Source organism: Salvelinus namaycush, chromosome 14 (assembly GCF_016432855.1).
Source record: "Salvelinus namaycush isolate Seneca chromosome 14, SaNama_1.0, whole genome shotgun sequence".
NCBI lineage: Eukaryota > Metazoa > Chordata > Actinopteri > Salmoniformes > Salmonidae > Salvelinus > Salvelinus namaycush.
In genome coordinates, this window is record NC_052320.1 from 40996785 (window position 1) to 41140963 (window position 144179).

Genomic DNA, 144179 nt, shown 5'->3' on the forward strand with positions numbered 1-144179 from the left:
GGTAGGTAGCAACACATCTGCCACGCTGATCCTCAAACTGGAGCCCCCCAAGGGTGCGTGCTCTGTCCCCTCCTGTAGTCCCTCTTCACAAACGACTGCATGGCCAGGCACGACTCCAACACCATCATTAAGTTTGCAGACGACAAAACAGTGGTAGACCTGATCACCGACAACGACGAGACAGCCTATAGGGAGGAGGTCAGAGACCTGGATGGGTGGTGCCAGAATTACAACCTCTCCCTCAACGTAACCAAGACTAAGGAGATGATTGTGGACTACAGGAAAAGGAGGACCGAGTACGCCCCCATTCTCATCGACGGGGCTGTAGTGGAGCAGGTTGAGAGCTTCAAGTTCCTTGGTGTCCACATCACCAACAAACTAGAATGGTCCAAACACAAAGCCTATTCCCCCTCAGGAAACTAAAAAGATTTGGCATGGGTCGTGAGATCCTCAAAAGGTTCTACAGCTGCAACATCGAGAGCACCCTGACTGGTTGCATTACTGCCTGGTACGGAAATTGCTCGGCCTCCGACCGCAAGGCACTACAGAGGGTAGTGCGTACAGCCCAGTACATCACTGGGGCTAAGCTGCCTGCCATCCAGGACCTCTACACCAGGCGGTGTCAGAGGAAGGCCCCAAAAATTGTCAAAGACCCCAGCCACCCCAGTCATAGACTGTTCTCTCTACTACCGCATGGCAAGCGGTACCGGAGTGCCAAGTCTAGGACAAAAAGGCTTCTCAACAGTTTTTACCCCCAAACCATAAGCCAATCAAATGGCTACCCGGACTATTTGCATTGTGTGCCCCCCCAACCCTTCTTTTACGCTGCTGCTACTCTCTGTTTATCATATATGCACAGTCACATTACTATACATTCATGTACATATGTACATACTACCTCAATTGGCCTGACCAACCAGTGTTCCAGTACATTGGCTAACCGGGCTATCTGCATTGTGTCCCGCCACCCACCACCCGCCAACCCCTCTTTGTATGCATTTCACCTGTTGAATTCAGCGCACGTGACAAATAAACTTTGATTTGATTTTATTAAGATCATGTCAAATAGTATAATAATTGGGTGTGAAATGAAAGCTAAATGTCACGCCCTGACCTTAGAGAGCCTTTTTATGTCTTTATTTGGTCTGGTCAGGGTGTGATTTGGGGTGGGCATTCTATGCTTTGTTTTCTATGTTTCTTTATTTCTATGTTTAGGCCGGGTATGGTTCTCAATCAGGGACAGCTGTCTATCGTTTCTCTGATTGTGAATCATACTTAGGTAGCCCTTTTCCCTCCTTTCAGTGTGGGTAGTTGACTTTTGTTAGTGGCACTTATGCCCTGTAAGCTTCACGGTTGTTCTTTCGTTTCTTGTTTTGTTGGCGTCATTTTAATAAAAGGAAAATGTACGCTCACCACGCTGCTCTTTGGTCTTCTTCCAGCATTGGCCGTGACACTAAGAGTCTCTATTTTTTTAAATTAAGGCTTATGTACATGTTTTCCAACCATTTTCCATCCTAAAAATGTGGAATAAGCAAAGGCTTAGATTTTTGTTCAAACTGATGGAAAAGGGGTCTCTACGGGATCGGTATCCCTCCACCAGGACGGTTGAGCTAACGTGCGCTAATGTGATTAGCATGACGTTATAAGTAACAAGAAAGATTCCCAGGACATTCTTATATGTGCAGAAAGCTTCAATTCTTGTTAATCTAACAGCACTGTCCAATTTACAGTAGCTATTACAGTGAAAAAATAACATGGTATTGTTTGAGGAGAGTGCATGACAACAAAACTTTTATCACAGCAACTGGTTTGATACATTCATCTCTGAAGGTAAATAATGTACTTACATTCAGTAATCTTGCTCTGAGTTGTCATCCTGAGGGTCCCAGAGATAAAATGTAGCATAGTTTTGTTTGATAAAAAAATTGAAATTTGGTTAGTCCGCCCTGGCCGGACCAAATCTGAACCGATCATATTAGATGTTTTATTTTATTTAACTTGGCAAATCAGTTAAGAACAAATTCTTATTTACAATGACAACCTACCCCTAACCTGGACGACGCTGGGCCAATTGTGCGCCACCCTATGGGGCTCCCAATCACAGCCGTTTGTGATACAGCCTGGAATCGAACCAGGGACTGTAGTGACACCTCTAGCACTGAGATGCAGTGCCTTAGACTGCTGCGCCACTCAGGATGTCTATGTTTCACAAGTTTAGACAGAACAGTGAAGTAAAGAAAAGAAGAGTAGAGTTGAGTAGAATTCAGTACAGTATAGCACACTAGAGTAGAGTACAGTATAATGTACAGTATTGTACTGTACTGAGCATATCTACTTTACTGTACTGAACTCTACTTTACTCTGTTGTGCTGTACTCTACTGTGCTGTACTGTGATGTCCAAACTTCTGAAACATAGATGTCTATAATTGTTTTAGATTTGGTGTTATCTGGACCAACCAAATGTGGTCTTATTTGGGGGCGGAGCTCATTACAATTATAGCCAGTGTGTATAATAATATGTGTGTTTATCTATTCAAGATAAATCACCACGAAGAGAATTATATTAAATTTCCATAATTATGCATTTCTGTATAGTACAGATTAGGGACCCATGATGTAATTCTGCTACCGTAACTCTGTTACCGGATGTAAATCCGGTTAATCTACTGTAGTTCAATAACCCAAATAATGTATTTCAAAGTCAAGGTGTCAAGTCATAGCTGACACTGTCACTTACACTCCCGCGCGCAACGTCACAGGTCTACAAACCACCGGTCCTGGCAAACCATCTTTACGCACACCTGGACTTCATTACTCCCTTGATTACTTACCCTTTGTATAGCACTCTTGTTATCATTAGGTTGTATTTTACATTTTTCTATGTCAGACACTTCTCTTGTTATGTATTGCTCCATGTTCGCTATTATAAAACTCACTAACTGCACCTACTTCCTAACTCCCTGCGTCCATGTTACAGAATACTACCTCAACAAATGGAAGCAGCAGTTAACCAAGACATCTACCAGATGGTCGGAGAACAGGGCCACCTACTTCGTCAACACCATGACAAGCTGTCTCATTTGGGGACGGCTATGGATAAGGTCCTCCGTGTTCTTCGACGAGTCGACATTACTCAAGGGGCATGATCTCCAAATAGCGAAGGATTCTCTACCACAAGTCGACCCAGCAAGCCAGTACCCCAAACAGCAGTCTGTCCTGCTCAGTGATGTCCGATTGTCCCTACCGGACAAATATGACAGGACTTTATTGAAATGCCGTGGCATCCTACTCCAGTGCTCCATTTATTTCACTCATCAGATGGGGGTCCCCACCACAGAGAGGTCCAAGTTTGCCACGGTTATTTCTCCGCTGACTGGACCGGGCGTTGGAGTGGGCCACGGCTATCTGGGAGAGAGGAGAGGAAGAGCTGGGTTCCTATGAGGGGTTCATGGCTCAGGAGGGTCTTTGACCATCCACCAGAGGACAGAGATGGGGGTGAGCACCTACTCCAACTATGGCAGGATGGCCAGACCACGGCGGAGTATGCACTAACCTTTCAGACAGTGGCAACATCCGTCGGATGGAATGAGCCGGTGCTCCAGAGCCTATTCAGAAGACGATTGTGCGAAGAGGTCCAGACGAAGTTGGCGTGCCGAGATGGCAACCTACCCTTGGACGCCCTCATCGATGGCCATCCATCTGGATATTCTTCTTCGGGAGCGTCGGTATCCCCATCGCCTTTCTCCCTCCTCCGTTGGCAGAGCCTGAACCCATGGAGGTGAGGGCCACACGTCTCTCCGCGTCTGAGCGAAGCCGTCGTAGACAGCTGGGGCTCTGTCCTTATTGAGGAGGGGCACTAGCTTCAACGGTGTCCGCTACGTTCTAACCGGGGTTCCGTGAGAGCAGAGGGAGAGCCACGTGATCATCTGTCTCCTGGGTTAGGTTGTGAGTATTACATCGTCATCCCTTTTCCGCCAAACCTTTCTTCGTAACGACTTCCTTACACCCTTGATTACTTACACTTTATATCGCACTCTTTTGTTATCAGTCATCGGGTAGTATTTTTTAATGTTTCTATGTAAGACGCTTCTCTTGTTTAGTATCGCTCCATGTTCGTTATTATTCATCTCACTAACTGCACCTGCTCCCTGACTCCGCATTAGACACCCCATTCGTTCTGCAGACATCTTTGAATCTTACATTTGAACCATAATATTGTTACCAAACATTGCATCTGCACAATGTTTTTGTGAAATTTTCGGTGTAAATTGTTCAAAGTATTCGTTGTGCATATACTGTAGTTGCATGGTTTGTTCAACTTTGAAATCAATGGTTTTTGTTTGGGAATACATTGTAAAATGAAAAAAATCTGAGTCAAAGCTTAATTCTGTTATCGTGGACTTGCGCTTTCGTGGAGGATGTTTTCGTGGGAAGGTGACATTTCTCAACGTGCTACGACTGTATTTCTAACCTGCTTCGCAAGAGCTACCCAAACTGGGATGAACAAAAAATGACATCCACAGCAATATGTGTCTCTGCAGTAGTGAAGTTGAGTGAATCAGAATGGGATATTAGCCAGACGAATACAACAGCGTGTGATACATCCCAAAGCCGTGGGAAGGAAGGAGCTAATGCTATTTTTAGTCTTTGAGGACGAATCATTTCCCGCCCTGTGATCCTCTGATTGTTTGGTGAGAAATTATAGATGGCCACAGGAACACTTCCTGTATCCTATCACATGCTCTGCCAGGAGTTAGCTGGCCTAACTCACGAAGAGCAACAGACACGTACGCACACACAGACAAACACACGTGCACACTCACACAATATATGTATGAGAACAAACGTTGTTTACACAGACACCCACATACAGTACAGTAGTCACACAAACACGATCACAAGATCACACACAAGAGGGAGTCAAATATCTCAGGGACATCTGACAGAGGCAGTGAATCTGTCTTCGTCACGGACAGTTGAACTCTGCCCGTCCTCAAAAAACGTGATAGTAACATAACTAAAGTCCATCGTCCACCATTAATTCCATATCACTAGATTCATCAGAAGAATGGCATGATGCTTTCCTGCTCTATTAATAGCTCGGAGAGATTGGACATGGCTTATTCAGCTCTCCCTCTCTCCCCCTCTATCTCTCTCAATTTCAATTTAAGGGGCTTTATTGGCATGGGAAACATATGTTTACATTGCCAAAGCAAGTGAAATAGATAATAAACAAAATTGAAATTAACAATAAAAAATGTACAGTCAACATTACTAGTTCCAAAAGAATAAAAACATTTCAAATGTCGTACGTCTATTTACAGTGTTGTAATGATGTGCAAATAGTTAAAGTACAAAAGGGAAAATAAATAAACAAATATAGGTTGTATTTACAATGTTGTTTGTTCTTCACTGCTTGCCAGAGTATTTGGAGTTTATCAAAATTGGATTTGTTTTCGAATTTGTGGTTCTGTGTAATCTGAGGGAAATATATGTCTCTAATATGGTCATACATTTGGACGGAGGTTAGGAAGTGCAGCTCAGTTTCCACCTCATTTTGTGGGCAGTGTGCACATAGCCTGTCTTCACTTGAGAGCCAGGTCTGCCTTCGGTGGCCTTTCTCAATAGCAAGGCTATGCTCACTGAGTCTGTACATAGTCAAAGATTTCCTTAAATTTGGGTCAGTCACAGTGGTCAGGTATTCTGCAACTGTGTACTCTCTGTTTAGGACCAAATAGCATTCTAGTTTGTTCAGTTTAAAAAAAAAATCTTTCCAATGTCTTAAGTAATTTTCTTTTATTTTTCTCCTGATTTGGTTGGGTCTAATTGTGTTGCTGTCCTGGGGCTCTGTGGGGTGTGCTTGTGTTTGTGAACAGAGCCCCAGGACCAGCTTGCTTAGGGGACTCTTCTCCAGGTTAATTTCTCTGTAGGTGATGGCTTTGTTATGGAAGGTTTGGGATTTTTCTTTTTAGGTGGTTGTAGAATTTAACGTCTCTTTTCTGGATTTTGATCATTATTGGGTATCGGCCTAATTCTGCTCTGCATGCATTATTTGGTGTTTTACGTTGTACACAGAGGATTTTTTTTTGCAGAATTCTGCGTGCAGAGTCTCAATTTGGTGTTTGTTCCATTTTGTGAATTCGTGGTTGGTGAGCGGACCCCAAACCACACAACTATAAAGGGCAATGGGTTCTATAACTGATTCAAGTATTTTTAGCCAGATCCTAATGTCTAATTTGATGTTCCTTTTGATGGCATAGAAGGCTCTTCTTGTCTTGTCTCTCAGATCGTTCCCAGCTTTGTGGAAGTTACCTGTGGCGCTGATGTTTAGGCCGAGGTATGTATAGTTCTTTTGTGTGCTCTAGGGAAACAGTGTCTAGATGGAATTTGTATTTGTGGTCCAGGCAACTGGACCGTTTTTGGAACAGCATTATATATATTTTTTATTTTACTGTCAGGGCCTTAGTGCTGCTGTTTGCCCTCCTTGGTTGGGGACAGAAGCACCATATCATCATCACACAGTAGACACTTGACTTCAGATTCTAGTAGGGTGAGGCTGGGTGGCCTACTCCCTCTCTCTATCCCCTGGTTATTGGGCTTGCTTGATTGGATAGAGCACCAAACTGCATTTTTGTCTTAAAATAACAGTACCTGGTATCAGAATGAATGGTTCACTATTATGATGATGTATGACTTTACACAGACCATTGTGGTCCTAGGTGTAGACTCTGTAGTAACTCAAAACAAAACCACTGGAATATCTTAAAACCATCCAATCGCTAGGTGCAAAATCACCTTGTAGAAGAATGACCACTACATTAGCAGAAGCATACAATACAAAGGTAAGGAGATACATACTCGTGGTTGTTCGGGAGGAGCTGCACATTGGTATAAAGTGTACCATAGTGAAAACAATGGCTGCCAACCCCAGTGCCCTCTACCACCCACTCTTACTGTGGGGTTACCAATCACACTGACACTAAAACCACAATCAGGTTGTTCAGTCCATTTGTCCTGTCAATGACATCATTGTTATTGTGTTTAGTGTGTGTTTGTGTGTCTCCCTGTGTGTGTGTGTGTGTGTGTGTGTGTGTGTGTGTGTGTGTGTGTGTGTGTGTGTGTGTGTGTGTGTGTGTGTGTGTGTGTGTGTGTGTGTGTGTGTGTGTGTGTGTGTGTGTGTTCACATACTTAGGGTTGAATACCGCTTCAAAACACATACATTACACATACAGGATACATTACACATACATGACAAACATGTTGTGTGCATAAATACAGGCAGAGCATATGCATACACACACACACACACACACACACACACACACACACACACACACACACACACACACACACACACACACACACACACACAAATATGCACACACACAAAAGCACACACTACTCAGCACCTGTCATCACGCCATTACTATGAACAAACACATATTTGCCCAGTTTCCTTAAAGCTATTGCTTCAACATTATGATTCTCGAATCGTTAGCACAGGCGCTAGTCTGTGGCTACATGAGGGAAATATTAACCGAGTGACTGTGAAAAGCAGGCTAACAGAAGCTGGGGCCCAGCCATCCGTTACAGGGCTGAATGGCCATAATTAGCATGAGGCTCTCCGGCAGCAGCCTTCAATGCAGCGACACATACACAATGGCGAGTGCCACGCTTCCCCCTGCCGTTCCCCCAGAAAAGCCCTTTGTCCCCGCAGCATCTGGAACTGACCTCCATGCATTATGGGGTTGGTGACCCCCCTCTCCCCCCTCCTCTCCTCTCTTATCCACCCCTACTCAAAAGGTACCTGCTAAAAGGGATCCTTGGAACGTCCTTACCCCATTGAAGTTGAAATAAAAAATGGTTAAGGTGAGGATTAAGGGTAGGGGTTGAGGTAAGGGTTGGAGTTTAGGGTAAGAACGTCCCAAGGATTCCGGATAGCACTGACCCTCTGCCTCCACAGCAACCCCCCCCCCCCATCTCTATCTTCTTCCCTTTTTTACACTCACACACACCTCCCCCAGCCCTCCCTCTCGTTCAGCTACGGAGTGCAGCAGTCTCTGGCTCCTTGAAAAGAGGGTCTGTGTACTATTGGGCCCTTACACAAAGCCAGCGGGGTGAATTAAAAACCGAAAGAGGAAAAAAGCTCCATGGCTACTGGCCATCTGTCCCTCTGGGTTGGAAGTGCCTGGCCCAGTGTGCCCGCCTTGCCCTCCCTTTCCTTCACCTCATCCCCACCCCCAACCCCACCTACCCCGATTCCCTTAGCTTATATATACACACAATCAACCATAATAACATTCTGCCATGCCTCTCCTTCCTTGCTTCTCTGCATACATCACAGGCTTCACCAAACAGATGATAGATGGCAACAACGAAGGAGACTGGGAAGAGAAGGAGAAATAAGGAGTGCTGCCACTTGCCTGAACGTGGAGAGCCGGAGCCAGTGAATCAAGCCGTAATCCTGTCTTTGTGTGAGCGGCAACCAGAAAAATGTGTCTCAAACAATGATTTCCAGAGCTTGGCAGTGGAGTGGAAAACGAGACAGCGAGAGAGTGAGAGTGAGCGAGAGGGAGGAAGGCAGAGAGTGAGTGAGGGAGAGCGAGCTAGAGAGAGAGAGCAGCAGCAGAAACGGAGACAGCAGGAGCGTGCGACAGAGAGAGAGAGAGGAAGGAGCCACCTTTAAGCCACAGGGACGCTGACAGAGAGAGGGAGCGGAGAGAGAAATCAGGTGGGGGAGGGAGGGTTGGTCAATTGGTTTGCTGCGTGGCAGGAACACTGGGATAATGCTGAGATAACCCTCATGTCAGAGCAGAGCAGCAGCTGTAGACGTGAGAGGGAAGTGAATCCCGAGAGAGAGAGAGAGAGAGAGAGAGAGAGAGAGAGAGAGAGAGAGAGAGAGAGAGAGAGAGAGAGAGGGAGAGAGAGAGAGAGAGAGAGAGAGAGAGAGAGAGAGAGAGAGAGAGAGAGAGAGAGACTTCTCTGTCAGTTGTGACATTTGGGGCACATAATAACAATGGCCATTTGTAGCAACAGGGCTGGGAAGGAGGGGTGGTTATGGAAGGGGTGGGAGTTCACATGGCGAGTGTTCTCTTCCTAGAAACACAAAACAACACTCAAGCCTCTGGCGGAGAAACAGGCACCTGTTCGAGTCTGGCATAGGGAGACAAGCAGGGGGCAAAGAGACAGAAACACATGTGCAGGGAAAGGTGGAGGAGGAGGGAGACAAAGGGAAAGAGAGGACAAAAGAGGAGTGTGGGTCCATTTAATTTCACTGCTTTGGCAGTTGAAGATTTGTCTTGTCATGGCATAGAACCATTTGAATTGAATTCAGTGGCATGAAACTGGGAGAAAGAAGGAGAGAGAGCCCAAGAGGAAAGACAAAGAGATGGACATACTGTACATGATTAGGATTACAAAATTCTGTAAAATTCCCTCCGGATTCCGGGAATCTTCCAACTGGTATTTCTGAAAACCTACGAATTTTGAAAGTTACTAGAATGTTGCAATCCTGGACATGATGTATCTCATGATGCATTTTTTCATTCACTGTTAAAACTCACTGCACTTGTTTAGGAGTCCGTCTGGTTTTTTCTTTACACTGCGATGTGTACCAGATGATGGCGACGTATGATAACTCACCAAATACTGTGAATTTTCCCACTATCCAGAAGTTTAACATTCAGGCCAAACAATTTTAATTTCAGATTTAACCAAATAAGATGGACTATGCATTAATTACATGGCTATATCCAGGGGCGACTGTCTGACTAAGCACTGGTCTCCCTCTATTTGAACTGTCCCTCTTCACATTGCTCTGCCCAGGGTTCCCCACTGAAATATAGGTGCATGTATTAAGGAAAGGATAATTGCATGCGTGTATATCCACCGTCAAGGTTTCAAACGTTTTTTGCTCCTCCACAGTATGGATCCTTTGGGAATCCCTGCTTTTTCTGTTTTTCGGTCATTCCCCCTTCTCCCTGTTGGGCCCTTTTCTAAAGCTCAACATGTTCATCACATAATCATGCAGCAAATCTATTTTCAATATATCAGAACATCATAATCCCAGTCAGGCCACCGGGCGAGCAGCTCAAGGAGGATTTACCAGTCACATGGCCCAGGCAGAGAGAGAGGAATGGGAGAACAAGAGAGAGACAAAAAAAGAAAAACGAGGGGAAGGGGAAAAAAAAGGAAAATATTAATCTAGCACCAGAAATACGGTTAAGCAAAGCCACACACACACACACACACACACAATCACACACACAATCACACACACACATATCCTAGATGCATAAAGAGGTGCTGTGTGGTATGGAAAGGCAATCTCCACTGATGGGATCGAGCCTGTGCAAACTGAGCCATGTGATCATGAAAACAACATCCCCAAGGAGACCACAACAACATATTGAGAACACACACACACATGCAGACAAACATACAATGACACATGCGAGCACACACACACACACAAAGAAACACACACACACACACACAAACATACACACACACACAAAGACACAAACACCAACAGTGTATTTGTGACCAACTTCTGTCAGGTCCTCGACAAGGTACAGTGCACTGTGGTTGATCACAAAGACTTCACTGATTCAGAGGAAGGTTCAGGGCCTACAGACCACTCAACCAACTACACACAGCCAGACTAACCTTTATTTAACTAGGCAAGTCAGTTAAAGAACATTCTTATTTTACAATGACGGCCTACCCCAGCCAAACCCTCCCCTAACCCGGACGACACTGGGCCAATTGTGGTTGTGATACAGGCCGGGATCAAACCAGGGTCTGTGGAAACACCTCTAGCACTGAGATGCAGTGCCTTAGACCACTGCGCCACTCGGGAGCCACTTATTCAAATGTATCAGAGAATAAAAAGAGTAAACTCTCAAATAGTGTTGCACTGCAGAAGTATACCATGGCAGCACAGATCCCATCCAACACACAGTGGGCTGACCTCACAGTACACAGTTGTCTGCTCTGGCATCCACCCGGATCATTGGCCCACCACACCACACATTCTGTACTGTAGCTATGTGAAACAGCTGGGAGGGCAGCATTCCCATGTTGGGAGAACAAATAGCTCCCAAACCTGAAAAAAAGACTACAGTTTACCATAGAATACTATAGTACTTACTATAGAATTCCATAGAATTGTCGTATACTGTAGAATACAATACTCCACACTGTAGTATCCTTCAATTGTATAGTGCAGGGGTAGGCCATCCTGTTCCTGGAGTGCTGCAGGTACAGGATTTTAGGCCAATGAGGCACCACACCTGACCAACTGAGTTAATTGATCAGTTCAGTGATTGCCTAAATTCAACACACCTGGTCTTCCAGGGCGGTTAAATCAAAAACATGAAGTGCCTACGGCACTCCAGGACCAGGGTTGCCTACCCCGGTGTAGTGCTTACTATATAATGTTGTAGTATATTGTACAATACTATCTGTTCAGACTCCAGTCCTAACTACCTACAGGTTATGGAACATTGGCTTAATATTTGTGTCACATCTTGATCTGTTTCACCTGTCTTTTTGCTTGTCTCCACCCCTCTCCAGGTGTCGCCCATCTTCCTCATTATCATCAGTGTATTTATACCTGTGTTCTCTGTTTGTCTGTTGCCTGTTCGTCTTGTCAGGTCTTACTAGTGTATTTTCCCGTCTCCCTGCTTTTGCAAGTTCTGTTTCCCTGGTCTGACCATTCTGCCTGCTCTGACCCCAAACCTGCCTGCCCTTCTGTACCTGCCTGACTCTGACCCACTTACGAACCTCTGCCTGTCCTGAGCCCCTGATTACGGACCTCTGCCTGCCTTTGACCTGTCTTTTGCTGCCCCCTGTTTGGGTCAATACACATCTGTGACTCTAGCTATCTGAATCTGGGACTTATCCTGAGTTCTGATCATTTGTCCACTAGGTTTCCTCAAGGAGAAAGCCCCCACTTCAATATCAAATATAATAAAACAAAAACACTATAGTAAATACCACAGTAATGTCTGCAAAAACCCTACATTAATTACTATAGTATATACTATAGTTTTTTAACGAAAGTAATATTACCGTATACTACAGTCATGTCCACAAAAACACTACAGTGAATACTAAAGTATCTAAATATAGTAATACTACAGTATTTACACCATAATACTGATATTCCAAAAAACTCTAATATTTGATTGGATAACATCTGAATGGCTTGTTTGTGTCAATAGGTTCCACTTATACTTTATGGGTGGACCGAGAGGATGCGGCGGAGGTGGAGAAGGAATAGGAGCAGGAGGAGACTCAGAGAGAATGCGGAGGAATCGTATGAGGAAGAAGAGGGAAAGATGAGGTGGGGATGAAAGAGAAGGCAAAGGAATGTTGTGTGAATGTTGAGGAGTTTTAGGAGGAGGAAGACGAGGCTGAAGATGATGTACTCACAAGGCACAGCGTGGCGGTAGAGGTTAGCTCTGATGGTCTGTTGGAGCTCATGGTCAAGAGAGTATTTCTGAAACTTCAGGCTCAGGTAGTGCTTCAGGTCCTTGTTCAGTTTGTTACCTGCACAGGGAAACCAAACAGGAACAATGGTTACGCCTCATATTTCCTATTACATGATTTGCATAGCAAATGTAAACATTCATTTTTTTTTGCATGACTGGTCTTCGAGCTGCCAACTCCTCTGACTATTGTTGTCATGCCATATGTGTTGTTAAACAAGAAACAACATGTTCAAATGGCAATTTTTTATTTTATTTTTTTATTTCACCTTTATTTAACCAGGTAGGCTAGTTGAGAACAAGTTCTCATTTGCAACTGCGACCTGGCCAAGATAAAGCATAGCAGTGTGAACAGACAACAACACAGAGTTACACATGGAGTAAACAATAAACAAGTCAATAACATGGTAGAAAAAAAAGAGAATCTATATACAATGTGTGCAAAAGGCATGAGGAGGTAGGCAATAAATCGAATAATTACAATTTAGCAGATTAACACTGGAGTGATAAATCATCAGATGATCATGTGCAAGTAGAGATACTGGTGTGCAAAAGAGCAGAAAAGTAAATAAATAAAAGCAGTATGGGGGGTGAGGTAGGTAAATTGGGTGGGCTATATACCGATGGACTATGTACAGCTGCAGCGATCGGTTAGCTGCTCGGATAGCAGATGTTTAAAGTTGTTGAGGGAGATAAAAGTCTCCAACTTCAGAGATTTTTGCAATTCGTTCCAGTCGCAGGCAACAGAGAACTGGAAGGAAAGGCGTCCAAATGAGGTTTTGGCTTTAGGGATGATCAGTGAGATACACCTGCTGGAACGCGTGCTACGGGTGGGTGTAGCCATCGTGACCAGTGAACTGAGATAAGGCGGCACTTTACCTAGCATAGCCTTGTAGATGACCTGGAGCCAGTGGGTATGACGACGAACATGTAGCGAGGGCCAGCCGACTAGGGCATACAGGTCGCAGTGGTGGGTCGTATAAGGTGCTTTAGTAACAAAACGGATGGCACTGTGATAAACTGCATCCAGTTTGCTGAGTAGAGTATTGGAAGCTATTTTGTAGATGACATCGCCGAAGTCGAGGATCGGTAGGATAGTCAGTTTTACTAGGGTAAGTTTGGCGGCGTGAGTGAAGGAGGCTTTGTTGCGAAATAGAAAGCCGACTCTAGATTTGATTTTGGATTGGAGATGTTTGATATGAGTCTGGAAGGAGAGTTTGCAGTCTAGCCAGACACCTAGGTACTTATAGATGTCCACATATTCTAGGTCGGAACCGTCCAGGGTGGTGATGCTAGTCGGGCGTGCGGGTGCAGGCAGCGAACGGTTGAAAAGCATGCATTTGGTTTTACTAGCATTTAAGAGCAGTTGGAGGCCACGGAAGGAGTGTTGTATGGCATTGAAGCTCGTTTGGAGGTTAGATAGCACAGTGTCCAAGGAAGGGCCAGAAGTATACAGAATGGTGTCGTCTGCGTAGAGGTGGATCAGGGAATCGCCCGCAGCAAGAGCAACATCATTGATATATACAGAGAAAAGAGTCGGCCCGAGAATTGAACCCTGTGGTACCCCCATAGAAACTGCCAGAGGACCGGACAACATGCCCTCCGATTTGACACACTGAACTCTGTCTGCAAAGTAGTTGGTGAACCAGGCAAGGCAGTCATTAGAAAAACCGAGGCTACTGAGTCTGCCGATAAGAATATGGTGATTGACAGAGTCGAAAGCCTTGGCCAGGTCGATGAAGACGGCTGCACAGTACTGTCTTTTATCGATGGCGGTTATGATATCGTTTAGTACCTTGAGCGTGGCTGAGGTGCACCCGTGACCGGCTCGGAAACCGGATTGCACAGCGGAGAAGGTACGGTGGGATTCGAGATGGTCAGTGATCTGTTTGTTGACTTGGCTTTCGAAGACCTTAGATAGGCAGGGCAGGATGGATATAGGTCTGTAACAGTTTGGGTCCAGGGTGTCTCCCCCTTTGAAGAGGGGGATGACCGCGGCAGCTTTCCAATCCTTGGGGATCTCAGATGATACGAAGGAGAGGTTGAACAGGCTGGTAATAGGGGGTGCGACAATGGCGGCCGACAGTTTCAGAAATAGGGGGTCCAGATTGTCAAGCCCAGCTGATTTGTATGGGTCCAGGTTTTCCAGCTCTTTCAGAACATCTGCTATCTGGATTTGGGTAAAGGAGAAGCTGGGGAGGCTTGGGCGAGTAGCAGCGGGGGGGGGGCGGGGCTGTTGGCCAAGGTTGGAGTCGCCAGGAGGAAGGCATGGCCAGCCGTTGAGAAATGCTTGTTGAAGTTTTCGATTATCACGGATTTATCGGTGGTGACCGTGTTACCTAGCCTCAGTGCAGTGGGCAGCTGGGAGGAGGTGCTCTTGTTCTCCATGGACTTTACAGTATCCCAGAACTTTTTGGAGTTAGAGCTACAGGATGCACATTTCTGCTTGAAACAGCTGGCCTTTGCTTTCCTGACTGTTGCGTGTATTGGTTCCTGACTTCCCTGAACAGTTGCATATCGCGGGGGCTCTTCGATGCTATTGCAGTTCGCCACAGGATGTTTTTGTGCTGGTCGAGGGCAGTCAGGTCTGGAGTGAACCAAGGGCTATATCTGTTCTTAGTTCTGCATTTTTTGAACGGAGCATGCTTGTCTAATATGGTGAGGAAGTAACTTTTAAAGAATGACCAGGCATCCTCAACTGACGGGATGAGGTCAATATCCTTCCAGGGTACCCGGGCCAGGTCGATTAGAAAGGCCTGCTCGCAGAAGTGTTTTAGGGAGCGTTTGACAGTGATGAGGGGTGGTCGTTTGACCGCGGACCCGTAGCGGATACAGGCAATGAGGCAGTGATCGCTGAGATCTTGATTGAAGACAGCAGAGGTGTATTTGGAGGGCAAGTTGGTCAGGATAATGTCTATTAGGGTGCCCATGTTTACGGATTTAGGGTTGTACCTGGTGGGTTCCTTGATGATTTGTGTGAGATTGAGGGCATCTAGCTTAGATTGTAGGACTGCCGGGGTGTTAAGCATATCCCAGTTTAGGTCACCTAACAGAACAAACTCTGAAGCTAGATGGGGAGCGATCAATTCACAGATGGTGTCCAGGGCACAGCTGGGAGCTGAGGGGGGTCGGTAGCAGGCGGCAACAGTGAGAGACTTATTTCTGGAGAGATTAATTTTTAAAATTAGAAGTTCGAACTGTTTGGGCATAGACCTGGAAAGTATGACAGAACTTTGCAGGCTATCTCTGCAGTAGATTGCAACTCCTCCCCCTTTGGCAGTTCTATCTTGACGGAAAGTGTTATAGTTGGGTATGGAAATCTCAGAATTTTTGGTGGCCTTCCTAAGCCAGGATTCAGACACGGCAAGGACATCAGGGTTGGCAGAGTGTGCTAAAGCGGTGAGTAAGACAAACTTAGGGAGGAGGCTTCTGATGTTGACATGCATGAGGCCAAGGCTTTTTCGATCACAGAAGTCAACAAATGAGGGTGCCTGGGGACATGCAGGGCCTGGGTTTACCTCCACATCACCCGAGGAACAGAGGAGTAGTAGGATGAGGGTGCGGCTAAAGGCTATCAAAACTGGTCGCCTAGAGCGTTGGGGACAAGGAATAAAAGGAGCAGATTTATGGGCGTGGTAGAATAGATTCTGGGCATAATGTGCAGACAGGGGTATGGTGGGGCACGGGTACAGCGGAGGCAAGCCCAGGCACTGGGTGATGATAAGAGAGGTTGTATCTCTGGACATGCTGGTCTCAATGGGTGAGGTCACCGCATGTGTGGGAGGTGGGACAAAGGAGGTATCAGAGGTACGGAGAGTGGAACTACGGGGTCCATTGCAAACCAAAACAATGATAACTAGCCTGAACAACAGTATACAAGGCATATTGATATTTGAGAGAGACATACAGTAAGGCATAAAGTGATTGCAGGTCTTGATTGGGAGAGCTAGCTAAAACAACAGGTGAGATAACAGCAGCTAGTCAGCTAACACAGCAACAGCAGGTAAAAATGGCGACGACTGGGCAGAGAGGGTCGGATTAACTACACACAGAGCCTGAGTTAAAACACAGAGCCGACAAATAAAACACAAATAAACAGAATGGAGTACCGTGAATTAATGGACAGTCCGGCAGGCATCAGCTATGTAGCCAAGTGATCATAGTGTCCAGGGGGCAGCCGTAGATGGAGCAGGGAAGCCGCCACTACGCTAGCACGCAGCGTTTAAAGTTAGTAGCCCGGGGGGTGGTCTGCTCAGACGGAGGGGGTCTGCTCAGACGGAGGCCGGTTGAGGGCACAGCGGATGGGGTATTCGTCTGCAGACCAGACGTGGTCGTGTCGACAGAGAATCCAAGCCGGATGGCGATGGCGAAAGAGGTATTGTAGAATTGTCTTTGCTAACTGGTGCTAGCTTCGTGGCAGTGGTGCTAGCTGCAAGCTAGCTGTGAGGATCAGAAGTAGTGGCTCAGGGATTACGGCAGGAATCCGGCGTTGTTGTGGAGAGACAGTCCGATGCTGGTAAATTGGAGAGTAATATCCAGGCTAATAACAGGGCTGGTGTCTGTGCAGAAGGTAAAAGCTGCTAGCAGCGGCTAAAAATGACTAAATAGCTTGTAGCTGATTAGCTGGTTAGCTACTGGGGGTTCTTGAATGTGTTCCAAAGTTAAAAAATAAAATCGATTCCGTATCACATTGGGTGAGGTAGGTTACCGGAAGGTATAATCGAAATAAAAATCGAAAAGAGATAGAATTTAAAAAATATATATATACAAGAAATACGAAAAATACAAACGTACACGAGAGGATGAAACAAAACACGTCTACACTGCTACGCCATCTTACATGACAACTACCAAATAACCATTTACTTTGGCTTCTTTTGGATTCACAAGCAGCACCATAGCCGCATGAAGGGTGCTAGAGGTGCAGCAGCACTAGTGATGGGGGCAAAAATCTATTTAGTAACATATAGCAATATTATTTTTGGACTATATATTTTTACTCCAAGTATCAATTTGTAAAAAAAAATCTGAATAATAATAAAAAAAATGCTTATGTATGTTAGCTAGTGCAAGTCGGCTGTACCTGCACAAAAACGCCGGTATTTTTCATCCTATCCAGCACTTTTATTTCCCTGACTGATCAAAACTCATTTTCTGATGCTCTCTCTTGTCTCTCTGCAGCAGACATATAGTGAGCAATATGTTTGAAACATAATATAAAATCCCAGTACCAAATACATATAGAATCGTGAGAATCGCAATACATATCACATCGGCACCTAAGTATCATGATAATGTCATATCGTGAGGACCCTGGCAATTCCCAGCCTTTTAAATTTGACAAAATTATATAATTACTCCTTTCTGTAGCCTACAGACACCAATAAAATCATAAAAAATAACAAAGAGACGCAATTTGGGCAGCAAGCGTGAACAGCTTGTTGTGTTGCGGCCATAGAAATATAATCCATAGAAGGGTCTTGGATCCTCTAACCCCGGCAATTTGTCTGGTAAACTCATGGGTAAACTCACAATGGCTGCCAGTCCTGACTTGAATGGGCTTGTCTGTTCTATGGATTCTGTCAGTGAACAGCAGCTATAATTGGCCTTTAGATCATTTCTAAATACAATCAAATATTTAAAAAAAAAAAAATGCAAAATGCCTACTGCTGAAAATTAAATGCGAATCTGTCTGTAAAGCTACCAAATATTTTCTGAACAACTCTCAATCTTTTGCCAACAGCACTGTTTTTTCAATATAGCCTACCGGTGAGTAGCCTATGCATATTCATGCTATCTCTATCATTTGTGTGAGTCGGTGCCAGTGGAAAGTTTATTTTGTCAGTGTCAGACTATGGAAAGAAACAGAAGGTGCTCTGTGTACGTCATTGGACAGGAAAAGGCATAGCGCTTGCTCACCATTAAAAATAAGTTTCAAAGATTGACGTTTCGGGCCGTCAATGTCCCATTTACATGCTAAGTCATGTAAATGACGTAGAATTGCATGACATTATTCCCGGGCCCTGCTAAAAATAAATCACAATTCATGCAAATCCTACCAACGCCTCCGCTACTAAGCAAATGGGATGATAGATGCATGCATTCCTTTATTATAAAATATATTTTTTTTTTGTGCTCAGTAAGCTATGCCTCTGCCCAGCGGTATCAGTCTCACTACCCCAGTGTGGCCTCCTTCACCAATGCGTCAATTTCAGTTGCCACAGAGCTGACTGACCCCACCATGAGGAATCGACTTCACCCACAGACACAGAGAGAGAGGCGAAAAGAGAAGAACACAGAGATAGGGTGAAGTAGAGAGAGAAGACAGAGAGAGAGAAATGGAGAGGTAAAGAGAATGATGAGACCCACAGAGAGGCACAGGCCGGGAGGCAGCAAGAGAGGTGGGCAGAGGTAATTGAGAACAACAGTTCCCTGATCGGCTTAGAGCTTCCAGGTTCAGTCAGCGAGAGTCAGTGAGAGTTCAGTCCGTTTCCCAGAAGGAGAGGAGTCACAATGGGGACAGATGGCCAGGGCTTTCTCTCACGCCAGGGTCTCGTTTAGGACCATTTAATGATCTCCAAATATATCATCCATGTCTGGGGAGCTGGCCAGCCATTTTGAGGGCTTTGGCCAGCGTCTCTCCACACAGACCCCTGACCATGATGGAAGCTGCTTAACAGATATTGCCTCTGTACTGAAATTACACTCTTCAATGTGTATAGATTGTTTAAAAAAAAAAATATATATATATATATACAACCACTTTAACATGAACAAATATATTCAATAAAATAGCTTTATATGTTAGCATTTTCTTAAGAAAATGTGGTATTTTACATGGCAGATGTCGAAAGTATTTGGTAGTATGCAAAAATATGTTCACCATTTGAGAGTATATACTAACCACTTGCTGCTAGATTCAGCCAATCAACTACTCATCGATTAATATTTTGATTATAACTGATCGACTAATTGAGGTCATGATTCTTTTTTTCCCACCTGATTAGTTGGAAACAAGATTATTTGGGAACAAAAGCCTGCTGTCCCCAGTGGCCCTGAGGTACAGCCAGACAGCCAGACAGGCAGACATCTGTCACACAGCCCTGTGGCCCTGCATCACCTCATCTTCCCATGGAGTCACACACACAGACAGCTTAACCATAGACCACACCCTCATTTGTCAATGTCCATCCGAACCCACCTGTTCATAACTGACAGTACAGACTCACTTCAGTCTTACCAATGCAAAACCCACAACCCCTGACCTATAAGATATACCAATGAGTGTTTGTGAGCACCAAGGAGTCCTCACAAACACAGCATCATTGGGAACATCATCAAATTAGGTGAACCATTCCATGCCACAGAATAGACAACAATATTATGCATGGATCAGATAACTCTGCTTGCAGGAAGTAATGTAAACTCATAGAAATACGACCATTACATGTTGTCAAGGTAGGAATCTGAAACAGAGGTTTTCACTCAGTAGTGGAAACACTGACCAGCAGCTAGCCTGCTCTTCTGTATTTTTCCGTTCCCCTACACACACAGCTCTCTGTGTAATTCTGTGCGAGCAAAGCAGTCAGGTAATTGTTACCTAGCAACCAGCCAGTGCTGACAACCATCATTATGGTCCCTTCTAGGCAAGCAGCCTGTATTCAGACAATAAAAACAGAAATACAAGATTGCACAAATACACACACACACACCCACACACAGGTCAATGGGTACATCCTTGTCATCCTTTACTCCTCTAATACAAATCTAATTCAATTAAATTAGATATCATAGGTATAAAACATGTTATCATAATCACTATCATCAAAAGAGTCTTATTGTCACGATCGTCGTTAGGAGAAAGAGAGGAGGACCAAGGAGCAGCGTAATAACAATACATTTGCCTTTTTAATGAAGACGAAACAAACACTTTTACAAACTAACAAAACAACAAACCGACGAACGTGAAGCTATACAAAACAAATAAGTGCACACTGGCAACTTACACATAGACAATTACCCACAACCTACCTAATGACTATGGCTGCCTAAATATGGCTCCCAATCAGAGACAACGATAGACATCTGTCTCTAATTGAGAACCAATCTAGGCAACCATAGACTTACATAAACACCTACACTGAACACAACCCCATGAACTCTACAAACACCCCCTAGACAATACAAACACCCTAGACGAGACAAAAAACACACAAACATCCCCCATGTCACACCCTGACCTAACTAAAATAATAAAGAAAAACAAAGATAACTAAGGCCAGGGCGTGACAGTACCCCCCCCCCAAAGGTGCGGACTCCAGCCGCAAAACCTGACACAGAAGGGGAGGGTCCGGGTGGGCCTTCCTACAGCGGCGGCTCAGGTGCGGGACGTGGACCCCACTCCACCATAGTCAATACCCGCTTAGGTGGCCTCCCAGGAACGAGGACCCTTGCAGCGAGTCCCTGACTGAAGACCATCGTAGAGGGCGCCACTGGACGGAGGGGCAGCTCCGGACTGAGGGGCAACTCTGGACTGAGGGGCGGCTCCGGACTGAGGGGCGGCTCCGGACTGAGGGGCGGCTCCGGACTGAGGGGCGGCTCCGGACTGAGGGGCGGCTCCGGACTGGAGGGCGGCTCATGACTGGAGGGCGGCTCATGACTGGAGGGCGGCTCATGACTGGCGGGCGGCTCTGGCGGCTCATGACTGGCGGGCGGCTCTGGCGGCTCCTGACTGGCGGGCGGCTCTGGCGGCTCCTGACTGGCGGGCGGCTCTGGCGGCTCCTGACTGGCGGGCGGCTCTGGCGGCTCCTGACTGGCGGGCGGCTCTGGCGGCTCCTGACTGGCGGGCGGCTCTGACGGCTCGGGACAGACGGACGGCTCTGACGGCTCGGGACAGACGGACGGCTCTGACGGCTCGGGACAGACGGACGGCTCTGACGGCTCTGGACAGACGGACGGCTCTGACGGCTCTGGACAGACGGACGGCTCAGATGGCGCTGGGCAGGCGGGCAGCTCAGATGGCGCTGGGCAGACGGACAGCGCAGACGGCGGACAGCGTAGACGGCGCTGGGCAGACGGCAGACTCTGGCCGGCTGAGGTGCACAGTAGGCCTGGTGCGTGGTGCCAGAACTGGTGGTACAGGGCTAAGGACACGCACCTCAAGGCTAGTGCGGGGAGCAGCAACAGGGCGCACAGGGCTCTGGAGACGCACAGGAGGCTTGGTGCGTGGTGCCGGAACTGGTGGTACCGGGCTGGAGACACGCACCACAGGGCGAGTGCGTGGAGGAGGAACAGGGCTCTGGAGACGTACAGGAGGCTTGGTGCGTGGTGTTGGCACTGGTGGTACTGGGCTGGGAACACTCACCACTGGGCGAGTGCGAGGGCCTGCCACAGGAGAACTGGTGCGCTGAGCTGGCACAGAACGTGTAGGGCTAGGGAGCCTCACAGGAGGCCTGGTGCGTGAGGCTGGCACAGTCTTCACCAGACGGCTAGCCCGCACCTCAGGACGAGTATGGAGAGCTGACTCAGGTGACATCAAATACCCGACACGCTCCGTCGGGCGGATGTCGTGCCTCATGCACCAAACCCCTCATTTCTCTCTCCTCCAATTTCCCCATTAGATCATTCACAGTCTCTACTTCGCTCACCTCCAATACCGCCCTCACCGGCTCTGATTCCATCTTCGGCTCCTCACAGTAAGCACGGGGAGCTGGCTCAAGTCTCCTACTTGACCCAGCTACACTCCCCGAGAGTCCCCCCCCAAGAAATTGTTGGGGTTGCCAACCGCTCTGCCGTGCTAGCTCCTCATACCGGCGCCTCTCTGCTTTCGCTGCCTCCAGCTCTGCCTTGGGGCGGCGATATTCCCCTGGTTGTGCCCAGGGTCCTCCGCTGTCTAATACCTCCTCGCAAGTCCAGGAGTCCTGTGTCCTCGGCTGCTGCTGTTGTTGCCCGTCATCACGCTGCTTGGTCCTAGGTTGGTGGGTAATTCTGTCACGATCGTCGTTAGGAGAAAGAGAGGAGGACCAAGGCGCAGCGTAATAACAATACATCTTCCTGCCTAAATATGGCTCCCAATCAGAGACAACGATAGACAGCTGTCTCTAATTGAGAACCAATCTTGGCAACCATAGACTTACATAAACACCTACACTGAACACAACCCCATGAACTCTACAAACTCCCCCTAGACAATACAAACACCCTAGACGAGACAAAAACACACAAACATCCCCCATGTCGCACCCTGACCTAACTAAAATAATAAAGAAAAACAAAGATAACTAAGGCCAGGGCGTGACACTTATTCATGTCATATACCATCACTCATGCAAAATACTCAACAACTCAATCTCCTTCCCTAAACCCTGAGTCCCAGTAGTATCCCCTGGGTGGGGACTAGCATTAGGCATTACAGAACCCATCCTTGGGCTGGGGAGAGCCAGCACAGTGCAGGCACAGAGAAGGGAGGGGGCGGGCAGCCCAGGTGTCATGCTCCATCAATGAAGAAGTCATTAAATATTTAATATTTCCAAGGATTTACAGCCACAGCCATGTACCACAGGGATTATTACAAACACTGTCTCTGTGTGTGTGTGTGTGTGTGTGTGTGTGTGTGTGTGTGTGTGTGTGTGTGTGTGTGTGTGTGTGTGTGTGTGTGTGAGAGAGAGAGAGATAAACACACAGAGAAGGGCTGTACACATGTGTACGCACGGAAGTGACCACTGCTAACATTTATCTGTCAGAAAACAACGCAACACCTGCAAATACACACACACACAAGAGATGTTTTGATATTTTAGGATTGTTCTGATCCCGTATTTGACAGACAACTAGTTAATCAGTGATGAAGAGGGAAGCCGAGGCAAATTCCTCTCAGAACACTCTGCCCCAGATAAGAAGGAGCTGAGGAACACACAGAGGTCAAAGAGTCATTTCTACGAACACACGTCTCTGCTTCTCCCTGAAAAACAGGAACAGATCAGACACAACACGCAATCTGTTTTCTCAGTGATAACAACACTCTTCCATAGACAAAAACAGCAATCATACACATACCAGGGAGAACCATGGCGCTACAACAGCCAATGGAAACAAAAATACACCCAAAAGCACTACCATATTTTATCCTGGCATGAGAACGATTGAAAAGCAGCACGGCGCTAGATGATAAACTGGGTCATTTTAAAGCTTGTCTGAGGTTTTAACACTGGATACTGGTCCTCATACCAGTAGAATTACTCCTCTGGGGCCTCTAGGAGATTTGAGTGAAATCTGAGAGATATCTTATGAGGACTGAGAAGGTCCTGCTCCTCTGCTGGTGTGAATGAAGGTCGGTGAATTTGAGCCCAGGATATACGGCACACTGTGGCGGGCTGAACAGGGGTGAGAGAAAGGCGTGGGGGCGTGGGGGCGTGATGCCAGTACACGCACTCTCTGACACAGAGATGGATTTAACCCAAATAAGAGTGGATTATGCACATACTATTATACGGCTCCAGTCAACATTACATAACCTGGGATCTAGCTATGCATCCACTGTCTTATTCAGGGTCGGGGGAGGGGCACGCTGCACGACACTGTGGTTTCTACCATCTAGCAGGTAGGCTAAGACAGGGGCTGACACACGCACATACACACACACACACATATTGGGAGAAAGTGTTTTTCTAAAGAAAGATATTTATATTCCAGCTCTCTTCTAAAACACAATATTCTGACAAGAAGAGAAGAAAGACATATGGCATTACTACCTGCAACAACAGTGGAGGGTTGAACTGAACGACCGGCAGCCTTGTTCTTTGCATGAGCTTGCATCGCTCTAATTCGCTACTATCATGTGTCAATCATGCTAGGGGAAATTAAAATGCTTGGTGATTACAGTTTCAGGAGAGTGTGTCAGTCTTCTCCTAAAGCCTCTGTTGAAGAATGATTATAGATCTAATCCTATAATGTGTGTGTGTGTATGTGTGTGTATGAATGTGTGTGTGACAGTTTTCAGCTGCTGATTAGGATTCCTCTCCTAACTCTCAGCTCAACACTGCCCTCTGTGTCTCCAGCCACCACCGCCAAGTCTGCAGTTACCACGGCAACCCAGGGCCCAGACAGCCAAAGAATGAGACGCGCTCTGTGTGGTAACCATCTACTGCTGCCCCCCATTGGCCAACATGGGCAGTTCAGAATCAGAACTGCACGTTTGTGGCCTGAAACTCAGACACTATGGGTCAAACTATGTTTAGGGTCAAAATAAAACTGATGGACCACGGATTCAATTAATTCAATGAACATGACTTATTTGTAGTCAAGGCTCTCCAATTATAAGTGCATTTAATATAATTACATAACCAAGGTTCAAGTTATTAATTCAAGGAAAATAAAGAGTAGCCAAACATTTGCTGTATTTGTATTTGCATTTATTATGGATCCCCATTAGCTGCTGCCAAGGCAGTTTTAAAAACATTACAATACATTCATTACAGAATTCACAACACACTAAGTGTGTGCCCTCAGGCCCATACTCCACTACCACTTATCTACAACACAAAATCCATAGTGTGTGTTATCATGTGTGTGTATGCATGTGTCTGTGCCAATGTTTGTGTTGCTTTACAGTCCCTGCTGTTCCATAAGGTGTTTTTTAAATACAATTTTACTGCTTGCATCAGTTACTTGATGTGGAATAGTTCCATGTTGTCATGGCTTTATGAAGTACTGTGCACCTCCCATAGTCTGTTCTGGACTTGGGGACTGTGAAGAGACCTCTGGTGGCATGTCTTGTGGGGTATGCATGTGTGTCTGAGCTGTGTGCTAGTCGTTTAAACAGACAGCTCGGTGCTTTCAACATGTCAATACCTCTCACAAATTCAATTAGTGATGAAGTCAATCTCTCCTCTACTTTGAGCCAGGAGATATTGTCATGCATATTATTAATGTTGGCTCTCTATGTACATCCAAGGGCCAGCCGTGCTGCCCTGTTCTGAGACAATTGTCCCTATTTGTGACACCTGAACACACAACTGAACAGTAGTCCAGGTGCGACAAAACTAGAGCCTGTAGGACCTGCCTTGTTGACAGTGCTGTTAAGAAGGTAGAGCAGCGCTTTATTATGGACAGACTTCTCCCCATCTTAGCTACTGTTGTATCAATATGTTTTGACCATGACAGTTTACAATCAAGGGTTTCTCCAAACAGATCCAGGGTTTCTTCCACATTATTTATTACAATATTTAGTTGAGGTTTAGGGTTTAGGGAATGATTTGTCCCAAATACAAGGCTTTTAGTTTTTTAAATATCTTGGACAAACTTTTTCCTTGCCACCCATTATGAAACTAACTGCAGTTCTTTGTTAAGTGTTGTAGTCATTTCAGTTGCTGTAGTATGTGACGTGAATAGTGTTGAGTCATCCGCATACAAAGACATACTGGCTTTACTCAAAGCCAGTGGCATGTCGTTAGTAAAGATTGAAAAAAGTAAGGAGCCTAGACAGCTGCCCGGGGGAATTCCTGATTCTACCTGGATTATGTTGGAGAGGCTTACATTAAAGAACACACTGTGTTCTGATGAACAGGTAACTCTTCATGCACAATATAGCAGGGTTTGTAAAGCCATACACATACACTACCGTTCAAAAGTTTGGGGTCACTTAGACATTTCCTTGTTTTTGTCCTTTAGCACATTTTTTGTCCTTTAAAATAACATCAAATTGATGAGAAATACAGTGTAGACACTGTTAATGTTGTAAATTACTATTTTAGCTGGAAACAGCAGATTTTTGATGGAATATCTACATAGGCGTACAGAGGCCCATCATCAGCAACCATCACTCCTGTGTTCCAATGGCACGTTGTGTGAGCATATCTTCTTAAGGCTAGGGGGCACTATTTTCACGGGAAAAACTGAAGATCTCGTACAATGCTGTGTACTACTTGCTTCACAAAACAGTGCAAACTGGCTTTAACCAGAAAAGAAAGAGGAGTGGGAGGCCCCGGTGCACAAATGAGCAAGAGGACAAGTACATTAGAGTGTCTAGTTTGAGAAACAGACAACTCACAAGTCCTCAACTGACAGCTTCATTAAATAGTACCCGCAAAACATCAGTCTCAACGTCAGTGAAGAGGCGACTCCGGGATGCTGGCCTTCTAGACAGAGTTCCTCTGTCCAGTGTCTGTGTTTTTTTGCCCATCTTAATATTTTCTTTGTATTGGCCCGTCTGAGATATGGCTTTTTCTATGCAACTCTGCCTAGAAGGTCATCATCCCGGAGGCGCCTCTTCACTGTAGACATTAAAAATCAGCCATTTCCAGCAGCAATAGTCATTTACAACATTAACAATGTCTGCACTGTATTTCTGATCAATTTCATGTTATTTTAAAGTGGCATTATTGAAGTGACTAGTGATACATTTATTAGTGGCCAATGATTTCAAGTCTGAATGTAGGCAACAGCCTCTCTGTGTTAGTAATGCCTGTTTTTCAGTCTCTCAGTCCCAGCTATGATGCACCTGTACTGACCTCGCCTTCTGGATGGTAGCGGGGTGAACAGGCAGTGGCTCGGGTAGTTGTTGTCCTTTTTGGCCTTCCTGTGACATCAGGTGCTGTAGGTGTACACTGTTTGTATTCTGCCATATTCCCAGTCACCTTTCCATGGTTAAATACGGTGGTTCGCACTTTCAGTTTTGGGCGAATGCCACCATCTATCCATGGTTTCTGGTTGGTTAGGATAGGTTTTAATAGTCACAGTAGGTACAACATCTCCAATACACTTTCTTATAAAACTCACTCACCGAATCAGCGTATACGTCAACATTATTCCCTGCCTATAGGAGATCCCTAAATTACGGCTGCTACACATACAGTCGTGGCCAAAAGTTTTGAGAATGATACAAATATTAATTTTCACAAAGTCTGCGGCCTCAGTTGCATGATGGCAATTTGCATATACTCCAGATTGTTATGAAGAGTGATCAGATGAATGGCAATTAATTGCAAAGTCCCTCTTTGCCATGCAAATGAACTGAATCCCAAAAAACATTTCCACTGCATTTCAGCCCTGCTACAAAAGGACTAGCTGACATCATGTCAGTGATTCTCTCGTTAACACAGGTGTGAGTGTTGACGAGGACAAGGCTGGAGATCACTCTGTCATGCTGACTGAGTTCAAATAACAGACTGGAAGCTTCAAAAGGAGGGTGGTGCTTGGAATCATTGTTCTTCCTCTGTCAAACATGATTACCTGCAAGGAAACACGTGCCGGCATCATTGCTTTGCACAAAAAGGGCTTCACAGGCAAGGATATTGCTGCCAGTAAGATTGCACCTAAATCAACCATTTATCGGATCATCAAGAACTTCAAGGAGAGCGGTTCAATTGTTGTGAAGAAGGCTTCAGGGTGCCCAAGAAAGTCCAGAAAGCGCCAGGACCGTCTCTTAAAGTTGATTCAGCTGCGGGATCGAGGCACCACCAGTACAAAGCTTGCTCAGGAATGGCAGCAGGCAGGTGTGAGTGCATCTGCACGCACAGTGAGGCGAAGACTTTTTGAGGATGGCCTGGTGTCAAGAAGGGCAGCAAAGAAGCCACTTTTCTCCAGGAAAAACATCAGGGACAGACTGATATTCTGCAATAGGTATAGGGATTGGACTGCTGAGGACTGGGGTAAAGTCATTTTCTCTGATGAATCCCCTTTTCGATTGTTTGGGGCATCCGGAAAAAAGCTTATCTGGAGAAGACAAGGTGAGCGCTACCATCAGTTCTGTGTCATGCCAACAGTAAAGCATCCTGAGACCATTCATGTGTGGGGTTGCTTCTCAGCCAAGGGAGTGGGCTCACTCACAATTTTGCCTAAGAACACAGCCATGAATAAAGAATGGTACCAACACATCCCCGAGAGCAACTTCTCCCAACCATGCAGGAACAGTTTGGTGACGAACAATGCCTTTTCCAGCATGATGGAGCACCTTGCCATGAGGCAAAAGTGATAACTAAGTGGCTCAGGGAACAAAACATCGATATTGTGGGTCCATGGCCAGGAAACTCCCCAGACCTTAATCCCATTGAGAACTTGTGGTCAATCCTCAAGAGGCGGGTGGACAAACAAAAACCCAGAAATTCTGACAAACTCCAAGCATTGATTATGCAAGAATGGGCTGCCATCAGTCAGGATGTGGCCCAGAAGTGAATTGACAGCATGCCAGGGCGGTTTGCAGAGGTCTTGAAAAAGAAGGGTCAACACTGCAAATATTGACTCTTTGCATCAACTTCATGTAATTGTCAATAAAAGACTTATGAAATGCTTGTAATTATACTTCAGTATTCCATAGTAACATTTGACAAAAAAATATCTAAAGACACTGAAGCAGAAAACTTTGTGAAAATTAATAATTGTGTCATTCTCAAAACTTTTGGCCATGACTGTACATCACACATAGAGTGTGAGTCAGAGTCAAAGGACTGGCCTGGGAAAGCTCTATTCTACATCTGTCGGGAAACACACAGGACTGGCTAGGTAATTACTGTAAACACACCCCTGTCTGGTTTACCAGAGATAAACCAGACCAACCAAAGACAACCAAGGCTAAACAATCTGAAGGTGCATCTAATAATATTAACCTGAAGTGGCCCATTTTCCTCGTTTCCCTTCCTATATGTAAGTACTACACATAAAGTGTGATAAGTATCATTGCTGATTCAGAGGGGTTGGGTTAAATGCGGAAGACACATTTCAGTTGAAGGCATTCAGTTGTACAACTGAGTAGGTATCCCACTTTCCTTTACTATATTTAATTGTATTAACCTTTACTTAGTAGGTCCCATTGACATTTTTGTGAGTAGTGGGCACTATTGTAGGTGATGGGACAGTGTGAAGACAGTGTGACTTCAGGCAGTGGATGAGTGATCCCTTAGAGCCTTGTGAGCAGTGTTAGTTAGTTACGCAGTCCTCTGTGCCAGGACTGGCAGTGTGTTTCCTCATCTCTCAGGAGAAAGTCTTTGGCACAATGCGCCATGTTAAATGACAGCCAGATGGCCATGACCACTGAGTACAGGACCAGAGACAGAGGGAGAGAGAGAGAGAGGGATTGGCACACACACGCGCAAACACGATTTTTCATAATTTCATTTTTTAAAAACTGATGAAAATACAACAGTTTTGTTATATTTCAGTCTTCTGTGATGTATATAAAGTGTAATATTGGAATGCAACGTCAAAATGTAATATATGTCAACTCTATATAGGATTAGGGTTAGTGTTCCCACACGGCCATATCTCCAAGTTACAACGCTTCTTTATGGAAGACAGACGGAAGACAGATTTTACCACCTGTGCTAATTAGCTATCTAGCGTGCTCCAAACACCTGTGTAAGCGTAACTGGGGAGGAAGTGTAGTTCATCAACTAGAGGCAAACACAGCGTATGAGTCTGTGAAAATCTGCTACAGTAAGTGTATCTTTTTTCGTTTGAAAGATTATTTCTCTTTGATATGAACGATAAGGACCATATGTTTCGAAAACCGCTTCGCAAGCGATGATTACTGACGTTTCTAAATGTTAAAACACAGTGTCGGAATTGTAGTTCACATGGAGCCAAGTTAACCGCTGAAAACCGTATGTAGAGAAGGGTTTTCGAGAGCTAGGCCTAGATGTGTTAGTGGTAATAGATGTGTTAGTGGTAATTGCCAAATAGGCCAAATACTTGCAAAAGGGACTTACAAAAACAAACAAACGATGAACAAAAACACATTTCCAAATGAATCCAAATAAAACTGAACTGAATCCAAACCTGATTTGGTTTAAGAAAACAGGCTACGGGTTCCGTGAAACAAAATACAGTTTTTCCCAAATAGTGACTCTCCACAACACAGTTTCCAGAACACTGGCAAAGGCAGGGAGAAATAGTCGTACCTAGTGCTACTCGCTTGGTCTAAACCATCAGTCACAAGGAGCAGGGGTGCACTTTACCAATTAACTGGTTGAAACCAATGTTGTATATAAACCCTGAATTGAGAGACATTGAAGCCACTGGTCGGCCACATTGGCACTCTTCAGAAAAGCAGTCCTCCATAGACGGGTTGGTTGTTTAGCAATAAAACTGACACGTGGACAACTATGGGGCAAAACAGACAGGGTTGGCTTAGATTGTTGACAACATGTCGACTTTATTTCACCTCCAATGTTTATTGAAAACATATATTAATTTGCACAATGAGCACTTTCTGTCTCTCACATGCATCGTTAAGATTGTTGGTTAGCTAACTAGTGATTTTTTTGCCGTATTAGCATGGAAGTGACGTCAGTAAAAACACCTCAAAACAAGGCATCGTATCAAGAACAAGATCAATTTAGATGAAAAGAGCCACCTATGATTACCCACATGGCAACATCTAGTCATTGTTGATAGCTATCTGGGCATCCAGAATCACAACAACACAGACTTCTGCCCCAATGACGCACATGCATCGTTGTCAGCTTATCTCTCTATAGGAATGAATCAAATTCTACAGTGTATCATTTAAATGTTTAAAGGACACGTTACATGTATTTCAATATTTGTTGTTGTTGTAGTGGGGACAGTAACATTAGTACATTCAAAATATCTACTTTGTTATTTAAAAAAATATATACAGTACCGTTCAAAAGTTTGGCCACACCTACTCATTTCAAAGATTTTTCTTTATTTTTTAAAACTATTTTCTACATTGTAGAATAATAGTGAAGACATCAAAACTATGAAATAACACATATGGAATCATGTAGTAACTAAATAACAAACAAAACCAACTTTTCATTTTTGATTCTTCAAAGTAGCCACCCTTTGCCTTCATGACAGCTTTGCAATCTCTTGGCATTTTCTCAACAAGCTTCGTGAGCTCCCGAGTGGCACAGTGGTCTAAGGCACTGCAACTCAGTGCAAGAGTTCATCAAACCAGTTCAGTTCCTGGTTTGATTCCAGGCTGTATCACATCCGGCCGTGATTGGGAGTCCCATAGGGCAGCGCATAATTGGCCCAGCGCCGTCAAGGTTTGGCCGGGGTAGGCCGTCATTGTAGATAAGAATTTGTTCTTAACTGACTTGCCTTGTTAAAATAAACTTTTTTGAATTTTTTTCCTTCTTAATACGTTCGAGCCAATCAGTTGAACTCTCTGAAAATAGCTGTGCAGCGACGCTCCCCATCCAACCTGACAGAGCATGAGAGGATATGCAAAGAAGAATGGGAGAAATACTCCAAATACAGGTGGTATACAGAAGATAGCCCTATTTGGTAAAAAAACAAGTCCACCTGTATTTGGGGTATTTCTCCCATTCTTCTTTGCATATCCTCTCAAGCTCTGTCAGGTTGGATGGGGAGCGTCGCTGCACAGCTATTTTCAGGTCTCTCCGGAGAAGTTCGATCGGGTTCAAGTCCGGGCTCTGGCTGGGCCACTCAAGAACATTCAGAGACTTGTCCCAAAGCCACTTCTGTGTTGTCAGGGCTGTGTGCTTAGGGTTGTTGTCCTGTTGGAAGGTGAACCTTCACCCAAGTCTGAGGTCCTGAACACTCTGGAGCAGGTTTTTATCAAGGATCTCTTTGTAGTTTTCTCTGTTCATCTTTCCTCCATCTTGACTAGTCTCCCAGTCCCTGCTGCTGAAAAACCTTACAACAGCATGATGCTGCCAACACCATGCTTCACAGTACTCACTACTACTGGATTGGCTGTTGATACCATGCACAACCTAGCCTGCTTGCACGCACGCACATTAGGAAATTCCCTGCTACGCTTAGCCCCCGTTACCCCTAGCAGAGCAGTTGGCTTTAACTTAACAAACACACAGTAAGGACTCAAAATAAATGCACAAACTAAAAGAAAATAAGTTGACTTGACTAGTAAATGTAGTCTAATGACAAGAGGTGAATTTAACACGAAGAGGACTCATGATTAGTGTTTTACCAACATTAAAATCTATAGAAAAGATGGGGCAAGTAAAAGAGTGCACAAATGAGAGTGGGTTGGCACTTTGGCTCGAGTGTGACAAGCACGCCTGTTGCCATACAATAGAGTAGAATACAATAAATACAAAACAGTAGTCCTCGTCTATATGGTTGAACAGACTGTTGCTATGAGAAATTGTAGGTTTGGAGGAGCACAGAGTCCTTCTGTTCTGACTATAGGTTTGAAGGAGCGCAGTCCTTCTGATCTGACTATAGGAGGAGCACAGAGTTCTGTTCTGACTATAGGTTTGGAGGAGCACAGTCCTTCTGATCTGACTATAGGAGGAGCACAGAGTTCTGTTCTGACTATAGGTTTGGAGGAGCACAGTCCTTCTGTTCTGACGATAGGGTTGGAGGAGCACAGAGTCCTGTTCTGACTATAGGGTTGGAGGAGCACAGAGTCCTGTTCTGACTATAGGGTTGGAGGAGCACAGAGTCCTGTTCTGACTATAGGTTTGGAGGAGCACAGTCCTTCTGTTCTGACTATAGGTTTGAAGGAGCACAGAGTCCTGATCTGACTATAGGGTTGGAGGAGCACAGAGTCCTGTTCTGACTATAGGTTTGGAGGAGCACAGTCCTTCTGTTCTGACTATAGGTTTGAAGGAGCACAGAGTCCTGATCTGACGATAGGTTTGAAGGATCACAGAGTCCTGATCTGACTATAGGGTTGGAGGAGCACAGAGTCCTGTTCTGACTATAGGGTTGGAGGAGCACAGAGTCCTGTTCTGACTATAGGTTTGGAGGAGCACAGTCCTTCTGTTCTGACTACAGGGTTGGAGGAGCACAGAGTCCTTCTGTTCTGACTATAGGTTTGGAGGAGCACAGAGTCCTGTTCTGACTATAGGGTTGGAGGAGCACAGTCCTTCTGTTCTGACTATAGGGTTGGAGGAGCACAGAGTCCTGTTCTGACTATAGGGTTGGAGGAGCACAGAGTCCTGTCCTGACTATAGGGTTGGAGGAGCACAGAGTCCTGTTCTGACTATAGGTTTGGAGGAGCACAGTCCTTCTGTTCTGACTATAGGGTTGGAGGATCACAGAGTCCTGTTCTGACTATAGGGTTGGAGGAGCACAGAGTCCTGTTCTGACTATAGGGTTGGAGGAGCACAGAGTCCTGTTCTGACTATAGGTTTGGAGGAGCACAGTCCTTCTGTTCTGACTATAGGTTTGGAGGAGCACAGTCCTTCTGTTCTGACTATAGGGTTGGAGGAGCACAGAGTCCTGTTCTGACTATAGGGTTGGAGGAGGACAGAGTCCTGTTCTGACTACAGGGTTGGAGGAGCACAGAGTCCTGTTCTGACTATAGGTTTGGAGGAGCACAGTCCTTCTGTTCTGACTATAGGGTTGGAGGAGCACAGAGTCCTGTTCTGACTATAGGGTTGGAGGAGCACAGAGTCCCGTTCCGACTATAGGGTTGGAGGAGCACAGAGTCCTGTTCTGACTATAGGTTTGGAGGAGCACAGTCCTTCTGTTCTGACTATAGGGTTGGAGGAGCACAGAGTCCTGTTCTGACTATAGGGTTGGAGGAGCACAGAGTCCTGTTCTGACTATAGGTTTGGAGGAGCACAGTCCTTCTGTTCTGACTATAGGGTTGGAGGAGCACAGAGTCCTGTTCTGACTATAGGGTTGGAGGAGCACAGAGTCCTGTTCTGACTATAGGTTTGGAGGAGCACAGTCCTTCTGTTCTGACTATAGGTTTGGAGGAGCACAGTCCTTCAGTTCTGACCATAGGTTTGGAGGAGCACAGTCCTTCTGTTCTGACTATAGGTTTGGAGGAGCACAGTCCTTCTGTTCTGACTATAGGTTTGGAGGAGCACAGAGTCCTTCTGTTCTGACTATAGGTTTGGAGGAGCACAGAGTCCTTCTTATCTTACTATAGGTTTTGAGGAGCACAGTCCTTATCTGACTACAGGTTTTGAGGAGCACAGAGTCCTTCTGATCTGACTATATGTTTGGAGGAGCACAGAGTCCTTCTGATCTGACTATAGGTTTGAAGGAGCACAGTCCTTCTGTTTTGACTATAGGTTTGAAGGAGCACAGTCCTTCTGTTTTGACTATAGATTTGAAGGCACAGAGTCCTTCTGTTCTGACTATAGGTTTGAAGGAGCACAGTCCTTCTGTTTTGACTATAGATTTGAAGGCACAGAGTCCTTCTGTTCTGACTATAGGTTTGAAGGAGCACAGTCCTTCTGTTTTGACTATAGACTTTAAGGCACAGAGTCCTTCTGTTCTGACTATAGGTTTGAAGGAGCACAGTCCTTCTGTTCTGACTATAGGTTTGAAGGAGCACAGTCCTTCTGTTTTGACGATAGGTTTGGAGGAGCACAGTCCTTCTGTTCTGACTATAGGTTTGGAGGAGCACAGTCCTTCTGTTCTGACTATAGGTTTGGAGGAGCACAGAGTCCTTCTGTTCTGACTATAGGTTTGGAGGAGCACAGAGTCCTTCTTATCTTACTATAGGTTTTGAGGAGCACAGTCCTTATCTGACTACAGGTTTTGAGGAGCACAGAGTCCTTCTGATCTGACTATATGTTTGGAGGAGCACAGAGTCCTTCTGATCTGACTACAGGTTTGAAGGAGCACAGTCCTTCTGTTTTGACTATAGGTTTGAAGGAGCACAGTCCTTCTGTTTTGACTATAGATTTGAAGGCACAGAGTCCTTCTGTTCTGACTATAGGTTTGAAGGAGCACAGTCCTTCTGTTTTGACTATAGATTTGAAGGCACAGAGTCCTTCTGTTCTGACTATAGGTTTGAAGGAGCACAGTCCTTCTGTTTTGACTATAGATTTGAAGGCACAGAGTCCTTCTGTTCTGACTATAGGTTTGAAGGAGCACAGTCCTTCTGTTCTGACTATAGGTTTGAAGGAGCACAGTCCTTCTGTTTTGACGATAGGTTTGGAGGAGCACAGTCCTTCTGTTTTGACTATAGGTTTGGAGGAGCACAGAGTCCTTCTGTTCTGACTATAGGTTTGGAGGAGCACAGAGTCCTTCTTATCTTACTATAGGTTTTGAGGAGCACAGTCCTTATCTGACTACAGGTTTTGAGGAGCACAGAGTCCTTCTGATCTGACTATATGTTTGGAGGAGCACAGAGTCCTTCTGATCTGACTACAGGTTTGAAGGAGCACAGTCCTTCTGTTTTGACTATAGGTTTGAAGGAGCACAGTCCTTCTGTTTTGACTATAGATTTGAAGGCACAGAGTCCTTCTGTTCTGACTATAGGTTTGAAGGAGCACAGTCCTTCTGTTTTGACTATAGATTTGAAGGCACAGAGTCCTTCTGTTCTGACTATAGGTTTGAAGGAGCACAGTCCTTCTGTTTTGACTATAGATTTGAAGGCACAGAGTCCTTCTGTTCTGACTATAGGTTTGAAGGAGCACAGTCCTTCTGTTCTGACTATAGGTTTGAAGGAGCACAGTCCTTCTGTTTTGACGATAGGTTTGGAGGAGCACAGTCCTTCTGTTTTGACTATAGGTTTGGAGGAGCACAGAGTCCGTCTGTTCTGACTATAGGTTTGGAGGAGCACAGAGTCCTTCTTATCTTACTATAGGTTTTGAGGAGCACAGTCCTTATCTGACTACAGGTTTTGAGGAGCACAGAGTCCTTCTGATCTGACTATATGTTTGGAGGAGCACAGAGTCCTTCTGATCTGACTACAGGTTTGAAGGAGCACAGTCCTTCTGTTTTGACTATAGGTTTGAAGGAGCACAGTCCTTCTGTTTTGACTATAGATTTGAAGGCACAGAGTCCTTCTGTTCTGACTATAGGTTTGAAGGAGCACAGTCCTTCTGTTTTGACTATAGATTTGAAGGCACAGAGTCCTTCTGTTCTGACTATAGGTTTGAAGGAGCACAGTCCTTCTGTTTTGACTATAGATTTGAAGGCACAGAGTCCTTCTGTTCTGACTATAGGTTTGAAGGAGCACAGTCCTTCTGTTTTGACTATAGATTTGAAGGCACAGAGTCCTTCTGTTTTGACTATAGGTTTGAAGGAGCACAGTCCTTCTGTTCTGACTATAGGTTTGAAGGAGCACAGTCCTTCTGTTTTGACGATAGGTTTGGAGGAGCACAGTCCTTCTGTTTTGACTATAGGTTTGGAGGAGCACAGAGTCCCTCTTATCTTACTATAGGTTTTGAGGAGCACAGAGTCCTTCTGATCTGACTATATGTTTGGAGGAGCACAGAGTCCTTCTGATCTGACTATAGGTTTGAAGGAGCACAGTCCTTCTGTTTTGACTAGGCTGTCGGATTCAACAAGGCTGCTGCTGATTGATTGGTTTAGGTCAGTCATTGTCGTCTGTGTGGTCGGTAATAGTCACCTCTTCATCAAGGAGGCTCCTTAACAGTCAATACCCAGTCTGGTGTACTGAGGCTGCGTTCAATCTGTCTGCTATGAGGCACTGTCTCCTTCTTACTGTGCTAGGAGCCAAAACATTAGATCTGATATTGAAACTGTCTTTGTCCTTCTCAGTAGAGTTGCATACCTTTCCAAAGACGCCCCACACTGATAACACTGAGATCACAATAAACACAAAGACATGGAACTTCCTTCACAGGCCAAATAATATTGTATTTCCCCTCACCATTTACAAATAATAGACACAGAGAAGGAACTGGAAATGCTGGTGTCTAAACACTCAAATTGATTGTTTCAGCCGCTTCCTGTGTGTCTCGAGACGTCCTTTCAGTCAGCATAGGTCTTTCATGTTACAGACAATGAGAGTTCACTCTCCAGCATTAAACACAGACAGACACACGTGTTAGTTACCAAGCCATTTACTGCCAACATATGCAGCCTCTAACAGCCCTGCAATCAGTGTGGCATAGATGGGGAGGAAAAGACCGCAAAGACTGCGGGCTCCCGAGTGGCGTAGCGGTCTAAGGCACTGCATCACATCCGGCCGTGATTGGGAGTCCCATAGGGCGGCACACAATTGGCCCAGTATCGTCCGGGTTTGGCCGGGGTAGGCCGTCATTGTAAATAAGAATTTGTTCTTAACTGACTTGCCTAGTTAAATACAGGTAAAATAAAATTTAAAAAAAACAGAGCAAGGTCCTCCCAAAAGCTTGGATAGCTTTCATATCTGCCTGCTCTAACCCCTCCCTACCTGGGGTACAAACTTTTCCTTTAGACTTTAACTTCCATATCACCACCTGCCACCTACCTGCCTATCTACTGCCATTCATGGTCCAGAAATCGTTGGACAAGTGGACAGAGCAAACTCCGAAAACTTGGTAGATAAGGCACTCTGGCCAAGCTGGGCAGATAGAGTGAAGTAGGTGGACTGTACAAACTGGGAACATCGGGCAGTGTGGGCATAGGGGGTGGACCTGACCCAGTTTGCAAAGGCCACACTACTAAGTCAGAGAGAGCAATGCATGATCAGACACCGTGTATGAGGAGGAGTCACACACAAACACACACACAGAGGCACACAAACAAAGGCAGGCAGAGGCAGAGTGTTACGCTCAAACGCACCGCTACTGCTCACTGCTAAACATAGCCAGAGGAACGCAGGCCTACTGCTCCCATTGCTCTGTGTCACTTGCTGTAGTGTACGGAGGCGGGGGAGGAGGAGAGATGGAGAAAGGGGGATAAAGAACAAAAGCAGGAGGGTGGAAAGGGAGAGGGAAAGAGAGTGAATGAGAGGGCTGGTGGGGAAAGACAAGGGGGAAAGATATTGAGAGAGAGAGCTTACACATTTCACTGTACACTGCAACTACATCTGCACATGTGACTATAGTATTTACAGTATACTCCTCTTTTTTCATGTTGGAAGTGCAAAACATTTGTCCGCATATGCATAGGGTGCTGTTGGTTTGTGTCTCCTTGTCTGTTATGTGTTGCTTGTCAGGAAAAAGCTACAGTGTCTGTCCTGTTCGCTTTTTATGAGCTCCTGTGTGTACCAGACCTCAGGATAAGACCCAGATGCAGACAGTTCGAAGTAACAAAGGATTATTACAAAAACAGGGGGCAGGAAAACGACAGGTCAAGGGCAGGCAGACGTCAGTAATCCAGAGCAGAGTCCGAAAGGTAAAGAACGGGAGGCAGGCTCATGGTCAAGGCAGGCAGAGGTCAGTAATCCAGGGAAGTGTCACAAGGTACAGATAGGCAGGAATGCTCAGGGTCAGGGCAGGCAGAATGGTCAAACCGGGAAAACAGGGACAAGAGCAAAAACAGGAGTACGGGGAAAACGCTGGTAGGCTTGACGAGACAAGGCGAACTGGCAACAGACAGAGAACACAGGTATAAATACATAGGGGATAATGGGGCAAATGGTCGACACCTGGAGGGGGGTGGAGACGAGTGCTTTTATTTGAAATGTTACCATCTGCCCAAGGATTAAAGATGGAAATGAACCTTACGAAGATGTTGATTAATCTGCACGTTCCTGTGAAATGAATCGAATTCGGTAAAGTCAAGCGAACAGTAGATCACTAACTATAAGGTATATAGGGTGTCATTTGAAACCCAGCCCGAGAGACCAGCAGTCAGCCCTACAATAGACCCACCAGCAGACTGGAACATATCTACCTGAAGCTGGCATGTTATCACTTCCCAGCAGATGGAATGTCATTATGTCAAATCAAATTGTATTTGTCACATGAGACGAATACAACAGGTGCAGATCTTTGAGTGAAATGCTTACTTACAAGACCTTAACCAACAATGCTTTAAGAACTTAATAAAAAAGTAAGTGTTAAGTAAAAAAAAGATACAAATAAAATAAAAGTGACAAATAATTAAACAGCAGCAGCAAAATAACAAGCCAGGCTATATACAGGGGGTACCGGTACAGAGTCAACGTGAGGGGTAATATGAGGTAGTTTAGATAAAATGTACATGTAAGTAGAGTTAAAGTGACTATGCATAGAATATGAACAGAGAGTAGCAGCAGCATAAAAGAGGGGTCTGGGTAGCCCTTTGATTAGCTGTTCAGGAGTCTTACGGCTTGGGGGTAGAATCTGTTAAGAAGCATTTTGGACCCCGACTTGGAGCTCCGGTACCGCTTGCCGTGCGGTAGCAGAGAGAACAGTCTATGACTAGGGTGGCTGGAGTCTTTGACAATTTTTAGGGCCTTCCTCTGACACCGGCTGGTATAGAGGTCCTGGATGGCAGGAAGCTTGGCCCCAGTGATGTACTGGGCCATACGCACTACCCTCAGGATGCTCTCGATGGTGCAGCTGTAGAACCTTTTGAGGATCTGAGGACCCATGCCAAATCTTTTCAGTCTCCTGAGGGGGAATAGGCTTTGTCATGCCCTCTTCGCGACTGTCTTGGTGTGTTTGGACCATGATAGTTTTACCTGTTTCCTGAAAAACACGTTTTAATGACTCCAACCTAAGTGTATGTAAACTTCTGACTTCAACTGTATACAATCAATACACAACATCGTCATAGCCATAGCTCTTGAGAATCAAGGGGCCATCCAAGTAATGTTATTAGCTAGCTTGTGTAGGAGTCGGAAAAGGACTTGCCAAAGCCAATGTTATTTTCCATGAATGCAGAGCTGTGATAGTCAAAATTCTGTATTTTACACAGCTTTTTATTCAAGTGTGATAGGAAGAGTCTTGGTGGTTCCAAACTTCATCCATGTAAGAATGATGGAGACCGCTGTGTTCTTGGGGACCTTCAATGCTGCAGAAATGTTCTGGTACCCTTCCCAGATATGTGCTTCGACAAAATCCTGTCTTGGAGCTCTACGGACAATTCCTTTGACCTCATGGCCTATTTTTGCTCTGACATGTACTGTCAACTGTGGGACCATATATAGACAGGTGTGTGCCTTTTCAGACCATGTCCAGTCAATTAGTCTCTTGTTACATGTTAGAACAGGGAGATACTCAACTTCAGGAGTGTATGGTTGCATGAAAGTTATTTTAATAAAATGACCAATTCATTGTATTTCTCCACCTAATTCAAAACCATTTGAACTCTTAATCAAGTGAGTTCCCTCTCTTGTCTCTTGTTTTTGCCTTAAAAGAAAAGTTGTATATATTTTTTAACAATCAATTTTTTTTTTAAATGTGTAAATGGCATGTTATAGAAGGGTCCAGACACTTTTCTTGCGATTTCATTTCAAAATATTGTATATTTTGGAGGAAACAGGTAAAAAAATATCTATATCCACAGTAAAACAAGTCCTATATCGACATAACCTGAAAGGCCGCTCAGCAAGTAAGAAGCCACTGCTCCAAAACCACCATAAAAAAGCCAGACTACGGTTTGCAACTGCACATGGGGACAAAGCTCATACTTTTTGGAGAAATGTCCCCTGGTCTGATGAAACAAAAATAGAACTGCTTGGCCATAATGACCATCGTTATGTTTGGAGGAAAAAGGGAGAGGCTTGCAAGCCGAAGAACACCATCCCAACCGTGAAGCACGGGGCTGGCAGCATCATGTTGTGGGGGTGCTTTGCTGCAGGTACTTCACAAAATAGATGGCATAATGAGGTAGGAGAATTCTGTGGATATATTGAAGCAACATCTCAAGAAATCAGTCAGGAAGTTAAAGCTTGGTCGCAAATGTGTCTTCCAAATGGAAAATGAACCCAAGCATACTTCCAAAGTTGTGGCAAAATGGCTTAAGGACAACAAAGTCAAGGTATTTGAGTGGCCATCACAAAGCCCTGACCTCAATCCCATAGAAAATGTATTGGCAGAACTGAAAAAGCGTGTGCGAGCAAGGAGGCCTACAAACATGACTCAGTTACACCAGCTCTGTCAGGAGGAATGGGCCAAAATTCACCCAACTTATTGTGGGAAGTCTGTGGAAGGCTACCTGAAACGTTTGACTCAAGTTAAACAATTTAAAGGCAATGCTACCAAGTACTAATTAAGTGTATGTAAACTTCTGACCCACTGGGAATGTGATGAAAGAAATAAAAGCTGAAATAAATCATTCTCTCTACTATTATTCTGACATTTCACATTCTTAAAATAAAATTGTGATCCTAACTGACTTAAGATAGGGAATTTTTACTAGGATTAAATGTCAGGAATTGTGAATAACTGAGTTTAAACGTATTTGGCTAAGGTGAATGTAAACTTCCGAGTTCAACTGTAAGTGTTTGAACTATCATAGCTCTGCATTCATGGGAAAAAAAACCTTGGCTTTGGCATGAATTCAACTCTTTTCCCATCTGACTCCGATCTATACTAGCTAGCTAATAGCATTACTGGGATGGCCTCTTGGCCTTGTAAAAAGAGCACATGGGCACAACAGAAACACTTAGGGGGACAATAATATGAAACCAAGACTAATACCATCCCTAAAGATCATGTCCAGTATGTTCAATTATTCCCCTACCTAGACTCATGTAACACAATGCTTTTCCCCATGTTTTCTGAATTCGAGGTGTGTGTGTGTGTGTGTGATGTCACCATTATCTTCCAAGCACTCGCCAGAGAGCTCTAGGGCTATGTTTGGATTATTTTTAAATGCATCCTTCCTTCCCTCCTTCCTTCCATTCTCAAAGTAATCACTCAACAAAAGGATTTGATTGGTTATGGCCACGGCTGGCCCTAGCAAAACATTTTTGTGGACATTTTAGTGGAGGAGAGAAATGTATGTTTTAAAGTTAATTTCCTGCAATTCTACTTATTTTCCATGGGGCAGAGAGAACATTTTTTAAGTTTTACAACTCATTTCCTGCAATTCTACACATGTTGACATGGTGTGAAGAGAAATCTTTACAGTTTTAAAGCAAATTTCCTGCAATTCTACACATTTTGCCAAGATTTATGCCATGTTAATGATATCTGAGTGAGAGTGACTAACAAAATCAATGGGGGCCCCCTGGAGGTCAGGTCCCCCCGGGCACCTGCCCTGCATGCCAGGTCGGTATTCTGTCATGATAACTACAAGTTTAGATAGCTGGCTAGACTAACTTACCAATCAAAAAATTGTTAACTTACATGCTAATTGAGTGACTCTCAGTGCCTGACTTAACGAAAAAGCGAAAAACTGCTTATGTACAACCAAATTTCGCAGTTACACCTTGTGTATTTTAACTCTCCAATGAGTTGAGATCCTGACTGAGTCCCCCCCCCAAAAAAATATTGCTAATGCCTGGAGATGGCCCTGGTCAAGGCAAACGGTTGGAAATATTACCTTTCCTTGTCAAATCACAAACAGATCAGTGATTAACTCAATGGAGGCAGGAAGGAAGGCTACACGTTAAAAGTACTCAGACAGGAACTGGGTGAGTTTAGATGACTCTTCCTGACCGCTGGTGTTGATGTAGAGAACAGAGCACGAGACCTGCATGACAATTTCCTCTCTGGCCTAACAGGAAAGGTCTTAATCAACTACTTTTGGGGGACAGGGAGGGAGAGAGAGCTAGGATCAGGACAGATAAAGCGATAATAAAACACAGCACTGCAAACATCCACATAGCTACATACACAGTTTCCCACTCTCTTCTCTCTCTGGACAGGTACTATACACATTAGGTATATTGCAGAGGCAACCCCCGGAGAGAGCTGCAGGTACTGTAAGGACTTGCCAAGGAGAGAGAAAGCTATTACGAGGTGTCACATACACTCACTCACGCACACAGAGAGAAAATGTTTTGATCAGTCAGGTAAATAAAAGTGCTGAAAACATGTTGGCTCACTATTTAAAAAGAAGATGGAGAACAAGCAATGGGATGAAAAAATAAATAGTTTTGGGGCTGATACAGCCGACTAGCGCTAGCTAACGCTACCCACAGTAGCAACAAATTATAATTATATATTTAAAATATATACTTGGAGTCAAATCAATATAATATTTTCCAAAAATAATATTGCGATATGTAACTCTATCGATTCCCCCCCTCCATTACTAACACACATGTGACCCGATTCAGGAAACTAGGCGTATGTCGCAAGTCACGACTTCACAGGAGAGACGTTTGAACAGAAAAAAAATGATTTAATCAAAATTTGTTTTTTTGGCAGAAATGCCTTCTTCAACATGTACACTTTCATGTGCCTTAATAACAAACTTGTATGCCATCTGCAAATACGAATACAATTGTTAACTTCTTATGGCTGGGGGCAGTATTGAGTAGCTTGGATGAATAAGGTGCCCAGAGAAAACTGCCTGCTACTCAGGCCCGGAAGCTAAGATATGCATATTATTAGTAGATTTGGATAGAAAACACTCTGAAGTTTCTAAAACTGTTTGAATGATGTCTGTGAGTATAACATAACTCATATGGCAAGCAAAAACCTGAGAAAAAATCCAAACAGGAAGTGAGAATTCTGAGGCTGGTCGATTTTCAACTCATCGCCTATTGAAGTCCCAGTGGGATATGGATCTGTTTGCACTTCCTACGCCTTCCACTAGATGTCACCAGTCTGTAGAGCGTTGAATGAAGCTTCTACTGTGATGTGGGGCTGGATGGGAGCTGTTTGAGTCAGTGGTCTGGCAGAGTGCCAGGTCCTGGTCATGCGCATTCCACATGATATCGACTTGCATTCCATTACTTCTATAGACACAAAGGAATTCTCCGGTTGGAACGTTATTGAATATTTATGATAACAACATCCTAAAGATTGATTCTCTACTTAGTTTGACAAGTTTATTCTACCTGTAATATAACTTTTTGAAGTTTTCGTCCGACGTTCGCCTGGATCTGCGCGAGCGTTTGGATATGTGTACTAAACATGCTAACAAAAGTAGCTACTTGGACATAAATAATGGACATTATCGAACAAAACAACAATTTATTGTGGAACTAGGATTCCTGGGAGTGCATTCTGATGAAGATCATCAAAGGTAAGGGAATATTTATGATGTCATTTGAGTATGTGTCCTAGAAAGGTTTAAAATATATATATTGTGTGGTGGAGCTGCATAAGTGTTGCTCTATACTTTCTGGAGGATCAAGTTTTGAAATCAGTGGAATTAGTGTATGATAGCTAAAGAGATGGAGGAAACACCTGTCTCCGGATTACATCTTCAAACTAAGGGCAACCATGACATGGCATTCCTGACAGGGAGACGCATCCATGCACAAATATTTATACAAGTAAGATAGTCTAACATTAGCTTGCTACTTTTTCAGATATTTTTTCTAATTTTGACAAAGTTGTTTAATTTCAAGCTAAAGTGTACTGTTAGCTATCTAGCTAACGTTAGTTGGCAGGCTCCCTAGTTGATGGTATCAATCGTTTCCCAGAGCCGTTTGCTGTTCTAGTTAGCTAATATTGAAAATGGTTGTTTACCTAGCTAGGTACATTGTTTACCTAGCTAGCTATATGTCTTAAGCTAAAGTGTACTGTTAGCTAGCTAGCTAACGTTAGCTGGCTGGCTGGCTCCCTAGCTGATGTTATTATTTGTTTCCCAGAGCCATGTGCTGTTTTAGTTAGAGCCTAATGTTAGCTAGCTAACATTGAACCTGGTTGGTTAGCTCCCAGCACTGTGGCATTGTTGGCACTGTTCATTGTTTAACTAGCTAACGTTGGCTGGCTGGCTCATTAGCTAACGTTACGTGATGTGTGTACAACACCCGTTGAATATGGCCGATGTCAGTAAACGTCTGCAACGTCAGTAAACGTCTGCAATCACTGGCCAGAGCGTCAAGTGTGCGCTTCGAGAGCGAAACGAGATGGGTGTGGATAAAGCTTAGGGTGAGGGTGTGAACAATGCTGAATGGGTGTTGACAAAGAAGAGCTCTTCACTAGCAAAACATTCAAAGGCAATTTTCTCAAAAGTGAGTTTACAAGTTGATCAACTTTCAAAGCAGAATTACTTTCCCATTGTTCCTCAAATGCAGTGTGTGATATACCATTTTGTAGCTCTGAGTCTCTACCTTTATCGAATGTAAAAAAAAACAATTTCAAATTTTGCTACATAAGACCGAATCAAGGTGGTGAGTAACACATACTCACACACACTCACACACAGCTTCATTATAAAATGTTGTGTTTGTCTAATAATCTGACATGGAAATGTCATGGTTCTATTTTAACAAGCCTACCGCAATGGTAAATCTAAGCACTGGTGGTAGCGCTATAGTTCTGGGGTCTTTTTTCTATTTTATTTTATAAATATTTTTGCTATTTTCACAGTTGGAATTATGACCACATTAGCTGGCGGTGGCGAGCAAGGGCTGGGATTTGATGTTGTATGTGTGATGAGGGCCTGGCCAATAAAGGCGTCCCATGACTTAATACTGCATGCGTTTGTCTCAAGTTCTGTAGGTTATTGACTGTCTTTGCATTGTCATCATCTCCAATACGGCTGGGGGCACGGAATATATTCTCATCCTAGTCCATTGTGGATTGATACTACAGTTTATTAAAAAGCATAGACTACAGTAATGAGTGATAGCAACAGTAAAAATATATATATATTTGACTGAAACATTTGAATATGTTTGGAGGAGCACATCTTTGGTAACCGGACAAGAGGCACTCTTTGGAAATGGGGATGGATATAAGCCGAATGGAATATGCACTGCAGGTAGGCCTATGTGAATTATGAATAATGCAAAAGCATGACGGCAAAAGCCTCACAAGTAGACCATTTAGAAACATTTTATGGATAGACTACTTGGCTAATGCAAGGCCAGGATAATAAGACACCAGATCCATTGCTGTTGAACCAGCTTTCGTTATAGAGGGGAAAGGGTAGCCTACAAAAGGGCAGTTTTTTTAATCAAACGAAATGAAAACAATTTTTTTTGAGTCAAATCATTTCAATGTTTCTTATTACCTGTGTCATCAAATTATCCCCAGGGTGGCAGGTAGCCTAGTGGTTAGAGTAACTGAAAGGTGGTTAGAGTAACTGAAAGGTTGCAAGATCAAATCCCTGAGCTGACAAGGTAAAAATCTGTCATTCTGCCCCTGAACAAGGCAGTTACCCCACTGTTCCTATGCTGTCATTGAAAATAATTATTTGTTCTGAACTTGCCTAGTTAAATAAATCTCATTCCTGGAGCCTACATGGAGGAATTTTTACACACATCCAAAATAATAACAGGAGCTGGCTCAAATAATGTGTAACCTAGATAAAAAGGGAATGGTTGCTCACAGTATGCCATAACCAACGATGTTACCGCTAAGACCACCTTTTGGTTTGTCTTAAATATCCCCACCAGTGCATTCTGAAATTGGCACTTTGGAGCACATTTTTTATTATGGACACACCTCAGATATTGCCACCCCTGCCACCTCAGCGCAAGCGAGCTCACAGGTAAATTACCAATCCTGGCACTAGGGTTTGAAACGAGAAAATTACCGGCTTTGACAGGTCGAAATTGCAAATGAGCGTGTGTTTGAAAATAGAGCCCTTAATTGTTGCCCACTCAGTGCAACCGAAGGAGAGAATGACCACACAGTCATGACCCAATGCAAACCCCTTTGCACTCAAATCATTTTCACAGAGTGTACAAAATTAACTGTGAGTAAAACAAATAGACTCTAATCTGAAGTATTAATTGCACAACACAGATGTCCGTTACCGATAAGCCCATCAAAGAGGAGCTTGTGTTTCACTGAATATGTGATGAGCCAGCTCATATTGGGTCTGTTGAAGAAGTCTGACATTTTTGTCATTGACAAGTTAATACTCTTCCAAAACGTCTTTCCTTCCCAAGCTGAAGGGGATGGAACAAATGGGGTTGCTATCTTTAAAAGCCCAGTGCTCATTCCTCTGTATTTGTGAAATGAAGTGGGGCCTTGGTCATTGAGATACCAGCTGTACTGGGAGCAGTGAGGGCCAGTTAGGTAGCTCCCTCAAATCCATGAAAATTATATTAATCCCTCAATTATGGCCTGCTACCTCTGTGGTCCTGGGAGCTAATGGAGTACAGCCCTGCCGAGGGAAGGCTCTGATTGGCGGAGAGAGATGCCGTCTTCCGCTGAGGGAGGAGTTGACTTATCTGAAAGCTGAGGTGTGTTCAACAAGGGAAATAGTTTGCAAACATTAGCTAACATATTCCATTTGTCTTGTGTTCTCCACGAACGTTCGCTAACGTTAGCTAACATGTTCCATTTGTCTTGTGTTCTCCACGACCGTTCGCTAACGTTAGCTAACATGTTCCATTTGTCTTGTGTTCTCCACGACCGTTCGCTAACGTTAGCTAACATATTCCATTTGTCTTGTGTTCTCCACGACCGTTCGCTAACGTTAGCTAACATATTCCATTTGTCTTGTGTTCGCCACGACCGTTCGCTAACGTTAGCGAACAGTCTGAAAAAAGGTAGAGTGTGGCGAACTAAAGTGTATGTTTCGGGTCTAAACTGCCACTGCAATTAATCAAGTGGCCATGTAGGCTTTCTATTACCTGTAGTGTGAATTGCTAAATAATTAGCAGTTTGATTATTGCCACTAAAATGTCAAAGTAATTGTGACAAAAATAGCTGTTCAATGTTTCACCGTAGCATTATTGAATGTTCATTCAAATCGTTCAACTGAAATTGTTACTAAGTAACATGTTCGCCGCGAACAGAAGCCTTGTTGAACTCACCTCTGGTGATGATGTCACAACCATCTCCATCTCTGAGATTAGGGGGTAGCAGCCACACAACTTCTTAAGCATAGCTACACAATACTATTGTATAAAACAACACCATAGACCAACATATACAATGCATTAAGTCATGGGCATCCAATACAATGGCAAGACAAAAGGGCAATTCTTCAATGACTGATGAAGGGTGATCGATTGAGAGAGATAAAGATGACTGTGGAGAGAGCATTCTGGAACGTCAAATGGCTACTGAGCATCACCCAGATGTGTAAAACACATACACACACTTAGCCTGACAGTCTTCACTACCAGTCCTAAGAGGCTGTGTGTGTTGTAAGGGACGGGGGTTGAACTGTGACCCTGAGGGCAGCAGGGGTCAGATCCCAGCAGGAGTACAACTCTACACCGCAGAAAGAACACACACACACCCAGCTGGACCTGGAGGAACACACACACAGCTGGTGATGGACTAGACATACACAGGGGGAGGGAATAGTATCTGTCCCAGAAAATGGAAATAGGGTTTTATTCGACAGTACACTACAGACACACTACAGAAAAAAAGGCAGAACATATTGAAGAATCAGTGTAGCATTCAAAGTCTGTTTTCTTTCAAATGTTGCCCAATATTATCTCTAAAGTGTGGATAGGGTCTATACGAAGTTGTTCACTATTTACTTGCAGTATGAAGTATTGCCCAAATCTCATTCCCTCAGAGAGGAGGATAACAACAATAAATGAGTGTGGAATACACCTTCACTGTAATACACAGTGCATATCTCATCCAGACACAGAATGAGAAAATACAATTCATATACGAGCTCTAGTGTTGCAAGATCTATCTGCATGATAAACTATTATTCATATGTCATGTTTCTCCCTCATTATAAAGCTTCCTCGGTGCGGTGTTCCCCCTAAGTACACTCTCTCCCTTCCCTCTTCTCCCTCCCTCTCTTCGTCTCTCTCTCCATATGGATCTGTGTGCTTTAGGTGAACTCAGCATGGTGTGTCTGCAGTGCTGTATGGCAGGGTTCCCCAACTGGCGGCCCAGGGATTTTATTTGGCCCCCAAGTTTTTTAAATGTTTTATTGATGGTCATTAAAGACAGTAAAAACACCAGCAAATCAGCTCCAAGTAATTTTGATTTTGGAAATCTGTTACAAAGTATTCCAATGCATAATAGAGAGATATATGTGATCGTATACAAATGTAAGCAAGGTTTGAAATTATTACGTTTTAGTCAAATATTATATCTGTTTGGGCTTCTTGCGGTCTATTTGCAGTCTACAAATTATTTGTAATTATGTTCTGGCCCGCTGTATTTGTATTAATTATGGATCCCCATTAGCTGCTGCCAAGGCAGGACTGGTAGTGAAGAATGTCAGGCTAAGTGTGTGTGTATGTGTGCATGTTATTGCGTGTGTATGTACAGTTGAAGTCAGAAGTTTACATACACTTAGGTTGGTGTCATTAAAACTCGTTTTACAACCACTCCACAAATTTCTTGTTAATTAACAAACTATAGTTTTGGCAAGTTGGTCAGGACATCTACTTTGTGCATGACACAAGTAATTTTTCCAACAATTGTTTACAGACAGATTATTTCACTTATCATTCACTGTATCACAATTTCAGTGGGTCAGAAGTTTACATACACTAAGTTGACTGTGCCTTTAAACAGCTTGGAAAATTACAGAAAACTATGTCATGGCTTTAGAAGCTTCTGATAGGCTAATTGACATCATTTGAGTCAATTGGAGGTGTACCTGTGGATGTATTTCAAGGCCTACCATCAAACTCATTGCCTCTTTGTTTGACATCATGGGAAAGTCTAAATAAATCAGCCAAGAACTCAGATTTTTTTTTTAGACTTCCACAAGTCTGATTCATCCTTGGGAGCAATTTCCAAATGACAGAAGGTACCACGTTCATCTGTACAAACAATAGTACGCAAGTATAAACACCATGGGATCACGCAGCCGTCATACCACTCAGGAAGGAGACGCGTTCTGTCTCCTAGAGATGAATGTACTTTGGTGCGAAAAGTGCAAATCAATCCCAGAGCAACAGCAAAGGACCTTGTGAAGATGCTGGAGGAAACAGGAACAAAAGTATATATATCCACAGTAAAATGAGTCCTATATCGACAGAACCTGAAAGGCCGCTCAGCAAGTAAGAAGCCACTGCTCCAAAACCGTCATAAAAAAAGCCAGACTACGGTTTGCAACTGCACATGGCAACAAAGATCGTACTTTTTGGAGAAATGTCCTCTGGTCTGATGAAACAAAAATAGAACTGTTTGGCCATAATGACCATTGTTATGTTTGGAGGAAAAAGGGGAGGCTTGCAAGCCGAATAACACCATCCCAACAGTGATGCACAGGGGTGTCAGCATCATGTTGTGGGGGTGCTTTGCTGCAGGAAGGACTGGTGCACTTCACAAAATAGATGGCTTCATGAGGAAGGACATTTGTGGATATATTGAAGCAACATCTCAAGACATCAGTCAGGAAGTTAAAGCTTGGTGGCATACTTCCAAAGTTGTGGCAAAATGGCTTAACCTCTTATTGAATAGGGGGCGCTGTTTTCACTTAGGGAAAAAATCGTGCCCAAATTAAATGGCCTCGTACTCTGTTCTAGATCATACGATATGCATATTATTATTACTATTGGATAGAAAACACTCTGAAGTTTCTAAAACTGTTTGAATTATATCTGTGAGTAAAACAGAACTCATTTGGCAGCAAACTTCAAAACAGGAAGTGAAAATTCTGAAAATGGGGCTCTGTGTAAGGCCTTGCCTATTCAATTGCCTTTTATTTATGGATCTGTATACACTTCATACGCCTTCCACTAGATGTCAACAGGCAGTAGAATGTTGAATGAGGTGTCTAGCTTGATGTGAGACCGAATGAGAGCTTTTGGAGTGACAGGTCCGCCCTATTGGCAGTATTCAGCTGCGCACCAGGGAACACGACATTGTCTTCTGAAATGCGTTAGGTATACACGGCGAAATGCTCCGTCTCGGACTTTATTGGATACATATGAGAAAAACATCATAAAGATGGAATTTCAACTGAGTTTGACCAGTTTATTCGACGTTTATTGTGACTTTTGGAATTTTTCGTTCCATGCGCCAAGCTTTCTTGGACACGTGAGCACCATTATGCTAGCCAAAGTTGCTAATTCGACAGAAGAAATGGACATTCATTAAACGATTTATTGTGGAACTAGGACTCCTTGCACTACATTCTGATGGAAGATCATCAAAGGTAAGAGAATATTTATGATGTTATTTCGTATTTTTGTGGAATATGTTGGCTCCAACATGGCGGAGAATAGCTGTACTTTGTACTAAAGTTATTTTTAAAAATATAACACAGCGGTTGCATTAAGAACCAGTGTATCTTTCATTTGCTGTATAACATGTATTTTTTAGCAAAGTTTATGATGAGTTTTTTGGTTAGATTACGTGACTGTCCAAAATATCTCCGGACAATTTGGTGCATTATGGTGCCGTATTCACAATGTAAAATCAGGATTTGTAACTCTAAATATGCACATTTTCAAACAAAACATAAATGTATTGTATAACATGATGTTATAAGACTGTCATCTGATGAAGTTGTTCAAAGGTTAGTGATTAATTTTATCTATATTTGTGGGTTTTGTGAAAGCTATGTTTGCGGTGAATAAATGGCGTTGTGTGTTTGGCTATTGTGGTGAGCTAACATAAATATATATTGTGTTTTCGCTGTAAAACACTTAAAAAATCGGAAATATCGGCTGGATTCACAAGATGTTTATCTTTCATTTGCTGTACAACATGTATTTTTCATAAATGTTTTATGATGAGTATTTATGTATTTCACGTTGCTCTCTGTAATTATTCTGGCTGTTTTGGTGCTATTTGTGACGGTGGCTGCAATGTAAAACTATGATTTATACCTATAAATATGCACATTTTCGAACAAAACATAAATGTATTGTATAACATGATGTTATAAGACTGTCATCTGATGAAGTTGTTCAAAGGTTAGTGATTCATTTTATCTCTATTTGTGGGTTTTGTGAACCGAGTTTGAATTTATTTGGCTTAGGTGTTTGTAAACTTCCGACTTCAACTGTATTTGTATATATGTGTCTGTGCCTATGCTTGTGTTGCTTCACAGTCCCCGCTGTTCCATAAGGTGTTTTTTAATCTGTTTTTTATCTAATTTTACTGCTTGCATCAGTTACTTGATGTGGAATAGAGTTCCATGTAGTCATGGCTCTATGTAGTACTTTGCACCTCCCATAGTCTGTTCTGGACTTGAGGACTGTGAAGAGACCTCTGGTGGCATGTCTTGTGGGGTATGCATGAGTGTCCGAGCTGTTTGCCAGTAGTTCAAACACAGCTCGGTGCATTCAACATGTCAATACCTCTCATAAATACAAGTAGTGATGAAGTCAATCTCTCCTCCACTTTGAGCCAGGAGAGACTGACATGCATATTATTAATATTAGCTCTCTGTGTGCATTCAAGGGCCAGCCGTGCTGCCCTGTTCTGAGCCAATTGTCCCTCTTTGTGGCACCTGATCACACGACTGAACAGTAGTCCAGGTGCGACAAAACTAGAGCCTGCAGGGCCTGCCTTGTTTATAGTGCTGTTAAGAAGGTAGAGCAACGCTTTATTATGGACAGACCAGGTGAATCCAGGTGAAAGCTATGCTCCCTTTTTGATGTCACTTGTTAAATCCACTTCAAATCCGCGTAGATGAAGGGGAGGAGACAGGTTAAAGAAGGATTTTTAAGCCTTGAGACAATTGAGACATGGATTGTGTATGTTGGTATGTGAGTACATGCCACGACAAATTGAGGCTGTTCTGAGGGCATGGAGGGGGGGGGGGGGGGGGGGGGGTGCAACGTAGTATTAGGAGGGTGTTCATAATATTTTGTTTAAAAAAAAAGTATTTAACCTTTATTTAACCAGGTAGGCTAGTTGAGAACAAGTTCTCATTTACAACTGCGACCTGGCCAAGATAAAGCAAAGCAGTGCGACACAAACAACAACACAGAGTTACACATGGAATAAACAAGCGTACAGTCAATAACACAATAGAAAAGAAAGAAAGTCTAAATACAGTGTGTGCAAGTGGCGTGAGGAGGTAAGGCAATAAACAGGCCGTAGTAGCAAGTAATTACAATTTAGCAAATTAACACTGGAGTGATAGATGTGCAGATGATGATGTGCAAGAATAAATAATGGTCTGCAAAAGAGCAGAAAAGTAAATAAAAACAATATGGGGATGAGGTAGGTAGATTGGATGGGCTATTTACAGATGGGCTATGTACAGCTGCAGCGATCGGTTAGTTGCTCGGATAGCTGATGTTTAAAGTTAGTGAGGGAGATATAAGTCTCCAGCTTCAGCGATTTTTGCAATTCGTTCCAGTCATTGGCAGCAGAGAACTGGATGGAAAGGCGGCCAAAGGAGGTGTTGGCTTTGGGGATGACCAGTGAGATATGCCTGCTGGAGCGCGTGCTATGGGTGGGTGTTGTTATCGTGACCAGTGAGCTGAGATAAGGCGGAGCTTTACCCAGCAAAGACTTATAGATGACCTGGAGCAAGTGGGTCTGGCGACTAATATGAAGCGAGGGCCAGCCGATTAGAGCATACAGGTCGCAGTGGTGGGTGGTATATGGGGCTTTGGTGACAAAACGAATGGCACTGTGATAGACTGCATCCAGTTTGCTGAGTAGAGTGTTGGAGGCTATTTTGTAAATGACATCGCCGAAGTCGAGGATCGGTAGGATAGTCAGCTTTACGAGGGTATGTATGGCGGCGTGAATGAAGGAGGCTTTGTTGCGGAATAGAAAGCTGATTCTAGATTTAATTTTGGAATGGAGATGTTTAATATGTTTAGTATTCTCAGTGTATATATAAACTAGATGACTGACAGGGGGCACTGTTTTGAAGCCACCGCGCCTCCATGTTGTTACTCCTCCTCCATTGTAAAAAAAAATATTTTGGAAGCTATAGAAATGCATTTATTAATGGCTACATTTATTTTTGCCACATTTATTATATTACAGACACTTTAATGCATACGTTTAAATTATGTGAGCTAATATACAAATGTTTTCCTTAAAGTATAATTTTTGGAGAAGACTAATGTTAATGGCGGCATGTAGCCTGGCGGGTAGTAGTGTTGGGCTAGTAACCGAAAGGTTGCTGGATTGAATCCCGAGCTGACAAGGTAAAAATCTGTTGTTCTGCCCCTGCGCAAGGCAGTTAACCCACTGTTCCCCGGGCGCTGAGGATGTCGATTAAGGCAGACCCCTGCACCTCTCTGACTCAGAGGGGTTTGGTTAAATGAAAAAAGCACATTTCAGTTGAATGCATTAACTGACTAGGTTTCCCCGTCACAAAAACAAAAATACATGTAATTTTGTCCTTTAAACATTTAATTGAAATACTGTAGAACTCCATTAATTCATATGGAGGACTGAGCCTTCTGAGGAGTACCAATATGGCCGACAGGTGGCTTCAAAGCCTCTCATTGGCAAATACATAGCTTTAGCAATCTAGTGTTTATATACATGATTGGGAGATCAGTGTACCTTTCTCATGGCTGAAGGAATGTGCTGAGTGAACTGTTCCTCATCTGCTACTGCTCTAATGAAGACTGCTGCTCTGCTCTGTCTGTGGCTCGGTCTCATTCTCAGACGCAGACCCGACCCAGAGAGAACGGGAGGAAGGAAAGGACGTGAGAAGATATATAGAGAGAAAGGGAGTTGAGACACTGGGTGAGAAAGAGAGACCAAGCCCTCACATGCCTTGCTTCACCCCCTCAAAAGAGTCAAACTATACCAACCTTTACCTTTTACTTCACCTACCCTTACCATCCATCCCTCCCTCCCTCCCTCAGCAGGGCCAGATGCTTTTGTCTTCTGGGGAACAGCTGCAGCCAAGGTCACCCCTCTCCTCATCTCCCCTCTCTTCTCCCTTCCCTTCACCTATTTCCTCTCCCTTCACCCCTCTCTTCTGTCTCATCTATCCCCTCCGTTCACCTCTCCTCTTCCACTCTTCCCTCCCCCTCTTCCCTCCCCAGTCTCTCTTCTCTCTCCCCTTCCTCCTCTTCACAACCTCTGTCTCTCTTCTCCAACGCCATTACCCGTCTTTCACCACTCCGTTCTCCCATCTCCGTGAGCGAGACACCAGGACACAGAGGGGTGCACAAATTTGATACAGTATATAATGTGATTCAGATTGGTACATCTGTAGCCAGCCAAATACTGCTCAGAAGACAGCTCTAAAAATATTCTTGTTTCTTTCCATGTTCAAAACAACTGTCTGAAGAACAAGGTTTAAGTTATATTCAGTTACGCAATTTGCGGTGGCTCAACTGACTGCTTAGAGACATTAGTTTCTTTAAATAACTTCATGTGAAGTTAATAAGTTGAAAGCAATGTCTAATCCAATATTACAAAAGCAGAAACATTGTTTTCCTTCCTTCAGAGAGTTAAGCACAAGTTCACATGAAACAACGCATGTCATTCTCAGTGCGATTATATGTCAGCTTCACAGAAGAAAAATACATACTTGACTGGAAAGATAGTTACACAACCACCTCAATATAACTCGGAGTGAGTTTTAAACAAACAGCCAGAGTCAAATTGTCTCTGTGAATGTCTGATTTTGATTCCGTCACCGGAGAGATCAAGAAAATCTTCATCCACGTTTGGTAGCGAATCGTGATGATAAAATGATTTCTGAGTGTGGACTGTAGGAAAATAACCAGTGATGTGATAGGAGGAGACATCTGTCAGATGAAGGTGGATTTGTGTCGAAGAGCAGGCCAATGTGCTGTATGACTAATCTGATATCATTATTCAAGCTATTATTCAGTGGTCATCATCGTCACAGAGCTCGTCACGTCAGCTTCCATTCTTAACGCTGCCTGAAGAAGACTATTGTCGTCGAAATGTGCTGCAGTTATGCATCTTGATGTCTTGTAAACTATAGGCTGATCTGTTCCTACTTATATGTATTCTATATATTATCTGTAAATAATTCACAAAAGTTTTCTGATGGATGGCACCGGAAGGGGATGGCTGCTGTTTTATGGGCTTTTAACCATTAAAAGTGCTATTTTGTTCGTTTTTATGCATTGTAAGTTATTTTGTACATAATGTTGCTGCTACCGTCTCTTCTGGACATCAGAACAGCAATTACTCACCTTGAACTGGACAAATCATTTTTCTTTAATGAGTCAGACGAGAGGGATTTACTCCAGACACCCGAACAGACCCTCATCCCCGCCATTCACAGGAGAAAGAGACGGCGATATCTAGGAAGGAGATCGGGATGCCTTGTAAGGATCTGGCGACGGGTGGCTAATCTGCCTTTGCCATCGGTACTATTGGCCAACGTACAATCGCTGGATAATGAAGTGGATGAACTACAAGAACGTATTTCCTACCAAAGGGACATTAAAAACTGTAATATCTTATGTTTCACCGAGTCTTGGCTGAACGACAACATGATTAACCTGTCTGGGAACGCCAACAGCCAATGAAATTGCAGGGCGCCAAATTCAATCAACAGAAATCTCATAAATCAAATTTCTCAGACATACAAGTATTAGGCACCATTTTAAAGATAAAATTCTCGTTAATCCAGCCACAGTGTCTGATTTCAAAAATGCTTTACAGCGAAAGCTCCACAAACGATTATGTTAGGTCACCAACAAGTCACAGAAAAAGACAGCAATCTTTCCAGCCAAAGAGAGTTGTCACAAAAAGCGGAAATATAGATAAAATTAATCACTAACCTTTGATGATCTTCATCAGATGACACTCATAGGACTTCATGTTACACAATACATGGATGTTTTGTTCGATAAAGTTCATATTTATATCCAAAAATCTAATTTTCCATTGGCGTGTTATGTTCAGTAGTTCCAAAACATGCTGTGATTTTGCAGAGAGCCACATCAATTTACAGAAATACTCATAATAAACATTGATAATAGATAGAACTATTATACATGGAACTTTAGATACATTTCTCCTTAATGCAACCGCTGTGTCAGATTTCAAAAAAACTTTACGGTAAAGCATAATCTGAGTATGGCGCTCAGAGCCCAAAACAGCCAAAGAAATATCCGCCATATTGTGCAGTCAACATTAGTCAGAAATAGCATTATAAATATTCACTTACCTTTGATGATCTTCATCAGAATGCACTCCCAGGAATCCCAGTTCCACAATAAATGTTTGATTTGTTCGATAAAGTTCATCATTTATGTCCAAACACCTCCTTTTGTTAGGTCGTTTAGTAAATTCCAAAAAGTTATATTACTGGTCGTAGAAACATAGCAAACGATGTATAGAATCAATCTTTAGGATGTTTTTATCATAAATGTTCAATAATGTCCCAACTGGAGAATTCCTTTGTCTGTAGAAAAGCCATGGAACGAGAGCTACCTCTCACATGAATGAGCGTCAAGAGTTTGTGGCACTCTGCCAGACCACTGACTCAAAGAGCGCTTATGAGCCCCTCCTTTACAGTAGAAGCCTCAAACAAGTTTCTAAAGACTGTTGACATCTAGTGGAAGCCTAAGATTGGTTGGATTTTTCTCAAGTTTTCGCCTGCCATATGAGTTCTGTTATACTCACAGACATCATTCAAACAGTTTTAGAAACTTCAGAGTGTGTTCTATCCAAATCTACTATAATATGCATATATTAGTAACTGGGACTGAGTAGCAGGCAGTTTACTCTGGGCACGCTTTTCATCCAAACGTGAAAATGCTGCCCCCTATCCCATACAGCTGGCGGGCTATACACTGTATCGGCAGAAAAGAGCAGCAGCCTCTGGTAAGACAAGGGGTGAGGGTCTATGTATATTTGTAAACAACAGCTGGTGCACGAAATCTAAGGAAGTCTCAAGGTTTTGCTCGTCTGAGGTAGAGTATCTCATGATAAGCTGTAGACTACACAAGAGAGTTTTCATCTATATTCTTCGAAGCTGTTCATTTACAACCACAAACCGACGCTGGCACTAAGACCACACTCAATGAGCTGTCAACGGCCATAAGCAAACACGAAAACGCTCATCCAGAAACAGCGCTCCTAGTGGCCGGGGACTTTAATGCAGGGAAACTTTCATCCGTTTTACCTCAAATGTTAAATGTGCAACCAGAGGGAAAAAAACTCTAGACCACCTTTACTCCACACACAGAGATGCGTACAAAGCTCTCCCTCACCCTCCATTTGGCAAATCTGACCATAATTATATCCTCCTGATTCCTGTTAACAAGCTAAAACTTAACTCGGTCCATAAAAATCAGTCACTGGCTTCTTCAATAAGATGATGTCGTCCCCACAGTGACTATACGTACATACCCCAACCAGAAGCCATGGATTACAGGCAACATCCACACTGCGCTAAAGGGTAGGTTTGCCGCTTTCAAGGAGCGGGACTCTAACCCGGAAGCTTATAAGAAACTAAGATCGAATCGTACTACACCGGCTCCGATGCTCATCGGATGTAGCAGGGCTTGCAAACTATCACAGACTACAAAGGGTAGCACAGCAGCAAGTTGCCCAGTGACACAAGCCTATCAGACGAGCTAAATTACTTCTTTGCTCGCTTCGAGGCAAGTAACACTGAAACATGCATGAGAGCATCAGCTGTTCCGGACAAATGTGTGATCACGCTCTCTGTAGCCGATGTGCGTAAGACCTTTTAAACAGGTCAACATTCACAAGGCAGCAGGGCCAGACGGATTACCAAGATGTGTACTCCGAGTATGCGCTGACCAACTGGCAAGTGTCTTCACTGACATTTTCAATCTCTCCCTGTCTGAGTCTGTAATACCAACATGTTTCAAGCAGACCACCTTAGTCCCTGTGCCCAAGAACACTAAGGTAACCTGCCTAATTGACTACCGACCCGTAGCACTCACGTCTGTAGCCATGAAGTGCTTTGAAAGGCTGGTCATGGCTCACATCAACACCATTATCCTAGAAACCCTAGACCCACTCCAATTTGCATACCACCCCAACAGATCCACAGATGATGCAATATCTATTGCACGCCACACTGCCCTTTCACACCTGGACAAAAGGAACACCTATGTGAGAATGCTATTCATTGACTACAGCTCAGCGTTCAACACCATAGTGCCCTCAAAGCTTATCACTAAGCAAAGGACCCTGGGACTAAACACCTCCCTCTGCAACTGGATCCTGGACTTCCTGACGGACCACCCCCAGGAGGTAAGGGTAGATAACAACTGTGGTGGCTTATATCTGCTTTACCAAATGAGGAGAGTTACAAACTTCACACACCAGTCAGAGTTATACTTAAACTACATATTTAATAATAAGAGCTTTGCAATAGCATTTGACTTTCAATGATGCACCATTTCTAATGAACCATTGGAAGTGACAACAGAAAAGTACAAAGATCTTTTATAGCCAAGATACACCCCTCTCAACCTACATGACGAACCACAGATCTTAGGAACAGTTCACAAAGGGACTTTATAATTGAGAAAGGAGTATCCCTTAGCCAGATAACATTCGCTATAAATTATCGTTCAGTTTGGTCCCTAAGACGAGGTTCTAATCTCGTTCCTGGTACTTCATAGCACAGAACATTTACCTCATCCAATGGCATAAGAAATGTTAACTCTAGATACTCCCATCTCAAGTAAACCCCCTCTTGACCCCACTCCTGGACAAGCTCACTGGGGGGAGTGAGCCTCTAGGTCATACACTATCCCAGGATAAGTGTAAGATCAGAGAGGACATACAATGTTTCCAGACACTGCCATACACCTCCCCCCAATGGAAAAGGAGGGAGTGACTGGCGCACAGACATTGTGTAGACAAGTAATTGGTTCCCCATTAATCACGCCATCCCTTCACATGGTTTAAGAATAGGTAAAGACACATTCACATATGAAGACAATGTTCCATTCTGTCCTCTTCCCTTTCTAATATTCTGCATAGCACCAGGGACATGTGAAAGACAAGCCTTACCTCTCCCCTCCCTGGGCCCCAAGTGACTGAGCCCTAGCTGAGGGAAGAAATGCAACTGCCAACACTAGAGTCTATTAGAAATACATTCTAATAAAAAAGTATATCACATAAGAATCTTAATTACTTATGTTACCCAACTAATTCTGATTCATCCATCACACAACATATCCGCCACGCTGATTCTCAACATGAGGGCCTCTCAGGGGTGTGTACTCAGTCCCCTCCTGTACTCCCTGTTCACTCATGACTACATGGCCTTTTTACAGATAGGGGGCAGCATTTTCATTTTGGATGAATTGGTGCCCAAATTGAATGGCCTCGTACTCTGTCCTAGATCATATAATATGCATATTATTATTACTATTGGATAGAAAACACTCTCAAATTTCTAAAACTGTTTGAATTATATCGGTGAGTAAAACAGAACTCATATGGCAGGCAAACTTCCAAACAGGAAGTGAAAATTCTGAAATGGGTCGCTGTGAAAGTCCTCGCCTATTCAATTCTCCTATATTTATGGATCTGTATGCACTTCATACGCCTTCCACTAGATGTCAACAGGCAGTAGAACGTGGAATGAAATGTCTAGCTTGATGTGGGACCGGATGAGAGCCATTGGAGTGACAGGTCAGGCAGATTGCCAGTTCTTGTCACGCACACTGGGAATGTGATGTCCTTCTCTGCCATGGATTATATAGACATGAAGAAATGCTCCGTTTGGGACGTTATTGGATATATATGAGAAAAACATCCTGAAGATTGATTCTCAACTGAGTTTGACCAGTTTATTCGATTTGTAATATCACTTTTTGAAGTTTTCGTTCATTAGCGTAAAGTTCTATGGACACGTGAACTACACATGCTAGCAAAAGTTGCTAATTCGACAGAAGTAATGGACATTATAAAACAAAAAAACGATTTATTGTGGAACTAGGATTCCTGGCACTGCATTCTGATGAAAGATCATCAAAGGTAAGGGAATATTTATGATGTCATTTCGTATTTCTGTTGACTCCAACATGGCGGAGAATGGCTGAGCGCTGTCTCAGATTATTGCATGCTGTGCTTTTTACTAAAGTTATTTTTTAAATCTAACACAGCGGTTGCATTAAGAACCAGTGTATCTTTAAGTATATGTTAAACATGTATCTTTCATCAAAGTTTATGATGAGTATTTCTGTATTTCACGTGGCTATCTGTAATTACTTTCGCTATTTTGGAGCCATTTCTGAACATGGCACCATTGTAAAACCATGATTTGTGGCTATAAATATGCACATTATCGAACAAAACATAAATGTATTGTATAACATGATGTCATATGACTGTCATCTGATGAAGTTGTTCAAAGGTTAGTGATTAATTTTATCTCTATTTGTGGGTTTTGTGAAAGCTATCTTTGCTGTGAAAAAATGGTGGTGTGTTTTTGGATATTGTGGTGAGCTAACATAAATATATGTTGTGTTTTCGCTGTAAAAACATTTTAAAAATCGGACATGTTGGCTGGATTCACAAGATGTTTATCTTTCATTTGCTGTATTGGACTTGTGATTTCATGATATTATATTATATACCTGTGGCGCTAGGCTAGGCTATGCTAGTCAGCGTTTCTGATGACAGTTTTCCCGGATCCGGGATGGGTGGTCCGTAGAGGTTAAAAGTCATCCGATAGTAAGCTACTGTTCTATAAATAGCCGTTGTGTTTTAAAAACCAAACAAACGTAAGTAATTTCTTATTTCGTTGAGGAATAACATTGTAATGCTAAAGCAGGTAATTGTGCTTCAATATCACAACAGACTTTCCAAAGTGAATGCATAATAGCTATCCCATTGACAACCAGTAAAGATCAGGGAACAGGCATTCTTGAAAAGAGAGGATAGCTTTTAAATTGCAGTTTAAAACACCAAGCTCCAGGTACAAGTTTGTTTGGTTGGAAATATGCTTTTGGACATAAGCCAGTTCACTTGTTTGTTGTCAGCACTACCTCTGAAGCATTGATATGCCTCTCAGAAATTCCATGAAACGATCAGCATTAAAGACTCTCTGTAAACTGAGATCAAACTACAGGTTTTGTTTATGAGAGAATGGATTACAAGACTTTGACAAGTTGACATTTTAGAATAAATAAAAAAATACATCAGCCACTGAGGAATGGAAATAGTTGGCACTTGGCATATGCAACGCAATCAAAACAAGACATTTTATCTCATCTCCATGTCTTCTGATCAGTGTTCAAATCATGGGGTATGATTTTTTTAAATATTTTTTTATTTTATTTAACTAGGCATGATGATCGTGTGGATAGGCGGGACTGAAATGCAGCCACAATGGCTCAAATCAAATCAAATGTATTTGTCACATACACATGGTTAGCAGATGTTAATGCGAGTGTAGCGAAATGCTTGTGCTTCTAGTTCCGACAATGCAGTAATAACCAACAAGTAATCTAACCTAACAATCCCACAACTACTACCTTATACACACAAGTGTAAAGGGATAAAGAATATGTACATAAAGATATATGAATGAGTGATGGTACAGAACGGCATAGGCAAGATGCAGTAGATGGTATAGAGTACAGTATATACATATGAGATGAGTAATGTAGGGTATGTAAACATAAAGTGGCATAGTTTAAAGTGGCTAGTGATACATGTATTACATAAAGATGGCAAGATGCAGTAGATGATATAGAGTACAGTATATACATATACATATGAGATGAGTAATGTAGGGTATGTAAACATTATATTAAGTGGCATTGTTTAAAGTGGCTAGTGGTACATTTTTACATAATTTCCATCAATTCCCATTATTAAAGTGGCTGGAGTTGAGTCAGTATGTTGGCAGCGGCCGCTAAATGTTAGTGGTGGCTGTTTAACAGTCTGATGGCCTTGAGATAGAAGCTGTTTTTCAGTCTCTCGGTCCCTGCTTTGATGCACCTGTACTGACCTCGCCTATTGGATGATAGCGGGGTGAACAGGCAGTGGCTTGGGTGGTTGTTGTCCTTGATGATCTTTATGGCCTTCCTGTGACATCGGGTGGTGTAGGTGTCCTGGAGAGCAGGTAGTTTGCCCCCGGTGATGCGTTGTGCAGACCTCACTACCCTCTGGAGAGCCTTACGGTTGTGGGCGGAGCAGTTGCCGTACCAGGTGGTGATACAGCCCGACAGGATGCTCTCGATTGTGCATCTGTAGAAGTTTGTGAGTGCTTTTGGTGACAAGCCGAATTTCTTCAGCCTCCTGAGGTTGAAGAGGCGCTGCTGCGCCTTCTTCACAACGCTGTCTGTGTGGGTGGACCAATTCAGTTTGTCCGTGATGTGTACACCGAGGAACTTAAAACTTTCCACCTTCTCCACTACTGTCCCGTCGATGTGGATAGGGGGGTGCTCCCTCTGCTGTTTCCTGAAGTCCACAATCATCTCCTTTGTTTTGTTGACGTTGAGTGTGAGGTTATTTTCCTGACACCACACTCCGAGGGCCCTCACCTCCTCCCTGTAGGCCGTCTCGTCGTTGTTGGTAATCAAGCCTACCACTGTAGTGTCATCCGCAAACTTGATGATTGAGTTGGAGGCGTGCATGGCCACGCAGTCGTGGGTGAACAGGGAGGACAGGAGAGGGCTCAGAACGCACCCTTGTGGGGCCCCAGTGTTGAGGATCAGCGGGGTGGAGATGTTGTTACCTACCCTCACCACCTGGGGGCGGCCCGTCAGGAAGTCCAGGACCCAGTTGCACAGGGCGGGGTCGAGACCCAGGGTCTCGAGCTTGATGACGAGTTTGGAGGGTACTATGGTGTTAAATGCTGAGCTGTAGTCGATGAACAGCATTCTCACATAGGTATTCCTCTTGTCCAGATGGGTTAGGGCAGTGTGCAGTGTGGTTGCGATTGCGTCGTCTGTGGACCTATTGGGTCGGTAAGCAAATTGGAGTGGGTCTAGGGTGTCCGGTAGGGTGGAGGTGATATGGTCCTTGACTAGTCTCTCAAAGCACTTCATGATGACGGAAGTGAGTGCTACGGGGCGGTAGTCGTTTAGCTCAGTTACCTTAGCTTTCTTGGGAACAGGAACAATAGTGGCCCTCTTGAAGCATGTGGGAACAGCAGACTGGGATAAGGATTGATTGAATATGTCCGTAAACACACCAGCCAGCTGGTCTGCGCATGCTCTGAGGACGCGGCTGGGAATGCAGTCTGGGCCTGCAGCCTTGCGAGGGTTAACACGTTTAAATATTTTACTCACCTCGGCTGCAGTGAAGGAGAGCCCGCAGGTTTTGGTAGCGGGCCGTGTCAGTGGCACTGTATTGTCCTCAAAGCGAGCAAAAAAGTTATTTAGCCTGTCTGGGAGCAAGACATCCTGGTCCGCGACGGGGCTGGTTTTCTTTTTGTAATCCGTGATTGACTGTAGACCCTGCCACATACCTCTTGTGTCTGAGCTGTTGAATTGCGACTCTATTTTGTCTCTATACTGGGACTTAGCTTGTTTGATTGCCTTGCGGAGAGAATAGCTACACTGTTTGTATTCGGTCATGTTTCCGGTCACCTTGCCCTGGTTAAAAGCAGTGGTTCGCGCTTTCAGTTTCACGCGAATGCTGCCATCAATCCACGGTTTCTGGTTTGGGAATGTTTTAATCGTTGCTGTGGGTACGACATCATCAATGCACTTTCTAATGAACTCGCTCACCGAATCAGCGTATTCGTCAATATTGTTGTTGGACGCAATGCGGAACATATTCCAATCCGCGTGATCGAAGCAGTCTTGAAGCGTGGAATCAGATTGGTCGGACCAGCGTTGAACAGACCTGAGCGAGGGAGCTTGTTGTTTTAGTTTCTGTTTGTAGGCTGGAAGCAACAAAATGGAGTCGTGGTCAGCTTTTCCGAAAGGAGGGCGGGGGAGGGCCTTATATGCGTCGCGGAAGTTAGTATAACAATGATCCAAGGTTTTACCAGCCCTGGTAGCACAATCGATATGCTGATAGAATTTAGTGAGTTTTGTTTTCAGATTAGCCTTGTTAAAATCCCCAGCTACGATGAATGCAGCCTCAGGGTGTGTGGTTTCCAGTTTACAAAGAGTCAGATAAAGTTCGTTCAGGGCCATCGATGTGTCTGCTTGGGGGGGAATATATACGGCTGTGATTATAATCGAAGAGAATTCCCTTGGTAGATAATGCGGTCGACATTTGATTGTGAGGAATTCTAGATCAGGTGAACAGAATGACTTGAGTTCCTGTATGTTGTTATGATCACACCACGTCTCGTTAATCATAAGGCATACACCCCCGCCCCTCTTCTTACCAGAAAGATGTATGTTTCTGTCGGCGCGATACGTGAAGAAACCAGCTGGCTGCACCGACTCCGTTAGCGTCTCTTGAGTTAGCCATGTTTCCGTGAAGCAGAGAACGTTACAATCTCTGATGTCTCTCTGGAATGTTACCCTTGCTCGGATTTCATCAACCTTATTGTCAAGAGACTGGACATTGGCGAGTAGTATGCTAGGGAGTGGAGCGCGATGTGCCCGTCTCCGAAGCCTGACCAGGAGACCGCTACGTTTGCCCCTTTTACGGCGTCGCATAGGGTCGCCGGCTGGGATCAGATCCATTGTATTGGGTGGAAGGCAAAACACTGGATCCGTTTCGGGAAAGTCATATTCCTGGTCGTAACGATGGTGAGTTGACGTTGCTCTTATATTCAGTAGTTCCTCCCGACTGTATGTAATGAAACCTAAGATTACCTGGGGTACCAATGTAAGGAATAACACATAAAAAAACAAAATACTGCATATTTTCCAAGGAACGCGAAGCGAGGCGGCCATCTCGGTCGGCTCAGAAAGGGACTGTAAGAAACAGGGATGAAAGTGATGCATGAGACAGAACGAGAGATGTAACGACGAGTAGGAGTAGAGGCTGAGGAGAGACAGCTTCCACAGCAGTGGGAGGGGCATACATATGTAGATTAAATCTTGCCAGCAGACAGCTGGTAACATACAGTACATTAATCATACATGTGTATATCTACACTCATGAATGAGTACACATATGTGTAAATCCACATACAGCTACACAATAACATGTGGGATCTACTTCATCTGCGCCTTCAAATACACACACATGTGCATCTGGTGTGTCAACAACTATCAATTGCGAGCCTTCCGGAAGTCTCATAGACATGCAGAGGCCGATCTGGGGTGGTATCTGCTACTCATCTGTCCGTATTAGGCCTGCAGGATGACAGTGAAAATATAGCTTCCCACTGGATTGGTCCAGACACACACAGGGTCTGAAGCATCCATCTTCCCACAGCCACTCATTGGCCCCAAAGAGTTCATTAAACTAGGTCCATCACCACTGAGAAACATGCAACCTTACTGTCACTCAAGTCCCAACATAATACTCCCAGTGCTAAACTCCACTATCCAGTCAGATTCCCATGATCTATAGCTGCACAGTAGCCACTGTACTGTAGTTTCACCACAACCCGGAACACAGAGTCTTCAATCACCGCAATAACTATCTCAATCCCACAATACTGTGACTAACTAGAGCCATAACAACCAGAACAGTCTTCAAACACCCCGACAGACAATAATGAGAATTTCAGATCTCCTGCTCAGAGAGGAGGCCCATTCCTGTAGATCTGCTTTGATTTAGATCAACTCTGACGGCCACAGCAGACAGATATATGACAGCAGACAGATATATGACTGGGAGGAGGTGATGTTGCTGCTAGGAGCATACACACACACGCGCATGTGCACACGCACACGCCTGCCTGCAGCTGTCCTGTTCTAACATGTTCTGGACCCTGGGAAAGTGATGGTGTGCCGTTTCAACCAAATAGTAAAGCCCCCTTGACTGGCTCAAATAGCAGACCAATCAGCCTCTTACCAACCAGATGGTTAGTAAACTTCTGGGAAAAATTGTGTTTGACCAGATACAATGTTATTTTACAGTAAACAAATTGACGACAGACTTTCAGCATGCTTTAAGGGAAGGACATTCAACAAGCACAGCAATTACACAAATGACTGATTATTGGCTGAGAGTACTTGATTATGAAAAGATTGGGGGCTGTTTTGTTAGACTTTAGTGCCGTTTTTGACATTATCGACAATAGTGAACTGCTGGAAAAACATGTGTGTTATGGCTTAACACCCCATGCTATAATGTGGATAAAGAGTTACTTGTCTAACAGAACACAGAGGGTGTTCTTTATTGGACGCCTCTCCAAAATAATCCAAGTAGAATCAGGAATTACCCAGTGCAGCTGTTAAGACCCCTTACTTTTTTCAATCTTTACTATGTATGCAGATGACTCAACACTATACACATCAGCTACTACAGCAACTGAAATGACTGCATCACTTAACAAAGAGCTGCAGTTAGTTTCAGAATGGGTCACAAGGAATAAGTTAGTCCTAAATAATTCTAAAACTTAAAGCATTGTATTTGGGACAAATCATTCACAAAACCCTAAACCGCAACTAAATCCTGTAATGAATAATGTGGAAATTGAGCAAGTTTAGGTGACTAAATTGCTTGGAGTAATCCTGGATTGTACACTGTACTGTCATGGTCAAAATATATTGATCAAATCAAATAACATTTAATTCGTCACATGTGCCGAATAAAACAGGTGTAGACCTTACCGTGAAATGCTTACTACAAGATAACTTTGGGAAAGGGGGGCAGTATTGAGTAGCTTGGATGAATAAGGTGCCCAGAGTAAACTGCTTGTTACCCAGACCCAGAAGCTATGATATGCATATAAGTAGTGTATTTGGATAGAAAACACTCTAAAGTTTCCAAAACTGTTAAAATAATGCCTGTGAGTATAACAGAACTCATATGGCAGGCGAAAACCTGAGACAAATCCAACCAGGAAGTTGGAGGTTGAGGTTTGTAGTTTCATTTAAGTGATTGCCTATCCAATATGCTGTGTCTATGGGGCCAGATTGCACTTTCCAAGGCTTCCAGCAGATGTCAACAGTCTTTAGAAAGTTGTTTGAGGCTTCTATTGTGGAAAGGGGTCGAATAAGAGCTGTTTCAACAAGTGGACTAAGCTGTGGCCAATGAGTTGTTTACTGCGCGGTCACACGGGCGCGCCGTTCCTTCTTTTTCCTCTGTAATGAATACGCTATTGTCCGGTTGGAATATTATTGAAGACTTCTAATAAAAATAGCCTAAGGATTGATTGTAAACATCGTTTGACATGTTTCTACAAACTGTAATGGAACTCTTTTGACTTTTCGTCTGGATTTTGCGCTCGCGCATTGTGCCTTTGGAATAGTGAACTAAATGAATGAACAAAACTGAGGTATTTGGACATAAATATGGACGTAATCGAACAAAACGAACATTTCTTGTGGAAGTGGGAGTCCTGGGAGTGCATTCCGACGAAGATCAGCAAAGGTAAGTGAAGATTTATAATGCTTTTGACTTTTGTTGACTCCACAATTTCGCGGGTAACTGTATGGCTTGCTTTGGTGGCTGAACGCTGCACTCAGATTTTTGAAAATTGTGCTTTTGCCGTAAAGCTTTTTTAAATCTGACACAGCGGTTGCATTAAGAACAAGTTTATCCTTAATTCTATGTAAAACGTGTATCTTTCATCAAAGTTTATGATGATTATTTCTGTTATTTGATTTGGCTCTGCAATTTCGCCGGTTGTTTTGGAGGCATTTCTGAACATGGCGCCAATGTAAACTGAGGTTTTTGGATATAAATACGAACTTTATCGAACAAAACATATATGTATTGTGTAACATTGAGTGCTGGGAGTGTCATCTGATGAAGATCGGCAAAGGTTAGTGTTTCATTTTATCTATATTTCTGCTTTTTGTGACACCTCTCTTTGGTTGGAAAATGGCTGAAGGATTTCTGTGACTAGTTGCTGACCTAACATAATGATATGTTCTGCTTTCGCCGAAAAGCCTTTTTGAAATCGGACACTGTGGTTGGATTAACGAGAAGTGTATCTTTAAAATGGTGTAAAATAATTGTATGTTTGAGGAATTTTAATTATGAGAATTCTGTTGTTTTGAATTTGGCGCCCTGCAATTTCACTGGCTGTTGGCGAGGTGGGATGCTAGCGTCCCGAACAATCCCAGAGAGGTTTAACCAACAATGCAGTTCAAGAAATAGAGTTAGAAATATTTACTAAATAAACTAAAAGTACAGTTGGTTGGGAGCCCGTAAAACGGCAGCTAGCCCCTCTGGCGCCATTATCACACATCAACAGTAGCTAAAATGGGGAAAAGTCTGTCCATAATAAAGCGCTATTCTGCCTTCTTAACAACACTATCAACAAGGCAGGTTCTACAGGCCCTAGTTTTGTTTCACCTGGACCACTGTTATGTAGTGTGGTGCCACAAAGAGGGACTTACAAAATTACAATTGGCTCAGAACAGGGCAGCACGGCTGGCCCTTAAAAGTACACAGAGAGCTAACATTAATGATTTGCATGTCAATCTCTCATGGCTCAAAGTGGAAGAGAGATTGACTTCATCACTACTTGTTTTTGTAAGAAATGTTGACAAGCTGAATGTACCAAACTGTCTGTTTAAAATACTAGCACACAGCTCAAACATCCAGTCATACCCGATAAGACATGCCACCAGAGGTCTCTTCACAGTCCCCAAGTCCAGAACAGACTCCAGGAGGCACACAGTACTACATAGAGCCATGACTACATGGAACTCTATTCCACATCAGGTAACTGATGCAAGCAGTAGGATCAGATTTTAAAAACAGGTAAAAATACACCTTATGGAACAGCGGGGACTGTGAAGAGAACAGACAAAGGTACAGACACACAGACATACAAGCGCTAGCACACACACTCTACACAAACGTACATTGTAATATTGTTGTATGGTGGTATTATACATGTTGTATTGTAGATATGTAGTGGTGTAATAATGTTATATGATGTTACTGTTTTATATTTTGTTTTATGTGTAATGTAAGTGCCTTAATGTGTTTGGACCCCAGGAAGAGTAGCTGCCTTGGCAGCAGCTAATGGGGATCCCTAATAAATCAAATCAATACAAATTCAAACATGGTTTGGTTAGGAGCTAAGTAACATTGTATCGCCAACCTGTAGGCCTACTACAGCAGGTTTTTTATGGACTGATTTAGAGAGTGCGCACCGTTCACGTCCACATAGTTATCAAGCTCTCCGTAATTACAATGTTCTATGTCGTGGGTTGTTTTCCTAATAGGCCTATCTGTATTCATTAGACATTTATGTGATATTATGTCTTGATATCTTGAAATATATTAGGTATTGGCCATCGATTTGATAACTATTTAGAAGTGTTGATTATAAGGTGAGATATAATTCATAAGTGCACGCACCAGCTGGATAACTATGTGGACGGGACTGCCACGCGCTCCCTAAATCAGTCCACTAACAATCTATGGTGGCGGTGAGTAGGCCTGGGCAACAGGTCGGCGACACGATGTAACTTAACTTCTAAATTAACGATGTTAACATTTCTACTCGCGTTTGATATTTTGGATAACTATGGGACATGTTTAGTGATAAGATTATGCGTGTACATGCTAGCAACTTGAACAAAAATTAGCAAACATTTGCAATCTGTGTTTGGATTAATTCGGCGTTAGGAGCTGGGCTTTTAACCAGTTGAGGTGGCCATTTCCGGTAGCGTTAGGCTGGAGTGACACACAGTGATTCTTATAAAGTACAACCAAACTTTTTTATTACACCTCCTTACATCATATTTCTATCACACAAATACACAATATTGGAAAATCCAGATCTTACAGAGCATGGCCTGGTATTGAGTAAATACCTAAGTAAGAGCTTCAATATGAGGGCAGTGACAGAGTCAATCCCAGCATGTATTGCTCACTGCTAAGGAGGTGACTCAGACCAGCCCCTTCCAGCCACAGATATATAGGAGATCAATATATTTGATCAGACAGTGGTGCAGAGGCTGTTTATCCCAGACTGAGCTGTTCTGATAAGGCTACCAGAGCATTAGATCACTGCAGTAAGTCAGTAGATGGATGTCAGCCAGCAGGCATACACCCTAAGACAGGAACTCCACCCAACAACACTTACCAGAGAACTCATGTACTATAACAGCAGAGCAATTTAATCAGCATACACAACGTCGATACATACTGATGCATAATTCAAACTAGTAATATCTATCTGTGCATATTTCAAAGAGATTCGGCAAGAAAGTGTGCAACTGAAAACAATGATTTTCTATTAGATTGTGGATTTGGGGGATTGTTGCGAGATACATAACAAGTAGAGAATAAACATGTCAATATCCAGTCAAGTGTAAAGGTTTATTATAGTGATTACTGCTTACAGGTCAGCTGATCACTCTCGTGGCTTATGAGTAACTTGCATCTCTTATGATGGACAGAGAGAGCTGGAGGATAGAGAGAGGAAGGGAGGGAGTCATCCTTTAGAGATCATCTGCAGACCTTTCAACTACGATGCAAGCGAAAGACAGGACGTAGACATGCAGAAGGCCAAGTTGTTAAGAACACATAGGCCTGGCAATTCCGATAGCTGTAGAGGATTTTCAAAACCTATTTTTAACACTAAACATTCAGCCATAAAAAGGTTCATTACGCATCGAGTATTTCTTTAGATACAGAGGCCAGTCCAAACGAACATCTGTTCCTGCCGCACCAACCTTGAAGACGGAGAGGCGAAATTAAAGCGATTTTCATATACTATCAGCATCTAAAATAGGTTTATTTGCGGTGTTGAAGACCGCAACAAAACTAAAGAAACAGACCTAACGCTGAACTATGATTCATCTGTATACACCAAAGTCTATAATGGTATAGATAATACTTTCCAGGTGTGTGAATTTATGATCGGCACAGCTTGAATGTACATTTATCTCCACGATACAGGACCCTGAGAGTACGTGTGTGCGAGCGTGTGTTTACAGTAGCTAAGTGTCTCAGTGAGTTCAATACTTTGATACGAGTGGGCTTGTTTGAGTGTGCTGTGTGCTGTGCATGCTTATGCCTCTGTCTTAAACACTTTTCATTCCAGAGCAACTGACTCAAATCATGCACATTGCGCATAGAAATGTGAACGAGTTATTCCAGTGAGCTGGTGGGGACTGGAGACAGATTTGAGTTACTCTTGAATGTCTCCCTATGTAAACAGCAACCATAGAGCAAAACAAGAGAGGCAAAACAACAGTGTTATTGTGCATGGAGAAGATGTCCTCAGCAGCAGCGGAACAGTATATGACCAGAGCATTATTGAGACTCTAGACCCTGTGGCTCCAGTCTAAAAGCGGGCCCTGAGGCAGTAGCCCACCTGTCTATCAATGCAGGCCCCTCACCTATCAGGTTGAACAGATGTATACTCTCATACAGCTTGGCTCTCTGCTATTACTGTCCCAGTAACCTTACATGGCCTCTGTCAGGACCCGGTGCGAGAAACAGTCACTAATAATCGTCAGAAAAGATTAAGACTCAGCTGTTTCCTTGGCAGAAGGTAATTTGGTCAAGGGAACAAACCTGGCCGCCTTAGAAAACCTGTCGATGATGACTAGGATCGTAGTATTACCATGGGACGGAGGAAGGCCAGTAATAAAGTCCAACGAGATATGGGACCAGGGTCGGTGGGGAATAGATAAAGGGTGAAGGAGTCCTTGAGGGCGGAGGTGAGAAGATTTGCCCTGGCAGCACACGGAACAGGCCTTGACGAAAGTGGCAACGTCTTCTTTTATGGTGGGCCACCAGAACTTACGCTGGATGAACTCCAAGGTGCGACCTACGCCCGGGTGACAGGTGAGGCGAGAGGAGTGCCCCCACAGAAGGACTTGGGACCTTGCTGCCTTGGGAACAAACAACCGATTGGCAGGACCTCGATGGCTTGAGCTTGTTTCACGGTATCCTCCACTTGCCACGAGATCGGAGCCATGATCTTAGCGGCAGGAAGGACAGTCATGTCAGTATCTTCTCGAATGGCAGGAGAGTAGATTCGTGACAAGGCGTCCGGTTTGAGATTCTTCGACCCGGGTCTATAGGTGAGGATAAACTGAAATCGGCTGAAGAAAAGAGACCATCGAGCTTGTCTGGAGTTCAACCGCTTCGCCTGCTGGATATACTCCAGATTTTTGTGGTCCGTAAGCACTTGAAACGGTTGAGAAGCCCCCTCGAGCCAGTGTCTCCATTCCTTCAATGCCATCTTAACCGCTAGGAGTTCACGATCCCCCACATCGTAATTCCTCTCGGCCGGGGTAAGCCGGTGAGAGAAGAAGGCGCAAGGATGAAGCTTCTTGTCTTCACCCCTCTGAGACAGGACAGCTCCAACACCAACCTCTGATGCGTCTACCTCCACCACAAAAGGTTCATCCGCCGTTGGTAGTGTCAGGATGGGAGCAGAGAGGATGCGCTGCTTGAGTCCTTGGAAGGCCGTCTCAGCTTCTCTTCCCCACAGAAACCTTGTGTTGCCACCCTTGGTTACAGCTGAGAGAGGGGCTGCCACCGAGCTGAAGTTCTTGATGAACTTGCGGTAAAAGTTGGTGAAGCCCAGGAAACGCTGAACTTCCTTAACGGACTTGGGGGTGGGCCAATCCGCTACCGCCCCTACCTTCTTGGGGTCCATCTGGACTCGACCGGGTTCCACTATAAATCCCAGGAATTGTACTCGAGAGGAATGGAATTCACACTTTTCCGGCTTAACGTACAAATGGCTGTCTAGGAGGCGTTTGAGCACTTGTCTGACATGCTTAGTGTGTTCTTGAAGGGAGCTCGAAAAGATGAGGATGTCATCCAAGTAAACAAACACGAAGATGTTAAGCATATCCCTAAGCACATCGTTTATGAGCGCTTGGAACACAGCCGGGGCGTTGGTCAGGCCGAAGGGCATCACCGAGTATTCGTAGTGACCAGTAGGCGTGTTGAAAGCGGTCTTCCACTCGTCCCCGGGTTTGATCCGCACAAGATGGTATGCGTTCCGCAGGTCAAGCTTAGTGAAGACAACTGCTTCCTGGAGCAGCTCAAAGGCTGTGGCCATAAGGGGTAGCGGGTAGTGGTTACGGACGGTTATGGCATTGAGTCCCCGGTAGTCGATGCAAGGTCGTAATCCACCGTTTTTCTTGGCCACAAAGAAAAACCCTGCTCCCGCCGGCGAGGTAGATGGACGCATGAGGCCTGCTGCCAGAGCGTCCTTGATGTAGGTATCCATAGCAGCTCGTTCGGGAGGAGAAAGGGAAAAGATCCGACCCCTGGGAGGGCAGGTCCCCGGAAACAGGTCGATGGTGCAATCGTAAGGTCTATGGGGTGGTAGTTTGGTGGCCCTCTGTTTGCTAAATACCGGTTTGAGGTCATGGTAACACTCGGGAACTCGGGACAGGTCGATGGATTCTAGAGACTCGGGAGGGGAACTCGGGGAACTCGGGAAGATACAAGTGGCTTGGCACGTAGGACCCCACTGCTTGATAGTGCCCACAGACCAGTCGATGTGAGGGTTATGGCTGTGAAGCCAGGGGTAACCAAGGACGAGAGGGAACTCGGAACAGGAGATCAGATGAAAGTTCATCACTTCCTGGTGTTGGGAAACTGAAAGTCGCAAGGGGGTAGTGGCACGAGTGACAAGTCCAGATCCCAAAGGGCTTCTATCCAACGTAGTAACCCTTATGGGGTCACTTAGAGGTTCAGAAGGAACGCCATTCTCCTTCGCCCAGACCCCATCCATGAAGTTACCTGCGGCTCCAGAGTCTACCAAGGCTTGAAGAGGAAACTCGTGGTCGTCCCAGGAAAGGGTAACTGGAATGAGCAGGCGGGAGTTGGATGGATGGGAGGAGGTTATGTTTCCCGTTACAGTCCTCCCAGGCCTGCACGGGAGAGTGCGTTTCCCTGGAGCCCGGGACACGTGGAGCGGAAATGGCCCGGTTTGCCGCAATATAGACAGCATCGCTCCCTCATCCGGCGGTCTCTCTCAGCCTGGGAGATGCGTCCAACCTGCATGGGTTCTGGTGGAGCCAGCGAGGATAAAGGTGGAGACTCGGAGCTGGAACCGATAGGAGCTAGGGTGAGAGGTCTACGGTTGAGTTCTCTCTCTCTCAGACGCTGGTCTATGCGCGAAGCCAACTTGATAAGGGACTCGAGGTTGTCCGGTGGTTCCCGAGTGGCCAGTTCATCTTGGATGGTGTCAGAAAGACCCTTCAAAAAACACACTGTGAGCGCCTCGTCGTTCCAGCCACTTGCTGCTGCCACAGTGCGGAACTGGATGGCATAGTCCGTCACGCTGCGCCGACCTTGGCGGAGAGTCAGGAGCTGTTTGGCTGAGTCAGGGCCGTTGGTAGGACCTTGAAACACTCGCTTGAATTCTTCAGCAAAGGTAGAGTAGCTGGCACAGCAGGGACTTTGGGCATCCCACACAGCAGTAGCCCAGGCTAGGGCTTTTTCCGACAGCAGGGTGATGATATATGCTATCTTGGACCGGTCGGTGGGAAACGACGATGGTTGTAGCGCAAAGGAGAGAGAACATTGGGTGAAAAACCCCTTACAAACACTCGGATCACCTGAGAACCGTTGGGGAGGCGGCAGACGAGGTTCAGCCAGGGAGTTAACTGCCAGGGGCACTTGAATCTGATGAACTGGAGCAGAAGCGGTTGCCGGGGAAAGTCGATCAGAAATCTGCTTTATGGAAGTCAGCATCTCTGACAGAAGTTGAGAATGTCTAGCCACTAAGGCCTCTTGCTGAACCAGAGCAGCTTCGTGGCGTTGGACAGTCCCCTCGTGGTGGGACAGGATGGAACAAAAATCCTGGGTACTGGCTGCCTCTGGGTTCATTATAATGGCTCAGTGTTTCTGTCAGGACCCGGTGCGAGAAACAGTCACTAATAATCGTCAGAACCCAGAAGATGAGGCAGACACAGCAGTACTAGAGATGGTGGTTTAATTAAAGAACAAAATCTTCAGGCAAAGAATCTAAATCCACAATGTCCAAACATAAAGCCAAGAAGCACAAAATGGATATCCTCCAAAATACAAAGAAACTCCACAAAGTGGCAAAAACAGCAGGGAAAAACAAACCTCAAAAGACTACTCAAAAATACACAAGAACTAAACCAGAGAACCTCTGGAAAATCCAATAAGAGAATCATATGTTCAGAACAAGGCTTGGGCTGGGGCTGGGTGCTAACATACAAACACTGAGCAAGGAACTGAGGAACACACAGGGTTTAAATACTAACAAGGGAACGACACACAGGTGCAAACAATAATTAGAGCAAGGAAAAACAAAAGGTACAAAAAAGGTGCAATGGGGACATCTAGTGACCAAAACCTGAACAGTCCTGGCCAAAACCTGACAGCCTCCTTATCTCCTTGGACAGTAAAGTTATTATATTATATTCCTCACTGTGGATATGAGAGAAGTGGGAGAAGAAGAATTGGCTAGGAATGCATTGCCCCTGTCAAAATACAATGAAACCTTCTATCACCTTACAGTATATAACAAAAACACTGAATAACAACAAGGCCTGAATAATTTATCTGAATCGCCCTCAGATGAGCTTCCCTATCTAACCTTGGCAAGCAGCCATTCTTCCTGGTCGGCATCAGGCACTCAAATATTCCTTGAGATATCAACAGATGGAAAGAGAGAACCATCTAGAAAACAAAAGAATGGATTTAGCTGTCAGGAGATGTCACTGACGCACACTGGAAGTTCAGAGGGCTGGGTGGGAAGATGACAGATCAGTTAACACAGTATACAGTATCACTCTGGATTGTCTGTAAAGACAATGACAACGGTCATTGGAGATTATATGATGCCATAACTTGTTTGATGTTGGCTATACACTTTATTTTAAATCACCACAAAATCCTAGGGAGAAACATACAGGTAGTCAATCAGGCAATAACAACAGATTTCTGCCGTTATAGTTCCACAAGCACAGTCAAATACAGACACATGCTTAGATTCATTTTTAGAGAGCCTGGAGGAGAACGTGATAGTCAGGCCATAAATTCTCAGAAGACCCCAACATGCTGTGCATAATCCTCTCATCCATTATGTAAATAAGGCATTTTAATTGTATCTTATCAGCATTCAGCCAGTACAGCTGTTGCAATGTGTCATTACATGCATATGGATTCTAAAATGTCACCTTTTTACACGTCAGCTGAAAATACAGTGCATTCGGGAATTATTCAGAGCCCTCTGGAGCAGGTTTTCATCAAGGACCTCTCTGTTCTTTGCTCCATTCATCTTTGTCTCGATCCTGACTAGTTTCCCAGTCCCTGCCGCTGAAAAACATCCCCAAAGCATGATGCTGCCACCACCATGCTTCACCATAGGGATGGTGCCAGGTTTCCTGCAGAAGTGACGCTTGGCATTCAGCCAAAAAGTTCAATCTTGGTTTCATTAGACCAGATAATCTTGTTTGTCATGGTCTGAAAGTCTTTAGGTGCCTTTTGGCAAAATCCAAGCGGGCTGTCATGGGCCTTTTTACTGAGGAGTGGCTTCCGTCTGGCCACTACTAATAAAGGCCTGATTGGTGGAGTGCTGCAGAGAGGGTTGTCCTTCTGAAAGGTTCTCCCATCTCCACAGAGGAACTCTGGAGCTCTGTCAAAGTGACCATCGGGTTCTTGGTCACCTCCCTGAAAAATAACCTTCTCACCCCGATTGTTCAGTTTGGCCGGGCGGCCAGCTCTGGGAAGAGTCTTGGTGGTTCCAAACTTCTTCCATTTAAGAAAGATGCAGGCCACTGTGTTCTTGGGGACCTTCAATTCTGCAGACATTGGTACCAAACATTTTGTTTACTTTCTGCTCACTCTATTGCATTAGTGAGCCCTCAAATGATATTTTAGCCTAATTTGCTTCATAGGTCATCTGCCTTTTTTGCAATTATTTTTCGTTGGACAAATGATGTAACACACAAATATGTTGGCCTAGGTTTTTTTTGCCAAACTAACAATGTCTTACTGTGTTTTAATTTTATTTGATTTCAACTGACGGATGTGTTGACTTGACAACTGTTTTTACATTTTTAAAATCTTATTAACACTTTGTTCTAGCTAGCTATTTGTGTAGGTAGCTATCAAGTAAACACAATGATATAGTAATGACCATAGTAGTTACATAGTAGTTATATAGTTACTATATCATTGTGTTTACTTGATAGCTACCTACACAAATAGCTAGCTTAGTTTTGAACGACCCTTCCCCCTCTTTTGTTCCATGCTGGCTGAACACCAGACAAAGACGAACGCGGAAACATAAGTATCTTTGCCATAGATGAATAGGGTCAACTTTTAATTATATTTGCTGACACGCTGCAGTCAAATTTTGGCACCAGTAGAATAGCTATCTAGCTATATAAACCACAGCCCTCTGCAAACACGCCTTCTCAGATGTTGGTTACACAGTGGTATTTATTTTAAATAGCTAAGAGACGATCATATTACCATTTGGTGTTTTAAAATGAGAGTTAAGGCGATGCCACCTTGACCCCCTTAATAATGAATCCAAGTCTTTGACACGGGGAAGGGGACCAGTAACTTTACGATCAAACTTTATCAATGTAGAAGCAGCAGTAATTGATCATACTTGTTCATCATACTTTGATCTGGTTTCCTTCAAATATCATCCAATTTCATTAGGAACATGATTGTGACTGTTCATGACCTTTAAAACCACTTCTGTGCAGGCCAGAGTATAGGCATTCATGATGAGTACATACAGTGGGGTTTGGTTGGGCAAATGATGCAACCATTAAAGCAGCTATTACTCTAAACGAATGCATAATGCAGGGAAATATGTGTGGTCTGTCCACAGGAATGGAGAGAACTGTAGAGACAGTCAGTCATTACCTCCATGAATCAAGTGAGAGTAGGATCTCTCCAGTGAGCTGTTATGGAGGTGACACATTTCTCAAAGAGAGAGAGTGAGAGAAAGTGTGTGTGTGTGTGTGTGTGTGTGTGTGTGTGTGTGTGTGTGTGTGTGTGTGTGTGTGTGTGTGTGTGTGTGTGTGTGTGTGTGTGTGTGTGTGTGTGTGTGTGTGTGTGTGTGTGTGTGTGTGTGTGTGTGTGAGAGAGAGCAGACAGACAGGGCAAGGCCGACTGAGGCAGACTCCCTGTGGGTTAACACCTGTTTCTGCAGTACAGGAGACAACACAGACCTCTCCATCCATCTCCCAGACACAACCCCACTGAGGAAAACACTGCTGCTCTACAAGGAATACAGATGGGACAGTCAGACAATGGTATTATTAGTCAATTCACACTGAACTTGTCCTTTGATTTAGGGGCTTTGGAAAGTTCGATGAGGACGAGGTGGGAAGAGGATAGTAGCTTACATTTCTCTTCACTACTGGCTTACATTTCTCTGCTGAGGAAGATCTGTGTGTCAGGGCAATTCCAGCATTATGGGGCTTACATTTGCATGCAAAATCCCAACTTTAATGTCTCACAGAATGGACAAACAAAATATAAATGAAAGTTTGGAGGGGTGTGTCTATAGTACCCCTTGGGGGATTGTATACCCTAGAAAGCGGACGTCTAAATACTGGCATGTTGGAGAAATAAAGCAAATAAGAAGCGTTATGGATATTACATGAAATGGACAAGCTTTTAGGCCAGTCGGAATATTTTAGCAAAAGTCTGTGAGTTTGTAAGTCTTAGGTCAAAATAGGTCCTCTATATCAGGTCCGGAAAATCGTTAACGACTCCAGCCACCCAAACCATTGACTGTTCTCTCTGCTTTCACACGGCGAGCGATAGCGGGGCATCAAATCTGACATCAACAGGCTCCTGAACAGCTTCTATCCTCTAGCCATAAGACCAGTAAATAGCTAACAAAATGGCTACACGGACTGAGTTGACACTTGTTTTTCATTTTCATTTTTGAACTCTCTATGCTCACTCACAGGACTCCACACGTTCACGCACACTGACACTCCAACACACACATAACATACACACACATTTAGACTCACTCTACACACAGGCACACGCATAAAATCTTCATTTACGCTGCTGCTAGTCTGTTTATCATATATTCTGATGCTCCAACCAAGCCAAGCATCGCACAGTTCTTCTCTCTTATTTCCCTTTCCCTTCTGTGTCTCATTCACTCAATTGCGTTTTGACCGCTAAGTGCACACACAAAAACTCCCATTAGGCCTACAGAAATAAATGCCTATAAAAACATATCTAACTGATGGGATACACAAGCTACTGTATATTCCTTGCCAAATGACAACAGTTTTATCACAAATAAAAAATGGACCGGTTGATTGAAGGAGGAAAATATGTGTTCCAACAACCAGCTGCAGTTTTGTAATAATTGTCTCCAATCTCTTTTCTGTTTAGGCTAATTTGCGAATGGCTAGTGCCATTTAGAATTGGTTAGCCTAGGCTACAACCCCCATTAACATGGACAGGTTCCACTTGAAATATACAAAAAACTTTAGTTTGATAAAGACAAAGAGCGTACTTTCATCAATCATAAAGCATATGCCTACTCACCAAACAGATGTTGTGGCTGTAATTCATCACCAAGCAGTGTTCACTGTGGAGTTGTGAATCCATTTAGAAAATTCGAAAGAATCGACAGAATAAACTAAATCCAACGTCTGTATTGGGAAAAGAAGACCGATTTAGGTTTGTAATCCTGAAAAAGTTGTCTTTCAACTCACCAAATTGAGCCCCATTTCAAATGATTCTCTTTGAGAATAACTTTTCCAGATGCGAGATGCGCATCACTTTGAACTTGCAACGTTTTTCATTTGATGAAAATATTCTGTTATATTTTATTCTTTTATAATTACATAATGTTTTTTTTACTATAAAATAGGTGTCACATGTGCCTCTCATTTATCAAATTTCTGTACCTTATATGGATTATTATCGTAACAAATACACCGATGTGGTCAAATTATATATAGCCAGTTGTATGAATGTTATATATGTTGATTGTTGTATGAATTAACAATGGAAATATAATTGTAAAAAATTTGAACAATTATTTTATTATTAGGCCTACTATCACAATTGTACACATCTTTTCCCCATTCTATGCTTAACAAGCAGTTCCTTCATTCCACCCCTTGGCACATGTGTGTACGCCTGGGCATAAATGTATGCACACTCTCAAGCAAATGTACATTGTACGTAGTTTGTGCCTACGCATTATTTTTTAAACCCTTATTTTACCAGGTAAGTTGACTGAGAACACATTCTCATTTACAGCAACGACCTGGGGAATAGTTACAGGGGGGAGGAGGGGGGATGAATGAGCCAATTGTAAGCTGGGGATGATTAGGTGACCATGATGGAATGAAGGCCAGATTGGGAATTTAGTGGGATCTTTAGTGACCACAGAGAGTCAGGACACCCATTTAACATCCCATCCAAAAGACCCAACACTGGGCAATGTCACCAATCAGTGCTCTCCAATATTTTTTTTATACACGAGGAAAGGGTGCCTCCTGCTGGCCCTCCAACACCTCTTCCAGCAGCATCTGGTCCCCCCTCCAGGACTAACCCTGCTTAGCTTCAGAAGCAAGCCAGCAGTGGGGTTAAGGGTGGTATGCTGATGGCTGTTATTGATAAATGAGACCCCTGGATTGTACAATATTTGCACATTATTCTTTTTAAAATGCTTCAAGCTCTGTCAAATTGGTTGTTGAGCATTGCTAGACAGTCATTTTCAAGTTTTGCCATAGATTTTCAAACCGATTTCAGTCAAGACTGTAATTAGGCCACTCAGGAACATTCACTGTCATCTTGGTAAGCAGCTTCAGTGTATATTTGGCCTTGTTTTTAGGTTATTGTCCTTGCTAAAAGGTGAATTTGTCTCCTAGTGCCTGTTGGAAATCAGACTGAACCAGATTTTATTTTAGGATTTTGCTTGTGCTTAGATCTATTCTGTTTCTTTTTATCAACAAAATAAACTCCCTTGCCGATGACAAGCATAACAAATAACACGCAGCCACCACCATGCTTGAAAATATGAAGAGTGGTACTCAGTGATGTGTTGTGTTGGATTTGCCCCAAACACAACGCTTTGCATCCTGGGAGAGAGAGGAGGGACACATGGCTGATGAAAGAGGAATCGCCCACCAAGAGTATAGGTCACCGTCAACCCAGAGTTAATTTCGGCAACAAAAATAATGACAAAAATATTTGGCAAACACCTATTTTTCAGTGGCAATTGACTAAATAGACCCAGACTAAAACGAGGAAAAATTATCCCTGTAACTAAAATCTGACTATTAATTGGAATGGACAAGGCATTTTTGAGAGAATGAGAGCCTAGCCTACATCAGCTGGTGAGCTGCAGAGGAGCAGCGATGAGTGTGGACAGACAGGCAGGCTCTTACACAGGTTTTTATACAGGTTTTTGAATGTGTAACCTCGTACATTCCCTATTGCATTCATAGCGTGGTTCTGTAGCCAACGCACTTGCCAAGTCTCCCTCTTTTCCTTTGAGAAAACGGCTTGTTTCTAGCCATTACAGTTCAAAAGATATGACCCATAATACCGGCACAACATTTTTTTCTTACTATCGTGCATTGCCGGGCCACATTTTACATTCATAAAGCACATACCAGGTGTTCTAAAAATAGGATACTTGCGGACCATACAATTAAGCATTTGTTTAGGCTACACCTTCGTCAGTCATGTTACCTCATTAGCTAGCTATACTTAACAACCTGGGATGCGTTCAGCAGGACACAGTGTTTTGAAACGTTCAGAAAAGTGCTATGTAGAACAAACTTGCCTCTGACATGTAGAATAAGGAATAGCATTGGCTTTATTCATCTACTTTCTATCTGCAGCGTTCAAAAACTTTTTGCAACTGAACGTGGCCCGGGTAACATTACCAGTAGCCTATATGCAAACATTTGATGGCACAGAAAGAAAGGAAAATGGATAGCAAACAATTTAAAGACTAAATCCCTCTTGCCACTATCCAATGACTGGGTAAATAACTTCCTTTTGAGTTAATGTGGACCCAGTGACTCAGACTTGAGCACATGGACCAGGACTCGAGCACGGGGACTTGGATTTCAGCCATAGGGACGTGTGACTAGACTTGTGACCTGACCATTGGCGACTCAGACTTGGACTTGAGCTCAGGGGTCTTGGGACTTGATTAGGACTCAAGGTTTAGTGACTCGACTATATCACTGGGCGAAACCGTCTTTAGCTCCCATTCAGTTATTAGCAACCTGTTCTACTTTGGACATCAATGTGGCTGCGGCGTCTGTGGAACGTTGATAACAATGACAATGCAACCCATACTACACTGAGAAAAAATCTAAACGCAACATGTAAAGTGTTGGTCCCATGTTTCATGAGCTGAAATAGAAGATCCCAAAAATGTTCCATATGCACAAAAATTTTATTTCTCTCAAATGTTGTGCAGGGTTCTGTTTACATCCCTGTTAGTGAGCATTTCTTATTTGCCAAGATAACCCTACACCTGACAGTGTGGCACTTCAAGAAACTGAAAAAACAGCATGATAATTACACAGGTGCACCTTCTGCTGGGGACAATAACAGGCCTCTCTAAAATGTGCCATTTTGCCACACAACATAATGCCACAGATTTCTGACATTTTGAGGGAGCATGCAATTGGCACCAGAGCTGTTGCCAGATAGTGGAATGTATATTTCACTACCATAAGCTACTAATGTCGTTTTAGAGAATTTGACAGTACGTCCAACCGGCCTCACAACCGTAGACCACGTGTATGGCGTTGTGTGGGCGAGCGGTTTGCTGATGTCAACATTGTGAACAGAGTGCCCCATGGTGGCGGTGGGATTATGGTACGGGCAGGCAACGAACACAATTGCATTTTATGAATGGCAATTTGAATGCACTGAGATACTGTGACGGGATCCAGATGCCCATTGTCGTGCCATTCATCCACCGCAAGAATTTGTACACAATTCCTGCAAGCTGAAAATGTAATTATCCCGCCATTATCAAGATCTTTGCTAGGAGTCAGGACCAATTGACTGTCCTTAGTAACAGGTAACATTATTACTAACAAGTTGAGTACTTCGATCCTGCATAAGCTATATAGCAACTTGACACAAACAGTCATAAAGCCTGGTTTTGCTATGTAAAGCATTTTGTTAGGCTACTATTGTCAAGTGCTTGCTGTTAGTGAGTGAAATAGTGAGACAAGGCACAAGACAACAATGATGAAAGCCTCTCACCTGGGAGTTGACTATGACTGACAGACAGTAGATAAGAGCCATATAGGCAAGGCAAAGTCCTCATATCCACTGTTCAGTGTGAGATGACAGAACAACACAGTGAATCACTGTCATGTGCCTGGGGTTGTAAACAGGAATATTCTAAAATTCCATAAACACCAGTGAGTTTCTAGGGCCACAGTTTAAGTTATATGAAGGCATTATAACCAAAACTGTCACGTGAAATGAATGACACTGCAATAAAGGTAAAGAGTAGTGTGTCACATAGTGTTTTTCTCTAGTTTAAATTAGGTTACAGCAGGGCATTTCAATGTAAAATGCCGCATGAGCACTAACATGTGAAGTTCTTAGGATCACATCAAATTTGATATAAAAATTAAAGCTAAGAGTTTTATATTTTTGAGAAATTAATAGATATATATATACATTTTTCAACAATTTTCCATCCTAAAAATGTGGAAAAAGCAAAGGCTATGATTTCTGGTCAAATAGATGGAAAAGGGGACTTAGAAAACATCCAGCAGAAAAAGTACTAAAATGATATTTTCACACTATGAAGTCGTAACACCCTGAAATTGTGCGCATTATGATAATGTAAGAGCTGTTTGAAGAAAATGCCAGGAGTTTCAGCCTGGTCAGGTGTGATTCAACTTCTGGCCCACATCATGACATCACAATGTGATCTGACTATAATAGACCAATGGCTGTTCATCTGGGTAGGAGGGTGGGCTCTAGACAATCATATCAGCCAATCAGGGATGTGTATGTAAATATCTTCAAATTTGTTTCCTAACGCCCACACGATCAGATTGAGCATTTCAAGGGCCAAAGTAGGCTCAGGGAAATACATAATAAAAAATAAAAAATGTAGTTATTTTTATTAAATAAACACACCCAGTGATTTATTAGACATGCAGTGATGGTTTAAAAATACAATTACAAACACTGCATGGGAGCTTAAAAAGGTATTGGGAATGCATCAAGACACAATAATGTTGAAGACCCCTGCCAACCAACTCAAATAGAGGTAGACCTACCAATTAGTTATAGTGTTTCTACTGACAACAATTTGATTTATGATTTGTTATGTGATTAAAACTAGTGATGAGGGTAAAAATCAATATAGTTACATTACGCAATATAATTCTTAAGCAACTTAAGCAATAATTCTTAGATTTGGCCTTGTGTTTGAGGTTATTGTCCAGATGAAAGGTGAATCCATCTCCCAGTGTCTGGCAGAAAGCAGACCAAGCCAGGTTTTCCTCAAGGATTTTGATGCTTAGCTGTGTCGAAGCACAGATATGGATAAGGGTACCAAAAAATGTCGGCAGCATTATATGTGCCCAAGAACACAGTGGCCTCCATCATTCTTAAATGGAAGAAGTTTGGAACCACCAAGACTCTTCCTAGAGCTGGCCTCCAGGCCAAACTGAACAATCGGGGGAGAAGGGCCTCGGTCAGGGAGGTGAGCAAGAACCCGACGGTCACTCTGATAGAGCTCCAGAGTTCCTCTGTGGACATGGGAGAACCTTCCAGAAGGACAAGCATCTCTGCAGCACTCCACCAATCAGGCCTTTATTGTAGTGGCCAGATGGAAGCCACTCCTCAGTAAAAGGAACATTACTGTCACACCCTGGCCTTAGTTATCTTTGTTTTCATTATTATTTTAGTTAGGTCAGGGTGTGACATGGGGAATGTATGTGTTTTGGTTTGTCTAGGGGTTTGTACGTTTAATGGGTCATTGTCTTGTCTAGGTGTTTGTATGTCTATGGCTGCCTAGATTGGTTCTCAATTAGAGGCAGCTGTGGTTTATTGTCTCTGATTGAGAGCCATATTTAAGGCAGCCATAGGCATTTGGGTTTTGTGGGTAATTGTCTATGTTGTACGTTTGTAGCTTGTGTGTGCACTTACGTTTATAGCTTCACGATCGTTTGTTGTTTTGTTTCGTTTTGTTATAGTGTTCGTTGCGTGTTTTTCCCTTCTCTGAAATAAAAGAGAATGTATTTTGCACACGCTGCGCCTTGGTCCTCTCTCTCACCCATAGACGATCGTGACAATTACAGCCTACTTGGAGTTTGCCAAAAGTCACCTAAAGACTCTCAGACCATGAGAAACAAGATTCTCTGGTCTGATGAAACTCTTTGGCCTGAATGCCAAGCATCAAGTCTGGAGGAAACCTGGGACCATCTCTTTGGTGAAGCACGGTGGTGGCAGCATCATGCTGTAGGGATGTTTTTAAGTGGCAGGGACTGGGAGACTAGTCAGGATCGAGGGAAAGATGAATGGAGCAAAGTACAGAGAGATCCTTGATAAAAACCTGCTCCAGAGTGCTCAGGACCTCAGACTGGGGTGAAGTTTCACCTTACAACAGGACAACAACCCTAAGCACACAGCCAAGACAACGCAGGAGTGGCTTCGGGACAAGTCTCTGAATGTCCTTGAGTGGCACAGCCAGAGCCCGGACTTCTAACATCTCTGGAGAGACCTGAAAATAGCTGTGCAGCAATGCTCCCCATCCAACCTGACAGAGCTTGAGAGGATCTGCAGAGAAGAATGGGAGAAACTCCCCAAATACAGGTGTGCCAAGCTTGTAGCGTCATACTCAAGAGGCTGTAATCGCTGCCAAAGGTGCTTCAACAAAGTGCTGAGTAAAGTGTCTGAATACTTATGGAAATGTGATATTTCATTATTAATTATTATTCTTTATTTGCTAACATTTCTAAAAAACAGATTTTTGCTTTGTCATTATGGGGTAACAGGATCCACCACAGCCACCTGTGGAGGAAGAGATTCGATCTGACCCCACTGCTTGTCACCTGGTCTGGGTGTGAGAGTACAGGACTTGCCCTACTCCCTATGGACCTTGCTAAGCCCTGGTTCTTAATGGGAACCCAACAGGTTAAAGCACAATGGAGGTGTTATTTGTTTCCCAGGTGTAGAAACTTAATTTGCCTCCCTCTCATTAGAGTCAAGGGGAATTTGCTGACTTTTGTGTGAGGCTGCTTGCAAAGGCATGGAGAGGGCTTTGACATCTCCTTCACATTACAGCTCAGCGTTTTGTTTAAACTGTCTCTGGTCTCTGGGTTTGATGATTCCCGGCTTTGCCTTCAGAAAGTTTTCACACCCTGTAACGGCTGTTGGAAGGAGAGGACCAAGGTGCAGCGTGGTACGTGTCCATATTTCTTTAATGAACACTGAAATAACAAAAATAACAAAGATAACGACCGAACAAACGAAACAGTTATGTATGGTGAAAACACACAACACAGAAAACAACTACCCACAAACACAGGTGGGAACAGGCTACCTAAGTATGGTTCTCAATCAGAGACAACGATAGACAGCTGCCTCTGATTGAGAACCCCACCCGGCCAAACACATAGAAAAGGACAACATAGAACAAAACATAGAATGCCCACCCCAACTCACGCCCTGACCAAACCAAAATAGAGACATAAAAAAGGAACTAAGGTCAGGGCGTGACACACCCCTTGACTTTTTCCACATTTCGTTGTGTTAAAAAGTGGGATTAAAATGGATTATTTGTGATTTTTTGTCAACAATCTACACAATACTCTAATGTCAAAGTGGAAGAAAAATTCTAACATAAAAAAATATACACTGCTCAAAAAAATAAAGGGAACACTTAAACAACACAATGTAACTCCAAGTCAATCACACTTCTGTGAAATCAAACTGTCCACTTAGGAAGCAACACTGATTGACAATAAATTTCACATGCTGTTGTGCAAATTTGAGCAGTGTATATAAAAAAACACTATATCTTGATTACATAAATATTATAACCCTTGAGTCAATTAGGGCTGACCCCATTTAGTCTACAGGTGGATTGTTTGGTTAATAAGCTGTTGGTCAACTGATCATTTTTGTGTTTAGCAGTTGCATGTCTTGATTGACGCCTGTCTCAGTGGACTAATCCATTGCGGAGGCGGCGGGGATGGTACACAAGTATCACCAGTAGTACATTTACCGTTAATTCCCAGAATTTCTAATCTACAATGTTTGTTCGGTTACCATAATTTCTGTCACACCCTGATCAGTTTCACCTGTCCTCGTTATTGTCTCCACCCCCTCCAGGTGTCACTTTTTTTCCCCAGTGTATTTATCCCTGTGTTTCCTGTCTCTCTGTGCCAGTTCGTCTTGTATGTTTCCAAGTCAACCAGCAGTGTTCCCGTTCTCCTGCTTTTTGCATTCTCCTTTATCGAGTCCTCCTGATTTTGACCCTTGCCTGTTTCTGGACTTTGTGCCTGCCTGACCATTCTGCCTGCCTTGACCACGAGCCTGTCTGCCACTCTGTACCTCCTAGACTCTGATCTGGTTTTGACTTTTTGTCTGTCCACGACCATTCCCTTGCCTACCCCTTTGGATTAATAAACATTGTAAGACTCCAACCATCTGCCTCCTGTGTCTGCATTTGGGTCTCGCCTTGTGCCTTGATCATTTCTGTTAATGCATTCAATATATTATTATTATTACAGTATTTTATAGTTCTCATTGTCGGAGTGGACACGTTGTTTGCAGAGCGCACAACCTAGGCTACACCTGTGAGAAACAAGTTTTGGTTTATTTCATTCCATTTATGAGTTGTCAATTTATTCCTTGTGTTTTGTTTGGAACGCTACTGTCAATGTTGAGTAATTACACATACAAGTAGGCCTAGGCTACCTGGCCTGCCCGCAAATGTAGGCTTATAAATATGCCGATTTGGTGATCTGATAGTATTTCTGACTGTCTTATCTCACCACCACTAATGAGCTGCGTAGCTTCTCAAAGTAATTTTTTCTTCACCTCAAACAACAAGTTAACTAGGTGTATTGTTACATCCATTGAGAATGACAATAGTTCCTCAATGTAGCCTATTTGAAAAATCTTTCCAGCTCTCTCCCATTCAGTAACCACTCGGAGTGAAAGAGGGGAAAAAAATATCATGCTCTGATGAGGTGGAAACGTCCTAAAATAGGCCTACCTGATTACTTCTTATCCCTTACACAAATAATCTACAGCTGTGTCCATGTCTGTCCGGAACTCACTTGGTCAGGAAACTCAATGTTGCAAGTTTGTTAGTGCAAGCTTTGGCCTGGACCAACAGTTGATAGTTGATATAATGTTTCAAGTTCATTGCAGACAGGCCATGCATAGCCAATGTGATTTGTTTTTATATTCATATGTTCTACCTGCAGGCTGCAATCATTTTATTTGTTGGCTATTTTTACATAGTTGGCAATGGCAATAGAAGTCACATAGATTAGATTTGTATAATTTTCATTTTAATACATTTCTTATTATAAGATATGAAGACTTTATCATAAAAAACATGAAATAGTTCCACAAAAATGTGCATATGAAAATCATAACTGGCATGCAGATCAGTAGAAATGGTTGAGACACTCCAAATGGAAAAGGTTTTCGAACCCTGGTGTTGCCTATTACCGGTGTCGTGACGTGACTATCATTAATGCGATGACTGTTATGTTATCAAATCAATTAACTATGTTTATTATTACGTGATTAAATTAATCATGTAACAATTAACTCATTAGCAATCTTGGGGCACCACGGGAAAGTGTGTTTCATGAGTTATCGTTTCCCGTTTTACTCAAGAATATCAGAATTTATCGTTATCGTATTAGTCATCCATGAATTATTATTACCTCATATCAGTCTCATTCTGAACGTTGTTGACTTCAAATCTGCACGAACACTAGTCTAAATGATGATTCGGCGATACACAAATTGGCTTAATTATTTAATTACTAACTAACTAAATAATCACACATAATTACATAAACACACACACAGGATAGATTATACATTGATTACTAACATATGAAAAGTCCCTAGCGGGCTAACCCGATACGACGCCTTGGTACACAATGAAAAGGGAGGGGCATGTAAGAAAGGGAGAGACAGAGAGAGTACATTTATTGTACATACAGTTGAAGTCGGAAGTTTACATACACCTTAGACAAATACATTTAAACTCAGTTTTTCACAATTCCTGATATTTAATCCTAGTAAAAATTCCCTGTCTTAGGTCAGTTAGGATCACCACTTTATTTTAATAATGTGAAATGTCAGAATAATAGTAGAGAATTATTTATTTCAGCTTTTATTTCTTTCATCACATTCCCAGTGGGTCAGAAGTTGACATACACTCAATTAGTATTTGGTAGCGTTGCCTTTAAATTGCTTAACTTAGGTCAAACGTTTCGGGTAGCCTTCCACAAGCTTCCCACAATAAGTTGGGTGAATTTTGGCCCATTCCTCCTGTCAGAGCTGGTGTAACTGAGTCAGGTTTGTAGAATCCTTGCTTGCACACGCTTTTTCAGTTCTGCCCATACATTTTCTATAGGATTGAGGTCAGAGCCTTGTGATGGCCACTCCAATTCCTTGACTTTGTTGTCCTTAAGCCATTTTGCCACAACTTTGGAAGTATGCTTGGGGTCATTGTCCATTTGCAAGACCCATTTGCAACCAAGCTTTAACTTCCTGACGGATGTCTTGAGATGTTGCTTCAATATATCCACATCATTTTCCTGCCTCATAATGCCATCTATTTTGTGAAGTGCACCTGTCCGTCCTGCAGCAAAGCACCCCCACAACATGATCAAATCAAATCAAATGTTATTTTTCACATACACATGATTAGCAGATGTTAATGCAAGGCTTTACCGTTGGGTGATCAACTTCAATTATTATTTTTATTTATATTTCCTATAGGCCAAATTTAGACTGCTAATACAAGAACACTGTCCATATCAGATTTTGCAAATCGTCATGACTTGGCCCCACATATTTATGAACGCCATTGCCTGATGTCCTTTGTGGTGGGCTATCTCATGAATTGATGTGATGTATTTCGGTGAGCGGACACCTGGAGCGTTTGATTTGTGCCCGCTCCCATACCCTACAATTCTGTATTGCTTTGTGACTAATTTGTATAAAGGTAGAACAGAAAAGCCACATTGCTGATTGGCAGATGAGTGGGAACCCTGATTAGAAGCACCTGCGGCTCATCTGCTGTTCTTTACAAATGCTGTTTTTAATTAAAGAAAATTGTACCTACCCACTGAAGGATGTAAAGCCGAAACGTCTGTGTACGCTATCCCTGATGCAGTAAAAACAATTAAAACATTGAATAATGAACTAAGCTTTATGTGACATATTTTTGAGTGCGAACCCATTGCACCTCTTTGTTAGTCTGATTTCGCAGGTTTTACTCAGCAGCAAAGCTTCTGTGAGAGTGCGGTGGTTCGCTTTTGATTAGGGTTAAGTTTAGGCATTATCTCCCAAATCTTAAAGTTAAGATTTGGGCTAGGCTTAAAACAAAAATCTCAAAAACAACTTTCTATCACTGGATTCAAACATGCAACCTTTGGCACCAGAGGCAGATGCTTACGTCCATCCCTGTCCACAACGCCCCAGCAAAACCACAACCAACTGGAAGGTAACAGCGTTCACTGTTGCCCCTAGTGGCCGGTTTCCACGTCATCTAAATGTCTTCCGACATGGCTGTGGGAAGTGGCAGGAAGTGACACTACACACGCCTTAGTTACGTATCACATTTAACAAACCAAACATTGAAATACCATTATAGAAGGTAGACTAAAAACCCAAACCGGTCCGTGCATCAATACCGGTATATAGTAAAATATGGTATACCGCTGGCCCTAGGCACACACAACACACACAACAACAGTGTGTGTGTCTGTGTGTAAACCAGCATGACCAAAGTGATGACAGACAGAAGGATGCTGGTAGTCTTGTGTGTGGTAAAACATACCACATACATCTCAAACATATATAAGTATACTACAGTACTTCCACTGACTGTGAATCTAGACTTTTGTCGTTGGCACCACATAGTGCTCCCCAGAGCCATGTGTGGTGCCCCCAAAACAAAAACAAAATACCCAAACACATCCTGACGTGAATGGGACTGATAACAACAACAACAGGAAGGAAAGCAGTGAAATGTCAAATGTTAAAACGCAGAACAATGCAAATCACTGTTACTATCTCTCCCTCTCTTGTGTCTTCTCTCCCGCCCTATCTTCGCTCTCTCTTTCAGACAGATGTGCAGCAAACCATGGGCAATGGATCAAACTCATCTAAGTCCCAGAGAGCTTCCAGAAATAACCCAGTCAGTCGGCCCACCTGCGAGTACTGTGTCTCCCAATGAGCACTATCTGTCTGCATTACCCACACTTTGTTATGGGACCAGACCACAACAAAACTGCTCTCTCTTCCACTGACTAAATGAGACACAGTTAAATTGGTATGAAAATAAAAGAGCAAACTGTGAGATGTAAGACATTGTATATACATTTTGGTTAAGGCAAGCTGAAACATTTTAGACTTTTTAATCTTGGAGGAGTTGGGGTAGAGCATAACTTGGAGAATATGGGGGGTGGTTGTGTGTAGTGACTGTACTACACTAGTTTATCCAGCCGGTTTGAGTGGCCTAATCTCTGACCCTAGGTGATTTTAGCTCTATTGGCCAGGCCAGCAACTGACAAACAAAAGCTGGATGACTGTCACAGCGGCTTTAAGTCAAGCAGTGATCCTGTGCTGCTGAAAACAAGATGACCAAAGTGTCACATTCCGCTGGCCTACTTTTTACATGGCTGACTGTACTGTTTCAGTTGTTCCATGGTTATAACGATCACTCATGTCACTTGTCAGTAACAAAATCATTCTCCTCTGGGCTCTTTCTCTCCTTTGACTAAACTGTGTGTGTGTGTGTGTGTGTGTGTGTGTGTGTGTGTGTGTGTGTGTGTGTGTGTGTGTGTGTGTGTGTGTGTGTGTGTGTGTGTGTGTGTGTGTGTGAATATAAGAGAAAGAGAGAGAGAAGGGGGGATTGTTCAGGGCAAGGTCACCATCCCAACATTTCCCAGTCTTTCATTGAAGAATTGATCGACAAAAGTTGTGTGCACATACTTTCGAACAGATTGGAACACCTACCTTGTCGGACAGTTTTCAACCTGAGGGGACCCTTGCAACTCTTCATTAGAGTCCAGATGTCATAGAGGGGTAATCCAGACACCGAGTGACCCTCAACTTCCAACAGTAACTCCCCCTCTGACATTTGTCCGTTTTTATGAACCAACACATCCTCTCTGACTTCCCCGATGTAGGGAAACTCTCCGTTCTCCGCACCACCGCGCAGCTCTACATTCAATTCCCCGCGAGCGTCCCGAATCATCGCGCACTCGGTCATTTTGGTGATCCAGTGGTTTTTCTTCTGGATTACTTTTGACATGATGATAAGGACCAAACCCGTTAGTACCACAGGAGGACTCAAAAAACAGATGACACAAAACTCACAGTCGCTTTCGAAACCCAGAAAACTTTCGGTTGTTTGAACTTGATTTCAGATTGGATCATTTTCGCTCTTATTTTAAACCAAGCCTTAATGTTCCTCTGGCGCAGCTGTCCGGTCTACACATCCTGCATTAGGATCAAATACTCAGATGTAGTTGTTGTTGGCTTCTCATATTCTTTAATAGCCTAACATGCAGCTACCTGATCCTAGGAGTCGATCTAATCCAAATTCAGATTACCTGCTTTACTTTCACTAATGTCAAGATCCCGCATTTGTTTAATCTCCTGCCGCAGTAGGCTATTTTGACCCTTAATCCCATTTATTTATTGAAGAATACCCTCTCATAAATAGTTACTTTTGCCTGTCCTGTGAGTCGAAAAAGCTGTTCACACAGCCCGCTGCGCCTTTATGCAGGTAACATGACAGTTCATCCTATATTGTTCATGCGATCGTGCTCTGGTGATAGTAAAGGGAATGCATGCGTCCAGCCTGTGTCCCAAGGGAGCGCACTGGATAAGGGAAATCCTCCTTACTACACCTATTATTACAGGGTCCTAATGCTCCACATTCTATTTATCCACACGCATGTCTGCCTTGTAAACAGGATTACAGCCATCCACAGTGGGTTTAAAGGACCAGTGCAGTCAAAAACATATTTTATATATACGCTGATTATACAAAACATTAAGAACACCTCTATCCATGACATAGACTGACCCAGTGATTCCAGGTGAAAGCTATGATCCCTTATTGATGTCACTTGTTAGATCCACTTCAATCAGTGTAGATGAAGGGGGGAGACTTTGAGACAATTGAGACTTGGATGGTGTATGTGTTTCATTCAGAGGGTGAATGGGCAAGATTTAAGTGTCTTTGAACAAGGTATGGAAGTAGGTGCCAGGTGCAGGGGTTTGTGTCAAGAACTGCAACGCTTCTGGGGTTTTCACACTCAACAGTTTCCTGTGTGTATCAAGAATGGTCCACCACCCAAAGTACATCCAGCCAACATGACACAAATGTGGGAAGCCTTGGAGTTAACATCGGAACGCTTTCGACATATTGTAGAGTCCATGCTCCGACGAATTGGATGCTGTTCTGAGGGCAACTCAATATTAGGAAGTTGATCCTAATGTTTGCTTTAATCAGTCTATATCCACATGAGGTTGGAATAGTACTTTGGAAATTATGATAATGTCCTTTTAATGTAAGAGTTTAAATTTCAGCTTGTCTTGGTGGGATAAAGTTTTGGCCTGCCTGGTGACTACACCAGGCGGTAAATTAGTTAATAGACCAATGAGAAAGAGTTCCAAACCACTGTGCCAATAACAGCTAGTTTAAGTTTTTCCCCTCCCCACTCAGAACACTCCCATACAGTCATAGCAAAAGTCTTCCTTGAGAAATTGCTCTTTGCTAAGAAGTTATTTTTGTTCATTTTTGACCATTTTAATTGAAAACAATCACAGTAAAGTACTTAAAGATGCACTCTCGAACATTTGTATAATTTCAGCAAGCCTAAACAGGTCCCTGTTTTTTGTTTTTTGTTTACAATGTCATCTATTTGTGTATTACGTTATCCATTTTGTGTGATAATGTTCATTTTAAGAATTTTGCAATTTGTATGATGTCATAGGATTATTGCAATTCGTGTCATATGTTATGAATCCAGTTTGTGCAATATGATACGAATTTATTGTGTGTAAGATCCTGGAGTGCATCTGCAATTGTTACCCAGACGCTATATGATATTGAGAGAAAAACATATGTATTGGACCTTTAATCCCTCTAAGGACCTTTACTCTTTATTCACAAATAATGTCACGGTACTGAAGAGACACGGCCATTACTGCACAGTGCCTCTATCTATACACAAGTCTAATGCACTGTGAAACTACAATGTAGGAGTTTTTCAAATGAATGCTTGCAAGCTCATTCAATTTTAAAGCGGGCCTAGGCTACTCCTGCTGGGTCTCTTCATAAACCCTCCGGAGTTATAAACTCGTCTATTTTTACATCGGTTTGGTCCACTTTGAACTCCTCACAGGTTCAAAATAAGGATGAGGTAGAAGTTCTCTCATAGGGGACACCAGTCGTGAGAGTACGTGGTGCTGACACAGATCCTTTCCATGTCACCTGGTAGGAACAGGCTGCCAGGTAGGACGCAGTACAAGAGTGTATTTGTATTGATTTATTATGGATCCCCATTAGCTGCTGCCACGCAGCAGCTACTCTTCCTGGGGTCCAGCAAAATTACGGCAGTTTATACAATTTTAAAAACATTACAATACATTCACAGATTTCACAACACACTGTGTGCCCTCAGGCCCATACTCCACCACTACCACATATCTACAGTACTAAATCTCTGTGTGTGTGTGTGTGTGTGTGTGTGTGTGTGTGTGTGTGTGTGTGTGTGTGTGTGTGTGTGTGTGTGTGTGTGTGTGTGTGTGTGTGTGTGTGTGTGTGTGTGTGTGTGTGTGTGTGTGTGTGTGTGTGTGTGTGTGTGTGTGTGTGTGTTCATGTGTCTGTGCCAATGTGTGTGTGCCAATGTGTCTGTGCCAATGTTTGTGTTGCTTCACAGTTCCCGCTGTTCCATAAGGTGTTTTTAATCTGTTTTTTAAATCAAATTTTACTGCTTGCATCAGTTACTTGATGTGGAATAGAGTTCCATGTAGTCATGGCTCTATGTAGTACTGTGCCTTCCATTGTCTGTTCTGGACTTGGGGACTGTGAAGAGACCTCTTGTGGCATGTCTTGTGGGGTATGCATGGGTGTCCGAGTTGTGTGCTAGTAGTTTAGACAGACAGCTCGGGTGCATTCAACATGTCAATACCTCTCATAAATAAAAGTAGTGATGAAGTCGATCTCTCTTCCACTTTGAGCCAGGAGAGATTAACATGCATATTATTAATATTAGCTCTCTGTTTACATCCAAGGGCCAGCCGTGCTGCCCTGTCCTGAGCCAATTGCAATTTTCATAAGTCCTTTTTTGTGGCACCTAACCACACGACTGAACAGTAGTCAAGGTGCGACAAAACTAGGGCCTGTAGGACCTGCCTTGTTGATAGTGTTGTTAAGAAGGCAGAGCATCACTTTATTATAGACATCTTAGCTACTACTGCATCAAATGTTTTGACCATGACAGTTTACAATTTAGTGTTACTCCAAGCAGTTTAGTCATCTCAACTTGCTCAATTTCCATATTATTTACTGCAAGATTTAGTTGAGGTTTAGGGTTTAGTGAGTGTTTTGTTCCAAATACAATGCTTTTAGTTTTTGAAATATTTAGGGCTAACTTATTCCTTGCCACCTACTCTGAAACTAACTGCAGCTCTTTGTTGAGTGTTGCAGTCATTTCAGTTGCTGTAGTAGCTGACGTGTATAGTGTTGAGTCATCCGCATACATAGAAACTCTTGGTTTACTTAAAGTCAGTGGCATGTCGTTAGTAAACCGTGTGGCTCCCGTGTGGCTCAGTTGGTAGAGCATGGCGCTTGCAACGCCAGGGTTGTGGGCTCATTCCCCACGGAGGGACCAGGATGAATATGTATGAACTTTCCAATTTGTAAGTCGCTCTGGATAAGAGCGTCTGCTAAATGACTTAAATGTAAACATTTTAAAAAGCAAGGGGCCTAAATAGCTACCCTGGGGAATTTCTGATTCTAACTGGATTATATTTGATAGGCTTCCATTAAAGAACACCCTCTGTGTTCTGTTAGACAAGTAACTCTTTATCCACATTATAGCAGGGGGTGTAAAGCCATAACATATACATTTTTCCAGCAGCAGACTAAGATCAATAATGTCAAAAGCTGCACTGAAGTCTAACAAGACAGCCCCCACAATCATTTTATCATCAATTTCTCTCAGCAAATAGTCAGTCATTTGTGTGAGTGCTGTGCTTGTTGAGTGTCCTTCCCTATAAGCATGCTGAAATTCTGTTGTCAATTTGTTTACTGTAAAATAGCATTGTATCTGGTCAAACACCATTTTTTCCAGAAGTTTACTAAGGGTTGGTAACAGTCTGATTGGTCAGCTATTTGAGCCAGTAAAGGGGGCTTTACTATTCCTGGGTAGCGGAATGACTTTAGCTTCCCTCCAGGCCTGAGAGCACATCCTCTCTAGTAGGCTTAAATTGAAGATGTGGCAAATAGGAGTGGCAATATTGTCTGCTATTATTCTCAATAATTTGCCATCTAGATTGTCAGACCCCGGTGGCTTGTCATTGCTGATAGACAACAATAATTTTTTCACCTCTTCCACACCGACTTTACGGAATTCAAAAGTACAATTCTTGTCTTTCATAGTTTGGTCCGATACACTTGTTGTGTAGTGTCAGCATTTGTTGCTGGCATGTCATCCCTAAGTTTGCTTATCTTGCCAATGAAGAAGCCAATGAAAAAGTTTGCAATATCAGTGGGCTTTGTGATGAATGAGCCATCTGATTCAATGAATGTGTAATGAACATGAGGGGAGACAGAGAGCTGGTTTCAAGCGCAGGGTGCAGCAGGTGTTTATTGCAACGGACCACAGGAGGTAGTAGGTAGCTGGGTCCAGGGGACGGCAGAAGGTCATACACAGGGGGTCCAAAATTTCAACAGTACAGGCAGGGAAAAGGCTAGTAACGTAGTTGTTAGGCGTCGTTAGTGAGGCAGGCAAGAACTATCATACACGGGAGGAATAAATCACGGGAAAACCAGAGCGCTGAAAGACGTGTGTCACAAAACAAACAATACCTCACAGTGATGGAGTGCAAAGAACGGAACTAAATAGTGGGTGATAATGACATACAGGTGTGTGAACAGGTGATTAGAATTCAGGTGATTGGGATCTGGAGAGTGAGCTGCGTTCAAGGGAGCTAGGTGTTTGAGGGTGTGAGTTGGAAAGTGGGCTGGAAAGTGAGCTACGTTCAGGGGATCTATGTGTTTTAGGGTGTGAGTTGGAAGCAGATGTTACAGAAAGAAGGAGCAGAGTTAGCTTTTTTTCCCCAAAATGTAATTTAAGGTGCCCCAAAGCTTTTTACTATCATTCTTTATATAATTTATCTTTTTTTCATAGTGTAGTTTATTTTTATTTAGTTTAGTCACATGATTTCTTAATTTGCAGTACGTTTGCCAATGAGTTGGGCTGCCATACTTAATTGCCTCATTCCTCTCAACAATTTTCCAATTCCTCATCAATCCAAGGAGATTGAACAGTTTTTACAGTACTTTTCTTAATGGGTCCGTGCTTATTAGTAACTGGAATAAGTAGTTACATAAATGTGTCAAGTGCAGCGTCTGGTTGCTCCTCATTACACACCACAGACCAGCAAATATTATTTACATCATCAACATATGAATCACTACAAAACTTATTGTATGACCTCTTATACACAATATTAGGCCCAGCCTTTGGAACTTTGGTTTTCCTAGATAAGGCTATTATATTGTGATCACTACATCCTATGGATTTGGATACTGCTTTAAAGCAAATATCTGCAGCGTTAATAAAAATGTGATCAATACATGTTGATGATTTAATTCCTGTGCTGTTTGTAACTACCCTGGTAGGTTGACTGACAACCTGATCCAGGTTGCAGGCACTGGTTACAGTTTGAAGCTTTTTCCTGAGTGGGCAGCTTGATGATAGCCAGTCAATATTTAAATCACCCAGAAAATATACTTCTCTGTTGATATCACATATATTATCAAACATTTCACACATATTATCCAGATACTGACTGTTAGCACTTGGTGGTCTATAGCAGCTTCCCACAAGAATGGGCTTTAGGTGAGACAGATGAACCTGTAGCCATATTACTTCAACAGTATTTAACACTAGATCGTCTCTAAGCTTTACAGGGATGTGGTTCTGAATATAGACAGCAACACCGCCTCCGTTGGCATTTATGTCTGTTCGGTAGATGTTATAACCATGTATTGCTACCACTGTATCATCAAAGGTATTATCTAAGTGAGTTTCAGAGATAGTCAGAATATGAATGTCATCTGTTACAAGCAAGTTATTGACTTCATGGACCTTGTTTCTTAGGCTACATATGTTATTATCTGGGTTGCTTGATTGTTGCTTGATTGTTTTGAATGCTTTTGAATGCTTTACTGGGAAGCTTATCAGAGGTAGACTTACTCATGTTATTTACATTGGAGCTGATAGTGCAGGGTGAGCTGCATGAAGTGGTCTTCCTACTATTGCACACCGCCTCAGTGCTAACAGTGTAACTCTGGTTTATAGGCTCATGATTACTGCTTACAATAGCTGTAGGATAAACAGATGTATTCGGTGCAATTAGGGGTACATAAATTAAATGACTTACATTGTCTTTGCCAATGCCCCTAAGATCATGTGCATTTTATGCAGCATTATGACGACTCATTGTCACAATGGTAGGGATTAACTGAGCTGGTCTTGGATCATTTACCAGTCATTGTTTCAACGCAGCCTTGAAATGCGTGAACAGAGTCCAGGAGCCAAGAAGATTTGGATGGACTCCGTCATTCCTGTAGAGTATCTTCTGTTTCCAGAAGGTGTCAAAGTTATCAATAAAAGTGACTCCAGCAGAGCTACAGTAGCCTTTTAGCCAGATGTGTAATGCCAGCAGTCTGCTGAATCTTTCACACCCGCGGCCCAATGATGGTACTGGACCTGAAATTACTGGCCGTTTTTTGGAGTCTTTTAATGCTAAAATCAGTTCTTTAAAATCAAATGTTCCGAGCTAGCCTCCTGATGCCATTTGAACCCACATGGACTACGACAGTGTCAGCTCCCAGCATCTGTTGTAGAGCAGTCGGAAGCAGCCTTGTTATGTCCTGTACTCGTGCTCCTGGGTAGCACAGGGTTTTTGCCATGGGGCCCGAGATGTTTCTCACCATAGAGCTGCCTATGATGACAGCTGGTGATGTTACATGGGCCGGTTTCTCAGGCAGCCTCACGGTCTGGTGAGGCAGGGAGCTCCAAGGAACTGAACCTGAGATATAAGCCACCGGAGAGGGAGACAGAGCTGAGGACGAAGACGCAGGTACCTCCGGATCCGATCTTGATTGGGAAGCCACCACGGACGAAGGTGCCGGAACCTCTGGATCCTGGGAGGCAAAGCTGTTTCTGGTCTGTGTCAGTTCGGGGCTCAACATCTCCATGGAGACCCCCATTGCCAGAGGACGCCTTCTTCGACTTCCACGGCGAGTGACGTACCTCCATGGCTGGTTGGTTGGTTGGGTCGAGATCAGCTCCATTCTCTAGGGAAGGGGAAGACCCATTTGGGGATGGAACCCTGCCTACTACCGGCCAGTTGGCTGTGGAGAGCCGACACGGCGGCAAAACTTCCACCAGACCAGAGCGGCGTGGGTTCCCCAGTAGCTTATGTAGGTTTGCTACTTGCTTGCTAAGAGTAGCTACTTTGCTCCTGTAGTCTTCCACAAGCAAGCAGTTGCTACATTGAAAGTCAACGCGGTCCACATTGTCCCGGAACAAAGCAAAGTAAACGCAGCTCCTGCAACGTTGGAAACGTTTAACAGCGGCCTCCATTTGAGACAGCTGAGCCAGCTAGACAAGCTGAGCTTTCGTCTCTCCCCCTATACAGAATCTGGCAGGATCCCGGGACAGATAGCAGCGTTCACAGCAATTTATCCCAACAGAGCTGCAGGATTAAAAATAACAGTATATAAAAACACTGTCAGCTTTTAAACTGAGGTCTTTAGTTCAGGTTTCAGTGTTCGACAGGTTTGAGTTTCGGCGTTCGACAGTGTTCAACAGCGTTCAACAACAACAAACATATGTCACACTCTGATGTCACTGGGTTCACTTGGTGTGCAGAGCCTAAGATGCCCGGCCCTGAGAGGGTGGAGAGGAGGATCTGATGGCTCACTGTGCCGAAGCCAGCAGATAGATCTAAGAGGATGAGAACAGAGGATAGAGGTTTAGCTTTGGCAGTGCGGAGAGCCTCCGTGGCACAGAGAAGAGCAGTCTCGGTTGAGTGACCCGTCTGAGTGAATGAGAAGCGGATGTCGTTAGCATTCTTTCAAAGGTGGCTGACAATGATTAAGGTTGGGCAGAGAAGGTAGAAAAGTTTCCTAGGGATAGAGGCAGAAGCTTGAAATTTAGAGTGATAGAAAATGGCTTTAGCAGCGGATACAAAGGAAGAGAAGGTAGAGAGGAGGGAGTGGAAGGATTATAGGTCCTCCGGAAATTTAGTTTTTCTCGATTTTCGCTCAGCTGCCCGCAGCCCTGTTCTGTAAGCTCGCAATGAGTCACTCAGCCACAGAGCAGGAGGGGAGGGCCGAGCTGGCTGGGAGCAAAGAGGACACTGCGAGACATAGGATGCGGAAAGGGAGGAGAGTAGGGTTGAAGAGGCAGAATCAGGAGACAGGAGGGAGAAGGATTTAGCAGAAGGGAAAGATGATACACTATATATACAGAAGTATGCGGGCACCCCTTCAAATTAGTGGATTCGGCTATTTCAGCCACAACCATTGCTGACAGGTGTATAAAATCTAGCACACAGCCATGCAATACTGAAGAGCTCAGTGACTTTCAACGTGGCACCGTCATAGGATGCCACCTTTCCAACAAGTCAGTTCGTCAAATTTCTGCCCTGCTAGAGCTGCCCGGTCAACTGTAAGTGCTGTTATTGTGAAGTGGAAATGCAACAATGGCTCAGCCGCGAAATGGTAGGCGACACAAGCTCACAGAAAAAAATAGTTGTCCTTGGTTGCAACACCCACTACCGAGTTCCAAACTGCCTCTGGAAGCAACATAAGGACAATAACTGTTCTTCGGGAGCTTCATGAAAAGGGTTTCCGTGGCCGAGCAGCTGCACACAAGCCTAAGATCACCATGAACAATGCCAATGTAATGGTGCTCGGAACAGTGGAAATGCGTTCTCTGGAGTGATGAATCATGCTTCACCATCTGGTAGTCCGACGGGCAAATCTGGGTTTGGCGGATTCCAGAAGAATGCTACCTGCCCAAATGCATAGTGCCTGTAAAGTTTGGTGGAGGAGGAATATTGGTCTGGGGCTGTTTTTCATGGTTTGGGCTAGGCCTCTTAGTTCCAGTGAAGGGAAATCTTAACGCTACAGAATACAATGACATTCTAGATGATCCTGTGCTTCCAACTTTGTGGCAACAGTTTGGGGAAGGCCCTTTCCAGTTTCAGCATGGCAATGCCCTCGTGCACAAAGCGAGGTCCATACAGAAATGGTTTGTCGAGATCGGTGTGGAAGAACTTGACTGGCCTGCACATAGCCTTGAGATGAATCTCAACCTTTGGGATGAATTGGAACCCCGACTGCGAGCCAGGCCTAATCGCCCAACGTCAGTGCCCGACCTCAGTAATGTTCTTGTGGCTGAATGGAAGCAAGACCCCGCAGCAATGTTACAACATCTAGTGGAAAGCCTTCCCAGATGAGTGGAGGCTGTTATAGCAGCAAAGGAATGAGATGTTTGATGTGGAAGTGTCCACATACTTTTAGTTATGTAGTGTAGGATAGAAGAGGAGAGAGTAGTGGGAGAGAGAGCAGTGGGAGAGACAGCGCGAAGATTGGGGTTGCAAAAGGGAGACAGAAAAAGAAACAAAGTAGTGATCAGAGACCTGGATGGGGGTTATTGTGATATTACTAGGTGAACAGCCTCTAGTAAAGATGAGGTCAAGTATATTGCCTGCCTCCTAAGTGGGAGGGGACAGAGAAAGGGTGAGGTGAAAAGAGGCAAGGAGGGGAAAGAGAGAGTTGGAAAGAAATGAATCGAAGGCAGACATCGGGATGTTGAAGTCGCAAAGTACGAAGAGCAGTGAGCCATCATCAGGAAATGAGCTGATCAAGGTGATTGAGGAACTCTCTAAGGACACCTGGTGGGTGATAGATGACAATAATGTTACGCTTTTTTGTTACATTTGGTATAAAGTCACAGTATGTTAGCAAGTGAAAAACAGTATCTTGGCTCAAGGCACATTACTTACTGTACTGTAGCTGGGATCAGGTGGGATGCACACACTGCTCACCATGGGAAAAGCTCCCTCTGACCTCATGACCTAATTTCTTACTGGTTTCCAAGGGATTCCCGGAAAAAGACACCTCAACTTGTCATTTCATAACGGGTAGGTATGTTCTTTGAAGTACAGATAACAGTCACTCATTCCAAAATACCACAGGCTGTGAGAGCTGTGGCCTGGATCGTATTGCATGGAAGGCATATTTCCATTCCTTTTCACATTCTCATATCCTGTGAGCATGCATGGTGACTTGACAAACTCACCTTCGCTTATATTACACATGCCTGAAATTATGTTCTGTTTAAGAGCCTCAGTGTCATGACTTCTGCCGAATTTGGTCCCTCTCCTTGTTCTGGCGGCGTTCGGCGGTCGACGTCACCGGCTTTCTAGTCACCACCGATCCATGTTTCATTTTTGTTTTGTTTTGTCTTCATTGTATAAACCTGGTTTCCATTCCATAATCAATGTTCCTTATTTAACCCTCTGGCTTCCCCTTTTGTTTTGTGCGTGATTGTTTTTGTCAAGTGGTTCCGTGTACGTGATCTGGATTGTTTATGTTTATCCTCGTTGGATTATTGTTGATTTTTGAGTAAATATCGTGGCTTTACTCATACCTGGGTCCTGCGCCTGACTCCGCCTTATTCCATTCACCTAGAACACTGACACTCAGCTATCGTTTTAAGGGCTCTAACTTGGGTCTTGTGACCCCTTACCTTATTAGCACAGGAGAAAATGTGTTCTTTTGTTTTTAATTTTATGTGCATCCCATGTAGGGTAGGGAGTTGGTGGGGGTAGTGGGTTCCATTCCGGATTCTAAGATGTTTGTACTCTGTTATGTATTAACATCTCTATGTACAGGGGACGCAGATTCCCTTTACTTCCTATGGCAGCATCCCTATCGCTCTCCTTCTCAAGCAGTATGGACACTGCCAGTAACATGATACGTGACATTTTGACGGGGTCAGAGTCCACTAGCTAACCACTTCACGTCACCCATTTATGGGTCAGTGACGCCCTCTGACTGCTGGTATGTGACAGCTGGTGTGTGACCTGTTTCATACACACGCTGGTCGACAATGTCTCTTCGCCTGCTATTGCAGTCTCATTGTCTTAGCTAGAACTGTCTTGCCACACGACATCAATATTGAATATTGACTCAATGACATCTCAATGACATTTATCATCCATAATTCATTGTGTTAGTGGAATTTCACTAAGTAATCCATTGTTTTATGTACTTGCAACCAGAGTAAACAACAGGGACAACTTAATGGGGGATAAATAAACACATTATTGGTTTACCCACATTCTGTTTAATAATGACAAACACATTACTTTAAAGTGAACACTAAGGCCAGAGCATAATAAAGACCCTGGTGAAAAGAGCATTACAAAGCGTACAGTATTGTGTAAGCCGGTCCTATTTAGCTTTATGACTGACAGTAATTGAGTGTCAACCCTCTGGAATGCTGTGTGTCCACCAATCAATGCATAGTGATGAAATATTAAACAGGAAGTCAAACAGCATCTATCGATCTCTGGCGCCTCGGAGTAAAGGAATGCGTGAAACCTGTCCCTGGTGACCGCAGAGACCACACAAGGTCGGATCAAGGTGTTTCATTAGATTAAATTGTCAATAAGGCCTGTATGTGTGTGACGCTATGTGTCCTTTGTCATCATTTTCAATCTATGGACACTTTGTTCTCATCTAGTACTCTTATCAGGAGTCAAATTTATCATTGTCAGTTTGGTATGTTTGTATCCTCAGTGGTGTTTTTATTTGGTTTTACTGAACGTACTGTACTGTTGTTCTCCTATAACCATGGCAATGAAACCAAAACAACTTCACCACTTCAAAGTCTACCATTGCAGAACTATTATTGATTTCAGCACAATACAGTCGCCGTTTATTAAAACGCTAAGTACTTTAGAATTACATTTGTCATTCCGTATTAGAGGGACATGTTATTGGTGTTGTGTGAAATACTAAGGAACGTAAGTCTTCTATACCTGAGGGAAATCAAATGGCCTTGGGGTTTAATTATCTCTTAAATAATGCACAAGGCACCCGCTGAATTTTCAGGAATTAGCTAAAGGTTCTTAACCCGTTCTTAGTGAAACCTGTAAAACAGGCAGGTAGTTTCAGAATTCTGTGGTTGCATATTGGGCCCACACTCTTTTTTTTTAAAAGGGCTCCAAAAGGGTTATTTGGCTGTCCCCACAGGAGAACCCTTTTTGATTCCAGGTAGAACCTTTTTGGAACCTATCTGTAGATAGGGTTCTACTTCGAACCAAAAATAGTTATTCAAAGGGTTATCCCATGGGGACAGCCAATGAACCCTTTAAGGTTCTAGATAGCACCTTTTTGTATAAGAGTGCATAGTACGTAAAGGAATACACAAACTCCCTAATGTTGTTATTGATGCTCACTATTCAGATACTTTTTTTGAGAAATTCTAATGTGAGAAAAACCCTTTTCTGCAGTTTGACTGTTAAACCCTTATTGTCTGGACATTAGTGCCACATTAGAGAGAGAGAGAGAGAGAGAGAGAGAGAGAGAGAGAGAGAGAGAGAGAGAGAGAGAGAGAGAGAGAGAGAGAGAGAGAGAGAGAGAGAGAGAGAGAGAGAGAGAGAGAGAGAGAGAGAGAGAGAGAGAGAGAGAGAGAGAGAGAGAGAGAGAGAGAGAGAGAGAGAGAGAGAGAGAGAGAGAGAGAGAGAGAGAGAGAGAGAGAGTTTTTATAAAACCTTTATTTTCTACTCAATTGTTAACATAAATAATGACACACTGCCTTTTCAGAAATGAAACAATAAATGTAATTCCTACACAAAATAAATAAAATAAAAATACAAAAGAACATATACATTCAACTTATTTCCTCAACAAAAAATAATTTCCCCTCCTCTACAAAACAAAGCGCTCCTTCATATGCCCACTTCTCCTCAAACACTGGGAGATCTTTTACAGCTGAGAAGAACTCAAAATCCACTTTTATTCTTGCTTTCACTAATCCTTTAAAAACACATCTTATATCCTTCTCATATCCCGTGTCTATCTTATGTTTCCTAGTCAAAAAAATTGACATCTTAGCTTGTCCCAAAATAAAATTTAACAGTTGACATTTTCTTTTCTGTTGCTTACTATATTGAAACCCCAAAATAAAAACATTGTTATTGAAAATCTCACCTACAGCTCTAAACAAAGATTCCAGTATTTCCAATAGAGGTTTTATCCTCTCACACTCCATAAAACAGTGAAAAATGGTTTCTCTTATATTACAAAAAGGACATCCATCTCTAACATCTGAGTTAATGACAGATACAAAAGCATTAACTGCAATAATGCCATGTAAAACCCTCCATTGCATATCACCAGTACCCTTTTGTAACGGTGGTTTGTACAGTGCTCTCCATGCTGGCTTTACTTTGTCATCAATTCCCAATTTTACCCTCCATGGAGTGTCTTTTCTATCTTTCAATTTATCTTTATTTAACACCTTGACACACCCCCTATACAAGTCCTTCCCATTCACCTCATCCAAACCCACCTCCTCCAACCCTCTCAAATCCAACAATAAACCCTTTCTCTCTGACTCTGGGATATTTGGTGTAATCCCTAGTCTTGGAAATGAGACGTCTTCATCTTGTACCTTCTTCTCGTGGCTATTAAGCATTCCCCACTCTTCCTCTGACAGAGCCTTCCTGCAGCTTCCCAGCATTTGTTCGACAATCCTTTCCGACCTCACCCCCAAATGTTCAGCCAACCGTCTTCCATCCATTAAGGCGGGCCCAGCCATGGCCATTAACTGTTTTAAGGTGATGATTTTGCCCTTCACCAAAATCTTGGAGAAATGTGGAACAGCTGCAGTTGTACAATCCAGTCTTGCCCCATACACCAGAGGTTCCTCCAACAACCAATGCACTGACTCCGCTGAAGTTCGTCTGGACACCTTCATTATGCTCCACACTCTGAGAAGACCTCTGTAAAACGGAGGTACTCCCTCCCTAGAAATCTGTCTACTATCAACCAGAAATAAAGCCTTCTTTAATCCTAATCCTCCAACCCTCTGTAATACAAGACCTGCCACCCCTCTCCACACCACCTTTTCCGGTCCATAAAGCAACCTTTGAATAAACTGAAACCGGAAAGCAGCAGCTCTACTAGCAAGATGTACAAGACCTTGTCCCCCCTCCTCTTTTGATAAATATAAAACACTTTGTGGAACCCAATGATATTTATCCCAAAAAAAATCCACAATAATTGCCTGTATCTTAGCCAGAAGGCCAGATGGTGGTTCTAAAACTGACAACCGATGCCACAGTGCAGAGGCAATCACATTATTAACTATAATAGTGCGCCCCCTATATGACATACGAGATAATAACCAACGCCATCTCCTCATCCTCCCTTCCACCATTTCAACCACCCCACTCCAATTTTTTTCCATAGTCCCCTCATCTCCTAGGTACACTCCAAGATACTTAAAACCTCCCTTACACCATTCTAGCCCCCCTGGCAAAGCCATGATCCCTCCAGCCCATTTTCCAATCTGTAAAGCACAACTCTTTTCCCAATTTACCTTTGCAGAGGATATTCCCCTAAAACGATCAACCATTATACTCAAACTATCCACCTCCGCTTGATTTTTCACTAACACAACTACATCATCAGCATAGGCTGAGAGACGAATAGGAGGAATATCCTCTGAAAGGTACACCCCTTCAATGCGACTTCTAATGCTATTTAGTAGTGGCTCTATAGCAATGGCATACAACATCCCTGACAAAGAACATCCCTGCCTAATACCTCTACACACTTTAAAAGGAGCACTCAAACCACCGTTAACTTTCAATACACTTTCAATGTCACCATATATCACCTTTATCATGGCAATAAAACCCGAGCTGAACCCAAACGCCTCAAGCGTGTGCCATAAATATTTATGTTCAACTCGGTCAAATGCCTTTTCCTGATCAATTGAAATTAGACCAGCATCCAACCCAATAGCCTTAGAGACGTCCAAAAAATCACGAATCAGAGAAATGTTATCCCCTATCTGCCTGCCAGGAACACAGTAGGACTGGTCCGTATGTATGATTTGCCCCATCACCTCCCTCAGCCTGTTGGACAAAGCCTTTGACAATATCTTATAATCAGTGCACAATAAAGCCACCGGCCTCCAGTTCTTCACCTCCCTAGGGTCACCCTTTTTGGGCAATAGGGTGAGGACAGCCCTTCTGCAGCTTATTGGTAGTAACCCTCCGGTTAAACTATCATTAACTACCTCTAGCCAATCCTCTCCCAACATAGCCCAAAAAGACTTAAAAAAGTCAACGGGAAGCCCATCAATGCCTGGTGCCCTTCCATTTTCCATGCCTTTTAATGCAGTGTATAACTCCTGCAAAGACAATGGTTGCTCCAGCTCAACCTGCGCTTCTGCAGCCACCTTTGGGAGCCCATCAAAGAACTGCTGTGTCACTGTTTTATCCTCTTTGTACTCACACTTATAGAGCTCAGCATAGAACTCTACTGCCCTCTTTCTAATTTCACTCGGGCTAGTGAGCTCTTGTCCAACAGCTGATTTGAGACAATGAATAATTTTTCTTTGTCCATTCTTTTTCTCTAAACCAAAGAAAAACTTGGATGAGGCATCCATTTCAGATATTCCCTGAAACTTACTTCTCACCAATGCCCCCTGTGCTCTGATACCCAGCAGGTCTGCCAATGCAGCTTTTCTCCTCTTGAGGGCCTGAGTATGGCCTCGATCTCCTGTGGTCTCAACCAACGTCATGAGTTCCACTATTTCAAACTCTAAGGCTTTCATTGATCTGGTGATATCCTTGGTGACATTCCTCGTGTATTGATTACAGAATTGTTGAATCTGGATTTTCCCTATATCCCACCACTGTTGAAGGGATACAAAACTGTCCTTTTTAGACCTCCACCTCTCCCACAAAAAACTGAAACATTTCCTGAAGTGAGCATCACTCAATAAAGTTATATTAAAATGCCAGTATGCACTTTTGGGTTTTACATCATTAATGAACACCACCTCTGTTATTAAACAATGATCCGAAAATCCCACTGGGGTTATCACACTTGATTTACAGACCTGAGATTGATGCTCAAAACAATAAAACCTATCTAACCTAGCCATAGAGATGGTGTTCTCTCTCACATGCGCCCAGGTGTACTGCCTTGTGCCTCCATGTTGACTCCGCCAAATATCACACAGTTCATGTGTTACAATGAGGCGTTTTAAAAAAGTCCTTGAAGCTATATGAGGTTCTTGGTGATTTCTATCTAAATCGCTGACTGTGCAGTTGAAATCCCCAGCAATAAATAAATAATCCTCTTTATTACATTTCTCAATGGTATTTGATAATGTCTCTAAAAAACATACCCTCTCAACTGTCACCACTGGGGCATATACATTTATCATACACATAGTGATGTTTTCATACCTTGCTCTGACTTTTAATAACCTCCCCTCAACTATCTCCTCAACCTCATAAGACAAAGGCAAAAACCCTTTTGAGAACAAAATAGCCACACCCCCACTTTTTGAGTTTTTATGACTACACACCACTGTCCCCCCCCACTCCTGTTGCCACATAACTTCATTTTCCAAATTACTATGCGTTTCTTGTAAAAAAATTATGTCACTTCCCTTTCCCCTAATTAACTCATACACCATGGCTCTTTTTTTACCATCTCTTCCCCCATTTACGTTTAAAGAAGAAATCTTAAAACTGCTCATGTATGAAAAAAATATACAGAGGATGATACAGCCACCACATCTCTTTACAGAGTTAAAACTGCAACTAAACTCTTTCATTTTCTTTCGAATTTACATCACTCTCGTGACCACTTTCTTTAGTCTAGCAATTTCAGGGCTTTTCAACCCTCCTCCTGTAATTTTTGACATCAGAAACTTTGCTGATTCAATAAACAATTCACTTTCAGGGAAAAAATCAGTTACATTGTAATCCTGCATATATTTCTTCCCTTTTGTTACCTTCAGAAATTGACGTATCTTCTCAATTCCATATCTCCCTTCCACCCCATTTGTCTCGCTATATTGTTGTGACGCGTCAGATGACTCACTCTCGCTATCCTCCCCAGAAGAAAACTCCACCATCTCTACCACTTGTTCATCTTCAACTGACTTATCACTCTCTACCTTTCTCTTAGAACTAGACCCTTCACCCCCCCTTACATTCTTCCTTTTACTCCTCGGTATTTTGAAAACATCTGCTTCTTTTTCCGTTATTTCAACCTCCTCTTGCCCTCCAATTTCATTCTCCAGCACCACCTCAGCGACGGCAGTTGCAATCTCACCACCTGTTTCCCCTCCCTCTTTTTTCTGATCTACCACAATTTCCACCTTATCCACAATGCCTTCTTCTCCTACTTTTCCAACCACATCTGCCCACCTTCTCCCTTCCCCTGCACCCTTAGCATTTTCATCCCTTCGCGTTGGTGCGTTATTTGCACCAGCACTATAACTACTACCGGTCTCAGCGCGCTCATTCTCGGGACAACTGCGCACCAAATGCCCCTCTCTTCCACAACCAAAACATTTCATTGATTCAGTCGAAGCGTAAAATACGTAATCAAATCCATCAATCTTAAAACTGAACGCTAAATTCAGTTCATCTACGTCCTTTTTTAATATCATATGCACTTGCCTCCTATGAGACACGACATGTTTCAGCAACGGAGATTTGCATCCAAAAAGAACCTTCTTTATTGTAGATACGATTTGACCATGACGAGATAACTCTCGCTGCAACACTTCATCTCTAACAAAAGGTGGCACGTTAGAAAGTATCACTTTTTTCGCCGGATTCATAAGCGGAAACACCTGCGTCTGTGTCTCCCGTAACACAACACCCGTCTCAACTATTTTATTCACCTTTTCAATAGAATCTAAGAAGATCACTACTGCGCTATTCATCCTTGAGGCTGATTTTATGCTATCATACCCAATGATAGCACCCACAGCAAGACTACATTCTTCTACTGAACACCCGGCCGCGGCTGGAATCTTCACTCCATGCCTCCGACTAAGTTTTTCAAACTCTACACTTCCGCGAGTGGCCATTTCAACCAGCCCCACCCGCTGGTTGTGCCCTCGCGAAAAAACACACAAACAACCTCAACGATCCCACCACCCTTATACGTGCTTAATGATAGTTAAACAATATATCCTTAAAACAACTAAACTAATCAATATATATATATATACATACCAAAACCCAATAGAGTGAAAAGAATTTCCATTCGCTCTCACAAACACTCCTGCTTGACGACTCACTCCCAGCATGCACTCCGAAGAGAGAGAGAGAGAGAGAGAGAGAGAGAGAGAGAGAGAGAGAGAGAGAGAGAGAGAGAGAGAGAGAGAGAGAGAGAGACCCAAATTATGGTGAATTACGCCTTCAATACTGTGAGACTTTAAAACTCTATAAACGTACACTCAGAACCAAAAAAGCACAGTACAACAGAAAGCAGCTGACGCTAATTGAGGAGTCCATAAACACAAACAACTTCTGGTAAAATTGGGAAAAAAAATAAAAAATCTAAACAAGAGGAATTAGCGATACAAAATGGTGACATATGGACAACCCATTTTAAAACACCCTACAACACCGTTCAAATTGACACAAACGCAGAACAACGCCAAATTCATGAGAAGTTGAATGGATTAGAAAAAGATATAAAGGACAATCAAAATCCACTGGACTCCCCAATTACTGACCAGGAGCTCTATAAGAAACTTCAGGCTCTCAAATTTAAAAAGGCATGCGGACCTGATGGCATCCTAAATGAGATGCTCAAACTCACGAGTGCAAAATTTCAATTGGCTATATTAAAACAGTTTAATTTGATCCTGAGTGTAGGTTATTTCCCTGACATCTGGAATCAAGGACTCATAACCCCAATCTTTAAAAACGGAGACAAATTTGACCCTAACAATTACAGAGGCATTTGTGTGAACAGTAACCCGGGGAAGGTTTTCTGTAGTATTATAAATGTAAGAGTTCTAAACTTCCTTAATAAGCACAATGTAACGATCGTCGTAATCCTCCTCCTCGGACGAGGAGGAGAGGCGAGAAGGATCAGACCAATATGCAGAGTGGTTAGTGTTCATATTTAATGAAAATAGACTGAACACTTAACATACAAAACAACAAACGTGACAAACCGCAAACAGTCCCGTGTGGTACATACACAGACACGCGATACAACCACCCACAGCAACCACGTGAATCACAGGCTGCCTAAGTATGATTCTCAATCAGGGACAACGATTGACAGCTGTCTCTGATTGAGAATCATACCCGGCCGAACACAAACAACCCAACAAGAAAATAACACCTCGACAACCCACCCCAACTCACGCCCTGACCAACTAAATAAACACAAGAAAAAGGAAAAACAGGTCAGGAACGTGACACACAATGTCTTGAGTAAAAGCCAAATTGGATTTATACCAAAACATCGCACAACTGATCATATTTACACCCTACACACCCTGATAGATAAACATGTCCACCAAAATAATACCAAAATATACGCTTGCTTTATCGACTTCCAAAAAGCATTTGAATCTATTTGGCATACAGGACTGTTCTACAAAGTTATTGAAAGTGGTGTAGGGGGTAAAACATATGACATAATTAAATCAATGTATACTGGCAATACGTGCAGCATTAAAATTGGCAAGAAAAGAACAGAATTCTTTAACCAGGGGCGGGGCCTTCGTCAGGGTTGTAATCTGAGCCCTGCACTCTTCAATATTTACATAAACGAATTGGCCACTATTCTAGAAAAATCCTCAGTCCCTGGTGTTAGTCTCCATAATTCAGAGGTTAAATGCCTAATCTTCGCAGATGACCTATGCCTGCTGTCACCCACAGCACATGGCCTACAGCAGAGCCTGGACCTGCTAGAGCAGTACTGCCAGACCTGGGCCCTGGCAGTAAACCCCAAAAATACTAAATTAATGATTTTCCAGAGAAGATCCAGATCCCAGGGAATTAGACCAAAGTTCTCAATTGGTACAAAATATATAGAGTACTGCACACACTACAATTACTTAGGTTTAAAAATAAGCTCAACTGGACACCTTAATGAGGCAGTGAATGAACTGAGAGAGAAAGCACGCAGGGCATTCTACGCCATTAAAAAGCAAATTCAAATTGAAATACCTATTAAAATTTGGCTAAAACTAATTGAATATGTCATTGAACCAATTGCACTTTATGGCAGCGAGGTGTGGGGTCCACTTGCAAAACAAGATTTCATCAAATGGGACAAACATCCCATTGAAACCCTGCATGCAGAGTTCTGTAAGATTCTCCTACATGTCCAGAGGAAAACTACAAACAATGCATGCAGGGCAGAATTAGGCAAATATCCACTAATAATAAAAACTCAAAAAAGAGCAATTAAGTTTTGGAAACATCTAAAATACAGTGACCCCCTCTCATATCATTACCAAGCCCTGCAATGCCAAGAGCTGAGCAAAGAAAAGAGTCCCCTCATCCAGCTGGTCCTGGGGCTGAGTTCACAAACCTGTTCTACTAACACACTGAAGCCTCAGGACCAGAACATCCAATCAATCAGGATAAACCAAATTACAACACAGTCAAAACAAAACTATATTGCTTATTGGGAAACACAGGCACAAACACAAAGCAAAATGCAGTGCTATCTGGCCCTAAATCGACAGTACACCGTGGCTAAATATTTGACCATGGTTACTGATCAAAACCTTAGAAAAACCTTGACAAAGTACAGGCTCAGTGAGCACAGCCTTGCCATTGAGAAGGGTAGACACAGGAAAACCTGGCTCCCTGTAGAGGGAGGGCGCAGAGAGCTGTGGGTTGGCAGCGCACTACATTGCTGCCTGCCATAAGTTGAGGGACAGTGTCTGACAGACCAATCAACCTGCACATGTCTTCTACTGTATGTTTATTGTTATTGTTCAATGTATGTGTAACGGCAGTCTAACTCTTCCTCCTCCTCGGACGAGGAGAGGCGAGAAGGATCGGAGGACCAATGTGCAGCGTGGTAAGTTTCCATAATTTAATGACATGAAAACTAGACAAGAATACAAAACAACAAACGTACTAACCGTCACAATCCCGTGTGGCACAAACACTAACATGGGAAACAACCACCCACAAAATCCCAACACAAAACAAGCCACCTATATATGATTCTCAATCAGGGACAACGATTGACAGCTGCCTCTGATTGAGAACCATATTAGGCTGAACACAGAAACAGACAAACTAGACACACAACATAGAATGCCCACCCAGCTCACGTCCTGACCAACACTAAAACAAGCACAACACATAAGAACTCTGGTCAGGACGTTACAGTATGGTTATTTTGACACTTGGTTATTGTTGTTACTGTTGTCCCATTGACAATTTTGATTCTCATTTTTTATATTGTAAATAAGCTTTGACAATATGTACACTGTTACGTCATGCCAATAAAGCAAATTGAATAGAGAGCGAGAGAGAGCGAGAGAGAGAGAGAGAGAGAGAGAGAGAGAGAGAGAGAGAGAGAGAGAGAGAGAGAGAGAGAGAGAGAGAGAGAGAGAGAGAGAGAGAGAGAGACTTTGACTTTTTGTCTTTCTTTATTGAAACATTTTCATTTCATTTAACACTCACCCCCCCCTAAAAATAAAAAAAACAAAAATATATCCTGTATTGCATACATGTACCATACTCACCTTTCCATCTACCACATGATACAAACCAACATCACCATACACAAAAACAATACCCTCTCCTACAACCGTATATCCAAAACATCTTCCCCAGCAATACAGACAGCCCCCCCAACACACCATATCTCCTCAAACATCTCCACACATTTGATCAGTTTATAGAACTCAAACTCAACCCTAAGGCGCGCAGAGACCATCCCATTAAACAATAGTAAAGGGTCTGTTATCCCCCCACCTTTGACCCTGTTTCTCCTTGTTCGCCAAATAGCTAATTTTGCCTGAGCAAACAGAAAATTCAACAAAACACATTTTTCTTTCTCCTTACTCGAATACCTGTATCCCATTATAAACATCCCAACAGCAAAAACCACCCCCAACCTCTCACACAGACATTCCAACAGAGACATTAATGGCATTAACCTGGTGCACACAGAAAAACCATGAATCACAGTTTCATTCATTTGACAGAAAGGACACCCCTGCCCAATTCCCGGATCAACACGTGCCAACCAGCTGTTAGTGGCCAGGGCTCCATGAAGAACCCTCCACTGGAGGTCCCCTGACCTCTTTGGTACTGGGGGTTTGTAGAGCGCCCTCCATCTAAAACCCACCATACTCTCCGCCCCACATACCCCCTGCCACTGATGTGCCTTCACTCCTGTTAGACTTCTAATGTTCCTAACCTTAACGCAGAGGTTGTAGAGAGCTTTACCTCCCACCCCCTCAAATTCCCCCAGGCTCGGAGTGTTAAAATCTAACAAGTCCTCCAGACCCCCTTGCCAGTCTCCAGTCTCTGCCGTCACCTGCAGTGGCGGAAACATTGGTGGCCCCTCTCCCTTTGGCCTCTCAAACACCCCCCTTACCTGCTCAGACAGTGCCTCCTGGACCTCCTCCAGGAATCTCTCCAACAGTCTAAGAGACGTTATTCCTGTTTGTTGCGCCAAGACCTCCGGGGTTTTCCACCCCTCCTCTCCCAGCAGTCTCAGGTCACCTAGCCTTCGTAAACCCCCTGCCATCAGTTGCCTCTGCAGGGTGGCAGACTGAACCGATCTCAAAGGGATGGCTGGGTTGTGGAAAATAGGCTCCTCCCACATCCACTGCCCAGGCTCCACACCCCCTTCTCGTATGGGCCTTAGCAGCTGCCAGGCCCTCAGCACCGCAGAGTAAAACTCTGAGAGACCTGCTGTACTCAGCCTCTCCAGCTTCATGAGGAACAGCTGCCGGTCCAACCCTAATCCACCAGCTCTCCTCAGCAGTGCGCATGCTGGTTCCCTCCAGCCAACATCGGTATGATACAGCAGTCTCTGTACCGCCTTTAGCCGGAAAGCAGCCATCCTGCTCTCCAGTTCCACCAGGCCCTGTCCTCCTTCGTGGACGGTCATGTACAACACTGCTGCCTTCAGCCAGTGATGTCCCGACCAAAAGAAATCCACCAGCTTGCGTTGCAGGTCTGCAAGCAGACCGGCGGGGGGGTTGAGGACAGCCAGTTTATGCCACAAGGAAGATGCCACCAGGTTGTTAATTATCAGCACCCTCCCTCTATATGACACTTGGGATAGGAGCCACCTCCACCTGGCCAGTCTTGACACCACTGCCTGTGACAGCCCCTCCCAGTTCTTCCTGACCCACCTCTCCGAGCCCAGGTACACCCCCAACACTTTAAGCCCTTCACAACCCCACTGCAAACCCCCTGGAAGCAGAGGAGGAGCCCTATCCCCCCATGCCCCACATAACAGAGCTTTGCTCTTTCCCCAGTTTACCTTAGCTGATGAAGCTCCCTCGTACACCTTCAGACTGGTCTCTAGTTCCTGCATATCTTGCCCATCCCTGACCATCACAGAAACATCATCTGCGTATGCTGAGACTGCTATTCCTGTCACCACACCCATGCCTGTCCAGCACACTCCCTGCAGTCTCCTGCGTAGCAGTCCTAAAAAAGGCTCAATGGCTAGTGTGTATAGCTGCCCAGATAGAGGGCATCCTTGTCTAATGCCCCGTCTCACCCAGACTGGCCTACTGAGCCCCCCTCCCACCTTAACCATACATGACACCCCAGCATACAACAGCTTCACACAGGTCACAAAACTCTTCCCAAACCCAAACACAGACATCACATTAAACAGATACTCATGATCCACTCTATCAAAAGCCTTCTCTTGATCTAAAGAGACCAGTCCAAAGTTCACATTAGAACCTCTCGACAAGTCCAACATGTCCCTAATCAAGAACAAGTTGTCCGTGATTGAGCGTCCCGGTACACAATATGTCTGGTCCTTGTGTATTATAGAGTCCAGATGGGACTTCAGTCTGTTAGAGAGGACCTTGGCAAAAATCTTGTAGTCCGCACAGAGTAATGCCACAGGCCTCCAGTTCTTAAGTTCACACAAGTCCCCTTTTTTGGGCAGGAGAGTCAGAGCCGCCCGACGGCAGCCCATCGGCAACTCTCCTACCCCGATGCATTCACGCAAGACGCAAAAGAAATCCTGTCCAATTATTCCCCAGAATTTTTTGTAAAACTCCACTGGGAGTCCATCGACCCCCGGTGCACGACCGGGGGACATCTGGGTTACGGCCTCTGCCAGTTCATGTGACAACAGAGGAATGTCCATTTCATCCCTCTGTGCCCGAGAGAGCTTAGGGAGTCCTGCGAACAAGACCTGAGCACACATAGGATCACACATTTCTGCCCTATACAATTCAGTATAAAACTCCACAGTCCGCTCCCGCATCTCCCCCACCACAGAGGTCACCCGCCCATCAGACAGCCGTAGACAATGCATACCCTTGGCTTCACTGCTCTGTCTTTCCAAACCAAAGAAGAAGGAGCTGGGAGCATCCATCTCCTTGAGCATGGAGAACCTAGCTCTTACAAGTGCTCCCTTTGCTTTAACCTGGAAAAAACTGCCCAGGTCCCTACGTAATTCGGCTAAATTAGCCTGGAGGCCTACATTGCCTTGCCCCACCATCTCTACCTCCATCTCACTAATACACCGCTCTAGTTCCCCCAATACTCTCCTAGCCTCTGATGATGAGAGAGCTGTGTACTGTTGACAGAAAAGCCGAATCTGCACTTTCCCCACATCCCACCATTGACTCAGAGACTCATACTCCTCTCTTCGCTGCCCCCACCTTTCCCAAAAGGTCTGGAAAACTGAGCAAAAAGTGGCATCTTGTAAGAGCTTTACATTGAACTTCCAATAAGATGCCTGCCGGGGCCCTGGTGAAATAGACAGCCGAGCCATGGTTATGTGATGGTCCGAAAAACCCACTGGGAGAATGGTAGCGCCCAGCAGCCTATTGCTCTGATTCCTAGATATGTAAAAACGATCAAGTCGGGCTGCACTCACCCTAGCCCCAAAAACCTTCACCCATGTATACTGTCTTGTGTTTGGATGTTTAGTTCTCCAAACATCCACTAGGTCAAACTGATTAATGATGTCCCCTAACACTCCCACTGACACTGAATGAGGCTCTTCCCCATTTCTGTCTTTTGTAAAATCCATTGTACAGTTCCAGTCACCTCCGATCACCAGCGTCTCCTCAGGCGCTACTTGTGAGAGTTCCTGTCTAAGACTCCCAAATAGAACCCCTCTTTCTCTCCCTGTGTTAGGCGCATACACATTTATAAAAACAAAACCCATGCTGTTAATTTCTGCTTTAACAACAAGCAACCTACCCTTACACACTTCCTTTGAGGAGCAAATTTTTACTGACAGACCCGGTGCAAAAAGGACTGCCACCCCTGCACTAAGATTTGTCCCATGGCTCAACACACTTGCCCCTTTCCACCAGAGCCCCCAATCAACTTCATTCACCACATCACTATGCGTCTCCTGCAGAAACAACACATGTACTTTTTTTTGTTTTACATATTCACCCAACACACTCCTCTTTCCCGCATCTCTGGCGCCATTTATATTAAGCGAGCCTACCCGAAGAGTCTCCATAAGAAGTGGGAGAAAAGCCAGCAGAGAAATAGACCAATAGCAAAGCTCAAAAAGCCCCAGTGTCAGAAAGAAATTAAACATTTAAACAGTGTCTGAAGGTAAACCTTTACGCACTGTTGTGACCCACTTCCTCAACCTAAACCGTTTCCTGGGTGAGAGGACACCATGCCCCTCATTTCTCATTGCATGTTTTACTGATCTTACAAACTTTCTAGGATCAGGAAAAAAAGCCTCAAGATTAACTTTTTTCCCCTTAGTCTCATTCAGGAACCTTGTCAGTTCTCTCAACGTGTACTTAGACCCCTCTGGTTGACTGGCTGTCAGCTCCGGGCCAATTGAAGAAGAGTCTGAAAAAAATAACTCCTCATCCTCTTCCTCAGACTCACTTTCCTCCTCTTCTCTATCTCCCACCCTGACCACCTGCTCTTTCTCTCTGGTTAGGGCCTCACCCACAGCAACAGGCAACATTTCCATTGTGCCTTTGCCCACACCCTTTTTCCTTTTCCGCTTGACACCCTCCTCCTCCACCCCTAATCTCTTACACTTCCCCACTATACTCTCCTCATCCACTAGAATAACCTGACTAGACCCAGTATCATCTACACCACCCTCCATAGCATGACTAGGCCCAGCATCATCTACACCACCCTCCATAGCATGACTAGGGCCAGCCTCAGCTACCCCACCATCCATAGCCTGACTAGACTCAGCCTCTTCTATACCACCATCCATATCCTGCCTAGACTCAGCACCCTTTACACCACCCTCCATAGCATAACTAGGCCCAGCCTCAGCTACCCCACCATCTCTAGCCTGACTAGACCCGGCCTCTGCTTCCCCACCATCTCTAGCCTGACTAGACCCAGCCTCCACTACCCCACCATCTCTAGCCTGACTAAACTCAGCTACAGCTACCCCACCATCTCTAGCCTGACTAGGCCCAACCTCATCTACACCACCATCTCTAGCCTGACTAGGCCCAGCCTCTGCTGTCTGCATCTCCTTACCCCCTGCACTTTGACCTCGATTTCCCCCACTGGCGCCTGTACCCTCACCTTGTCTACGGCCTTTGTGTGGGCACGCAAAACTCTTGTGCCCCAAATCCCCACATTCAAAACACCGTAGACTATCTGTGCTGGCAAAACCTGCATAGAGCCCATCCCCATGTCTCACTTTAAAGTGCACATTTAGCTGTTGCTCGTTGTTGTTCAGAAACATAAACACTTGCCTCCGGAACGAAACAACGTGTTTAACGGCATCTGCCTGAAACCCTGCTGACAGTACACGGAAACCGCTAGCAAACTTACCAAAACGACTCAGCTCTTTCCTAATTTGATCATCCGTAATAAACGGAGGCAAATTTGCCACTACAACTCTTGTTGAAGGGGTAGAGAGAGGTGAAATTGACACCAACACATCCCTTACAAATATTCCGCTAGCAATTAGCCTACCAACCAAATTAGCCCTTTTCATGAACACAACCACAGCTTTGTTCATTCTAGAAGCAGAATGTATAAACTCAGCTCCTACCTGTTCACCGACCGCGAGCAGAACCTCCTCCACCTTAACTCCGTTCTCAGGAACACACCTGAATCCATGCTGTATAGACAGCGTCTCCTCCGCGCTAGGCTGAGAAGCCATCGCGCACACCACAACTTCCAAACCCCAGGAAAGTTTCTCTGTCCTCTTCCACCCTAACTTTGAAAAAAAAACTTTGGATACCGCTAAAACAAATATTGCATTAACCCTCCACCATAGAAAATAACATGTAAAGAAAGGAATCAAGAAATTAGTTAGGATAGAGCTTTCCACACCAAACACTCAAACTCCAAAAACACCCAGCATGCACTGCGAGAGAGAGAGAGAGAGAGAGAGAGAGAGAGAGAGAGAGAGAGAGAGAGAGAGAGAGAGAGAGAGAGAGAGAGAGAGAGAGAGAGAGAGAGAGAGAGAGAGAGAGAGAGAGAGAGAGAGAGAGAGAGAGAGAGAGAGGTACCAGTTCTGCCTGTTAAAAGTCCCCAAAGCACACACATCTCTGGGTCGCTCTTCTTTTCAGTTCGCTGCAGCTAGCGACTGGAACGAGCTGCAAAAAAACTCAAACTGGACAGTTTAATCTTCATCTCTTCATTCAAAGACTAAATCATGGACACTCTTACTGACACTTGTGGCTGCTTCGCGTGATGTATTGTTGTCTCTACCCCTCTTGCCTTTTGTGCTGTTGTCTGTGCCCAATAATGTTTGTACCATGTTTTGTGCTGGTTGTACATTTCTGCCCACTGATTAAATAGCGAGAGAGAAAGAGAAAGAACGTTTGCGTTAGAGACAAAGTGTGAACGGGAAAAGGAGAAAGAGCAAGAGCACATGATGACAAAGCAACATGGGTTGTCATGTGGTGGATGTTCTACACTGCTCCTCTACTACCCCTCTCCTTTACGCAAGCCACTTGGCTGCTGGCGTAGAAAACGAGGTCTTTCCCTATGCATTCAGCCTTCCCCTTCACTGCTTCCCAGCCGTGTGGCACACAAGAGGAGCAGAGTGAGCCACGTTCAATTATTTAGGGACGGAGAACGTCTCAGCACTGGAAGGAAAGGCATCGTTGGATTCCATTCACCATGTTGAGGGAGTGTTCTACCAGGCAAGCTGGTTACAGAGGAGGCTTGGATGTTTCATGCAAACACCTACGTCCTCCCATGACATAAACGTACCTCTGCCCGAGGGACATACAAACTTCTAAAGGCGCACCCCATTCTATGCTCTGAACAACCACAGACACACGTGCATGCGCACACACACCCATTTACACAGTGGTTAATTGTTTGCCAGCCATGAGGCTTTACCTCCCCCTCAGACCTCATGCTTAGTCCATAAATACTACACATCTTCTTCCTCCCTCTGTTGCTCTCCCTTCCTCCTTGCCTGCTGTTCCAAATCAGTTCGAAACTCTTTAAGGAGCCTGAGCCTCTTGTTATGCCTGGAGTCGGTCCAATCCTCACACAGTGAGGTGCTCCCAAAGTCTCCCCACAAATTATGGCTATTTTCTTTCACAGCAGTCTCTGAGGGACTATGGGCGCTTTGATGTGAACTGGTTTTAACACCCACAGACATCGCTTGATGTTTCACTCCAATCGCTGATTGGTTGACAGAGCTGACCACCGAAATTCCACAGCGTAATAACAAATCAAATATATTTCTAAATCCCTTTTAAAATCAGCAGATGTCAGAAAGTGCTATACAGGAACTCAGCCTAATGATCACATTGTTATCCTCTGGTTGACATAAATGGCCTCATTCAAGATGTGTGCTTTGCCGTGCGTAGCTTACTTATTGCTCACTCTGGTTAAACAATTGTCAACATCTGATAAGGATTTGGAGTTAGGGTATCGGACTGTTCATTCTGGATATACACATGCAAGTTTGTTCAGATCAGTGTTCAGATCCGAAATATTTCTGTTCCCGAAACGCTCACAATGCCTTTTGTGTGTGTGTTTTGTGTGTTTTTACGAATGTGGTTTTCTACTCCATCATCTTTGGATTTACCCCCAGAGCTCCACTGGGATCAAAGGTCAAACTAAACCAGGATTGGGCAGAATATTTATGTATGTTAATTTGTGCTAATATGCAATAATGATATGATAATGAACCCAGGCTCCCACAATTCATATTTTAATATCCTCTCTATGGAGCCCCAAGGGTGTGAATAGCAGGCCTCGTTTTGAAATGAGTGGCGTATTTGCCCTCAAGGCTTCTTCACACTGTTACACTGTCACACCTTCCACCTGACAACAACTGTCAATCTGGGGAAGTATGGCGATTCTGGAAACCTTACTAAGCGGATAATTGTGTTTATAGAATGGTGGAAAAGCCTTACAAAACTTCCTACAATATGTCTAGAGCAAGTCCTTGAAAAATGTGAAGAGGAGATATATCTAGTAGACTGTATGGTTATTGTGTATCCTTATTTTTATGCAGAAATATTGATGTAGACTTCATCAACGATTGATGCACTGATCTTTTCAAACTACACAACTATTGTCTGTTCATTTTCTTAAACAATGTATTCTTATGGCAGCAGAGTTAGAGAGACAGAGCAGATATTATCTGCGAGTGCTTTATTCATACATCACTCATATCAGGGATCAATTCATTTGTCCTGGGGGTGCTGTAATGTGAGTATGTTGTATATCTAATTTGTCCTTCATTCTATACACCTTGGTCACACGGATTTGGTCATTCAAATGACTGTTACACAAAGAATACTGACCGTGACAGAGATTTGCATTGTCTTCTTCCTTGAGGTTTTACCTGGTATGATGTGTCAGAACCTGTCATGGTCAGTCAGGCCTGCCTGTGAAGAGAGAGAGAGGATGTTTGGTGGATGGGAGGGAGGGAGGATATGGTGGCTTTTTTGTCCAGGAAGAGACAGAGAAAGCCAATTAGAAATGAGTACATTCTTGGATATCCTGTAGACCAACATGTCAAGTGACAGACAAGGCTTGCCTTTCTTTGAAGACCTCATTATGTGATTTAGGAAAGCACACTTCAAATCGCCAAGACAAAGATATTTCAGGCACATCTACATTTTCAGACATGCTTATTTTAATGCATTTAGTTTGAGAAGGCACATGAAAAACATATGCCAATATTCTCCTGGGATTGGAGATATCCCAGTCAGAGCAGCCCTATAGATTTACCACATTAAGATATTATTCTCTGTCTCTCTCTCTCTCTCTCTCGCTCTCTCTCTCCAAATATGAAACTCTCCTCTCATCCTCATTATGTTTTCTGGCCGCTCGGGAAGCTCTTTGAAGCTCTCCAATGTCTCTGTTTACAGCTGAAGCTGAACATGGGGAGAGGTAGCAGGTGTTTAATGCAATGTCTAGTGTGGCTAGAGTGCCTTTGTCTTTATTGGTGCAGGTCAGTACCAATGCTCCTCACACAGGGGCCGCAACTCACACACTCTTCAGACAAGACGTCTCATACCTGTTTGATCATTTGATATACAGTAGGCCCAACTGGTCCAGGGTCCATTTTGCTTTATGTTTTTAGCTGGTGTTAATTGTCTGCATGTATGAAACGGGGGTCACATATTGGTGAAGTAAAAATGGATTCTCGGAGCATTATACCAGAGCTTTTCTCACTCGTTTATTTAAAAAATTGGGTATTTTTATATCCCCCTGTGTGTGATGACACAGTGATGTGCACAGAGCCATACAGGGCCAGACACATGTGCATGTGTGCACGCATGCATGAACACACACACAAACACAAACAAACACACACACACGCACACGGACACACAGTAAATATACACAATTCTCACATACATCATGAACAAGTACGTAATGTACACTATATAATGAATGCTAAATTATGTATTTCTGATCCTTTTCAAAGCTAGAGATCTACTATACCAACAATTAACATTGACTGGCCTATACAGACAGTGTACGCCCTGTACTTTGTTTATTCCACATAATCATCCCCAACAGGCCACTTTCACAGAGGAATGAAAGCAAGCACTCAGTGTAGATATAGATGTATGCACGCTATCCAGGGACTGTATAAATGAATAGGAAATAAATTGGCTTGTCAACAAGATGTATGAACCCAAGGATTAACCATCATAGGCCCTATCCACACATTTAACTAGGCCTTGGACACAACAGTACACTTACAGTACAGCAGCAGCAGCCACGTGATGACATATCAATTGGCTGTATAGAGATGGATGGACCTGGAGACTTTGCAGTGTTGCTTACATGGTGGAAAACAAGATGTGTTACCATGGCTTTCTTGTCTTGTTTACTACACGTTGCTTTTATGGAACACCTGTTCGGGTTCTAAGGACGCTACTTGAGTAGCAACACTCCTGCAATGCACCTACATTATTGTGGGTTATGAATGAGGATGCACAAATCATTTTTCAATTCATGAAAATAATGCTTTGACTATAGCTTCGTAACATCCCACCGTATTTCTACTGCCCGAGTATCTTATTGTATATTTATCTCTGGTCGACACACTGACTTGTTGTCTAAACCTGTAATCCACCCACCTGGTAGGACAGAGGCCTTTGGTGTCCATGTTGCTGGAAATGGATTAGAGGTCTATCAGTCCGTGTCAGCTGGACGACACACTGCTTTGACTTTGAGGGTGAGAGAGAGCGAGAGAGAGAGATGATTACTTTGGGCTTGAAAAAAGGTGAGAGAATTGTCTACAGGTCACACACACACACACACACACACACACACACACACACACACACACACACACACACACACACACACACACACACACACACACACACACACACACTGCATGGCCTCCCCTGTGTTTTGCTTGGTGTGTGAATACATCAGAGTCACAGGTAATGAAATCCGAGGAGCTCTACAATGTGTGCACAGGAAAAGGTATAACAACAGGTGATATCTTGACCCTCTTCCGCCAAGATTCAACCCATCGTTTATTAATTACAGCAGACGTCTATTTGATGAGCGTGCAACAGATCAATGACGACTGAAAACCTCTGTTTTCTAAAGATGTGTCAGACAGACAGTCAAGATTGCTTGGGTCATTCCAACAAGAAATACTATTTGTAGGAGCAATGCTTCATCCTGCTGGTGAAGAAATATATTGCACACTTACAGTACTCTTGGCATACTTGTCTGGTGCTCGTACTATACCAAATGAAATAAATACTTCTGTCTCGTTGTTATACTATTCTTTGCTACAATATATTTCCCCTCTTGTTAACAATGTGGCTAGGTGACAGTGGTCCACAGAGAAGAGCTGTGAATATACAAATGAATTAGACTGAGTCACAGCGGCACCGCTGCCATGGGAGAGCAGGTTGGCACAGAGACACAGCTTGAAGAATCACAGATCTCGTAGAGGTTGTTTCTGTTCGCATTGTCACTATGAGCCTCTGCAGAAAAAGAACCTTGCCACTGCCGACTGATTGGCACTCTACTCACATGGGGACTATACCAAAGTCTCAAATACTTTCTCTCTCCCTCTGCCTCTTTCTTTCAGTCACTTTTTAATACACACGCACACATTGCCTTATACGCGGTGAGGTTATATTGCACCTAGAGGGAACTGCTTCTCTTGTAACCTAGATTCACCTCCTTTCCCCCCCCAAAAATTACAAAAATACCCATGTTGCTATATACAGGGGGCACCGGTACAGTACAGGTTAGTTGAGGTAATTTGTACATGTAGGTGGGGGTGAAGTGACTATGCATAGATAATAAACAGCGAGTAGCAGCAGTGTACAAAAGGGGGGGAGGGGGGGGGTCAATGTAAATTGTCCGGTGGCGATTTTATTAATTGTTCAGCAGTCTTATGGCTTGGGGGTAGAAGCTGCTGAGGAGCCTCTTGGTCCTAGACTTGGCGCTCCGGTACCGTAAAATAAAGGCACAAACATAATAAACAGAGTATTTATTTAGCAGAATGGTTTATTTAGTGATTAACCCAATCAAACCCACATTTCCTCCGAACAACCTTCACTCTGCCTCATATCTCCCTTACCCTGATGGATCAGTCTGGATTTCATCTCTGAACTGTGTCTATCAGCAAAATCAGCACAAACCCTTGTCCTATTGTCTCAACGTCTGGGTTTCTGCAATTTCTGCTATCCTGATAACCTTTTTTAATGACTTTGTTTTGTCGGGATTAAAGTCTCAGTTTGGGTTGGATACAACATTATCTCACGTGAGGATTAATAGATCTAACGTACTCTTAGAGTAAACTGATTCGAAATACTCACTGACACCAAGTCTTCTGCTTTTATCAATAAAGGGGTGGTACCTGATGTGTGAGAAGTATGATGTAAAAGTACACGCTGTTATATAAAATATGAGGTTAAAGTATTAGTGAATAGTTTTCCCATGCGCAAGAGTAGAGGCCATGTTTGGAGGAGGGGGTGGAAGGCCAAGGATTGACACATGGATTTTGATGGGCTGTGTGGGAAAGTGAGTGGGCATCCATTTTGTTCTGGGGGGGTCAAAGTTCGGACGTTCCTGAGAGTGCCCCAGAGCTGCCTGACAAAATGTGTCACCAAGACTAATGGGGTCAACTCAATGTAGGCAGTGCTGCCCTGAAGTAGAGGAACAGGGTCAGGAGAGAATGAGAGGACATTTGAAGCAAAAACGGTGATTCTTCGTATAGGCAACCAAAAGCTTAGCTATATGACATTACTGTAGATTTGTATCATCGGATGGGGAAACAGTGTCTCCTGACCTCTCCTGTCTCAGCCTCCAGTATTTATGCTGCAGTAGTTTATGTGTCGGGGGGCTAGGGTCAGTCTGTTATATCTGGAGTATTTCTCCTGTCTTATCCGGTGTCCTGTGTGAACTTAAGTATGCTCTCTCTAATTCTCTGTTTCTCTGTTTCTTTCTTTCTCTCTCTCGGAGGACCTGAGCCCTAGGACCATGCCTCAGGACTACCTGGCATGATGACTCCTTGCTGTCCCCAGTCCACCTGGCCGTGCTGCTGCTCCATTTTCAACTGTTCTGCCTGCGGCTATGGAACCCTGACCTGTTCATCGGACGTGCTACCTGTCTAGAGACAGCAGGAGCGGTAGAGATACTCTCAATGATCGGCTATGAAAAGCCAACTGACATTTACTCTTGAGGTGCTGACTTGTTGCACCCTCGACAACTACTGTGATTATTATTATTTGACCATGCTGGTCATTTATGAACATTTTAACATCTTGGACATGTTCTGTTATAATCTCCACCCGGCACAGCCAGAAGAGGACTGGCCACCCCTCATAGCCTGGTTCCTCTCTAGGTTTCTTCCTAGGTTTTGGCCTTTCTAGGGAGTTTTTCCTAGCCACCGTGCTTCTTCACCTGCATTGCTTGCTGTTTGGGGTTTTAGGTTGGGTTTCTGTACAGCACTTTGAGATATCAGCTGATGTAAGAAGGGCTATATAAATACATTTGATTTGATTTGACATTCTGTAGTCGGTAGTCTCTGAAATTCTGCTTGAAAGTAACCCCTTGTTGTCTGTTTCCATTAAAAACATTACAGAACTCTCGGACAAGACACAGAATGATAACTCACAACATTTCTTCTCCTCATGACATCACACTCCCAGAAAACATACAACTTTAGATACAGTCACTAGCCGGCTACCACACGGTTACTCAACCCTGCACCTTAGAGGCTGCTGCCTATATGCATTGATATGGAACAATGGTTACTTTAATAATGGAACACTGGTCACTTTAATAATGTTTACATACTGTTTTACCAACTTCGAATGTATATACTGTATTCTAGTCAAGGCCATCCTATTAAACTATTGCTGTACATATATTATTCGATCCTACAAATTCTTCAGATATACTACATAGTCTATCTGTACTACATATGCTGTTCACAATGTCTATACATCAATCATATACAGTACCAGTCAAAAGTTTGGACACACCTACTATTTCAAGGATTTTTCTTTATTTTTACTATTTTCACAATTGTAGAATAATAGTGAAGACATCAAGCTATGAAAAAACACATATGGAATCATGGAGAAACCAAAAAGGTGTTAAACAAATCAAAATAGATTTTAGATTTTAAATTATTGAAAGAAGCCACCCAATACCTTGATGACAGCTTTTCACACTCTTGGCTTTCTCTCAACCAGCTTCATGAGGTAGTCACCTGGAATGCATTTCAATTAACAAGTGTGCCTTGTTAAAAGTTAATTTGTGGAATTTCTTTCTAATGCGTTTGAGCCAATCAGTTGTGTTGTGACAAGGTAGGAGTGGTATACAGAAGATAGCCCTATTTGGTAAAAGACCATATTATGGCAAGAACAGCTCAAATAAGCAAAGAGAATCGATAGTCCATTATTACTTTAAGACATGAAGGTCAGCCAATGTGGAACATTTCAAGAACTTTGAAAATGTCTTCAAGTGCAGTCGCAAAAAACATCAAGCACTATGATAAAACTGGCTCTCATGAGGACCGCCACAGGAAAGGAAGACCCAGAGTTACCTCTGCCGCAGAGGATAAGTTCATTAGAGTTAACTGCACCTCAGACTGCAGCCCAAATAAATTCTTCACAGAGTTAAAGTAACAGACACATCTCTACATCAACTGTTCAGACGAGACTGTGTGAATCAGGCCTTCATTGGCGAATTGCTGTAAAGAAACCACTACTGAAGGACACCAATAAGAAGAAGCATGGAGGAGGAGGAAGCATGATGGTGTGGGGGTGCTTTGCTGCGAACACTGTCTGTGATTTATTTAGAATTCAAGGCACACTAAACCAGCACGGCTACCACAGCATTCTGTAGCGATACGCCATCCCATCTGGTTTGCGCTTAGTGGAACTATCATTTGTTTTGTGTAAGGGCTATTTGACCAAGAAGGAGAGTGATGGAGTGCTGCATCAGATGACCTGGTCTCCACAATCACCCGACCTCAACCCAATTGAGATGGTTTGGGATGAGTTGAACCGGAGAGTGAAGAAAAAGCAGCCAACAAGTGCTCAACATGTGTGCGAACTCCTTCAAGACTGTTAGAAAAGCATTCCTCTTCAAGCTGGTTGAGAGCATACCAAGAGTGTGCAAAGCTGTCATGAAGGCAAAAGGTGGCTACTATTTAATCCTAGTAAGAATTCCCTGTATTTGGTCAGTTAGGATCACCACTTTATTTTAAGAATGTGAAATGTCAGAATAATAGTAGAGAGAATTATTTATTTCAGCTTTTATTTCTTTCATCACATTCCCAGTGGGTAAGAAGTTTACATACACTCAATTAGTATTTGGTAGCATTCCCTTTAAATTGTTAAACTTGGGTCAAACATTTCGGCTAGCCTTCCACAAGCTTCCCACAGTAAGTTGGGTGAATTTTGGCCCATTCCCCCTGACAGAGCTATAACTGAGTCAGGTTTTAAGGCCTCCTTGCTCGCACACGCTTCTTCAGTTCTGCTCATAAATGTTCTATGGGATTGAGGTCAGGGCTTTGTGATGGCCACTCCAATACCTTGACTTTGTTGTCCTTATGCAATTTTGCCACAACTTTGGAAGTATGCTTGGGGTCAATGTCCATATGGAAGTCCCATTTGTGACCAAGCTTTAACATTCTGACTGATGTCTTGAGATGTTGTTTCAAAATATCCACATATTTTTCCTACCTCATGATGCCATCTATTTTGTGAAGTGCACCAGTCCCTCCTGCAGAAAAGCACCCCCACAAAATGATGCTGCCACCCCCGTGCTTCATGGTTGGGATGGTGTTCTTCGGCTTGCAAGTCTCCTCCTTTTCCCTCCAAACATAACAATGGTCATTATGGCCAAACAGTTATATTTTTGTTTCATCAGACCAGAGGACATTTCTCCAAAAAGTACAATCTTTGTCCCCATGTGCAGTTTCAAACCGTAGTCTGGCTTTTTTATGGAGGATTTGGAGCAGTGGCTTCTTCCTTGCTGAGCGGCCTTTCAGGTTATGTCGATATAGGGCTCGTTTTACTGTGGATATAGATACTTTTGTACCTGTTTCCTCCAGCATCTTCACAAGGCCTTTGCTGTTCTGGGATTGATTTGCAGTTTTCGCGTACTATTGTTTGTACAGATGAACGTGGTACCTTCAGGCGTTTGGAAATTGCTCCCAAGGATGAACCAGACATGTGGAGGTCTACCATTTCTTTTCTGATGTCTTGGATGATTTCTTTTGATTTTCGCATGATGTCAAGCAAAGAGGCACTGAGTTTGAAGGTAGGCCTTGAAATACATCCACAGCTACACCTCCAATTGAGTCAAATTATGTCAATTAGCCTATCAGAAGCTTCTAAAGCCATGACATAAGGTACAGTCAACTTAGTGTATGTACACTTCTGACCCACTGGAATTGTGATACAGTGAAATAATCTGTCTGTAAACAATTGTTGGAAAAATTACTTGTGTCATGCACAAAGAAGATGTCCTAACCGACTTGCCAAAACTATAGTTTGTTAAAAAGAAATTTGTGAAGTGGTTGAAAAACGAGTTTTAATGACTCCAACCTAAGTCTATGTAAACATCCGACTTCAACTGTGTGTGTATATATATATATATTTCTTCTCCGGACTCCGACATTGCTTCTCCTAATATTTTACTTTTTAGATACTTGTGTATTGTTGTGTATTGTTAGATATTACTGCACTGTTGGAGCTAGGAACGCAAGCATTTCGCTACACCCGCAACAACATCTACTAAACATGTGCATGCAACCAATACATTTTTGACATGATTTCCAACACTTCCCTCTCCGTGAAACCAAAGCACCTTTTCCCCTTGGCTGAGACGCTACCCGGCTAACTAGAAAGTTGTCATTACCCCCATAAACTTTGGCTGACCATGTTACCAGGTTCCTGGCAGTTCTGCCAACAGGGAATAGCTGAAGGACTGACCCCTGACCTCCACTAGGGCTGTCCAAGTCTCTGCCTGACGTGGACGCCTATATCTCCTGCTAGGCTGGGTGGTCACTACAGTACACAAATATGACCCCAGCCCCACAGAGCAGATACTGTGGGAACCAAATCTGGCTGGTCGAGCTAACAGGGAGAGATAGAGCAAGAGAGACCTCAGAAAGCCATAGACCTTAGCTAGCCCCTGACCAATAGCCTACAGTATACACTATACTGTAGATACTGTCCCATAGCCTACAGTATACACTATACTGTAGATACTGTACATGTGGGCGATTCCACACCAATAAGGCCCCAAAATAATTTTGGTATCTCAGGTTGCTGTGGCAATTCTCGTATAGAAACTTAATTGAGAGGAAGGATGTTTGACATACTTTTTACATTTGTGTAACACATATTTTGGGGGGGAAATCATGATGAAAGTGGTTATTTTAGGTCATTTCTAGACCTATACATGGCTCCTTTAAGACCCTTATGATCCGTAAACTATACATGATACCGACAAGATCTTAGTGTCATTATACTCCTTATAGAAGGGTTGGTTGTTTTTCAACAAAACTGATGGGTGTGCAACTATGGGGCAAAACAGACTCAGTTAGCTTAAAATCGTTGACAACATGTAAATTATATTTTGTCTCCAATGTTTATTGAAAACATATAGAATGTGCACAATGAGCACTTGTTGTCTCTCAAATACACCGCTACAGTTGTTGGTTAGTTAGCGAATTTGTTAAATATTAGCATTGACATGACATCCGTCAAAACATCTCAAAACAAGACATAGTATCAAGAACAAGATAAAACCAGCTGAAACGAGCCACCTGCAATTCCCCACATGGCAGATTCGTGTCATTGCTGCTAGCTACAGCACCCTCAGAAAACATTCACACACTTTGACTTTTTCCACATTTTGTTGTGTAGTGGGATTGAAATGGTTTTAATTATAATTTTTGTCAACGATCTACACAAAATGCTCTGTAATCTCAAAGTGGAAGTAAAATTATATATTTTTTAATTAATGGAAAATAAAACACTAATATATATTGATTAGATAAGTATTCAACCCCCTCAGTCAATACATGTTAGGCAGCGATTTTGGGTCTTTTTGGGTAGGTATCTAAGAGCTTTGCACACCTGGATTGTACAATATTTGCATTGTACAATATGCACATTTCTGTCGATATTATTTTAGGCTTGCCAGAACAAAAGGGCTGAATAGTTATTGACTCGAGACATTTCAGCATTTCATTTTAAATTAATTTGTAAGCATTTCGAAAAACATATTCTACTTTGACATTGAGTTATTGTGTGTAAATCAATGACACAAAATCAAAATGCAATGAATTTTAAAGTCTTCAACACAACAACATGTGGAAAAAGTGAAGGGGTGTGAATACTTTCTGAAGACACTGTCTCTGGCCATCCAGAATCACAACAACACATGGACTTCTGCCCCATTGAAGGGTGCGTATAATTTTCGTGACGTTGTCAGCTAACCCATCTATCGTGTGCTCTAAAATATGGAGTATAACTAGATTCTGAAATTTAAAAAATCACATGAACGTAATCAACATAAAACATATTAATATAAATATATCAAAAGTACCCTTTTTTATTTATTTATTTGTTTTTAGACATATTGTTTTATATAATATACTCTACAAGCACATACCATTTCTAGAATGGGATCTGTGCTACTTTTTAAGTTATTATTTTATGAGCACTAACAACACAGTGAATGAGGAAATGGATTCAAACGGCATCCCTCTGCTGGTGATTTGCTGAATGTGTATAAAATGGGTCATAGCTTCATAAGTACCAGAGAGCCCACCCTGGAAATTTGACATGTTTGAAGAATATATTGTTCTCAACAATATGTCTAAAAATGAGCAAAATCCAAAACTGTACTCTTCGCTCATATGTAGGCCTGTACATTTACAGTTATTGGTTAGCCTGCAGACAGACATTAGCTAGCCTAGCTGTCACGCGCTGATCTGTTTCACCTGTCTTTGTGCTTGTCTCCACCCCCCTCTAGGTGTCGCCCCCTTCCCCATTATCCCCTGTGTATTTATACCTGTGTTCCTTGTTTGTCTGTTGCCAGTTCGTTTTGTTCGTAGAACCTACCAGCGTTTTGTTTCCCTGCGCCCGCCGTTTCCTTGCTCCTGTTTTCTAGTTTCCCGGTTCTGACCGTTCTGCCTGCCCTGACACTGAGCCTGCCTGTCGTCCTGTATCTTTGCCCCACTACTCTGGATTACCGACCTCTGCCTGACCTAACCCTGAGCCCGCCTGCTGTCCTGTACCTTACACCCTCTCTTGATTATTGACCCCTGCCTGCCTTGAACTGTCATTTGCCTGCCTGTTTGAGGAATAAACATTTGATTCTTCAACACTGTCTGCACCTGGGTCATACCTTAAAACGTGATACTAGCTTAGTATCTAGTCTGAGTTCCACACCGCAACCCCCACAAACAATACTCCTTCTGAGTATTGCTATCTGGACTATTGATTTGGATAATTCAGAGACAGGTGTTGTCTTGTCCCCATGGATTGGTGTACTTACTTAGTGCCTAATAATCAATAACCTACCAAATGAGAGTGGAGTTGAGTTTCTAGCAGTACAGCTTTGTATTAGGAGAGTGTAAACAGACAGGTGTGAGTGCTGTCTACTCTGCAGATACGAGCTGGAAGGGTATGGGAAAACTCCACTTAACAAAGGGAAGATAAAGGGAAATCATTGCAGCATACATTGTCAAGTTGGAGCAGATGCAATATACTTTAGCAGAAAGGAAAGAAATGGCACTTTAAGTTAACATCTGGTCTGTGATGTTTTACAGTTAATTTAAATAGGTTTTGATCTATTACTGCATCATCTGGCAATCATTGCTTTCAGATTTTGTAGCTACTTTCCAGATTTCACAGGGCTATTTTCTGTCTCCTACTGTAAGCCTGGGTAATCCTTGTCAGCACCCTCTCCTACTCCTCTGCCCCCCCCCCCCCCCCCCCCTACAGCTTCTCCCTTCTTTACCCCCCACCCCACCCAAGGCACCCACTCCTCTTCTCACAGGCCTTCATCTATCTCCACCCTGCAGCTATGATGGGAAGCCCAGCATGGCTAGAGAGCTCTCTATCTTAAACCCTTACATCCCTGCTTTCTGTATCCAATATGTTCCCAGGGGTCACAGTTCAAACCTCTCTCTGGGACCCATTTGTCAGGGGACTGCTGGCTGAGGGAGGGAGGGAGGGAGGGAGGGAGGGAGGGAGGGAGGGAGGGAGGGAGGGAGGGAGGGAGGGAGGGAGGGAGGGAGGGTTGTTTTTGGTGGACACCTTCTAGGGAAGCTCAGAGCTGGAGCCAGTGGCCTTTGGGTCAGAACTCATTGAAGGAGTGAAGGAGAGATGGTATAAAAAGAGTAGACAGACAGTGAGAAAGAGAGAGAGGGGCCAATCTTTCAGAAGATTGGATATACAACCAGCTGCTGTGCCGGGAGGAACGATACCAGGATAACTTGACTAGGATAACTTGTGCGTCTTCTCAGGGCCCGTACACTCCATCACTCTTCAGAGTCTCCATGGCCATGCTGATGCATTGCTGGGTGTGTGTGATCGCTCTGTCACTGACGATGACAACAAGCAATGCCTTACAAAGGTAACCTTTTTTTTTGTGTGTCTCACTGTATGAAGTCTACTCTGCAATGTGTTATGGTCCTCAGTGTTATGTTCCTACGATGTAATGTTACCCTACGATAGACAACAAAGGAGGTTGAACGGAAACTTGGAATGTATTTTATCCATTTAAACCAGGCTGTTTTGCTTCACTAACTCAATAGAGAATGTGTCTTTTTGGCAGAGCTGTAGAAACAACAATGTCATACTGACACGAGGACATATGGTCTTATATCACCAATGGTCCATGAATGCAGACTGGATTGTATAACCCCACCCCTGGTCACTCCCTATATATAATTCTACTGGATAGCCTTTCCTTACCATTGTCCTCTCTGATCAGGATCAGTCTGAAGAAGATGCCCTCCATAAGAGAGACTCTGCATGAGATAGGTGTGTCCCCAGCCCAGTTCTTTGCTGAATTGGCCCAGGAAAGCAAAGATGACCCCTCCAACAGCAACGGGACCACCCCCACCCCCCTCACCAACTACCTGGATGTGAGAGACCACCTGCACACATTGCACTGACCACACATAGATGCAATTGACATTGGAATAGTACATAAATGAGAGAACACAAAACCTATGTGTCACAGGTGGGCATTCTATTTTCTTTATTTCTATGTTTTCTATTTCTTTGTTTTTGGCCGAGTGTGGTTCCCAATCAGAGGCAGCTGTCTATCGTTGTCTCTGATTGGGAATCATACTTAGGTAGCCTTTTTCCCACCTGTGTTTTGTGGGTAGTTATTTTCTGTTTAGTCTCTGTTACCTGACAGAACTGTTCGCTTTCGTTTTGCTACTTTGTTCGAGTGTTTTTTGATAAGAAATAAAATCATGAACACTTTTCACGCTGCGCTTTGGTCCACTCCTTCCGACGACAGGCGTTACACTATGCCCAACTCAGTGGTGTAAATGATTCCTTGCTTCCTCTTCTCTCTTCTTCTCAGGCCCAGTATTATGGGGAGATCAGTATTGGTTCTCCTGCCCAGATGTTCAATGTGGTGTTTGATACAGGCTCAGCCAACCTGTGGGTGCCCTCTTACAACTGTTCCCCTCTCTATACTGCCTGCTGTAAGTACACACACACACACACACACACACACACACACACATAAAACCAATATGATTGCGTCACCAGAGATGAAGATGTTCCCGGATGATTATGACTCAGTGACCTTTGAACTCTCAGTTACCCACAACAGATATGATGCCTCCAAATCCCGAACACACATAGAGAACGGGACAGGTTTCTCCATCCAGTATGCCTCTGGAAACGTCCGAGGGTTCCTGAGTGAGGATGTGGTTGTGGTGAGTGTAACGCAACACCTCTACAGGAAAACAGCCTTCCTTCCCTTTCTCCTAATCTGTTTCCTATCACCTATTTTTATTGTCCTTTCTAATGATCAAATTTGGGAAATAATAGTTGACCTTACCCATAAATAGTGATCTACAGTAGGATCCTCTCACTGGGGGAAAAGCTTTATCTAGGTATTATGGAACAACATCTTACTCTGTGCTTCCTCTAGGTGGGTGGCATCCCAGTGGTCCAGGTATTTGCTGAGGTTACAGCCCTGCCTGCCATCCCCTTCATCTTTGCCAAGTTTGATGGGGTCCTGGGGATGGGCTACCCCAACGTGGCCATCGACGGCATCACCCCCGTGTTCGACCGCATCATGTCCCAGCACGTCCTCAAGGAGGACGTCTTCTCTGTCTATTACAGCAAGTAGGAGATATCACTATCCCTGTTCATATATACGGATTATTCCTCCACATACACAAATAAGTACTTTTATAATCTGTGAATTAGTCAAAAATATGTTTTTCTTCTCTCAGAGACCCAATGCACAAACCAGGTGGAGAGCTAGTGCTGGGAGGGACAGACCCAGACTACTACACTGGTACCTTCAACTACATGGGCACCCGTAAGGCAGGAAAATGGGAGGTCAACATGAAAGGGTGAGATGGGAAAGTTGTAGGAGTCTGTGTGCATGTTGTCTGTCTCTCTGTTTGTCTGTTGGTCAGTGCAGGTGCATTTGCATGTATGTGTGTACTGTATAGGGGAGGCAGGTAGCCTAGTGGTTAGAACGTTGGACTAGTAACCGGAAGGTTGCAAGATCGAATCCCTGAGCTGACAAGGTAAAAAGCTGTCGTTCTGCCCGTTAACAAGGCAGTTAACCCACTGTTCCTAGGCCGTCAGTGAAAATAAGAATTTGTTCTTACCTGACTTGCCTAGTTAAATAAATGTGTGTAATTCTCTTTCTGTCCCCCTCCCCCTTTCTCTACCAGGGTGTCTGTGGGGGAAGAGATGCTGTTCTGTATGGAGGGCTGCATGGCTGTGATTGACACAGGCTCCTCCTACATTACAGGCCCTGCCTCTTCTGTGTCTGTACTGATGAAGACCATTGGAGCCACAGAGCTGGCAGAGGGAGGGGTATGTACATCATAAATTTGATTATGCCGTGTGTCACCTGTCTATGACCCTGTGACATGAGCGGGTAAAAGCGGTGAGGGAGGAGCACCCTCCTCAAATCAAACCGTAATCTGTGCCGCTCGGTCATGTTGTAAACATGGCAACACGCCCAGATTAATTGAATGCATGATTTCCTGAACATATCCGTCTAGTCTTAATCAGATGAGGGAGTCCCTGATTTCTTGGTTCCAGAATGGCTGCTTCAAACAATGCAGGCTCCCGATGTCAAGTTGATTTTCAAAGAAAGGACAGGCCATAGTGACAAACAGGAATCTGATTTTCCCGGATAAGTCTCGTATTTGTTCACCAGCATAGGTTAAGATCATGTTAAGATCAGATTCGCTTCAGAGCATTCGTTGTTATGGTCTCTGATCAGGCTCTCTTTCAAGCTCTTTCTGGAGCCGGAAATTATGGTTTGACAAATCTCCTTGAATCACTAATCCGGAATACCCCTCTGGTGTGGACTAAGCTGTGTTTTTTTGTCCCCTTTTCAGTACACTGTGAACTGTGACCGGGTGAAGTCCTTACCCAGTGTCACCTTCCACCTGGGAGGCCATGAGTACACACTCACTGAAGAAGACTACATCTTATGGGTAAGCAACATGGAAATGATCATGACTGGGATACAGGTACAGGGTGATTGTCATTGATACCTTTCGCAGCTAATTATGTCATGTTTATTTTGTGCTTATACCATGGCATTGTTGAATACTCATTTCTGATTGGCTTGAAGGGCATTCTAGAACATACATTATTTCCCTATAATGCATGGTATATCAGCACGGCAGAATTCAATGGCTTACATGTTCTATATTTGAGCTGCTTTTGAAAGCAAAAGTTGAATTGAAAACATTAACGTTATTGCATTGTTGAATTTGATTTTCATAATAGCAAGCTAGGATGGATGGTTTGGTTAGATGAACTCGCAAGTCTGTTTGTTTGGTTACCAAGACAACTACTGTAGTAAACTTACTAGCTACTTCATAGATGTTGAACACAGCTTACAAAAAAAGATTGTAGTTTTGAAACTGCAGTAAAAGTGCAGTAACTGCAGACAACTGTGGTATTTTGGACGCAATAATAGCAGAATAGTTGAACTGCAGTTATACTGCACTGTAACTGCACTTACACTGCAAAACTACTGCAGTAAAAAAAACAGTTATTTTGGATGCAGTATTTGCAGCATACTGCAGTTATACTGCACACTAACTACAGTTATACTACAGTGTACTGCATTTATACAGCGCTCTGACTTTAAAAAAAAAACATCTGTTAACAACATTTCTACCTACAAATCAACACATCTTACTGGCAAATGTGTTCAATTATAGCCATGGTATAAAAGGGATAATCAACTCAGGGCTCGATGCAACTCCATGGAAGATTAGTTCCACTCCGCTAGCATGTCGTGGAACATACCTTCCACGTAGTTCATTATTTGCAAATGGAATTCATAGCCCCTGGTTGATTATCCCTTGCTTATAGCTGTGACATTGCATTATATACAGTTGAATTCGGAAGTTTACATACACTTAGGTTGGCGTCATTAAAACTCGTTTTTCAACCACTCCACAAATTTCTTGTTCACAAACTATAGTTTTGGCAAGTCGGGTTAGGAGATCTACTTTATGCATGACACAAGTAATTTTTCCAACAGTTGCTTACAGACAGATTATTTCACTGTATCACAATTCCAGTGGGTCAGAAGTTTACATACACTAAGTTGACTGTGCCTTTAAACAACTTTGAAAATTCCAGAAAATGATGTTGCGGCTTTAGAAGCTTCTGATAGGCTAATTGACATAATTTGAGTCAATTGGAGGTGTACCTGTGGATGGATTTCAAGGCCTACCTTCAAACTCAGTGCCTTTTTGCTTGACATCATGGGAAAGCCAAAAGAAATCATCCAAGACCTCAAAAAATAAATTGTAGACCTCCACATGTCTGGTTCACCCTTGGGTGCAATTTCCAAATGCCTGAAGGTACCACGTTCATCTGTACAAACAATAGTACGCTAGTATAAACACCATGGGATCATGCAGCCGTCATAACGCTCAGGAAGGAGATGCGTTCTGTCTCCTAGAGATGAACGTACTTTTGTGCGAAAAGTGTAAATTAATCCCAGAACAACAGCAAAGGACCCTGTGAAGATGCTGGAGGAAACAGCTACAAAAGTATCTATATCCACAGTTAAACGAGTCCTATGTCAACATAACCTGAAAGGCCGCTCAGCAAGGAAGAAGCCAAAAGCTCCAAAACTGCCATTAAAATAGCCAGACTACGGTTTGCAACTGCACATGGTGACAAAGACCATACTTTTTGGAGAAATGTCCTCTGGTCTGATGAAACAGGGAAAAGGGGAAGGCTTGCAAGCCAAAGAACACCATCCCAACCGTGAAGCACGGGGGTGGCAGCATCATGTTGTGGGGGTGCTTTGCTGCAGGAGGGACTGGTACACTTCACAAAATAGATGGCATCATGAGGCAGGAAAATTATGTGGATATATTGAAGCAACATCTCAAGATATCAGTCAGGATGTTAAAGCTTGGTCGCAAATGGGTCTTCCAAATGGACAATGACCCCTAGAAAACTTCCAAAGTTGTGGCAAATTGGCTTAAGCACAACAGAGTATTGGAGTGGCCATCATAAAATTTACCCAAATTATTGTGGGAAGCTTGTGGAAGGCTACCCAAAACGTTTGACCCAAGTTAAACAATTTAAAGGCAATGCTACCAAATACTAATTGAGTGTATGTAAACTTCTGACCCACTGGGAATGTGATGACAGAAATAAAAGCTGAAATAAATCATTCTCTCTACTATTATTCTGACATTTCACATTCTTAAAATAAAGTGGTGATCCTAACTGACCTAAGACAGGCAATTCCCTCCAGGATTAAATGTCAGGAATTGTGAAAAACTGAGTTTAAATGTATTCGGCTAAGGTGTATGTAAACTTCCAACTTCAACTGCATATACATTTATGGAAGTCTTCACCAAGATGTGTTGTACTTTGAACTCTATCTGTGTCTGTAGCAATCTCAGTTTGGAGAGGACATATGTAGCGTGACCTTTAGGGGTTTGGATGTGCCGCCCCCTACTGGCCCTATCTGGATCCTGGGAGCCAACTTCATCGCCCGCTACTACACAGAGTTTGACCGTCGCAACAACCGCATAGGCTTTGCCACAGCAGTCTGACAGGATCCTTAGCCAACAAGCTTTCACCCTCTCTTGCTCTTTTTTTTTTACTCGCTTTGTCTTTTACGATCAGCCTCTATTTCTCCCTTACTCTCAAACTATATCATTGCGTTTTTCTTTCTCTCTCTTTCTGCGACTCTTTATCACAGAGCCTCTTGTCCATATCTTTTTACAGTTCTTGCATTCTGCCATGTCAAGTAATCATTTTGATTTCAATCTGTGCCAATTGCACTCTTCTACATAATTGTTTTTTAGTTGGCGATAATTGACGTGCTGATAACAACAATTGACTTATGTTGTGTTATATAACCGTATCATATGGCATGCTGACGTCACACAGGTATCACATTGCAGCACAAATCCTCACGTAATAACACTATGTCCGACCTCGTATCTGCATTGTCATGACGTAACACGAATAAAGCTTGTTTAATGGGAAAGTCTATGTTTTTGTTGTCTGCAGTCGAGGAATACTGTTTGCACTCTATGTTATCAGAATGGCTGTCTTTGTCATCATAGGAAAAACCAGCAGAAAACGAAGTGTTGCTCATTCACCGACCACAGAAACACAAGCATATTTTTGGGGAGTTTGGCACCCACATGAAAAAATAATAGTTTACTATAGAATACTACAGTGCTTACTATAATTATGTAGTAAACTGTAGATTACTGTACAATACTGTACTACACACTGTAGTATCCCTCGATCATGTCTGGCACTACTATAGTTCCTTAACATTTACTATTGTTCCTCAACACAGGGTGCATGCTTTGAAATATTTTTTATTGTGTACAAGCTTCCTTCTTTTCACTCTGTCAATTAGGTTAGTATTGTGGAGTAACTACAATGTTAATAGATGAAAGAATAGTAAATCCTCAGCAACTTCTCAGTCATGCAAACACTTTTGATGGCATCTGTCACGTTCCTGACCTGTTTTCTCTTGTTTTGTATGTGTTTATTGGTCAGGGCGTGAGTTTTGGGTGGGCAGTCTATGTTTTCTATTTCTACGTTGGGATTTTGTGTTCGGCCTGGTATGATTCTCAATCAGAGACAGGTGTCTATCGTTGTCCCTGATTGAGAATCATACTAAGGCAGCCTGGGTTTCACTTGTGTTTTGTGGGTGTTTGTTCCTGTGTCAGCGTTTGGGCCACACAGGACTGTTTCGGGTTTGTCACGTTTGTTGTTTTGTATGTTGAAGTGCTTTGTTGTTTTGTCATTAAATAATGAACACTTATCCCTCCGCATCTTGGTCCGATCCATGCTCCTCCTCGTCCGAGGAGGAGAACGACATTGACAGCCGTTACAGAAACACCCACCAAACCAGGATCAAGCGGAGTGGAGAAGGAAGGCAGGAACAACAGCAATGGGGAAAAGAGGAATGGACTTGGGAGGAGATCCTAGACGGTAAAGGACCCTGGGCAGAGCCAGTGGAGTGTCGCCGCCCCAAAGCGGAGCTGGAGGCAGCGAAAGCGGAGAGGAGGTTGTATGAGGCTAAAGCAAGGCAGAGCGGCTGGAAGCCCGAGAGGCTCACCCAAAAATTTCTTGGGGGGGGGCTAAAGGGGAGTGTGGCGAAGCCGGGTTGGTTACCTGAGCCAACTCCCCGGGCTTACCGTGGAGTGAGAGGGCGTCGTACTGGTCAGACACCGTGTTATGCGGTAAAGCGCACGGTGTCCCCAGTACGCGTGCTTAGCCCAGTGCGGGCTATTCCACCTTGCCGCACTGGGAGGGCTAGGTTGGGCATCGAGCCGGATGTCATGAAGCCGGCCCAACGTATCTGGCCTCCAGTACGTCTCCTCGGGCCGGCGTACATGGCACCAGCCTTACAGGTGGTGTCCCCGGTTCGCCTGCATAGCCCAGTGCGGGCTATTCCACCTCGCCGCACTGGCAGGGCTACGGGGACCATTCAACCTGGTAGGGTTGGGCAGGCTCGGTGCTCAAGAGCACGTGTCCTCCTTCACGGTCCGGTATACCCGGTGCCACCTCCAAGTACCAGTCCACCGGTGGCAGCCCCCCGCACCAGGCTGTCTCTCCGGGTTCTCTCTCCAGCTGCTCCCACCTGTCCAGCGCTGTCAGAGCTTTCCTCCTCTCCAGCGCAGCCAGTGCCTATACCACGCACCAGGCTGTCTCTCCGTCTCCTCCCTACAGGTCTGCCAGTCTGCCCAGAACTGCCCGTCTGGACTGAGCCTGCAGAGCCGTCGTCCAGCCAGGACCAGCCAGAGCCGTCCAGCCAGGACCAGCCAGAGCCGTCCAGCCAGGACCAGCCAGAGCCGTCCAGCCAGGACCAGCCAGAGCCGTCCAGCCAGGACCTGCCAGAGCCGTCCAGCCAGGACCAGCCAGAGCCGTCCAGCCAGGACCAGCCAGAGCCGTCCAGCCAGGACCAGCCAGAGCCGTCCAGCCAGGACCAGCCAGAGCCATCCAGCCAGGACCAGCCAGAGCCGTCCAGCCAGGACCAGCCAGAGCCGTCCAGCCAGGACCAGCCAGAGCCGTCCAGCCAGGACCAGCCAGAGCCATCCAGCCAGGAGCTGCCAGCCAGTCAGGAGCTGCCGGAGCCAGCCAGCCAGGATCCGCCAGAGCCTTCCGCCAGCCAGGATCCACCAGAGCCTTCCGCCAGCCAGGATCCGCCAGAGCCAGCCGCCAGCCAGGATCCGCCAGAGCCAGCCGCCAGCCAGGATCCGCCAGAGCCAGCCGCCAGCCAGGATCCGCCAGAGCCAGCCGCCAGCCAGGATCCGCCAGAGCCAGCCGCCAGCCAGGATCCGCCAGAGCCAGCCGCCAGCCAGGATCCGCCAGAGCCAGCCGCCAGCCAGGATCCGCCAGAGTCCCTCAGCCAGGACCCGCCAGAGTCCCTCAGCCAGGACCCGCCAGAGTCCCTCAGCCAGGACCCGCCAGAGTCCCTCAGCCAGGACCTGCCAGAGTCCCTCAGCCAGGACCTGCCAGAGTCCCTCAGCCAGGACCTGCCAGAGTCCCTCAGCCAGGACCTGCCAGAGTCCCTCAGCCAGGACCTGCCAGAGTCCCTCAGCCAGGACCTCCCAGAGTCCCTCAGCCAGGACCTGCCAGAGTCCCTCAGCCAGGACCTGCCAGAGTCCCTCAGCCAGGACCTGCCAGAGTCCCTCAGCCAGGAGCTGCCGTCCCTCAGCCCGGAGCTGCTGCCCCTTATCCCGGAGCTGCTGCCCCTTATCCCGGTGCTGCCCCTTATCCCGATGCTGCCCCTTCATTTAGGTGGGTTTAGTTGGAGGGTGGTCATTGGGAGGGGGATACGGAAGCGGGG

At 43.8% G+C, this 144179-nt stretch overlaps 2 protein-coding genes across 2 annotated transcripts; one reads left to right on the forward strand and one right to left on the reverse strand.

Annotated features, from left to right (window-relative positions):
- Positions 1 to 12242: 12242 nt before the first annotated feature.
- LOC120058759 (membrane-associated guanylate kinase, WW and PDZ domain-containing protein 1-like) lies at positions 12243 to 93976 on the reverse strand. Its single transcript, XM_039007496.1, has 2 exons — positions 93129 to 93976; positions 12243 to 12556 (listed from the first exon to the last, which is right to left on the reverse strand). The coding sequence occupies exons 1-2, from the start codon at positions 93424 to 93426 to the stop codon at positions 12243 to 12245; spliced, it is 612 nt and encodes a 203-aa protein (XP_038863424.1). The 5' UTR covers positions 93427 to 93976.
- Positions 93977 to 134944: 40968 nt separating this feature from the next.
- Positions 134945 to 141345, forward strand: LOC120058995 (renin-like). The gene is made up of 9 exons (XM_039007755.1): positions 134945 to 135230; positions 135591 to 135744; positions 136194 to 136317; positions 136436 to 136554; positions 136773 to 136969; positions 137080 to 137202; positions 137533 to 137677; positions 138211 to 138309; positions 140752 to 141345. The coding sequence occupies exons 1-9, from the start codon at positions 135154 to 135156 to the stop codon at positions 140911 to 140913; spliced, it is 1200 nt and encodes a 399-aa protein (XP_038863683.1). The 5' UTR covers positions 134945 to 135153; the 3' UTR covers positions 140914 to 141345.
- Positions 141346 to 144179: the final 2834 nt, after the last annotated feature.

Excerpts from the sequence above, each read along its gene's own strand:
- LOC120058759 (XM_039007496.1), bottom strand. The coding sequence starts at position 93,426 with ATGTCAAAAGTAATCCAGAAGAAAAACCACTGGATCACCAAAATGACC. Across the intron at positions 12,557-93,128 it reads GTTGAAAACTGTCCGACAAG|GTAACAAACTGAACAAGGAC; the intron begins GTAGGTGTTCCA and ends TTCCCTGTGCAG.
- LOC120058995 (XM_039007755.1), top strand. The coding sequence starts at position 135,154 with ATGGCCATGCTGATGCATTGCTGGGTGTGTGTGATCGCTCTGTCACTG. Across the intron at positions 136,318-136,435 it reads CCCTCTCTATACTGCCTGCT|TTACCCACAACAGATATGAT; the intron begins GTAAGTACACAC and ends TTGAACTCTCAG. Across the intron at positions 136,970-137,079 it reads TTCTCTGTCTATTACAGCAA|AGACCCAATGCACAAACCAG; the intron begins GTAGGAGATATC and ends TTCTTCTCTCAG.